At 37.8% G+C, this 112,938-nt stretch overlaps 1 protein-coding gene across 5 annotated transcripts; it reads left to right on the top strand.

Moving 5' to 3' along the window:
- The first annotated feature begins 2,108 nt into the window (after positions 1-2,108).
- Positions 2,109-82,606, top strand: LOC135629521 (ABC transporter A family member 1-like). Of its 5 annotated transcripts, XM_065136999.1 has the most exons (40): positions 2,116-2,462; positions 2,631-2,710; positions 2,844-3,015; positions 4,453-4,535; positions 4,753-4,969; positions 5,528-5,763; positions 8,324-8,384; positions 8,484-8,570; positions 16,363-16,595; positions 16,673-16,787; positions 16,865-16,954; positions 18,495-18,715; positions 18,793-18,905; positions 19,579-19,685; positions 24,206-24,268; positions 38,458-38,544; positions 38,898-38,996; positions 39,072-39,256; positions 44,157-44,211; positions 44,290-44,361; positions 46,017-46,715; positions 46,857-47,035; positions 49,760-49,970; positions 53,222-53,305; positions 55,541-55,582; positions 55,656-55,752; positions 55,935-56,062; positions 56,149-56,253; positions 63,496-63,642; positions 66,119-66,382; positions 66,579-66,714; positions 70,592-70,671; positions 70,772-70,879; positions 70,996-71,146; positions 71,269-71,405; positions 71,513-71,587; positions 71,664-71,961; positions 80,962-81,095; positions 81,673-81,731; positions 81,809-82,606. In XM_065136999.1, the coding sequence occupies exons 1-40, from the start codon at positions 2,376-2,378 to the stop codon at positions 81,888-81,890; spliced, it is 5,679 nt and encodes a 1,892-aa protein (XP_064993071.1). In that variant the 5' UTR covers positions 2,116-2,375; the 3' UTR covers positions 81,891-82,606. The 5 variants fall into 5 exon arrangements, 3 of the variants coding, with proteins under 3 accessions (XP_064993072.1, XP_064993071.1, XP_064993073.1); XR_010493257.1 differs by lacking the exons at positions 71,664-71,961; positions 81,809-82,606 and having other exon boundaries at positions 2,114-2,462; XR_010493258.1 differs by lacking the exons at positions 71,513-71,587; positions 71,664-71,961; positions 81,809-82,606 and having other exon boundaries at positions 2,113-2,462.
- Positions 82,607-112,938: the final 30,332 nt, after the last annotated feature.

The following is a 112,938-nucleotide window of genomic DNA, read 5'->3' as shown; positions in this document are numbered from 1 at the left end:
TTTCCTTTTTATTTATCTTTATATTGATATTGTATCTTCCCTTGAAGATAAATGAAAACCGATAAAAAAAAAAAGAAGATAATTTTATTTATAAAGGGAAAATTTTATTGTCGTTTTAGTATTCACACTTCCATAAAGTTAACTTTTTTTTTTTCCATCATAAAGTTAACTTTTACATATTGTTTTACACTTTTTCTAATGATTGGTTAATGTGATATTAAATATAAAGGCCTTAGATTTTTAAATTCGATTCAAGTGTGAAATTTATCATGTAGATCTTTTTGTGTAAATTTACTGTTTAGATCCTTACTTTCATCTTCCCCCCCCATCCCCCAAAGAAAGAAAAAGTAGACTAATACGTAAGCAGGCTTTGACTTCTCAGTGTCTGCTAATTTCGTTGACAGGAAAATAAAATTGATTAGAGATGAGGTAACCATAATTTTGAACCTTGATTAGAGATTTCCGAAATCTAGAACATAAACCTTTTATTTATTAACCCCTAGATAAGTTTATCTATTCCATGGGTTTCTTCCAAGCATGAAATGTATATATATATATGTACACATTATGTTGTCAGATTATATTTTAAATCACAGCCACGTTCGAGTGTATTTGGTAAATTATCACCGTCTCAATGCTTTAGATAAGATTCATTCAGCATAGTTTTAAATTCTACGAGTTTAGTACATGATCATCTTAAGATTTTGAAACTTTAATCTTTGACAAGTGAGTTTAATTTACGACCGTCAGATTAATATTTATGATATAAAAAATTTATCGGATAAGATTTTAAATCCTCAATTTTTATTAAATGAATCTAATATATCATCCTGACATCCATAATTTTTTTTAGGCATTCAAATTAAATCACCATCAGACCAATTGAATAATAATAATAATAATAATAATAATAATAATTTTATATTATTTATATAAATGAATAAATATAAGTATTTGATTTTTAAATTTGGCCTATGAAATTAGGGACAGTAATTAAATAAAATATATAAAATCTAAAAAATGTTTATAATCCATCAAAAATATTGATAAAAGTTATCTATAGCACCGATACATCAGTTTACGATAGAAAGACCAGCTGCACTTTTATCATGAACCAAAATCAACTGAATAACATTAAAATTATATCCCATATGTTCTTTACTAAAAGAATTTAGAATAAGCATTTGATACCTAGATTTGGGACTCCAATTTGCCTCACTGTATGTTGTAATATGCCAAATTATGGTAAATGAAAGTGAAATGATTGCTAACGTGCTTTACTACTTCACTAGAAAGTCAATACAAAGTTTTTATTTATATAAGCTTCGATTATTTAAATTTGTCTAAAAGACCAGTAACAAATAAGTTTGAACTATTCTTTTCTATATCATTTGTTGATGATTGTTAAATGATATAATCGACTAGTGATCATATTTGGGATACAAATTTATATAATGATGTATGATGACGAAAATAAATGTATAATAACAAAATAAAAAAAAAATATTTTTCAAAAAATTATTTAATAAACATCCCACATAGGAATTATACAAATTATTTATAGGAAAAGTAGTACCATTTCCAGTAAGACTTATTAGGGCCCTATGCGGCAAAGAGATGATGATGAATTATGTAGAGGTATTAACTGAGAAATATTCAACGGAGGCACGGAGAATCGGAAGAGCGAGAGGAGGAGAAAGAAGAATAATCGTCAAGCGCAGAAGCAAGTCTTGCATCGTTAAGTACGATGGTTAACCTCAGCTCATCGGATACCTCCGCATTCTTAAATGACAAGAGACAGTGACATGAATCGATCCATTTAGGGAAGATGAAGAGACGATCCATTCGACATGGGTCGATGTACGTTCTTCTTCGACCGGTCGATTGGCTTCTCTTTGCGAAATCATCATTGATATTTAAAAAACTCGAAGCTCTTTGTTGTGGTCAATAAAAGCTGTGATTTTTTTTTTCTTTTTTAGGTAAATTGATGTTTATATTTTGAAGTCTGGTACTCATAGGAGAATATTTGCTTATAGCGTACGGCTCACGGCAGCATCCGAACCCGTTTTCCAGCCGGTCCCCCACAGCATTAGCGGGCCACCACATCCCCTGCACCCAAAAGGAGCGGCGGCGCTCAGCCCACCTCTCTCTCTCTCTTTCCTCTCGTCTGTCCCCTGAATCCACAAAACCGGAGCTCCCTCGTCTCGAAAGATCCGTTCCCTTCGACACCTACTCTGTTCTCAGTCTTCGATGATCGCCCGCCGATCCCTTTTCCTCTGTCCTTGCTGTTGGCTTGAGCTCCGTTGATATATATCACCTCGAGTCTTCGGCCAGAAAGAGGGCAGGGTCGAGGGGAGTGGTACACAAAAAGAGAGATGGGGAGGTCTCAGCGGCAGCTGAGGGCCGTGCTCCGCAAGAACTGGCTTCTCAAAATCCGCCACCCTTTCGCCACCTGTGCTGAGGTACTCGGTCGCAGAGCACCACCTGTGAATCGTCCCATACCTATTATACCAATTCCCGGATCAAAACCCACTCTCAAGAGGACTATTTCATTTGGTTCGGGGTGATTTCTCTTTCTCTCTCCATTTAAGGTACAATTTGTTTTGTCTTTGTGTCGTTTGATATTTCAGATTCTGCTGCCAACGATTGTGATGTTGATGCTCATCGGAATAAGGTCTAGAGCTGACACGCAAATTCACCCCGTGCAAGCGTAGGCTATCCGCTTCTTTCTCTTCTGTTTTCCACCATCTACTATCCTCGCTTCAGTGTTTACGTGAATTACTCGTCTTTGGTTGCTGCTTGTGGTTTTGATTTTTGCATGTACTTGATTTCTTTCGTTCCAGGTATATTAGAAAGGGCATGCTTGTTGAGGTGGGAAAAAGTGAGATCTCTCCAAGTTTTGACAGTATTTTGAAGTTGTTGTTCGTGAACGGTGAACATCTCGCTTTTGCACCTGACACCGACAAAACAAGGTTGATGCTGGACGTGCTCTCTTCGAAGTTTCCGCTCCTAAAGGTACCATGCCGCGATTATTTGCTTCTTTCCTACTGTTTTCTCATGTCCGTTTCACACGGCACTGTAAACATGTTCCGCGTGAACTCTGCCAATTCATGACGGACGGAAATAGCATGGTATCTACGGACTCTTGGTATTAGAAACTTGATGTCTTCTTTCGGATTTGAATGTGCCTTCATAATGGGCATGGAACTGCCAAGGACTGAGACCCCGTAAAATATATTGTAGGAAAATTAAAGGCAGATGAGCAAGAAACAGTTATTTGTTGCTGTAGATTCACAGCCGGAGAACTAGAACTTGCTCTTTGTCTCTCTTCAAATACAAGAAAACTGAGTGTATCTGCTGTGGCATCTAACCTCTAAAGCCATCCACAGTGGCAATTCCTTTTTAAGTTAAAAATCAAGCAACTTGAGAGTGTAAGCCAGGAAGGATTTTTGAACTTATAATGACTAATTCTCGTCCATAGAGATCACAAGACACAAGAATAGCTGTCGCTTATACTTTGAGATCTTTAGTAATTTTTAAAAATCAAAGATATTGCAGCTTCCAATATAGGAGAAGGTGTCTAATCTTATTATGAACAATAAATGCATCATTGATCTTGCAAAGCATTCCGATAATATTGAAGCTATAGTCTTGTTGAATGTATATATCCTTATTAGAGTCACCATTTGAGAGAGCGAATCCCATTTAAAGTAACTCTATGATAAATTTCTTTATGAGTAAATCTCCTCATAGTTCACTTTATCAACTTTCTGGAAAATTTTGCTACAAGTCAGGCCTAAAATTTGCCATTGACCCTATTTCTCTAACCTTCCGAGCCCACAACAAGTTATCCTAAGTAATTTTCATAGAATCAAGATTGCGTGTAGTGGCTTTCCGCTCAACAGAAACTTTGATGCTTCATGGTTTCGCCTAGTCGCATCAACATCCAAAAAAATGCAGCCTTTCCCCTTTGAAATATTCTTGGGGTATTTTCAATATTGAGAGCTCCATGCTTTCTCCAGATTAATTCTTCTCTTTGCAAAATCTTAAGGTCCTGATGTTTAGAGAATAATGTTGACTCAAAGCCCTTTTCTTTGGTTAAACTTCCTGAAAAGGTTGTTTTGCACAAAATGTTGAACCCGAAGATGGGAAGGTTGATTCTTGGAGGAATGTATTATTTCTTAGAAATAATTATTGAACCCAAAGTTAATTTTGTCTTTTTTTCAGTATATTTATATTTAATTTGTCATGCAATATTTACGCAATTCTTGGTGTAATAGACATTCAGTCTAGTGTTCTTCATGCCATTTCTTTTTGTTCTTGAGCTAAATGGAAAAAAATAATAATACAAAAATAAACATTTTTGGCTGTCTATCACTTTTTTTTTTAATCATTATCTACAATGTTAGCTTTAAATTAAGTATAACAGGCATTTTTGCTTTTTATTAATAGATGGTTGGCAGACTTTACAAGAATGAAGCTGACCTGGAAAATTACATAAGGTCAGAACTGTACGGTGTCAATGATCAAGTGAGGTAAGTCATGATTCTTTCTATAAATTGAATCCTGTAAGGCTGTAACTCATTACTTGGTGACCCTCATTTTAATTCAGTGTGAACTACGGTTCTTAATGTTCCTTTGCTTGAGAATCAACATGTTATTACTTCTTAATGCATATTATTTTTTTTAATCTTTATGGAAGATGGCTTGAGCTCTATATCTGTTTCAGAAAGATTAGCATCGTTCTTGCAGGAACCTATCAAATCCCAAGATCAAAGGAGCAGTAGTTTTTCACGCACAAGGTCCTCAAACATTTGACTATAGCATACGTCTTAATCACACATGGGCTTTCTCAGGTTTTCCTAATGTTAAAACCATCATGGATGTAAACGGACCATATCTCAACGACCTCGAGCTTGGTGTTAACATTGTACCAATTCTTCAATATGGATTCAGTGGATTTCTGACCGTATGAGTTCCTCTTCCTTTCTTTCTATAGGCAATAACAACTTGTGCATGTTAGATTGACCTTTTTCTGAATGTTATATTCTTGATTGATTTTATTTGCAAGTGAAATGGTATTGCTGTTTTCTTTTCATGTTGACAACGCTTTGAAAATGTGGCGCTCTTGTGTGTGGTGACTTGAAGATTGAAATATGTACTTGGAGTAATGATATTATCATGTCACAAGGATAATCTGTAGAGTAAATGCTAATTATGACTTTGTCTGAACCTCTTTTGTTACATATTCATGTTTCACAAACCCCACAGGGTTTATTGGTTATCTTGGTCAATTCTCCATGTGTCACGATTGAACTGCATCATGATTCATAAATTCTCATACTCAGTCATGAAGACTCAACTTCTTCATTTTATTGTATAGTGCATTGCATGAATAATATCAATTCCTGGAATTTTATTGGAATTGCCTAAGTTATTTAGATACATTTGTAGATTTAGTTGTACCTGAGTGCATTAATTTCAATTGTCTCAATTTTGGGATTTAATTTGATATGTGTTCTTGCAGTTGCAGCAGGTGATGGATTCATTGATAATTCTTCTTGCACAACTAAATGGAACTAATGTTATGTCTGAGAGTATAAATGTAACAGAAACATTATCACCTTTTATTGGACCTCGCTCTCATGTGAACTTCAGATGGACGGAGTTTATTCCAGAAAATATCAGAATTGTACCATTTCCAACTCGAGAATATACAGATGATGAGTTCCAGTCAATTGTGAAGATTGTCATGGGATTATTGTGAGTATAAAATTTACTGTATAATAATCATTTTCATTTTCTAAATTTTTTTATTTGTTTAAACTGGGATCTTTTAGAAAATTAGTATTCCTTTTTCTGACTGAGCAATACATGTACAACAGATATTTTTTGTAAAAGACAAAAGCATATATAATAGTTTTCATACTGTAGTAGTTGCATTTAGGGTTCTGAATTTTGGTGGCACCCCGGTGCGGCTAGGTTGTTGGAACGCGGAATAGCATGTTTGGAATGCTGTGTCACTTGGCGTGGTGAGGGTGCTGCCTGAACTGAAATATAAAATGAAAAAGAAAAATGAATGCCTCTGGAATATCAAATCATGGGCAAAAATTAAAACAAAAGCACTAGTTGCTTGCTCTCCTCTGCTTCTGCTGACAGCAGGAGCTGTGGCTTGTGGCCAAGTTCAAAGAGCATTTGGTTCTAAATTGGAAAGAGGATATCGATTGATGCCCTAACATTTGATTAAGTTAAAAGTGAACCTGTCTTTTACTCGGACTGCGTTTGGATGGTGTTGAGAAAATATTGGCTTGAGAAACTTTGGCCAATACAGCAAGTCACTTTTCAATACAGAAGTGACTTGAGAAACTTTTCAATATTGGCTTGAGAAACTTTGGCCAATACAGCAAGTCACTTTTCAAGAAACTTTGGTGTTGAGAAACTTTGGCTTGAGAAACTTTGGCCAATACAGAAAATATTCACTTGAGAAAATACTCGGACTGCTCTCTGATGGATTAGTTGCATTATTTAATTAGTTCAGCAAGTACAGCTACCCTTTTCAATCAATTGGTTTGCAAACTCTTTAGGTGCTAAGAGATTGGAATAATGAATAATAAAAATAAGGTGTCTTGCGTTCATGTAGAGATATAAACTTGATTTGTTAATGCTACCTATTAAGATAAAAAAGCATAAGTCTCATCTAATGGAGAAATAACTGCCTTTAACTACATATTTTCCTGCAGAACCTGTTGATCTCCATATGTACCTTTACTTTATATATATCCCTACTCTACCCTCCACTTTCTTGTGAACTCTGTTTATCTTTTTTGTGTTTGTCATTTTGACCAAAAATTTTATAAAACAGTTATCATGTGCTATAACCTAAGAAGAAAATTTCTGATGCAACAACTGCTGTTATCCGCTCGACCCACTTCCCTCTTGGGCTGCTTTCTGCACCTATTTTGGTCTGAATCCACGGTTGGCCCTAATTGTGGCCCCTTTTGGGAAACTAAACCAATTTAACAGGGCTCAGATCTTGTCCTGATAAAATTGAGTCAGCAGCTCTTACTGACAATAGGAAAGGAGCCAACACTCCCGTTAACTCGACCAAAGTGGCACAGAAATTTTTTATCTTCAGACAGGAGCAAAGATGCAACTGGGTTGTTTGGCCAGGAGTGAAAGGCTTAGGCAACAATGTTTAGAAGGATGAAACAGTTTTTTTTAAAAGTTTTGTTTTGTTAACTTTGTAAGCCTCCTGGCATACGTTTAGGCTGTATTACAGTTGATTCCAGCAGCTAAATGCTCTATTTTCTTAGTTTTTCCTTGCTTTCATAATCTAAACTCTCTTTGGAGGTTTCTACTTCTATTGAAGGGGAATAACACTCATTAGGAGTAATTCCTAATGGAAGAACCTAAAGCATTTGGTTTGTCACTGAAATTAATCAGTTTATGGTGGAAATCATATCGACACCACCTTCATGTCATCCTCAAACTTAAGATCTCTTTTTCACATGTCACCTTAAGAATAAGTTAATTATTTGATCGATGAGCGGAGTAGAGACTGAATCCAGACCAGGAAAGAAATTTGTCATGACTGAAGTTTAAATGACCACTTTTTCACATGTTTAGTTTAAGAACTAGAAAATTGGAATCCAAATCTAGACCTGCATTATGTCTAAGAGTGAAGATAAAGCTATGCTACATGTATTACCCATATAACACACTCTTCCAAATAATTTGCAATGAGAATTTGGTGCCAGTATTTTGATTAATGAACCTAGAGCTGACTTATGGTGTGCAATTATCTCTTTTTATGACCACTATAATTTGCTAGGACTCAGTCTTTTTAATGACTAGTTTAATAATTGAATAATTCACATATTAATAATGTGGCTAGGACTATAGGTAAGTCACCAAGTAATATTAAATAGGTAAGTACCATTTCTTGTCTTAATTCTGCTTTTATTTTGTAATTAGCTTATTCCATGATCTAAAGGACACTGGCGCAATGATTTGTTCCAAGATGTTGCTATTGGCGAATTGGATTGTGGTTGATGTTTCATTCCTTGTTTATTGTAATCAGACTAGTCAATATCGTATGACATGGACTTACATTTTTGTCATCTTCCAAGATCTTTTTGTTGTCAAATTGTTTTCTGGAAGTCTTATTCCTTGTTCTGTGACTTTTAGCTAGTCAATATTGTTCAACATGGGCTTATAATTTTGTAGCCTTCCAAGGACTGCAGATCACTTGATATACTAAAAGGAAACCATTTTCTCATGATTCCTTTTTCTTACATTTGAGTGTTTTTGTTGGGTGAAATAGGTATCTTTTGGGATTTCTGTATCCAATTTCTCGTTTAATCAGCTACTTTGTGTTTGAGAAGGTAAGCTGAACAACATGTGTTTGGTATCATTTTTCTGAGGATGATAAATTATTTTTCTGTTTGTTTGGAATTGATTCTTTTGGTTATATTATTTTCCAGGAACAGAAAATTAAAGAAGGTCTGTACATGATGGGACTTGAAGATAAAATATTTTACCTTTCTTGGTTTATTACATATTCAGTACAGGTGATTGTTATGTGTTTGACATTTATTCTATTGTTTTAACATTCAAACTATCAAATATAAATGAACTCTTGTTCTGTCTTTGATGCTGTCAGAGATCTTGAAATGTACCAATGGCAAAGCAACCATTCATGTTAAGATACTATTCATAAAAAAAGCCTTGTACAATTGACATGAATACCATCAAGTTTAAGGGTAGTAGATGTCAGAGAGGAGGAAATTGTTTGAAGGTATATAGATATAAGAGATTGAGAGATATGAATCAATGGAATGGACGACGATGATGAGGTAGTGAATCTTGATGATCATTAGAGCTTTAGGTTTGGTAGATTTTTGAATTTCTTTTGTTTTGTAATTTATATATGAACTGATTTAATTACTGTTTTTGTTGATAATGGTGGAGAGCATCTTGTGTATGTAACAATCTAAAAATTAGTGATTTTATTGAAGTTCTTGTTTTAGTGATTATCTTAAGCCTTAAACATATTTTTATTAATTTTCATGAAGCAACTACCTTGCTTTGCTTGGATGAGCATCTAGCACTATTAGTAATAAGGGACCTTGCGCCATGAAGTGACTACTGCTTTTGATCAAGGTATGCAGTTTCGAATAATACCGCCTGTACCGGGCGGTACGTACCGGTCCGTCAATTGACCGGTATACGGACCGCTCGTTACCGGATGGTATAAGTATATATATATATTATATTATTTTATTTTTTTAAAGGTGACGTCGCGTCGCCTCGACGACGTCACCCGGAGAAGGGAAAAATTTTTTTTTAAAGGCGACGTTGCCCAGAGAAGGGAAAAAAAATCTATATATTTTAAAGGCAACGCGACATCGCCTTTTATAAAAATATTTTATATATAAAAAATCTTTTATATATATATATATATATATATATATATATATATATATATATATATATATATATATATATATACTGAGCGGTATATACTGTATTGTACCGTACTATACTGAGCGAATGTCGAAAAGCCAGTACGGTACGGTATTTCAAATCTTGCTTTTGACTATATTGCAATGAGGATGATACAAGTTATGGAGAATAATTCATTATAATATAGACATATTAATACAAAATAAATCATAGTATATCATAGAAAGATGTTGTTATAGTAATTATATCTTACAAAAAGGTAAAAACTTATTCACCTGTAGGTAATTGATTGACAATAGGTGGCCTTGATGCTTCTCTAATCACCATACAGGTGAAGTATAGGCAAAGTAACGACAAAGGAAAGAAAAAAATCATTTATAGATAGTGCTTATAGGATTTGGGACAAGTCCTCTTCATAGTTTGTCTCTGTGATGACATCCTATTTTTGTAAGAGATTAAAAACTACTCTTTGTCTTCCCTGTATGTCCTTTAATATTATTTCCTTTGTACTTCCTAGCAATGAATGGACAACACTGCAGTAATGATGCCATACAACAAATCTGATGCTTATAGTGAATATCAAACATTCTAGTGGTTTTGTCTCCTCCTTTGTTTCATAGTCATAGTCAGAGTTCTTTTCTTCAAGGATTTTAATTTCGAATGATACCGCCAACAAATTTGAACCGCCAGCAGATCGGTACGCGGACCACATGCTGTCGGGCGGTATTAGCCTGGCTGCGGCGAAGGAAGAAGAAGCGTCGAGGGAGAAGAGGGAGAAGGTGCTTGAAGAAGAGGGTGAAGAAGAGGGAGAATCGGGAGAACCTCGATGCTTTTCGATTTGACGTCGCCCTCCCACGACGATCCCGATCCAGAAGGTAATTGAGAGGCGGCGGCTTAGCTTCTTTTTCATCGCCTTCTTCACCGAAGGCTGAAGACGCCTGCGGCATTCGACGCATTCTTCACCCAAGGCCAGAGGCGGCCTTCGACACCTTCACCGAATGCCACATATGAGGAGAAGACTAGTCTTGTCATCTGATGCGACGAGGAGAAGAAAAGGAGGCGACGTTGCTGAGGCAACGTACACCTCCTTTATATATATATATATATATATATATATATATATATATATATATATATATATATATATATATCAAGCGGTACACCCTAGCGTATTGCTCGGTATGCTTGTACCGTACCGTACCGTATCGAGCAAAGCTCGAAACACCGGTACGAAACGAAATTACGAACCTTACTTTTCTCTTTTCAACATTTTGGTTTCCCCCTTTCTTACCGTCCTTCCACTCCCCTCCTTTTCTCTTTTATGGCAACGAATGGGCTAGAGTTGGACAAAATTGGCAATGTTTAGTTGAGTTTGGGCAAATCTGGCCAATTTTAACTGATCTGGCGATATGGCTGACAAATCAGCCAAAATCAGATCAGTCTTGGATGGTAAATCAGGCTTGATACTAAAAGTTAGGTCTGACCTCGCCAGAGGCTTCTTCCTACCGAATTGTCCTGATTATGTGGCATTCCAAGTTTTGTGTCGACACCATCTGACTAGACTTTAATGAATGACATTGGTGTTTCGTTTGAGTTCTAATTCATGGAAGGATGCATCACAGAAAATGGGTGTCTTGGACAGGATGGCCAGGACAAATATACATAGTGCTTTTGAGCAAGATCTGCAATTTCGTACCATACCAGAGTTTTGACGTTTGCTCGGTACGATACGAAACTGTATACCGAGCGGTATACCGTTCGGTATACCGAGTCGTTGAACGTCGCCTTTTTCTAATATATATATATATATATAATTTTATTATTATTTTTCGTTCCTCCCGGGCGGTCCGCGTACCGGTATGCCGTCGAACCGGTACATACCGCCCGTACCAGACGGTATCATTCGGTATTGCCTATGTTGCTTTTGAGGGTACTTGCAGCTTAATAGTGCCTGTAACTGGACTTAGAAGTGGGATCATGGATCTATGATGATGATTGTTAACTTTCTTTTTCCCGATAATTGTTGTTATATTCCTCTCCATCTCTTATTCTCTTGGAGGCATCTCTTCCTTGAAGAGAAGTACCCATAAGGAGGAGACCAATCTTGAATCCTTCTCTTGTCTAATGATAGTACCTTGGCTTGGGATTGGGTGCCAACTTTAGCTCGTTGATCTAAGTATAGAATAGAGTGACACCCACCATGCTGGTTGTCAGTTGGCACAATATGAATGGTAAAAGAATGTGCAAGTGTATGGGTTCTGGTCACAAAGGAAAGAAAAAAGAAGAGAAAAACAAAGCATGTGTTGGAAAAGGCATACGTATGACGTAATGCCCTCATATCATGTAGGCATTGTGTTCTTTTCTTTCTCAAAATTCTGAACTCAGTTGAGATGACCAGGGGCTGGAGTATGCGGATGCCTTCCACTTTGTTCTTCTGTCAAGTCACAAAATTTGGGAAACAATTGTAAGTTAAGTAATATTTATACTGGTCCAGTCCTACAATAAAGTTGTTTGGCCATCTATTTTCTTCACTTAGGAACAACTATTTCATTCATCATAAAATAGGATATTTTGCGCTGCCTTCTTCTGACAGAAAGATGGTCTCTTTTAAAATGGTATGACAATTGGGAAACTTTCAACCTTGTCTTGATACTTTGATTGAATTTTAAAATTCCATGTTTTCTTCTGAGCTTTGCTATTTCATGGAACAATATTGATGGGAAATGCCTTAATATGCAGTGATGATGTCATGATCAGCACATGACACTGTTGGGATCTGGTTGTTTGTAGATCTCACCACTTAATATTGGCCAACGTGATTGATTGGATTGATCCAAGCTGAAAAGATAAGTATACTATTGCTGCAAATTTGGACAGCAGAAATAAAAAATAGCATATGAGAAAGGAAGATAAGTGAAAATCTTGTATGGTAGAAAAACACATAGAAGGTCTTGTAACTAGTGAAAAGTGGTATGATTTTATATGGAAATGACCATGTACATATGGAAATGGCACAACTGAGTGCTGATTTGGTATATAATGAGATAAAATCAATTACGGCTCTGATTAGGGTTCTTTTTTCTGAAGACTATTTTTGTTTCTCAAATAGTTGAACAATACTTGTGTTTTTCCATGTCAGATTAAGTCTTCTTTTGGAATCAGAATCCTTTATGAATCATTTTGAGATTCAAGGGCTGTAAATAGAGATGAGGATAGAAATTTGAGTGAACACGTTTATTTAATTTTGCTCTCAGCAACTTTATATCTAACAAAAAAAAAAGGGTGATTGTTCTTGTTAAAATAATAGACTATTAGGTTAATAGGGTGATTGCTCTTGTTAAAATAGTAGACTATTAGGAAAAGTAACCTAAAGCCTGTACAACTTTAATCAGAAAACATAACTGAAATTGCTAATAACACAAGTGGTATTAGAAGTTTGAAATTTGAGTTTGGATAGTATTTGTCTACTGGAAAGCACCACTAAGTCTCTTGTTGTTAATATAATAGATGTGTCAAATTTAACATATGGATGGTATATGTTACACATCAAAGATGGATAGATGTCCTGCCCTTTGTGAAAATGAACTATGAACATAATCTTTGCATGGAAGTGCTTGGACAGTTCACACCAACACATAAGCTTCAAAAAAGATCTGTGAAGTTCGTTAATTTTCCCATGGATGAGATACTGATCATGCATGTGGTATACTGACCTATACTGCTCGATATTACTGAAAAAAAATAGAAAAATGACATACCAAGCGTGATCGGACTAGTATTTTAAATTTCAAACCATGGTCATAAGTAGGGTTTTTAATTTCGAATAATACTCGCCCGGTATGGGTGGTACGTATCAGTCCGACATCATACAAGTACGCAGACCGCCCGCTACCGGGCAGAACGCTCAATACCACCTTGTATCGAACGATACGAGGGTATATCGGATGGTAACAATCAAAATTGCCCGGCATAGCTTGGTAATGTTCGATTTCGACCGTTACCGATCTGTAGTAGTGCTCCAACGGTCATTTTGACCGTTGGAGCCCTTTCTCATGGGTTTTTAAACTCATCTTCTCCTCTATTTCATTCTCACACTCTCTTAAACTATCACAAACTCATTTTTTCTCACATTTACACTCCTAAACTTTACAAAGCAACGATTTATGAATTGACAATTCAAATGATTTTTTTGTAAATATTTCAATATTTACAGAAGAGCAATCTGTAATGGGGATTCTTTCTTATTTTAAAAGTTTGTTCGAAAAACCCTACAAACAAAGAACTACTCCTTACTCAAGTTCCCACTAAGGACCAATGATTTATTCTTCTTTTTTTACTTTTATTTTCCGAATTACTTATGACAAAATAAAAATATAGGATTTTTGAGTAGTCTACTTCCCGTCAAATGATGAATCCCCTTAAAAGAATACTTTGGGACTCGTAAGGGATTTTTACTTGTCTATATATCGTTCTATTCGATCCTTTAGGTCCCTACTCACCTCGATGGTTATCCCATGATGCCCCTTAAAGCATATATGCGATAGATAGACTTCTGTAACCATGCTATATTTGCTTGCTTAAACGGAATCTCTCTATATAGAAATAGAATAGCTGATTCCACAAAAAAGTGTTTTTTCACGAGGTATAACTAGCAATTCCTATTTATACGGAATCGACCATGGATCAATTCCCCTTGCATTTGGAAGTATTGAATACACCTATAATTCTGAGTTTCGTCATTCGTGTTACTTTTACTTCTCCCAAAACACATGTCAGAGCCGGGGGTACCCCAATTGGATTTAATGGGATGACAGTTTCTCAGTCCGAATCTGTAAAACGAAAATTTTGATCAAATCACACATCGCAGTATACTAGGCCTTCTAATTCCTTAAGGGGTTTATCTAAAAGATTCGCGATATAACTAGGAAGACGTTTCAAATACCACACATGAGTCACTGGACATGCGAGTTTGATGCATCCCATTTGATATCTTCGTATCCGAGAATCAACAAATTCAACCCCGCATTGTTCACAAAATTTCGGGTCTTCTTTTTCAGCTCCAATCACTCGATAATTTCCACAAGCACAAATTACACTTTTTATGGGCCTAGAGATTCTTTCACAAAACAATCCATCTTTTTCTGGTTTATTGGTCTTATAATGAAACGTAGAGGGCTTTGTCACCTCTCCAACTATCTCTCCATTAGGTAAAATTTTGTTGGCCCAAGCCTTTATTTGTTGAGGAGAAACTAGTCCAATTCGAAGTTGTTGATGTTTATACCGGTCAATCATAGAATAGAAATTCTGATCCATTCAGATCAAGCTTCCTTCCTATTAATCTGGAAGTTCTTCTCAAATACAAGGAAATGATTCAGTTCTAGAGCTAAAGATCGTAGTTCTCGAACGAGCAATCGAAAAGATTCTGGAGCATCTTCTGGGTTAGATACTCTTCCTCCAATGATCGTAGCACCAAGTACTTCTTGACGAGCTCTAATATGATCAGATTTATAAGTAAGCATCTCTTGTAAAATATGAGCAACACCAAATCCCTCTAGAGCCCAAACTTCCATTTCCCCTACTCGTTGTCCCCCTTGCTTCGCCCTTCCTCTAAGGGGTTGTTGTGTAACAAGTGCGTAATGTCCACTAGAACGTCCATGGATTTTATCATCAACTTGATGAATTAATTTTAAAATATAGGACTTTCCTATTAGAACAGGTTGTTCAAAAGGATTTCCTGTTCTTCCATCAAATATTCTGCTTTTTCCCGGATATTCGGGTTCAAATACCCATGGATTTTTTGTTTGCTTACTGGCTTCATATAATTCGGAAAACACTAGTTTTCTCGAAGCCTCTTGCTCATGTCTCTCATCAAAAGGTGCTATTCTATAATGTCTCTTTAGCAGATCCCCCGCTAACCTGAGTGAGCGTTCAAATATCTGTCCCACATTCATTCGTGATGGTACTCCTAATGGGTTGAAGACCATATCAACAGGTGTTCCATCTTGCAAATAGGGCATATCTTGTCTAGGCAAAATTTTTGAAATGATACCCTTATTCCCATGTCTTCCAGCTACTTTATCACCTACTTTGATTTCAAGTTTCTATGAAATATATACACGAATCATTTCTGAATTATAACAGGAACCCCCCTTTTTCTGGATCCATCTCACATCAATAACGCGACCACTTATACTATACCTATATTTATTTCTAACTTAAAAACCCTATCCTAACTTTTTTTTTTATTTTTAGTTATTTTCGGAGGATTTTACGCCTAAATTTGGTGTACCGCCCGGTACACAGTACCGTACCATACTGAGTGAAGCTCGAAACTTTGGTACGGTACGAAATTTCAATCCTTGGTCATAACTATCATATCCTTTTCTGTGAACGTAGCCAAAGTTTGCATGTTGGTTCTGTTACCTGCATAGTACTTTTTTTAATAGATACTTATAATTTCTTCATGTTGACACAATGAAGAGTTACAACCATAAAATATACCGAAGAAGATAACATGTAGTAATTGATTACATTGGAAGCTTAGATAGAAATTCATAGATTCTCTGTGAGGTTCCTCCCTTCTTTTGTTAGTCCACTCATATACACTTGGTTGTATCTTTTGCTTTATTTTTGATTCTTTCTTGATCGATATTATCACTTTTTCATTGTCTTTTGTTTAATTTAGAGCACAGGATAGAAGCTTCGAATCTCTCTTTTGCTTTTCACCATATTTTGTGTGTGTTTCCTTTTCTATTATTTTCTGGCAAAGATTTGATGTTGTAAATTTATAACATGTAATAAGTAACATGTTGACAAAAATGCTAATTTTGGTTTGTTTCTTGTTTCTTATTCTTTCCATTATGTTGAATATTTGAATTTATACTTTTTTACCTGCAGTTTGCAGTTTCATCAGCAATTATAACAGCTTGTACAATGGGAAGCATTTTCAGATACAGTGACAAATCAGTGGTGTTTGCATACTTCTTCCTGTTTGGTTTAAGTGCAGTCATGCTTTCTTTTTTTATCTCTGCATTCTTTTCACGTGCAAAGACAGCTGTAGCAGTTGGAACTCTTTCTTTTCTGGGTGCCTACGTTCCTTATTACACTGTCAATGACCCTGCTGTCCCTTTGTTAGTATTTTATTGCATTTCTGAATTTCTTCATAGAGACCTTCAAGCTGATGTGAATATGTTAATGCGGATGTTAGGGTATGGAAGATGATGGCTTCTTTGCTCTCCCCTACTGCTTTTGCACTTGGGACAGTGAATTTTGCTGATTATGAGCGTGCTCATGTTGGTCTTCGCTGGACCAATGTTTGGCAGGTAATTATTTTTTCAGTTTGAAACTGCAATTAAGGGTTCAAGGAATCAGATCCATATCCTAATATTGTGATTTATAGGCATCATCTGGAGTTAATTTTTTGGTGTGCCTCCTGATGATGGTGCTTGATATGTTTCTGTATTGTTCCCTCGGGCTATACTTCGATAAGGTATTGTCTGTTATATTTGGAACTGTTTGACTCATATTCTGCCTGCAAAATATTTCATATTAATTTTTTAATGTAAATTGGACTTTACTATTTTGCGTGTTCATCTATGTGCAAACATTATTTTAGAAGACAAAGAAAATTAATTGAAGATGTTCATATTAATTAAAGATAAAGTGAAGTTTTTGTGAGTAAGGTTCGTTTCATCCAGTGATTTAAAAAGCGCTAGGCGCCAAGGTCCAAAAATGCTCGAGGCGTTACGCGCTCGCCCGAACGAAACGAGACGCAAAAATATAAACATATATAATATAATTAATAAATATAATTATTTAAATAAAAATAATATTAAATTAAGAAAATCTTGCAAAATCATAATATCACATTAACAAAGGGTCTCAAAATTAAAAAAAAAAATTTTAAATAAATAAAAATTAGTAGTATTAAAATCAAAATAATATATTATTAATCTAATAAATAAAAAATACTATTATTAGTATATAGTTAACAGTATACTGTTAATATACTGTTCACAGTATACTATCGAGTCGATGTGAGAAGAGTAAGAGTAAGACAGTAGTGGCGAGCAGCGGTAGTGGCAGCGAGAGCGACGACAGTGGCAAGCAGCGGTAGCGGCAGCGAAAGCGCAGCGTAAGAGTAAGACCAATGCTGCTGACTGAGAGCAGCGACAACGGTAGTAGGAGCGACGAGCACCGATAGTGGCAGTGGCAGTAGAGAACAATGATAGTGGAGACAAAATGTCGGCGGCAGAATCGCAAGCAGGGTTAGGGTTGGAGAAGTCGCGAGAGGGATGCTGGGAGGCTGATATCAGTGCTTTAGTTGCTTCGATTGAACCAACTAAAGCACCGAGGCTGTTTGGTTTAACCCGGGTGCTTGCCCGAGCCTAGGCGCCAGGCGCTTCGGGCAAGCGCCTAGGCGGCCTCTTTGAAGCGCACCACTTGGACATGAAGCGAGGCGCTCGGGCCTCGCCTCACCTCACCCGAGCGCCTAGGTGAGCGCTTGAGTGCCTGTTGAAATCGTTGGTTTCATTTTCCAATATGGTTCAGTACAGGTGGTGTTTGCTAGTCCGACATGTTATTGGTACCTAAACCACATGAAATCGGGCGGTACACCTGTATCGAACCTATACTGGATGGTATCACCTGGTACATGGCCCGATGCAGGCCCTGCACCAGGTGGCCTTCTTTATTTTTTCAGCCTTTTTTTTGACTTTTTTTTTTAAAAACTTGTTACGTACAAGTGTACAATGTGCTATGCTAGTGTAGCGGCAGGTATTTTCATGATTTGAGACCTTAGTTACTAGTTCTATTTCTTATATATTATGCCAACATGCTGTTGTCATGTTTTTTAAACCATTCTTTTATTTGGGTTTCATATTCCTACTACCTTAATGTTTTAATTATATCTCTACTTGGTTGTCAAATAACTTTTAATATGAAGAGATATCTGGTCTTTAACTTGAAGATACTTGTCAGGTTTGTATTTTGATGTCGTGATTATTCTCTCTCTTTTTTTGATTGGTTAGATTCTTTCTAGAGAGGATGGAGTTTGGCATACTTGGAACTTTTTGGTTACTACGATACTTTGGATAAGGGATAAAACTTTTGCCAATAATACTGGAAGATTGGACGACAAACAACATAATGAAGTACCAGGAATAGAGAAAAGATGGACCGGTCAAGTTGTTTGTGAACCTGCTATAGAAGCAATAAGCTTGGATATGAAGCAACAAGAACTTGATGGCCGGTATGTTTTTGACATAAAAGATGTAGTTGAGGTGAATAGGATAGTTGGCTCAGTTAAATTTGTATTTTCTTCTCCAGTTGCATCCAGGTGAGAAATCTGCATAAGGTCTATATGACAAGGGAGGGAAAACATTGTGCAGTTAATTCACTTGAAGTCACTCTTTATGAAAATCAGATACTTGCTCTTTTAGGTATGCTTGGCTGTCTGAGATGTTGTTCATACATATTTTCTTTCCTTTTTCAGAATGGCAATATATAAACTTTTTAGACATGAATTTTCTTAAATTCAAACATCATAAATTTCCTATAGTACTTTGAAATCTGTAGGTATGGCCAAATGATGCTTTGCAAAAAAAAGCTATGTATCTGTTCCTAGTTCAGCTAACAAAAAATGAATATTTATTTACAGAAAAGGAGTTTCCTCATAATATTGAAAAAAAAACAAATTCATAAGCAGGCAATAAGTTTAAAATTTATTTGTCCATTGTTTAGTGCTCCATAAGATGACATTGTAATAAAAGATCCATATGCCAAATGATTATGTAATACATCATCTTGGGTCAACAACTCTTAAGAAATAAAAAGTCCATGTGCATATAGAAGTATGAAAAAAGTGATACCCTTATTTGTTGGGCACTGGATGGTGAATACGATGACATTATATGATGTAGTTTTGAACCAATGTTTATTTTACCCTTTGCTTATGCTTCAACATTTCATTAAGAAAACATTCTAAAAAGTTTTCGTGAAAAATCGACCAAATATACTCAAGGTTTTCAACTTTATGCAGTGCAATATATGTTCTAAAATCACACTAATTTAAGTATTTTGTTTTGTTACTGAATGGCTCAATTTACACTGTAGGGCATAATGGTGCTGGTAAAAGCACAACCATATCTATGCTGGCTGGTCTTCTTCCTCCTACATCTGGTGATGCATTGGTATTTGGCAAGAATATTACAACAAACATGGTGAGTACTCTCTTACATTCTAAGGTGCTTTCCTCTTTGGTTTATTTGGATTTCATGATGTGACTATATGGATGATATTGACATATTTTGTGGTCAAGTATACAACAATAACTTTCCTATATCCGTCTTGCCTATTAGAAGACTCTCTATATGTAGTATGTTGTGTATCTACGAAATTGGAGCATGCAGTTACAAGTGTTGGTAATTAGGGTAGAATTATGTCTTTTGTAGAGGAAAAAGATGATAGAGGGTTGTTATCTGGAGACAAATGTTCTTGAAGTTCAAGTATGCAGCCTGAAACAGTTCCAATGTTAAGATATTTAGTATAGCTCTGTACCATTGTAAATGATTATTGAAAAGAAAATGAGCAATATACTGAGTGATACTACTTGGTATTATGAAGTGGTCTTGTCCATTGCATGTGCATGATTGAAAGGTAAAAAACTGGGCAGCTTATGGTGTCCATAATTTAAAACTATGGTTCAAGAAAGAATTCACTTTTTGTGGCATGTTGACAATGGTAGCTATTGCGTGTGCCACTTGCAAGCTTTGGTATAATGGTGTACCAACACAATTGTTTTACAATGAATGAAAGCAAGATAAAACAGGTAGGAATTAGACAAAAAACCAGGGTTTGCTATACCGATGCATACTGCTCGGTACGGGTGGTATGTACTGGTCCGACAAGATACCGGTACATGGACCGCCCTCTATCGGGCGGTACCAATCACTTGACCTCGTATAGGGCGATACGAGGTTTGTACTAGGTGGTAACAATTGAAATCCGACTGTTATTGATTAGTACTAATCGGTAATGGTTGGATTTCGATCGTTACCGATCAAGGGCTGAGATTGCCCCATTTAAAATAGTCAATTTAATCGTTTGAAGCTTAGAAAAGGGTTTTTAAACTCTTTCTTCCCCCTCTTTTAACTCATTTCACTCTATCAATCTCTTAAACTTTCTCATCTCTCGCTTATTCTCACATTTTCACTCTTCTAAACTCAACAAAGCTACAATTTCTTTCTAGATATGTATACTCTTTTTAGATTTTTATTTATTTATGAGATGATTAAGTCTATTCTATGTGGTGTATGACTTAATGTCTAATATGTTGTTTGATATGTTTTTGATGGTAGAATAGTGTTAACTAGGGAGTCATTAAGGTCTTTAATGTGGTGTATACCTAAAATCATAAGGTTTTTCTTATGATTTTAGGTATAGCATTGATATGCTTTGGTATGCCTCGATACGCATCGTACTGAGAAGCGCTCGGTACACCAGGGCGGATCTAAATTACAATCCTTACAATAAACTATGTACAATATTTAAATGTTAATCCTTTTAACTAAGGTTCGTAATTTCGGTCTATATTGGCATACTAAGCCTTGCTCAGCATAGTACATACCGAGGTGTGTCGACGGTTCACCAGGGTGTACCGAGCGGTACGCCTAAAAAAGATGAAACACTAATACATATTGTATTAGTGTTTTCAGCTATGTTAGCTATTTTAGTTAAAATAGCTAAAAGGTCGGTAACGGTCGGCTCGGTACACCTAAAAAAGAAGAAACACTAATACATATTGTATTAGTGTTTTCAGCTATGTTAGCTATTTTAGTTAAAATAGCTAAAAGGTCGGTAACGGTCAATTTCGACCGTTACCGCCGAGTACAAGTTGGTAACAATCGAAATCGACTGGTACCGCCCAGTACAGGTTGGTAACGGTTAAAATTTCGATTGTTACCGCTTGATATATCCCCGTATCGTCCGATACATGGCCAAAAATTCGGTACCGCTCGGTAGCGGGCGGTCCGCATGTCGAGAGGCTCTCGGATCGGTATATATTGAAATTAAAAACCATGCTTTTAACAATGGTTTTAATAGCGATTGGTGTTAGCTAGCTTAGCTGATAAAGCCTTATTAGATCCGCAAGGTTCTGGGATTAAATCCTGCATTTATCATATACCTTTTACAAAAAACAAAAATCCTTTTAATTGTGGAATTGTTAGCATTGACTTGCTGTGGGAAAACTATGGTATTTTATAATGGAATGGTATCAAGGATTTGAAAGCCAGCCCATGCTGAATATTGATAGACGATTGTATCAGTATGTTACAATAGTGTTGCTTGGTACACCACTCGATATAGAATAACATTTTGCTCATACCGGAAAGAAATGGATGGTACGTACGGGTCAATTTATATGTGGACTGCCCCGGTTTCGAGCTATCTAGTTCGCCTTATAAAACTTTTCTAACCCTAATCGCTTCTCACGTTTGTTGCACGCCCTCAGTCTCTCAACACAACCTCTCACGCATGTCGGGACCTTGCCGCTCATCGTCGCCATGCAATGCATTCGTCTTCCTACACTATCTCCTCTTCTTCCTTCTTCCTTCCTCCCTCCTTCATCCTCTTCCCCCACTGCCCCTTTCTCTTCTCCTTTTTCTTTTTCTCTGAAACACCAATACGTGTCGGTGTGCCGGTACATTGTACACTGATACTGATTGGTATGTACCGGTTTGACCAGATCACCGAAATGGGTCCAGTGTCTGAAACGAATACTTGCCACTCGGTATATGATAAAAAGTTTCAAAATATAAAAAAGAAGAAAATGGGGGTAATTCTCTTACTATTCTTCTCATCTTCTTTGAAGGCCAATGTTTGGATTGATGTTGGGACTTCTGTTTGTGAGAGTCAGATTCATCTTATCATCATTTCCTTATTTTTATCAATCTTATCAATCTCATCTCATCATATCAATTTCCTCTTATTCTTTGATTGTCTTCTTCCTTTCTCCTGCACCATTCTACTCAAATGATGAATCAGAGGCTGACTATGATAATTGAGATCTAAAAAAGGCAATTCCATGTAAATTTTAATTGGACTGTGGCTGTCAGGCCTCACTGAACAAAGTGTAAAAACTCTTAAAATGGCTTGTCTGGTGGGTAATAGTAGGTTTTATCATTTTGGACTGGTTTATGCATAGGTTTATTCTTCAAACGTTATGGTTCAATTGGTTTTAAAAGCCTCAAGCGGTACATATTATGCTGTTCGTTGTATTATTGTTTAGAAGCAGAAAATAATCATGTTGGTTGTACTATTTCTGGAAATTATCTTCAATATCGTCCTTGCAACCTTTGTACTCATCACAGATTGTTGGCTAATATGTCCGCCTATCTGTCTCCTCTCTTTGTGCTTTTTTGCTACAACCTTAATACTTTCTGAGCATCTAATCTACCTTGAAAGTTCACCTGATCTGTTACATAGCCTTTGTATATTTTGCCACATTTGGGAAAATCTGTCAAATGCTGTTTTAGGCAGGCTATTCAACCATCTTGATTTATGCAGTTGGAGTGGATGCATTGTCAATCATAGCAGTTATCCAAGTGACTTGCATGTTGCTATGATAGTTTGGTACTCTATTGATTCGGTGTCATTTTCCTGTGCAAATTCTCATCCTGAGGTGCATAACTATAAAATATGTACTTGCCATTGGAATATGGTGCTCATTTACTAGGATTGGTCTAAATCCAACCTGAGGTGCATAATTATAACAGTAGTACCGTGATAAAAGACAATTCTAGTGAACTCCATCCCATAAAGTTATACTTGCCATGGTCCTACTTGTCCGATGTGCCTTCTACCACAAGGGATGTTCATGATGATGATGCGACCACGTTACCGTATTAGCCATGAGAGTCATAAGTCCTTCAGATGTATTGTATAGATCTACAATTTTGTCGTATCGATCACTCCAATATATCTGCCATTATCTTATGTAGATCATTTTGGTGGTAGAGGCAGCCAAGCAGGTATAATTTATTATGCTTATATGTTAGTTAGAACTCCTTCCTATGTACATGTGTTCTTTATATACTACATGTGATCCTTGTCTGATATATGCTATTATGTTTTGATTTCGTATAATTATTTTCTAGATTAATCATTTACTTGTTATCAATGTTGATTGTATATTTGTATATGCCAAGAATAGGTGAGAAAGAATCTTAAATTAGGTTTTCTGGCCTATTTTTCGGCTTTTTTTGTACCTTGGTATGCATCATTGTATTGTCTTAATATGCCTTGCGCACTGGGCTCATACCAGTCCTAGCATCGGCCATTACATGTCTGGAACATGAAATTGAGTTCCTGGCTTTAGACCTCTTCATCTCTTTCTTATAATTGTCATTGATGCACACCAAAGGGGAATGCCATGAGATCAAGATCAATAACATGGGAGCTGACCTCCACCTTTTATTATTCCTCCACTGTAACAGACATGGTTGTAGTGAATGCATTGAATAGTGGGCTGTGAGCAATAGCATGTAGATATGTTGAACGGTATTTTTTTTAAAGGTGAAATTTCCTACAAATTCAGGTACACAAGTAAATGTTTGCATGATTAAAGGAAAAATGACCTGTCTATGAAGATGTTATGTATATTTATACAAAGTTTTCTAGATCCACATATATCTGGCAATTTAAAATTTTTTTGGTGTTTTTTCTATTATTTTACTTGTAGGATGAGATACGGAAAATGCTGGGTGTATGCCCTCAAAATGATATACTCTTTCCAGAACTAACGGTAAGAAAAATTTGGTACATTTTCTACATTTGAATATTATGCTTTCTGCTCTAATTGTGTTCTTCTCGTAGTAGTACTATATGGAAAATGATATGTTTTCTCAAAATGTCTATTTTGGGATATCTGGTACTAGTGGTATATTTTGTAGCCTCTCACTCTCTCTTATTTGCCATTTGTCAAAGTTTTGAATGACCATTGGTGGATTTCTTGTTAAGAAATCATTCATGTGTGGTTTTCTTTAAAAAAAGGGTGTCAAATTCCATGCGTGTTTCTGTCCTTTCATCAAGATTATTGCCTAAAATGTATGAGGTTTAGGTCCTATGAGAAAGAGGATATGGGTTCATTGGTATATAGATTTGCTAAAGGGAATACTATATATTCCAGGAATCAAAATTATATTATCCTTACTCCTGCATTGCTTAATGCATAGGCGGTGGTCTTTGAGTGTGATGAGCTAATCTAAGATGCTGTAGGTTCTATGATAGGGCTTATGACGAGTTTTGAGTAAATGATTGAATGACCTCCTCTTGAGGATCATTTCCATTAAATAAGAATTGCTGTACAATCTACTTTAGATAAGAATATATACACACCTAATACATTGATTATTGATAATCTATTTTAGGTAAGAATATATACATAGCTAATACACTAATTATGGTAAAATAAATCTTGTAATCTCAGCCATAATTTCTACCATTGATACCCCCCCCTCAAATTGATGTTGGATGATAAAAAAGCATCAATTTGTCAACAAGAAAGTGATGTCGGTATTGGGAGAGAGCCTTAATAAACATATTAGCAGGCTGGAGATCGATGGTGATATGCGGAAGAGAGATGATGCAAGCTTTATATGCTTTACGAATAGAGTGACAATCCACTTTAATGTGCTTGGTGCACTCATGAAATACTGGGTTAGTAGCAATTTGAATAGCACTAGTATTCAAGGTTCGCAATATCGTACCGTACCGGTATTTCGACCTGGGCTCGGTACCGGTACGGTACGGTATACCGAGCGGTACACTCAGGTGTGTCGAGTACTGTAGCACTGCTACAGTGCTGCAGTGCACTCGGACCGGTAACAGACGGTCCGCGTACCGACAACCTGTCGGACCGGTACGTACCGCCCGTACCGGGGGGTACGGTTCGGTACGGCAGACCCTGCTAGTATTATTGGCATGGAGCGGAGTAGGCTTAATTTGGGAAACCCAAGCTCCCCCAATAGTCCCCGAAGCCAAATAATTTCAGAACATGCAGAGGACATAGCGCGATACTTAGACTCAGTGGAGGACTTAGACACCCAATCTTGCTTCTTGCTTTTTGAAGAAATGAGAGATACTAAGAAACATGCACCAATAAGTAATTGAACATTGAGTATCAGAACAACTAGCCCAATCAGCATCACTATATGCAACCAACGAATAGGAGAGTCCACCGGGAAAAAAAGACCTCAGGTAGAAGTGCCTTACAAATAGCGAACAATGCGGCGACCAACGGCCAGGTCGCGGTGCCTAGGCGCTTGCATAAATTGACTAATTTGTTGAATAACGAAGGAAATATCAAGCCGAGTAATAGTCAGATAGTTCAAGCTCCCCACCAGTTGTCTCTATAAAGAAGGATCAGAGAGAAAATCACCCTCATCACGACGATATTTAACATTCGCTTCCAAGGGGGTATCAATAGAACGACCATATTGAAGGTCAGCCAAAGCAATTAACTCCTGGATGTATTTATGCTGGTGTAAGAAATACCAGCCAAGGTAGAATGCGCCTCAAGGCCTAAAAAATACTATAAAGGACAAAATTCCTTCATATGAAAAGAACCTTGAAGGCAAGGTTCGCCGTATTGTACCGTACCGGCGTTTCGACCCGGGCTCGGTACGGTACGGTACGGTGTACCGAGCGGTATATCGAGGTGTACCGAGCGGTACACCTGATTTCACCGATTTAACCCTCCGAAAATACCTGAAAATTAAAAAAAAGTTAGGATAGGGTTTTCAAGTTACAAATAAATATAGTAATAGTATAAGTTTAGCAAAATCAATGTAAATTAGGTAAGAATAGTATTACATATCTTTTTCGGGCTTTGAGGTAGTCTTGTTCGAGGTTCGTATTTCAGCTCGTTGTAGATTAAAATATCTACAGAAAAATCAGTTGAATTGTTAGACTATTTTATTACAATATAAACTCTAAAATTCAAATAAATTAAATAATCATATATCTAGATATACCTGATTGTTAATTCTACCACCAAAACGAACGACGGGCCTCCACGGGTGGTGGATCGGGGTCCTCGATCCGATACATATAAATATGATACGTTTGTTGGACCCAATCATGAAATTGATCCCATGACATAGTGTATTGATACACCGTATGCCATTGATGCATCGATGTGGTGTTGATCGTAGATTGATCGTCATGAATAATATTTGTCCGAGGCGACTCTTTAGGCATATATTGGTGTTGTTCTGTATCATGCTGTTGCTCAGAGAAGGATGACCAACTATCACCATACTATTGTTGCCTGTATGATTCTCCATAATACGATGGCTGTGAATACGATGAGTCTCTTTTTGTGTCTATATCATGTATGCTCTGTCGCATTTGTTCATATTCATCCACTGCCTTCCCCTTCCCCTTCCGCACATAAACTTGACCAGTACCTTGTCGAGTTCCATGATCTGATTCTTGAGTGGCATGTGTAAAATATTGCTCCTCAGTCCATTCACCACCCTCAAGTTGTGTAGACGAGACCAACGACTGCCCGACATCACCGCCATCATCTGTTGAGGCACTGCTGTCCGTGTTGCTGTCATGTCTCTGGACCGAGCGAGAAAGAGAATGTGATTGTGAAGGTGTCTCGTCGCCCGACTCGATTCTTTCCAACGATGCAACTGATGCTACTGCTTTCCCCTTTGCCTTTGCACGTTGGGCAAACGAGTGTGACCGTTGGGTATCGGTAGTTCCTCGAGCAGTTTGACTCCTACCATGTTGTAATCGAGGGGGATTTTTCACCTGTTGGGGTTGTGCTTCTTCTTCTTCTATTGCCTCGGTGATAAAACGTGAAGGACGCTGAGGATCTCCCGCCTCATCAAGTAGAGGATCCTCTTGGTTCTCTGCTGCTTCAACCCAATCTAACATTGGCTCTGAATCTTCGTTGTAGAATTGGAGGTCAATGGGATCAATATCTGATTCTTTTGGCTCCTTATCCAACTCAGCACATCGTAATTTTAGCCGCATATTATAATGGACATATACTAGTTTCTGTAACCGTCTGTAGGAGAGTCTGTTGTGGACCTTCGTATGAATCAATGCAAACGTTGACCAATTACGTTCGCAACCACTAGATGTTGTTGTCTGTGAAAGTATACGAACGGTAACCTTCCTTAAATGTGGTGCATTGCCACCAAATTGTAGCCACCACTCGACTGCAAAAAGATATAAATAAGATTTTATTAGTATAACAAATAATTAACATTAAATATAATTGATAATCAATATGCATAACTTTTCCTCACCAGGATCCATAGTGTAACGGCACGATACAGCTACAACGTCGGAGAATGAACCAACTGTTTCTCGAAATAATCGATCCTCCATAAGTGCATCGGTTGCCTCGGTAGTGTTTGGCAAGAGCCGATATATAACATTTCGTAGTGTCGTTAGGAAATTATTTTGTGTTCCGAGAGCATATCGATATTAAATTACCGGGTTTAGATAATACGCTGCAAAACATAATTTTGTTAGTATGATTTCTTATTATCTAAATAATAATAAATTAAATTATTCTGAATATGAATTTACCTGCATTATGGATATCTTGATCCATATGAACTTCGGTCCAACGATCAATGATTCGTACGTATTGGTCGGCCTTAAAATCATCTTTGAATGCTTTCCTGACCTCCTCTCTTGCTGAAATCATCATATATTTAAGATACGGCATTTGTGGACGCTTGTCCATATCGACCTTACGGAGGACAATATAAAGTGGTTCCACACCTTTTATAATTTCTGCTATAGTCTCCCAAAATCTAGAGGAAAGAATGACCTTTTCTATCTTCTTTCCATCACTCAATTTCGAATATCTGGATTCAGACCACTCTTGTGAGCTAGCCATTGCCTTCAAGCCATACCTTTTTTGCTGTAATGACTTTAATGCAATAAAATTGGTAACAAACCGAGCAATTCCAGGTCGAAGTATCTCACCGTTTACATAATTTTGCATTAATGCGTGGACCCAATGATGATTATATATAAACTTTGTAATTGATTATGCTCGAGCTACACATTTCTTGACCGCATCCAACTCACCAATATCCTTCAGCATTAGATCTATGCAATGAGCTGCACATGGAGTCCAAAACAAAGTTTTTCTTTTTTCCATCAATTGCAAACCGACCTTTTTGAAATTCGCTCCATTGTCGGTTATTATTTGGACAACATACTGTGGTCCAATCTCCTCTACCATAGTGTCCATCAAGCTCTCAATGTAGTTTGCATCTTGGATCTTTTCAGAAGCATTAACGGACTTATGAAACACCACACTTCTATTGCAATAAATAAGAAAGTTGATGATACTCATTCTTATTGGTCCTGTCCAACTATCACACATCAATGTCACCCCATATTCGTCCCATTGCCTCTTGAAGGATTTGATCCAATCCTTTAGTTCTGCCACCTCCTCATCTAAGTACACGTCGTAAATCTCCTTCGGTGTTGGAGGTTGGATTCCCGTGCCAGACTTTTGAATAGAGGAGATCATGCTCTGATAATATGGACCTTGGGCTGTGTTGGCTGGAATCCTATGAAAGTTGAATCATTTTGAGATTGCCTTCCCAATATCCCATTTTTTTTTCTTTTGTGTATGCATCGTCAATCCGAGTCTGTTTCGCTGTTTGTGGGGGATAGACTTGCGGATCAATATCAACAATATCTGGTGTGGACCTCCTGCAAAGACCTCTCATAAAACCACGGAGTCCACCATACCTCATGCTACTAGTTCGGCCTAACTGAGAAGGAGCAGTTGGTTGCCTCATGCTGGTTGACCTCTGGATTCCACTACCACTGCCATGCTCTAATTGTGAGTCAGGTCGTCGATGTCTCATTGCTTCATCGACCGTATACTGATGCTACAATGATGCACGAATCCCAACTGTGAGATCCGAGTCGACTTCATTGCCGCAACCCTCATACTGATCATAAACTGGTTCCTATGTAGCCCTATGATATTCGTCCTCAACTCTAGCCTTCTTTTTTAATGTATCTTCCTTTGCTTGTTTAAGCTTGCTTTGAAATAATTTACGGATCTTCGTTGGAACATTCTTGCATTTTGCAACATCAGGATACACACCAGCCAAATGTATTTTCACTCGAGTTATTCCTCCACCTTTGCCAATGTAGTCACAATAAATACATTGCTAATGATGACGGTTTCCATCTAGCTTTCGGGCATGAACCCATGCATCATCATGTGGCTGTTCCTTTGGTGTCATTATCCTACCAAATTTAAATCAAATAAACTATAAAGTATAAACATATTAAATTGACCAAATATCGATCATAAATCACTAATCACAACATTAAGTAATTTTATTAAAACATAACTAATCATATTTTATTATCATAAATATGTTACATGCATAAAAGAAGCATTAAAATCATTAGATTCACTAATTACGCGATTAACATAGTTAATTTTTCACTAATTACTTCTCTTTCAACACTATAAACATGACAAACACCCTAATAGATATTAAAGATATTGGATTCACATAAAATTGAACAAATTATGATTAAATCATTATTAAAATGACTAATTACAGTATTAAATAACTTTAATAAAACATAATTAAACTTATTTTACCATCATATATATGTTAAACACATAAAAGAAACATTAAATATATAATTTTAATCCAATATGATTCAAATTATGATAAAATTATCATTTATCTACACTAATTATACGATTAATATAGTTAATTTTTCACTAATTACTTCTTTTTTACTATTATAAACATGACAAATATCCTAATAGGTATTAAAGACATTAAATTGATATAAAATTAAATAAATTTTGATTAAATCATCATTAAAATGACTAATCGTAACATTAAATAACTTTAATAAAACTTAATTAAACTTATTTTACTATCATAAATATTATTCAAAATTTACTATACATGAAAAATACTAATCATAATCTTAAATATCTTAATTACTCCCTAATTAAAGAAAACGAATATATACCTCTTGATTAGAAAGTTCTTCCTCTTAATCTTCCCAAATTAGCCTCGATTGAATTCATAAATCGTTGTTTTATAGAGTTTAGGAGAGAAAAAAAAAGTTTGAGAGAGAGTTTAAGAGAGTATAATGAAATAGGGGAGAGAAGAATGGTTTAAATAGGAGGAGAAAGGGCTCCAACCGGCAATTTGACCGTTGGAGCACTGTAGCACTGCTACAGTGCGGTAACGGTCGATTTCGACCGTTATCGAGTGGTAACGGTCGAAATTGACCGTTACCGAGTGGTGTCGGGCGGTAATGGTCAAAATTTCGACCGTTACCGCCCGATATTACCCCGTATTGTTCGATACGGGTTTTTTTTGGGCGTACCGCCCAGTAGCGGGCGGTCCGCGTACTGGTAGCCTGTCAAACCGGTACGTACCACCCGTATCGGGCGGTACAATTCGGTATGGTAGACCTTGCCTGAAGGCACTCTTGAAGTTGAGAAATCAATTCAGAGTCAGTCCCTGTAATAACAATATCATCAATATATACCAGAAGCAAGATGATTCCCTTAGTAGTCTTGCAAAGAAACAAAGAGGAATCATATTGACTTTGGGCAAAGGAGAAGCTAATAAGTGTAGAGTGGAACTTATCAAACCAAGCACGATGAGCTTGTTTCAAATCATAGAGTGATCGTTTTAGCTTATAAACATCAGAAGAGGGTGTAGAAAATAATCTTAATGGTGGAGTCATATAAATTTCTTCCTTAAGATCTCCGTGCAAAAAAGGCATTCGTAACATCCATCTATCGCAATGACCAGCCCTTGGAACCAACAATAGTTAGAACATGTCGCACAGTCGTCATCTTTGCTACAGGTGCAAATGTCTCCTCATAATCTACCCCATACTCCTGTCAATTATCGAGTGCCACCAACCTCGCTTTATATCTGTCAAGTGAGCCATCAGACCGCAGCTTAATGAAATATACCCATTTCCAACCAATGGGCTTAACACTAGTAGGACAGGGAACAATATCCTAAGTATGATTCTCTTGAAGATCCTGAAGTTCTTGTTGCGTAGCTTTCACCCAACGTGTATGTTTACTTGCCTGAGATTAAGAGATAGGAACTATAGTATTAGCTAAAGTGGCAGAGAAACCATACCTATTAGGAGGATGACTGATACAGGGGGTTCTCTAAAGAGCCACTGGAGCATGCTTAACTTTCACCCAACATACATGTTTACTTGATTGCGAATAAGAGATAGGAATTGTAGTATTAGCTAAAGTGGTAGAGAAACCATATCTATCAGGAGAATGACTGATACAAGGGGTTCTCTGAAGAGCCACCGGAGCAGTCATTGGATCAAGGTCGGGAAAGATTTGTGATGATGGGGGCTGTCGTCGCTGATAGACAATACTGGGTTTAAAACACTCAATTGGTGGAGAGATATCATCAAAAGCTAGGAAGGAGGACACCGTCGAAAGAGGAAACATGTTGCTGAAATTGGTATTCATGTTCAAAGAAAATCACATTTCTAGAAATACGCAGATGATTAGCAACAACATCATAACACAAAAACCCCTTTTGAGCAGTGCTATAACCCATAAAAGCACATCGTATAGATTTTTGGAGCTGTTGCCCGTACCAGAAAGGTCGTGGGAGGGCATTTCCTTGGATTTTATATCAAGCTTGCCAGTAGTAGGGGGACTCAGATCGATATTTGTGGTGGTCGATCGATTTTCAAAGTATGCAACTTTCATTGCTACACCTCTACAGTGTTCAACAGAGGAGGTGACCTAGCTGATGATGAAGAATGTGGTGAAGTATTGGGGAGTCTCGCACAATATCATCAGTGATCAAGACGCTTGGTTCCTGGGACGATTCTAGACCGAGCTATTCAAATTGTTGGGGTCTAAGTTATATTTCTCCATAAGCCTCCACCCCTAGACAGATGACCCCCGAAAGGATAAACTCGCTCCTTGAGCAATATCTTCGGCACTATGTGAGTGCCAACTAACGAGATTAGGTGAAGCTGTTGGACATAGCCCATTTCTCCTACAACTTGCAACGGAGCTCTGCGTCCAACAAGAGCCCCTTCGAGATCATTACAGGATGTTGGAACCCTTGCAGATTCTAAGCTTGAGGTTGATCTCTTTAGGGGATCGACCTCCTTAGAACTCTATAGGGGTTCTTTCCTCCAAATTGCTGCTCAAAGGCTGCAGAAAAGTTTCATCTATTGTTTAAGAAAAGAGGATGAATACATGGCTATTTATAGGGCTTCTAAACCCAAACTCCTAATAGGACTTCTAACCAACTCCTACTAGGACTCCTTAAGACTCCTATTCCTTTACAACTCCTAATGCTTTTCTAAGAAATAACCTCCTAACCCTAGCCCTAGGGGCTGCTTCCTAAGTGAGTTACCCCTTTTGCCCTCAACTCTAACCAACCAGCCCAGTAGAAGGGGCGACGGCTAGGAAGCCCTAGTCACTCTTCTTTATAGGATAGCGGCGGCTAGGTGGGGTTTATTACAATCTCACAGGGTTTTATTAGCTACTTCTTGGTTGAGTAGGACCCAACCTTGCCAGGGTCCTATCACATGATAACAACCGTCGACTCCTTACACTTTAGCTATCGGGTATATTGGGAGTAGTTCGTCAGCATATCACTTTGCAAATGAATGGCATCGAAATGCAGATATTGCGCGGGTTTACTTGGAGAAGGCAACAAAAAAGATGAAGAAGTGGGCAGACATAGGAAGGCGACCATAGGAGTTCAAAGTCGGCGATTTGGTGTTGGTAAAGCTCCAACCAGCATCACTACAATTCTTTAAGAAGAAAGTACACAAAAGATTGGTGTGCAAGTATGAAGGGCCCTTCCCAATTATTAATAGGGTGGGCAACGTCTCCTATAAGTTGCAGCTACCGGCGTGGCTCCAAAATTCATAATGTTTTTCACGCCAGCAACTTGAAAGCCTACCACTCAGATCCGCAAGATGCTTCCCAAAGTGTCCCAACTCGGCTACCCCCCACCAGAGCCTCCTACGAGAAGCGAGTTGAAACTATTTTAGCGGATCGCAAGATAAAACTACCCAAGCTGAGCAGACCGAGTACTTGGTGAAGTGGCGAAAGCTTCCCTGAACCGAAGCCAATTGGGAGCCCGAAGATGCCCTACGACATGAAAAAGTAATCGTCAACAACTACCAAAAAGCGTCGACGAGGGCGTCGACAGTTTAAATGGGGGAGAATGTCACGAATGGTCGTCGCGCACCCGCAACAACTTCGTTCAATGAACCGTTCGTCGCTTTTGTATGCTTGTACAAAGATATGACAACATATTTTGCCTTGGTTTTGTGTGTTTTTGCTTGGAAAATGTAAGCAACGATAGTTCGCAGCGCTACAGTGCGATTGCTCATCGTACCGGGCCGAACTGCCCCAAAATGGCTCTTTTTTCATGTGCCATAACTTTTTTATGCAAACCGCAGTGGTACACAAAACGTCAGCCATCTCAGCACCTTGGAACCCCTCGGGTGATAGAGGGTTGGATGGGGCTTCGGTGTTGGGAAATCTTTGGGAGCGACATCACATGCGTAGCGGAAGAACAGAAAACAAAATCCCCTATTCCCAAAGAGATGTTCATCGTTGTGCGAAGATTGGTGCGCAAAATCCGCGAAATAGAAAACTGCGTATAGTAAAGATTGTGTTACCTAGGGAGATCGTATAACCCTGAATCCTTGCAGATCTCTAGGAGAGGGTGAAGGAGGTCAAGCGCCCTTTTCTCTAGCGGTGATCCACACAACAGGGTTGCGACGACGCTCCTCAAAACCCTAGGTCTACTTTGAGGTGGAGAAGGGGGAGGAGAATATGAGAGGCAAGCAAAAGCTCTAGCCTATGAACCACTGAATCTCTCCTATTTATAGAGGATCCCTATCAATCTTAATCTTAATGGATCCTCCCCTATTGGGTATTGGATCTTTATCCAACTACCCAAGCTTCTTAGATTAGTGGATCTCTATCCAATAATCTCTTATGAGCTTTTATTGGATCTCGTCTATGGGATCCAATAATTTAGGGGTTTATTGGATATCTAATAAGATAGGAGCTCCGGCGGATATCTCATATCCGAACCTCTACTCATCGTAACGCCTACCATATGCGTGTGACCCTCTAGGCCCAATATCGAGCTGGCTGTGAGTCATACCTATCAGAACTCCTTTTGGCTCAGTGAATTGTTATCTCTATAATAATTCACTCGACTTATCGACTACGGACGTACTAGGCCATTACGCCGCATTCCCTATACGATACAGGAGAATCTAATCCATTGGACTTGTCTGTCCTCAGTTATCGTGTACCTATAGTCCCTCATCCATCTAATATCCCAAAGACCGTATATCGGGCATGGTGCTGTCAAACCCATATGGTTTCTACTCGAGTCTTGCTCTAATTGGATTCTCTCGGAGAACTCTCTCTCTAAATCCGAATGACCCTGGCTAGGGATTTGTCTGAGTAAGAACACATAAGATATTCCTCTCATGACATCGAGAGTGGATGATCCTCTATCGACACTCAATAGCCCTCGTAAGGTTGATTGCCACTCCCGATGACTGATTGTACTAGATCTCGGACATCCAAACCTATAAGTCCGGTATCAAAGAATGGAGCACTCATACAGGACATCCTTGGTATCTCAAGTCTAAGGACTAGATACACCATTGAGACTACGGAACCGTTGTCTGATAATAAGGTATCATCAACTATCCAACATTCCGTAAATGGATCAATCAGTGAACTCATTCTCCAATGAGCACCTGTACTGTATCCCTAGTGTCCCCACACGAGTAACTATGAGACCAGTTGCGTCTATCATATGGACGGGTATATAGCACACCAGTCTGTCCGGTTATCTCGATATCCCTCTCGAGTAATCTATGACCGGGATTATTTAGGATATGTATTTAAAGGCGAATCAGTCTTATTATCGTGATTTCATCCCGATCCGATTCCCATTGCACAGATCCAAGGACATCACAATATATACATGCATATATGCAATAGTCAATATAAAGTGATAAATGCCAAAATATAATAAGCAAAACGATTGCGTGTCAAGTCACATATACCATCACTCACGTGATTGACTTGCTGGGCACCTATGATTAGCATTCGGTATATTGTCGGGCGTTGAATAATCTTTACAAGTTCGTACGTTAACGTGACGGGAACTTGCCTTCGCGCCCGGCACCCGATGAGCAGTTGTTTATGGATTTACAACTGTTCATTCTACCTTCTAAATTCCTTGTTTTCTTCTTCCTCTCTTTTCTCTGTTATACTCAGGGTGCTTGCTGAATTTCTTGTAAAGCTTCTCTCTTCACGAGACGTCGGGACTTGTCCGTCGCTTGTTTTCAATATAATCAACTTTATGTTTTACAGGTCCTTTTGGACCTGTACGAGGTTGCAACTAGGTTGATCCTTTGCAGACGTATATTTTGCAAGGGCGCCTCATGACTTAGGTAATCCCAGCTAAGTTCGAGGAGTTGGCGCAAGGGTGTTTCACGACTTAGGCAACTTCAGCTAAGTCTGGGATTTTGCCGCAAGGGTATCTCACGACTTAGGCAATTCTAGCTAAGTCCATGACAATATGAGCTTCAATAGATCCTAAAAGCCAAGAGATAATTCGAGCAACCTTTGCCTCCCATTGGCTAGGTTCCTTATCATCTTCTGGAGCATCCTTGGACTCCAAAGCTCCTTCCCTTTCAGAAACATTTTGAATTGAAATTCCCATGTTGCATAATTCTTTCCTGTAAATTTGATAGCCAAGGTCTTTGTAGGTATTTTTCCAAAAAGATTCTTAGTAGACATTCTTAAAAAAAGAAAAATCAAATGCAGAGATCTCATTGCGAGGCTGTCAACTACAAGTTGATCAATCAAAAAATCTCAAAGTGAAGTTGTTGATCAGAAATTAATCAACCCAGAATAAGAAAAATGAAAGCAGACTAGAAAACTTCGAAAGACAGAAGCAAAGTAATTCGAATATTCAGTTATGGATTCGAGAACCTGACTCTGATACCATGACAAATTTTGAGTAAATGGCTGAATGACCTCCTCTTGATGATTCTTTCCATTAAATAAGAATCGCTGTACAATCTACGTTAGGTAAGAACATATACACAGCTAATACACTGATTATTGATAATTTATTTTAGGTAAGAATATATACACAACTAATACACTCTAATTATGGTAAAATAAATCTCGTAATCTCAGCCATAATTTCTGCCATAATCTGCCACTGATAGCTTCTAGTTGGGTTTGCACCCTCTATAAAAAGATTGATGATTTGACAAATTATAATGCAGAAGTGGTTAAGGATACATGTTATCAAGTTGCCATGTGATAGATAACCATGCCATATTTGACACCCTTAATTATGTTATTAAAAAGAGGAGAATTTAATTTTGATATGAAGATCCGTGGGATCATAAGCTCTAGTACTTCATCCTCATGGAAGTGATTGGTAAGAATGATCATAACTTTCAATTTGAAGTTTAGTTGATGGGTCTTCATCCTTTTAAAGTTCATTCTTATCTAGTATATAATGGCAGTGTGTTTAAATCTTTTAATTTACATTAATGTTCTTAATTATAATAATAATTGTTACTATCAAGGAATTTAAGTTTGTGTACTGGATCTATACTGGTCTAGGTTCAGACTAGTTGGTATATATTAATAGATGATGTACCAGTACATACCAAAAGACAAAAAAAAACTGAAAAATCAGTCAAAAAATAGGATTTTTTAGCTTTTTTTGGCAAATACAATCAATATTGATAACAATAAAATGATTTCAAACTAGAAAACAATAAATACTACGAGGATCACTAATGGTATCAAAAGATGATATGACTATATACTAACATACATGTCAAAAGGAATTGTAACATATAAGCATCATAAGTTGGAGGCAAGATTGAAGTATATACTTGCTTCTATCATCAAAATAATCGACATGAGTCTATGATTGTGCATTGGGGTCCTTGATTAGGTTAGTAATTAGGCTAAGTTTACCTTGAATTGAGAGAAATCAGACTGGATCTTGGTGTTAAATCTTCTTCTTTAGCAAATAGCCATAACAGGTCTCTTTGGCTAAGGTTACCATGGACTGCTCAGTTAGGCTTGGTCCACATTCCTATAGTCATTAGGACCGGTATACACTGTTCTGGTCAGTTTTGCAAACCACAGTAATCATGCACTTCACTTGGTTTAATGGCAGCTTTAATAGATCATGTAACGGGTATGAGCATATATATATATATATATATATATATATATATATATATATATATATATATATATATATATATATGTATGTATGTAACAATCGTCCTCATCATTTGTTCAAATGAACTTCATTAACATAGTGAATCTCCTACCTCATCAAACAATGAGCCATTTTTATTCTCAAGCATAAGAAGCTGGTCAATCGTCAGTTCTTATTCGTGTATGGATTTGGTTTACAACTATGCCGGTATAGCCAAAATCTATTTGTACCTAGGTTGGATTTGCACAGATCCATGTATAGGTCTATGCTGCTGTACCCAAGATATATGGAAATTAGATGGATCCACATTAATCTAGTACAGATCTATAGGGATCTAGGTTGGGTCTGCACAAAATTAGGTTGGTTTCAAATCAGATTGGTATAATACTGGTCTGACTTACCTTTGTATATACATAATATCCTGAACCTGTCTTACCAATATTTAATATATTTTGTTATATATTCAAAATTCTTACTGGTTTTATATATTATAGTCAGTCTATATTTTGTTCATGCATATTTTAATATCTTGATACACATGTTGTGGATTTTGTTGCTTTTCAAATTATTTTTCCTCATATCAACAAAGTAGTTAATGGTTTGCATTCTTCTTCCTAAGCTTTTATATTGAACCTTCTAGGTGAAGGAACACATGGAAATATTTGCAATTCTGAAAGGTGTGGATGATGATTTCTTGGAACAAAATGTGCTTCAGATGATTGATGAAGTGAGTTTATTCTTTAATTTCTAAGGTGCTAAAATATTCCATTAAAGTTAATTTATGAAATTTTTATAATTGATGGATGAGATATACAATAAATTAATAGAATCAAGGTCTTGATATATCCATCTTTGATATCTCCAATAACTCCATTTTTTCTCATGATTAAATTGATTGCTTCATTATATTGTCATAGGTCACAGCACTTTCTATTGCTTTGTCTTATGTAATTATGATATCATAATATATTTGAGTCCAAGGTCCCACATTAGTGGGAGTCTCTTGAACTGTGCTGTTGTTTTGTTACATCATGAGATAAAGAAGTGTAATATCTTCTTCACTAATGTGATTGAGATCAGGTTGGTTTGATGGATAAAGTTAATACAATGGTTGGTGCACTTTCTGGTGGTATGAAAAGAAAGTTGTCTCTTGGAATAGCACTTATTGGAAATAGCAAGGTATTACAAATTTAAACTCTTTCTTCTTTAAAAATCTTCTTGTTCATGAATATGAATATGGTTTGCATTTTGTAGGTTATTATCCTTGATGAACCAACTAGTGGTATGGATCCATATTCAATGAGATCAACATGGCAGCTAATAAAGAAGATCAAGAAAGGGAGAATAGTATTATTGACCACACATTCCATGGATGAAGCTGATGTTCTGGGTGATCGGATAGCTATCATGGCTAATGGTCATCTTAGATGCTGTGGAAGGTAACCTCTATGATACCTCATAGTTCTTTATGATGATGACATTACCTGTGATAAGCATGCTTGCCATGAACTATTCAAGTATTCAATATATTTTCTTGGAGAGTTGACTGGTCAGTATCTTGTCAAAATCATTCATTTCTATTAATTATATCATGAGTGATCTTTTTCTAGTTATTTAATGATTAGATTTTCAGTTTTGCTGCATTTGTTTGTTATCCTTTCTTATAATTGACAAAAATCTGTACATCATTCATCCAATTTGCAAAGTGTTTTACAGTTACCTCTCTGTTTTTTTTTTATTTCTTTAATTTAAGAAAATTGCATTTGTTATTAAAACAACTTAAAAAACTTCAAGGGAAAGATTACATTCTGGTAGGACTTGATGATTATGTGAAGTCATATGCATAATTTTTAAAGTTCATGTGACATTTGAGTACTATGGTTTGTTGAATAAAAGTTATCTAGCATGATTAATTGAAAAGAAGTGCTGGTGAGTTGTGGTTGATGGCCTACATTTTTCATGAATTTATATATACAGGGAAGATTTGTGTATATGCAGGCACAAGTGCTGTTCATATTGGAAGATTCACCAAAACATATTCGAAAACAAACAAGAAGTAAATTCAAAAAATTGAATGGATGAACACAAGTATTCAGACCTTTTAACGAGGATTTAATTCTTGATTTAACAACTTTTTCAATACTCCATTAGAACGGCACAATATTGGTATATTAGGTGGTATATTATGCTAACATGTACAACTTGATATCATTGAATAGAATAATAAAAAATAAATAGCATTGTAGGTATATTGAGATATTAAACCTTTCTTTCTAACAATTATATAGTTGGTAACAGGGTTTTGAATACCGGTTCGTATCGGCGTACCGTCATTACGCTACGGCGTATCGATGGTACTCCATAAAACCTTAAAAATATCTTAACTTACCACGCTCGGGTGTATCGATCAGTATGCCTCGGTAACGATTGAAATCCGGGGCGGTACCGGTCGGTACGCCTTAGTACCAATCGGTAAGTCTTGGTACCGGTCAAAATACTGATACTGCCTGATAGAGGATGGTCCGCGTATCGGTATCCTCTCGGACTGGTACGTACCGCCCATACCGGGCGGTACACATCGAAATTGAGAACCCTGGGTGGTAAGTTATAAGAAACATCTAAAGTGTATTCCAAACAAGGGTATGTTGTTGAGCATTTTTTAAATATTTTAAATAATGTAATTAAATTTAAGGAAGGTTTTAAATATTTGTCGGATGAAGGAACGTTGTGTCATGCCAATCAGGCAACACTGTATCGTGTTGACCAAGCATATCTCTAGTTGGATCAGTATGTACCGATTAGTATTAGTGGTATAGAAATATTAGTGTACCACTAGTACAGTAGAATTTCTTGATATATAAACCCTATTCTAAATTTTTTTCTCCTAATTTCTTGATATATATAAATATTTAAATAATAATAAAGTATATCTAAGTCATAGATGAATAGAAATTCTAGGCTGCAAGGGTTGAAAATTTTTTATCTCTTTGGATTCGTTGAGGAACAAGTATGTCACATGGTTGGCTTTTGTGGTCATTTTTAGCTTGTAAACGCAAGTTGTGTGCAGTCGTCGCGTAGAGGCAAAACTGCCTAGAAATAGGTCATCCAAGTAGCCATTTTGGGGGTTTTCTAGCTCCGCAGAGTGGTGCAGAGTGTTAGCTAGCACATATCCTAGGAGCTACTCAAGTGGCACATGGCTTGAGTAGCGGGAGGCGCGAGCGGCGACAGCGGGAGGCGCGAGCAGCGGGAGGCGCGAGCGGCGAACAGCGGGAGGCGCGAGCGGCGACAGCGGTAGCGTTTGCGAGCAGTGACAGCAACGAGCAGCGGGAGGCGCGAGCGGCGACAACGGCAGCGTTTGCGAGCAGCGACATCGGCAAGCAGCGGGATTAGGATCGGGAGCGGCAGCGGCAACGAGGGTTAGGGTTGGGTTGTTACTGATATCGGTTTTAGTTGGTTCGATTGAACCAACTAACCACCGGAGACCGAACCAGGACCGAACCAGACCTAAAATCCTGGTTCGGTCGCCTTGGTTAACCAAGGTGCTCGCTCGAAGCGCCCAGCGCCTGGGCTCGGGCGAGCGCCCAGGCGGCGCCTCTTTGAAGCGCGTCGCCTGGAAGATTAGCGAGGTGCTCGGGCCTCGCCTCGCCTCGCCTGAGCGCCTAGGCGAGCGCCCGAGAGCCTTTTTAAATCGCTGATGCTGCCCATTTCATACCATATTGGGTGGTGCAACAGTCCTTGGTTTGGATAATGTTTTCAATGTTGGATGAGTATGAAACTAAGATACCAACTAATATACCAACTTGTACCACCTGATATCACTAAAAATGAACGAAAACAATAACTTGAGCGGAATAGCAAGTGGTACCAAGTTTTATAGGTTGTCATTGGTGCTTGGTCAGATTGCAAAATGTCAGAAAGACACTATGGACCTTCCATCTTGTATTTTAAACCATAAATTTAAAAGCAATGAGGTTAAAGTTTAAATCAATATATGACTGGATTTTCAAGTTATCTGGATTGCATAAGCGCCTGCAAAAATATACATCTTTATATTACTGCATATGTCACGTATGTAGTTAGACTCCATATTTGACTTGCATAAGCCTTATGCAATGAATTTATATAGCAGCATATGCATATGCTGCGATATAAGCAGCTGCCTAGACTGCTTTTAAAAACTGAGTACTAGGTTCGAATGGTTATCAACGGTAACTTATCATAAAGTTGCAACTTTCGACTACATGTGAATTGTGACTTCAGGAGTCAAAGAACCCTGAACTAGAGTTATTTTTTCAATTTTTGGCTTATTTTTTAGCACCATTTCCAAAATTCAGTACTTATAGGGCCCTCTTGATTTTTATTATTCTAGAAGACCTAATGTTACTAATATATTCTTAATTTTGTTAGGCAGTATGTTTCTCATGAATCCATTTGTTTCTCTACATATAACCTCATTGTTCAGTACTTTTCGTTCAACTTGTATCGAACTAATAATTTGTCCTGAGTCTACAAAAGAGAAAATTTCAGGTCTTTGTCAGGAGTCTTTGTTTATAGCTAGAAACCAACTACATTAATCATATACTCTTGACATTTGGAACAATATCACTAGTATACAACATACATCATGGAAGTTTATATTGTATATGTCTTGTAAGTTCATATGTTAAGAGTGTGCAAAGATAAAAACTGAAATCGAAGAGTAGATACAAGTTTATAGTGAGAGGCTAAAAACCCACACAATCCTCACAATAGTCGCAACTCCATTGTACATGTCTAATTTTGCATCACTATAGCTGCTAGAGAGACCCACTCATGTAACAAATCCTCATTTCTTTTATTGAAGTGAATATTGACAATAATGTATTAGAAGATATAGCAAACTCTAAAACCTTAACTTCACGACATTTTTGTCTCTATAAATATGACCTTTATGCACTACTTTAAATTTGTATTGCCCTTTCCTTTTGTCACCATGTGAATCTTCTGGGGTTATATCCTTTTCACTTATGGTACTCATTAAATAATTCCATTGATGTTTTATTACAATTTCTCATATTCTTGTCCTATTTGAGGGGCACAAGCACTGATCAGACTAGATATCATTTTCTACATCTATAACACTTTTATTTCATTCTTGTCTATGGCTGCAGAATTTTATTTTATTCTTTTTTTCATGTATTACAAGGTTTATATCTGCTGTTGTCAATCTCCCTAGATCATGTCGTCCATCCATTTACCATTTACTTGTAAACAAATGAGTAGTCTCTTCATAATCATTCTATAAACAAACTCTTAACTGTTTCCCCAAATTGTTCTTATATTCTAATATGATAATCTATAATCATATAATACTATACTAGCCTTTTTGTTAGCATCAGTTCAATATGGATTTTACATCATGCCATGCATTGATGTGATGATGATTTGTGAAGATGCTTCACAGTTCACATCTCTTTTGGGTAATGACAAGGTTTTTACATGCTCATAAATTTGAATACTAAATTGACTGACAGCTAGTAATGCAATCTCCTTTATCTAAATGAAAAGTTTTAAGGGATGTTTTGTCACTTGTATCTATATATGTATATAAATATAATTTCAGGCAACTATAAATGTCTGTCGGTAATGGTCCAATCAGCTTTCTGGTCACCTGCACCCTCATACAGTAACTATTTCACTAGCTGCAAGCAGTGCAGCTTATTATGGTAATTCTGCAAATTGGTGGGGTTAGATTATTCCTTGTCATATCAAATATAGAAATTTCTACAAAATTAAACATTATTTATATTTTCTAGCTCCTATGACAGGTAAAATGTATGCAATTGACACCACCAACTGGACAACCTAGTTGTAGGCAATGAAACAACTCCTGAATAAAATGCATGCCCATGTGGAGTTTAAATCTAATATTGAGGTTCTTTGAATAAGTATGCTTTCCTTTTTCTTAGTGATAGTCACTAAATAATTGAACACTCGCATTTAAATTCTGTAAAAAATTGATAAGTCATTTATAAATAACTAAAATAAACTTAATTCTTTATGCATTTGCCTTGGTGTTTTGCATTATATTTAAGTTTAGTTTGTTGGCACAAGTTCAAATAACTTTGTTCTACAAAGTCCTTGTGTTAATTAACTTTGGTTTCCTCTATTAAGTTATCTTAAAAGGACTCAGATTGCCTCTGATGTCATTTCTATTGGTTCTTTTAACAAAGTTTAAGCCAAGGGCCAACAGTTTCTATTTCTTTGTTCTAATTATCTTTTAAAAATTTTTACACTGTGTGACTGCTTTTATCAGTTTTAGCTTTGAGTCTTATTAACATAATTTTATGTTTTTGGTAGTTCCCTTTTCTTAAAGCACAGATACGGGGTTGGTTATACACTCACAATAGTCCAGGTTTGTGATTCTTTAATTTCTCCATCATTTTAGTCCTGCCCTTGTTGTCTGACAAAATTATTCTCCCTTATTATGCAGACTTCTCCTGGTGTCTCTGTAGCTACTGATATTGTCCATCGTCATGTTCCAACTGCTACATGCTTGTCAAATGTAAATTTTCTTACTCTAAAACTTTCATGGTTTTGTCATCTGATAGATCACTTTCTGTTTGTGCTTCATGTTGTTAGTGGAAAAGATTTATGCATATGGTTAATGAACCTGAACTAATTTCCTTGCTTTTACTATGGCAAAATGTGAAGTGATTGATGTTCAAAGATTGCAGAATCAATATATAAATCACTAAGTAGTGTTTGGTCATCTAAAAATTTGGATTTTACATGTCTACTTCTTTCTTAGGGTGTCTCAACCATTTATGTGGGTTATAAATAAAATATTAAATAAATTCTTTTCTTTCTTAGCACTTCCCAGCTTATCGTGTTATCCTACTTTTGTCATGCCATGCTAACACTACCTCAGTCAAGCCAAAATTTTCTTGATATCTATATTTGGAGACATACATTGGGAGGTTAACTTATGGAATTGGAAAATGTTTGATAGATCAGCTCATGTTGAAACTATCCAGTATTGACAGCTCACATATTAGTAATCAAGCCTGAAGCTTGTATAAACATAAATATACTTCAGAGCTGCTTGTATGCACTTGATTGGTAACCAGCATTGGCAGATTACCATTTGAATATGTTGGAATAACATATGGAATATGGTTAAACATTATCTTCTTGTATGAGTACACTGTTTTCTCATTAATGAATTATATTTGTTGGGCATTTTATGTTTCACTTATAAGATCCAAGCGCAAATCATGTTGACACAACTCTACTTGACTATGTGTCAAAGGTTTGCTAGGTTACTGGACTTGAAGTAGTACTTTGCTCCAAGGTTCTCAATTTCGGTTGTATCGATATACCGAGGCATACAGGCGGTACGCCCAAAAAGAGTTAAAAATCCTCCAAAAATATTTGGAGGTAATGGTCCAAAAATACCGGGGCATACCAACTGGTATGCCTTGGTAACGGTCGAAATCCAAGGTGTACCGACTGGTACACCTCGGTAATGATCGAAATCCAGGGCGTACCGACCGATACGCCTCGGTAACAGTCAGATTCCGATTGTTACCGCCTGGTATAGGCGTTGTATCGCCCAATACGGGGTCAAAACATTGGTACCGCCCGGTAGAGGGTGGTCCGCATACCAGTATCCTCTCGGATTGGTATGTACCGCCTGTCTGATACAGATGGTACACATCGAAATTGAGAACCCTGCTTTGCACATTCATGTTTTGGCGCACTGTTTGTGCATGTGATTGTTTATGGGCAAATAATATTCTCATATTATTTATAGTTAGTATAATCAGATTGATTAAGTGATTTTCACTGGTATTAGAAAATTGAGCATTTTGCAATCTTAGTTTAAGTGCTCTAAATCTAACCTGTCCAAAAACTATTATTTTGCCTTTGGTACTTATCCAAGGCCATAGTTCATGGATGTCTTTGGCCTATATGCTTGGTTGTGAATTGAGCTTTACGGACTGTGGTGAACTATCCTTGAAGCATTTCTCACCTAGATAATTATTGGACACAAATTTTGCGACTGCAATTTATGACAATCTTTTAGCTTGCTTTTCTGGATAAATTATATTTCAGAAGACAATTTGTATTATTTTCACTTTGTTATATTCTGTATTATTCCCTGAGCAGAATTAAGATGTATATGATGTATGAGCATTGTTTCATTTTATTTCTCAGGTAGGTACAGAAATATCTTTCAGACTACCTCTTGCATCATCTACTTCGTTTGAGAATATGTTTCGTGAGATTGAAAACTACATTAGAGGACCAAGCAAGTATCAGGAAAGCTGCTCTAGTTTTTGTCAGGGCATTGAAAGTTATGGTATCTCTGTTACAACTTTGGAGGAGGTTTTCTTGAGAGTATCAGGAGATAACTTTCATGAAGATGATGAGAATGGTTATTACATATCTTGTACTGGATCTATGAATACAATTATTGAAGCATCTACCTATACACTTACAAAATCACCAAATTCTAAATTTCTATTTGGAGTTCATCTCAAGTTTGTCAGATGGATATGTGCTACTCTGGGAAGAATATGCACTTCAATATTTGATGCAGCATGTGGTTTCGTCACATTATTTACTCTCAAGTTTTGTAGTTGTGGCTTGATTCCAAGGTCTATATTTTGGCAACATTCCAAAGCTCTCCTCATAAAAAGGGCAATATATTGTCGTCGAGATAGAAGATCAGTTATCTTCCAGCTGTTCATTCCGGCTTTGTTTTTACTATTTGGTTTGCTTTTTCTAAAAATTAAGCCACATCCTGATCAGTACTCTATCACCTTAACAACATCATATTTCAATCCCTTACTAAATGGTGGTGGTGGTGGAGGACCTATCCCATTCAATCTCTCTCTATCCATTGCTGAAAAGGTTTATTTTATGTTGGGGAAAGCATGATTTTATGTTGTAAACTTTCCTCTGTATAATATAGCAATTAAAAAATATTTTTCTGTGATTTATGTACTTTTTTTCAGGGAATTCTGCTTAGTCCAATATATTATAATCTTGTAGGTTGCATCTCATGTTCATGGTGGTTGGATACAAAAACAGGAGCCAAGGTCCTACAGGTTTCCTGATTCTGAAAAGATATTAGCTGATGCTATTGAAGCAGCAGGGCCACAATTGGGCCCTGCTCTTCTTTCCATGAGCGAGTACCTAATTACTAGTTTTAATGAATCATATCAGTCGAGGTACAGAGGACTTTTTTTCTGCTAAAATAGGTTTTATCCAGCCTAGTGAATATGATTTTAAGAATCAGATTAATTTAAGTCAATCAGATCAATCATCATAAGTACAGGCTTCTGTTTGACTTTCTGAGTCATGCAGAGTTCAATGCACTTTTTACATTTAGTTATAACACTATGCCTGTTTGACTTCCCTGCCTGTCATATGCAGAGTCCATATCACTATACCTGTTTTATTAATGATTGAAATATTTCTGGTCGTATTATCTTTTTTGTTTTTCTTACTGTCTGGAATAATAAAATAATTATTCATGATTTACAATCAGTAAAAATCATTTCATTTTGTTTGAAATATATCAGTTGAACTGGATTCTTGGTAATGTTTCTCATTTTGGATGAAAAGGTTATTCTACCTTGTATTTTATATGTTGTACTGAATCAGAATACAACATTCACAATCTTTTATTTCCTTCATACAAGCATGACTATGTTGGCCTGAACTTTTTCTTGTCAAGCATTTATATGCCATGTTATATTTCCTTCATACATCATTCATATTGCATTATCAAGCATTTATATGCCATGTTAAAAAAAAAAAATGGTATTGGACCTCACTCGGACTGGTACATGCCAGTTGGTATGGTATTGGTGTTTGGTAGTTGGTACCACTCAGACCAATCAAAAAAGTTAGTAAAATAGTAAACCTTGGTCAAAACTGGACTTCTGCTGCAGTATTCCGGCATATAAGACCTTGATCAGATAGGTACATTGCAGGCTTACTGGCACATAACGTGCATTATTGTAGAGTCTTAGACCATGTTAGACTGAAATGATTAGGGACAGGAATTCTCCCTGGGTTGGCCAAGGTGCACCTTGCTTTCTCTCCTGTGCTTTTATTGGATATAGGTTAGTTTACTGGCACATAAACTTGATTTCATGGTCTCTTCTTCGCTAAATAAAAAGGAACTCCTTTGGTGCTCTCTTCTAATTTTTGTTTCCAGATAATTGCTTGAAGATTTGTATTTGAAAGGATCTGAGCATTGAACCCCTGTAGGAAAGACATGTATATGATTTTAGTTAGTCTCGAGTCTCTACTCTCTAGTGTATTTTGGATAGTTTTTTTTTTCAATTCCATTTTTTTTGTAGTTATATTTTTACTACAATTCTATATTCATGGTATGTATGATTCGAACTTTTTAAAACATCTACTTGAATATGCTTATGTGAGTATATGTAAGGTGTGTTTATATGTATATGTACATGTATATGAATTTCAAGACCAGCGAAAGGACACCTTAGTTCCTCTTTTGAGCAGTTTGAATGATAGTGCCTACATAAAGCCCTGAAGAGTCATCAGGTTGTGATCTTCTATGTTATCATAATATCACTGTTTTAAATATATTGGTGTTGACACAATCTTGTATACAAATTCACTCTACAATTACTAGCACATAATTAGAATTTCTATTCAAGCTAATATCCTCCTACATGACTGTCCTTGCTCCAAGCCTATTTCTGTTTAGTACTGTTCTTTTTTTCCTCTTGAATTTCAGATTGAAAACAGAAAAAGAATTGCCCCATAAAACATTCAAATTGGAGCACCAAGGAACTCATTGTTTGAGATGTAGTAAAAGAATATTCTTCACAACTTCCTGTGAGCATGTACCTTTTTTTTTCTGATTAAGGAAAATATTATAAAAAATTATGAAGAAAAAAGGGACTGTGGTACAATTTGTAAGATCCAAGTTGCGCGGGGATCATACCACATGGCCACTATATTCTAAAACTCTTGGATCAGATTGCAGAACAAATTGGAGCATAACTTTTCAATTTATCCTGATAAATCCTTATGGATATCTCAGGTGTGGCAATATAGAAACTTCAGATTGTCTCAAGATAACTATTGATGAAAATGTTCTTCGGTAAATAACTTCTTTATTATAGTATTTTGTTCTGTTGTGTGTGTTCCTGTGTGAGTGCACGCAAGTATTGTTTGTGAATGTGTTCCTGTGTCTTTATTTGTGCATGTAGATTGATAGTAGAGTCTAGTAACATAAAAGGAGAACGTAAATAATAGACCAGGAAGATGATAATATTCATATATAATGAACTATCCTCTGGAAAGTTGGTTAGTTCACATGAGATCTACACCAGTTAGTGTATGCTCTAAATTTCAAGCAGTCTTTGGAAACCCTAAGTGGAATTAGACCAAGGATCAATGTCTCGTCTGCAAATTTGTCAACCAAGGACCAATAAATTCTATCTCACGTATGATTTGAACTTTGAAATATCTCAATGCTCCTATGTATTGACTAGTCTTGATGTGAGGATTAAAGCTTGTTAAAAGTTAGTTTGGGACTGGTGATGGTGACAAATAAACTCAAGATATGAGGTATTAGAGTCTATAGATTGTGACAATTTGTGACGATCTTTATTTGCAAAAGCTGACTTAAATTCTTCACTCCCTGGAACTGGAAGAATTAAGTAACTTGATATTTTCTAAATATTATTCATATGTATTGATTGTATGAGTTATGTTGTTATCCTCTTCAATACTTTTAGTTCTTTAATGACAGGCTAGGTTATATTAGTTCTGAATTCTCTTATAACATATTATCTCAGACTGAGACTACATGGTTCTTTGTAGCCTGTGGCATCATATTCAGTTTTTTATGTCCATGATCTTGGAACAATTTTTTGCTTTCATATTTACATTGATATTCCTTCAAGGTACGGTGCTGTCGTAATGGACGATCAGAAAAATGATGGTAGTGTCGGATATACAGTGCTTCACAACAGTTCTTGTCAACATGCAGCTCCGACATATATCAATTTGATGAATGCTGCAATTTTAAAAATGGCAACTGGTAATGAACATTTAATGATTCAAACTCGTAATCACCCTTTGCCAATGACAATATCACAGCGGTCACAACGGCATGTACGCATCTTTCTTTTATCTATCAATGTTGCTCCCATGTTATGTTGGTTATGTAGATTGCTTTCTGTGAAATGAAGTAGTTTTCATTTATACAGGTTGTACTCTTTAGAAACTAAATCAGAAACTTATGATCTCTAAGTTAATATGAAAGACCATAATATTAAGAATCTCCTTAATCTAGTGGACAGCAATGGATATGTTCATGACATGGCTGCCTTCATTTTTAATTTATCTTCACGTTGATAGTTGTCTACAACTGTATGCTATAGTCTACTTACATTCTTGTATTAATTATTGTTTAACTTTTTGAGTTTTAACTGACACTTCCTCATAGCATTGAGCTGGCTTTTGTATCATATTTTGAAAAATGAAGTTTTCTATCCATTTCAATTCTGTTTTCTTTGTGAAACAAACTCAAGTCACTCAGCATCAATGTCTTAGTTCCTGAATAAAGTTAAACAAGTATGATAATATTTCATGGTTCGAGTAAAATATTTTAATTTTAATCAAAGAAATATTTGATACTCTTCTGAGTTCTGACAAATTTGATTTCAGACTAATATTGGTTTTAATAACTGGTTACACATATGATGTTGTAAGGATTCAAGTTTTGGTCTGAGACCCATAGGGTACGTACTGACATAAAACACTGACCAAAGAGAAATAGGGAGAGAAGAGGGGAGGAGGAGGCTGAGGAGGAGCTGGAGAGGAGGAGGTGGAGTCTTGGAGTTGGAGAAAGAAGCCATGGTGGCGATGCAAGGAACTGTGGCAAGGCATTTGGCATCAGCACTTGCTTAGCTAGACATCAGGCTATTACGTGCTTAGTTGGATTTGCTTGAATCGTGAGGCATCCAAGAGATGCTTGCTTGCAAAGAATTCACCTAGTTCTGACCCTTTACGGATAACTAAGGACCTATGAAATAGAACGGATAACTAAGGACCTATGAAATAGAAAACAGTTAGTTGAAGAGGCGAATGATGTGCTATTGTTCTGACCCTTTACGGATAACTAAGGACCTATGAAATAGAACGGATAACTAAGGACCTATGAAATAGAAAACAGTTAGTTGAAGAGGCGAATGATGTGCTATTGTTGTCCAGCAAAACACACTAACAAACAATTGAACATAGGGAAAGATTGTAAGCCAAAGTAAGATAACTGTAGCTCTGAATGATAGTAGTTTGAGAGCCCAATAGAGTCCTAAGTGTCGGAGAGCTCAACAGAGTCTTATACTTGCAAGAACATACAACTACTAGGCTCATAGATTATCAGAAGCTCTCCTACTGCTATCTTGAAGCTCCCATCTAGCTTGGTGTCATTCAAGCATTTCAAGGTGCTGAGATGGCTGAGATTTTATGCTGCAACAACACACAAAAAAATCCTTTCTATGCCATGGGCTGCAGGGTTAATTTTGGCCTGGGACTATTGATAGAGAATATAACAACCTATGCAAACTGCACGTACATTGACGTTTTATCCAGATCGGTATGAAACAAGCAGTATGTACCAGTTCATGATGCGGACCGCCCTCTTCTTGAGCGGTTTATTCTGGACCATTAAAAAAAATCTAGAAACAAACATTAGAACTCACATTCGCGAGCCCACTTCGCCTCGAATGTGAACCCTTCATGTTTTTCTTCAACAGGCTATCGTCGACAGGCCTGTTGTCGCCTGCTACCTGCCATTCACAAGTACGCTTCCTCCTCTTCTCCTCCTTCCTCTTCCTCCTCCTTCCTTTTCCTCCTTTCACTTCCTCCACAACGTCCTCTCCTTCATCTTCCTCCTCTTCGTTGACCACCTCCTTGATTGGTACGATTCGATTCAGCTAGTAAACGATACAGGTCTAATTTGTGATATGACATTCCTTGTACATGTACAACAAAAACTGAACATGATAATGCAAAATGAGGTTGTTGGGCTACCATTGGCCTAACTATTTACAACTGAAGGTGCTGCATCGTAGACTTGTTACTGCTGTACACGACATAGTGGCGAAGCAAGAGAGGGTCCAGAGGGATAGAGGAACATGGGACATGGTTTTTCAGGTTAAGTAATATAAAGAAAACACAATTATATCTGTGAAAAAAATATAAGTTTCATACAAATTTGGACCAAATTACCCGGTCCAAGTGCTGGTTGTTGGTTGAAATGGGTAAATACTGAGCAGTCTTCTATACCTTGATGTGTTGTATCAAAAAATATATATACAAGTATATACCACTACCAACATATGTTGTATGGTACCGTTCTTTAGGTCGACAGGTAAATAACAGACCCTACTGAGTGAAACAACTGAAATTGGATTCCTTGTTTTTTCCTATTATTGACCTAGGTGTATGTAAACACCTGCTTTTTATATCAGTGCCAGTGAAAGAGTGAGCTACATAGTATTGCTGATAAGGGAAAATATCTGTGAATTTTTAGTTGTTCAGGTGATTAATAGAAATAAGCTCTTTCGTATCTTTTGGATAATAATTCACCAGTCTCAAGATTAAATCCTGAAATAACCTACTAAACTGACACGATTATTAGGGCAGTAATTTTTTGACTGCTACTTTTATCTGAGCAGATTAAAGGCCTACTAAATCAATGTTCATCTCAGTTCAATTTTTATATGCAAGTTGTTACATAAATACAAAGTTATAACAAAAGAAGAGACAACTTTTTTTCAATCAGATGCTGTTCTAGAATCAAAATCAAATCCAGAGTTTATCAACTAAGTAAATGATCGTTGCAATAGAAGGGAACAAGATAGGGATTATGATAGAGGAATTCATTACTGAAAGAAGGGAAGAATGCATAGGTCATGAGGAAGAACTTATCTTGATTTTGTTTTTTTCTTCTAATTTAAGCAATGTAAGATGATTATCTCTAGGTTTTCTGTTTATTTTTCATTCAGCAGCATAAGATTAGCTCCTTTATTCATCTTTGCAGATGGCCAAGGAACAAATGAATATATATCTAAACATCTTGGCCATGCCCCCCACAGAAAAAAACAGCAGCATGACACACTAGTTCTGTTGAGCCATAATGAGCATATGTCAAGACAACCAACTTTACTCATTATTTTTCTGTTTCATCTTTGTTATCTTGGATGTGATGAATGACTGCATTTATTTTTTTCATTTAATTTGTTTACTTGATTAATGAGTCATGTACTAATTCAATTGAAGAGGTGATTATGCTCCCACTTAAATTGGTTCTAGATTTCTATCATGAGAGAATTGATGTTTTTCCATACTATCTCTAGGATTTGGATGCATTCTCTGCTTCAATCATTGTCAATATTGCCTTTTCTTTCATCCCAGCATCATTTGCTGTTACAATAGTTAAGGTGAGATCTCTTTTAGCTTATACTCTTTAACATTTAACATGATTCTGTTAGGTTCCATATTTAGCCTCATGCATGTATATTAAAAAAATATGTGGACTCTCCATATGTTTTTCAATGTCTATGCATATCTCCGTACAGTCTTGGAAACCAAATTTTGTTGCCACATTGTCTTACCTAGCATTCAACTGGTGCTTTCAGTGTTAGGAGTTTTGAACCAGATGTGGCACATTTACTTTGTATGATTCTAATACTTAAGGCTACTTTGTCAAATCATAGTTTTTGTCCAAGAATTTAAAATACTACTCGGGTTGGCACATATTTGATTTGGTATGTACCTTTCGGGGTTTATCATTCTGACCAAGTATTGGTATCAGATCGTATAGTTCAATACCTGATACAATGCCCATTCATTTTGATTTTTTATTATTTTATTCAATGATACTGGATGATGCAGGTTGGTGTAATACTACTTTTAGATATACCAGTACCATACCCGTTGGATAGGTTACCAAAATCAGTATCAGAGTAGTGTTTAATCCTTGATTGTGTTGTTATTTGTAGATCAGTTTGCAACTAGCACTTTAGATGGATTCTATATGGATTATGCCAATCAACAATCTTTTTACTTTTCCACTGTTGTTTCTTCCAGTATTTAGCTGATTTTCGTAAATCATGTCAAATTTTCACTCAGTCACATTACTATCTTTGGAGTTACTCTTTGTTGCTAACATTCTTTGCTATCTTATGGCATGAATCATCCTTTATTTGGCCAATTGGCTAATCAGTTACCATTCTTCTGTTAGTTTGTATTCATAGTTTAGGAGCTACTTTTTGGATGTAAATGTTATAACTACACAGGATACGCTTTATAACTTGTTGACAAATCTTAACATTTTTGTTCGCCTATATTCTATGTATCCACAACTTAGTAGGACACTAGGACCTATTGCTGGATTATTTTTGAGCTCCTAGTTTGTTTGCCATTTGTAAACCATAGACCAATTTTTTTTTCTTTTCAGTTAATAATATCTTGTCAATCAAAATTATCTCTTGTTCTGATTGCAATTTCTTTTTTGGGAATTGAATGAAAAATTTACTATTTCAAGTCATAATTTGGAACTTCAAATACATGAATATTAGGTCATTCCATTGATGTCATTTGCTTATTTTTGTTATTCTTCATGCCCTTCAAACTGCTGATTGCTTTAGCAAGTAGCGATAATTAACAGTTGCTGATCTCTTGATGTTTGGTGTTTCTTGAGAAGGCAACATGCCAAAGTTTTTTGTTTGAAGTGTTTTTTAGTATTCATCCTTAAAACCTTCAAAAGTTGCTTGTAAATTATGTAAATCATGGGAAATTCTGGAACCATATTCAGTAACTTCTTTGTTGTTTAGAAATTTGTTATATTTAACTGTTTGAACTTTGAAGTTTGAACTACTGTCTTGAGAATGATAATAGATGGCAGCTTGAGGATAATGGTGTTAGCATGCATCTAGAGCCATTACCATAAGTGTCCTTGCAGATGGGACCAAAATTTTAGTTATGCTGCACCTTGAATTGTTTTCTTATGTCATTCAAGCCTAACATCTGGCACAAGAATTGTGCCACCTCAATGTTATACTACCATGCCTTTATGCTCGAAGAATGTGGCAGGGTACACCCTGATTAGCATTAAATGGCAACAAAAACCTGTGGAATCCTTTCTCAGGACATCCTCTGGCAACTCAAATCCACATTAACAGACATCCTCTGTTAAGATTAGTGTTCCTGTATGATGAAATGAAACACTACAGTTTTCAGTAGTAAGTTATATTGAATCCTTTGTTGGTCCAATTTGAAATGAATCTTTTCTGGGTCCAATTTAAATTAAATCTTTTTTGGTCCAATTGAAATATTATGCAAAGGACCTATAAACAAAAAATGAAAAAATGGTTAATGTAGCAGATATATCTGTTTATTGAATGTGTACATAATATGGGTCTTGTCCATCATAATTCTTCGTTTTATTGTTTAATGTGGGTCAGTTTTGTAGCTAAAAGACTTCAAGAATCCAGTACTTTGCTACATTGAAACTGTTCGAAGTAAGGATAACTGGTTACTTAAAAATTGAGGTCTGACAAACTGTTAGGTGTTTTTCTATCATCTTAATCTGTAAACAATGTTCCACTTACTTTTTCTCTTTTGCAATTTTTGACTGTGATGGCTGATGGGAGTGCTTATTTAAATTGTTGTAGGAGCGTGAAGTCAAAGCAAAGCACCAGCAGTTAATTAGCGGGGTATCAATAAACATCATAGTTATTTTCTTGATTTGCTGTTTCCTCAAGTTGACTTTTATTGACCTCTACCCAGGTTTCTGTATTATCTTATTGGGTTTCAACATACATATGGGACTTCGTCAGCTTCTTGTTCCCGACATCACTTGCAGTGATACTATTTTTTATGTTCGGTCTGTAATGAATCTCTTCCTGAACTTCATGATAATAATTTCCTGTCTATTGTTTATTCTTCTTGTTCTTGTTCTGGCCTTCCAAATTTCTGCTGCTTCAATCTTATTATGTTTTTCATTCTAGAGCTTTTCTTTTGTTTTATAGAGAATTGCTAGCATTTAACAAACCATCTTGCTTCTAGATCTGAATCAGTTTGTTGGAACTGGATGCTTCTTACCAACTATAGTCCTCTTTTTGGAATATGGATTAGCAATTGGTTCATCAACATATTGCCTTACATTTTTCTTTTCTGAGCACACAATTGCCCAGGTATATTTCAGATATTTTTGTGATTCATCTAGACTTTTTATATGCTAGTTTAGACATCAGATATTTTGATTTGCTTGTTGATGCAGAATGTGGTTTTGCTGATTCACTTTTTTAGTGGGCTTATTCTCATGGTCATTTCATTTGTTTTGGGGCTTATGGATGCCACTAAAAGTGCAAACTCTCTGCTAAAGGTATGTAAGGTCTATCTGGTTTTTAAAAAATAATTGGCAGTATCTTCGCTAAAGTTATATCTTTTGAGCTTTTTTGGTGTCTACCGTTTCATACAGCAGAAATTTAACTAATTCATCTTATTTGTAGGAATTTAACAGATCGTAGTTTTCTTGTGTAGAGAACAAGATCAGTTAGGTTCTTGCATAGTGTGGCTTTGGCACTTCTTTTAATGACTTTCTATGAAAGTGATACCCTCAGTTTTGTGTTTTTCAAATATAATCCTTAGGTTTCATTCTAATTTTAGTGTTTGCTCAAGAAACTAACCGATCAATTCTCTAGGGTTTGATCTGTTCTTGCAATTTGCAAACAACCATTCAATAGCCAAAATTTTGGATTATATGCAATTATGATATAATGCGGAAATGAAAGTGCTGGAACCATTTGTGCTTATTTCCTTTTCTGTCATCTAGTCCTGTCACGCCTCCTAAATTTAATTCTCATTCAGGAGGTGTGAACCTAACTCAAAATTAATAATATTACAATTCAACAAACAATCCAGGATCCAATCACACATTTGATGCCACTAAGAAAACGCTCAAGTCAAAATTCACTTATATAATCCACAATTCATAAAACTTGTGCAGTTTATAATCATATCATCGTATCACTTAATGATTCACAAAATCCAAAGTCAACTTAACTAAACTATAACCACATCATAAATTCAAAAGCGTGGCAATCTATACAATCACAGAACCAACATATACCACAAGTTTATATCATTACACATCTTAAACTTAACATTCCGAAAATCCCGACATGAGAGGTACTTTTTAAATATTTACAAGATACATCGATCTAGATTTCTCATTGATATTTCATTACACACAAAAGGAACATATACAACATCAACCTATCAAGTACGAAATATTTGCCCCAAAATCTTCTAGCTTTCCACTGCCTCAACCCAATTTACACATTTTAGCGAGCGATAAGCTATCCTGAAAATTTTATATAGCAACGGGGTGAGCATATAAAGCTCAGCAAGTGACTAACATATCCGTAGCAAAGAGGATAGTTTTCAAACAAATAAGGTATCAAAAATACAAAGCAGAGATACAAGATGAAAACAGAGGCATGTATTGTTTGAATACAGAATTACGATGTCATTTCGTTCGAAGCATGTTTTGTTCATGGAAAGGTAATTGGAGCATATCATTAGCATAAGGCGCATATCCATGGCATATGGTATATTTCAAGGTATAACAAAGATATATAAACATTTTGGAAACATATAAAAGAACAAAATATGAATAGAAGCTCAAATGTCACATGACGTTGCATTTATTTCATTCTTATCCAAAGCATGCATAGAAACACAGTCAAAGCCTTTATATCATGTCAAACACATAGAAGGTAAAGTGGGATCATAACATAATATGGTCCATCCATTTCTGAATGACCACCAAACATAAGTCTCCCACGTTTGGGAGCTTCATCCACCCACGTCTGAGTGAAGTCATAGGGGGCCGGCAGAGCATCACGGGCTCTAAGCATAACTCCCTTTACCATTTCTGGTAAAGGTTCACATTTATCCCACAAACACCGGAGTACAAAAGGATAGTGAACAATAAAATTGGGACATATCGGAAACACATACGGAAACAATGGAATACATATGCCTATACAAAACATTGCGATACAAACTTGAACTTTACATAATAAATGCAGGTATACAAATAATTGAAGGACAAAAGTATATAGGAATTCAAGGCAATAATATAAAGGTCAACTTAAGTAAGGGTTTTTGCTGAAATCGATCTCAAAAAAGAAGAAACAAGAGGAGGCAAAATCGACCAAAGCTCGATTCTGACAGAATTTAAGAGGCATATTGCATAAATTATTTAGATAACCAATTATGCTCCAATTTATATAAAATAGGTGTCATTCGAAAGATGTGTTAATCTATTTTCAGATAAATCAAGTTTTGCTAGAATTGGAGTTTACAATAGGGAGTTACAAATAATTTCATATTGAAAGGTCTGAAAACATCGGCTCTGTTTTACTGAATCCACAGGGTCGATAAAAATAGATGTTTTCAGTTTGCATTTGTATTCCAAAAATTTCAAATCAGACAAGTACAAAAAGAGGTTTGAGTCTAGTTTTCAATAAATCATAATTTGTATGAATCTGAGTTCCCAGCAGAAAGTTATAAGCAGTTAAGCAACAAGAGGTCAGAAATTACAGCCCCTATTTTGCATAATCTGTAGGGTTATTGAAACAGAAGCCTTAGTAGGCATTTAAACTCCAAATCATTCAATCTCAGTATCAAAATGAAGATTTTTAAGTCTACTTTCAAATGGATTAGGCTTTGTATAAATCAAAGTTTAGTGTTAAAAGTTAGGTCCGAAACAGTGCATAGAGGTCAGATTACTGAAAAATTACAGATCCATGGCTTTGTATCAAAACGAAAGAAAGGTTTGGTTCTAAGCTAAAATCTTTCGAATTATGAAGAATTAAAAGGAAAACAGAGATTATGAATTACTGTGGGATGGGGTTAGAACACTTGCCTTAGAAGAGTTTGATTCCCAAATATGGGGAGTTGATGCAAAACCTCAAGCAAAGCTTCCTATTCTTCTTCTTCTTCTTCTCAAACTAACGTTGGTTGCAGAAACTTAAGTTTCATTTCTTTAATCTCTCAACTAATTACTCTAATTACTTAGGTTTGGCTAATACAAGGGTTGCAAGGTGTTATGCGAAAAGGGCTAGGTGTCATCTTTAGAGCAAACATAAGTGGCACCAACCTTAGGTTAGCTAGTGACACATGTCCATCATTTTTTTTTTCTTTAACTTAAATCTGAATCTTTCATAAATCATATCAAATTTTTAATATTCACTCTTAGGTCTCTAATCATAATTTTTTAATATAATATCATTTAATAAAAAAAATTATTAAATAATCCTCATATTTACAAACATGCATTTACTAAATTTTCAAAAATGAAGGATGTTACAAGTCCCTTCTGGTCTTATATGCTTAATATGTTTTTTTTTCTTATTTCTTTTTTATAATCTGGTCCCTTCCTGTCTTACATGCTTAATATGATTTTTTTTCTTATTTCTTTTTTATATTCTTGTCCCTTCTGGTCTTACATGCTTAATATACTCCTTACACCGTCCCTGAGTCCACAAGTAACAAATGAAATTTTGTACATTCTGATATGCACAACTGAGTCTCAGATTGTGTTAGTATGTACTGAGTCTAAAAAATTCAAAACTGTTTAAAGCAAGTCATATCAAAAGCTTAATAGCAAGTATAAGAAAGGGAAGTATAACAATCAAGATACAAGTTTATTGTGGTTTGATACAGTGGCTTATGTCCACTCCTAATTGCCCCATAATTGCTCGAGGCATGTCAATCTACAATCATTTTCTACTGTCAGAGATCAAACAAATGACGTTTTTCACAAGAATGAGATGGAACCCACAACTTGTTCTTTTTCCTAGGTTGAAGAACAAAACCCCCTCGGTTACTTTTCGCGGGCTTAAGAACCAAAACCAATTGGTTCCTTTTTATTGGCTTAGGAACTAAAACCTGCACTCTTTTTTTCCATCTCAAAGCTAAGCCATCACTTTTGAAGAAGGAAAACCTTTTTTTTCTTATTAGAAGCTTAGAGATAATCATTTATAAGATTTCTTAGAAGAAAGGTGACACTCACCTTTTGAATCAAACTCACAAGGAGTGTTGAGTCTTAAGCTAGAGTGAACAATTGAACAAAGGATCACTTAGAATGATTCTAGCATGAGGGATGAGATTCTCTTAAATTTTGCTAATGTAGGTCAATCTCTCGATTCTCTCCTATTTTTACTCTCAAAGATTTGCTGGTTGTAGCACTTATCTCAAAATTTTGCAGGTGAAAGACTCTTTTTCTTCTCACAAGATATCTCAAGATAAGCTTTTGGATGACTCAATCATTAATTTGAAAGTCTATTTATAGTCCTTCGTATATCTGACACAAAATCTAAAGAGAACATGAAATCTAAGAAAAATTTGGCTGGTGCAGCTTTTGTTAGGTCCACTGGTGGGGTTGCAGCCCGACTGAACATATATAGCAAAGACTTTATATTTGATTATATTGGTTGAAATGCATAGTATTTTCGATGGAACTCGGACTAGGCAAGATTGCATAATTTGGTGAATCGTCCACTTCTGCCCACTCACTATCATGCTGCCCACCACCCTTGACATTTAGTACTTCTCCCTTCTCCATTCTTCTTGAAATAGTCTTTTACAAAGTTTGAATATCGCTCGACAATGCATTAGTTGCTAATCTTATGTATCTGCATACCAATTTGATATGTTTGTCGGATCAAATCTCGAAATTGATCTTATGACAGTATATAGATACATCGTATGTTATTGGTGTATCAATGGGATGATGGTCGTAGTCTGAGCACCATGAACCACATGTGTTTGAGGTGGCTCTCGAGACAAGTACGATTGTGGCATGTATTGGTGCAAAGTATGGAGAATGTCAGAACTTCTATGTTCACTTCTAATTTGCTCTCGTATCATAAGATTGATCACCGTACTATTGCTTGGAGAAGAATGACCGACTATCATGTTGAACTTCATGACTTGAATGTTGGGTGGCTTGTGTAAAATTCTGCTCCTTGGTCTATGCAACACCCTCAAATTGTGGAGATCGGACCATCGACTCCTTGATGTCACTGCGTTCGTTGATCGAGGCATTGTTGTCCATGTTGTTGCTATGTTTCCGGACCGAGCGGGTTATTGAATATGATTGAGAAGTTATCTACATACCTTTGATTAGAGAGTTCTTCCCTTAATTTAGGTGTTAATGCTCCTTGATTAGCTTCCCAAGCTTGATCCAATCCTCAAATTACAGCTTTGTGGAGTTCAAGAGAGTGCAAATAAGTAAATTTGAAAAATTTGAGTGAGAAAGTGATTGAGAGAGTAGATGAGTTAGAGAGAGTGAAAGGGGAGCGAATGAGTAGGTAAAGAGATTTTAAGAACTCTTAGATCTAGTTCAAACTGTCAAATGGACCATTTTAATTCAACAAATCCGAACCATTAAGCAGTATCGGTCGAAATCTGACCATTACCGATCGATATAAATTGGTAATGGTCGGATTTCGATTGTTTTGAGTAGTACAAACCTCGTATCGGGCGATACAGAGTCCCTTGTTATGGACCACCCAATACAGCGTGGTTTGTATGCCGAGATCCTGTTGGACTAATATGTATCACCTGGGACAGGTTTGCATGGTGAACCTTTTATTATAGGTCCAAGCCTATGCACTACCCCTGCACAAAATTGCTGACCTTTCTGCTTGGTATGGTTGGGTACGAATGATATTTATTAGTTCCAATAGCCTACCAAGCAAAACAGGGTAAACTGTGTGATACCTATCCCACTAGAAAATTTGGTGAAGTCATTTAAAAAGTAAATATAATGTGTGTGTATTTATCTTTGTACAATAAATAAATAAAATGAATCATGATTTAGAAAAGTACCATAAATCAAACTACCTCGTCATACTGCATAATGAGAATGGTGTCCTATAGCTTGTAAGAGTATGACTTTGGTACCCAAAATGGCTTGGACCAATAGGGGTCTGATACCCGAAATTTAAAACCTTGGTTTTTAATATATTGAAATTTGGTAAAACTCACTTGTGTGTGTGTGTGTGTGTGTTTGTGTTAATTTATCTTTGTACAACAAATAAAATGAATCATAACTTAGAAATTACTCTAATCTCACAAACTTAGTTGGTTATGTTGAAATCTTGTAGTACCTTTGCATGTTCGTTCGTAAAGGATCGACCTTGGTAACCTCGTAGGTTCCCTAAGGACCTAAAATATCGAAAATGGATTAGTGGAAGCGTTAATTCGAGATTCCACATGAAAATATTTCAGCAAACACTCTGTATATAGAAAGATGGACTTTGCAAGCTTTGAATGGTCGTGCGACGAAAGGTTCAAGGCAATTTTCCATGATCAAAAGTCGCCTATTAATGAGTGCCCATGCGACACCATTGTAGAACCATGTGATGGACCAACCAAGACACTACCCCAGAAGCCCATCCCATGCAACTCTAGAGTGTTGAGATGGTTGACATTTTTGGCCGACCTTCGCTTATGGTAAACACCCATGCAACTCTAGGGTGCTGAGATGGTTCACATTTTGGCCACCCTTCGCCTATGGTAAACACTCGTTTTTGGATAGTTTTGCCTCTATGCAACGACTGCACATAGGCTGCCTTTACTAGTCAGAAATGACTACAAAACCGAATCAAAATGGAGCTGCTAAGCCTATTGCAAGCCCCTTACATGTTGCCTAAAGCATAAATAAACTGGCTACCTCATCATGCTGCATAATGAGGATGTTGTCCTGCTGTGCACAATACCTGTATCACATTGTCAATCCACAATCTCTTTTACTATGATTAAAGTGGAAGACCAAACCAAGAATTGTCTCCATTCCAAGGAGTTGTCTAACTTCTGAGACCTAGTGATTCGGTGCACTAAAGCTATTATTGAAATTGTTCTCATCATCAAGGACTTGTTGTAGCAATAAAATTGCCTCTTGTGACCATTCCAAGGAGTTGTCTAACTTCTGAGACCTAGTGATTTTTGAGACCAGCATTCATCAGACTGACTCAATATTAGTATTTGACATTCTGATCATACTGAAGTAACAATAGTACAGTATTTTTTTAATATATACTAGTGCTACACCTACTGTACAGTGTTATTGCCTTCTTTCTGCCTGGTACAGTGTATTAGAGAATACCTCCTAGCTTTACTCTCTTGATAATCTAACTTTTGTTGTTCAGCTGCACAAAAAAAAAGTCAAATTTTGGTGATGCAGTTCTTTTGTTTGTATTTTCATTTAGGCCTTTTTGCTTTCCTGCAAAAGTTGAAATTGCACATCTGCAGGTGCAAGTTTCAAGTAGCATATTTCTACTTTGGAAAATCAAATTTCCATCTTGTGTGAATCTTTTAGTGGTTTATGCTGATTAATGGCTCATCAAAATGCTGTTGGACTCTGATTTTTTTTTAAAGCTATTTTGAGGTTAATTATGCAATTTCAAGGTTTATTATGAAAGAAAATTAAGCTGTACCTTCTTAATATGGATTATACTATGAACCATGTACAATCATCCTTTGCAAAGATTTCAGTTCTGTTAGTTTTGTGAATTGATGTTCATTATTTCACATTAAGCAATTCTTGCAGAATTTCTTTAGGTTATCACCTGGGTTTTGCTTTGCTGATGGCCTTGCATCACTTGCTCTTAGACGTCAAGGAATGAAGCAGGGATCTGGAAGTAGTACCCTTGACTGGAATGTGACTGGGGCTTCTATCTGCTATTTAGCATTTGAGGTTATTTAATTTACATATGGTCTTTTAAATGTTTCAGTCTTTTTTAAAATATAGTTTGAGAGTTATCTGATGAGATTCTTTAGGATGACAATTGCAAGATAGTTTTGTCAGCCACATTCATATATTATCATAGTGAGAGCTATTTGGACATCATCTATTATTACTGCCTGTTTTTTGATGAAGTGCATGAAGAATTCTTCATGAGTACCATGAACAATTAGAAACATTGGTGAACCAAGCAAACACAATAAAGAACTCTTGTTAGTATGCCTCCCATTTCCTTCAAATTTAACATCCCTCGTATTAAGACCTCATCCATGAAGTTACCTTTTTGATGGTCCTAGATGCGATGGTTTCAGATACTGTGGTATCTGTACTGTGCTTAGTGCACCTGTATGTTAATGCTCTAACCATACAGGTATTTATTTTAGTTTATTGTGTACCTTGATACATTGTAATGTGTCATTATGTATATGTCCATAGGAATTATTCCTGTTGTTTCAAAACCTTGCTAGATACTAGGCCCACATTATTCATTTACAAATTTACGTTTTTTTTTGAAGGCCTATGTAATTACTGGATTTTATGCGATGGGTGCAGAAATGATAGTGTTTACCATAATTTTGTCACTTTATGACTCAATCTTCTTTTATGGAGAAGCCAAATTCTGATTTTATAGTTATGTATAAAAGAACTGAGTACATAAAAATGCTTTTCTTGCCATATAATTTTGTTATTGACAACAAGTTAAGATATCTTTTATGTGGTTATGCAGATTCAAGTTTGAGGGTTGGCCTTGGTGTATGTTAAAGTTGCTTCTTTGTATTTAGTTTCAAATTTAAGCCAGATTCTTTCTCTTAAACTACAATGCTTTAGTGTTAGCTATTAGTCTTTTTAATATGTTTTTGGATGAAAGATATACGTCATATACTTTTTTTACTTATATGAAGTTTGTATTTGCTCTTCATATGACTACTTAGAACTTTTTTGGTCATCTTTTTATCACAATGTTAACCATTTTTAGTGGTGGTTTGTTGCTTACTCTCCCCCCACCCTCCCATTAGAACTTTTTTGGTCATCTTTTTTTCATAATGTTAACCATTTTTAGTGGTGGTTTGTTGCTTACTCTGCCCTCCCAAAACAAAAAAAAGAATGAAAGGCAACTACAAGAACAAAATTTGTAAACAAACTGACATTTAAGAATCTACTCAAATCTTTCATAGAAGAGGATCGGTTGAATGTTGTTTATATGTAATTTCTCGACAATCATAGAGTAGAAGTTTTTCCATGTAAGTTGAGTGACTATATAGCAGGGTTCTCAATTTTGATGTGTACCGCTTAGTATGGGCGGTATGTACCGGTCCACGAGGATACCAGTACACAGACCGCCCTCTACCGGGTGGTATCAGTGTTTTGACCCCATATCAGGCGATACAGGATCTGTACTGGGCAGTAACAGTCGAAATCCGATCGTTACCAAGGTGTACTGATCGGTACACCTTGGATTTCGATCGTTACCGAGGTGTATCGATCGGTGCACCTCGGATTTTTACCATTACCGATGTGTATCAATTGGTCCATCTCGGTATTTTTGGAGGTTTTTTAACTCTTTTTGAGCATATTGCCGGTACACCCCAACATACTGTCGGTATGCCTCAGTACGTACTGTACCGAGTAGGGCTCAGTACACCAGTACAGATTGAAATCGAGAACCTTGCTATATAGTCATAACTATCTTGGTAAAAGATTAGGAATGGAGATTCAGGCCTAAAAGTAAATTCTTCAGATCATATGCTGAGCCAAAGTTAGATATGCTTCAGTCCTTTATACTCATTGAACAAAAATTGTAAACAAACTGGCATTTAAGAATCTACTCAACTCTTTCATAGAAGGGGATCAGTTGAATGTTCACTGGTAATTGCTTGACGATCATAGGATATTAAAAGTTTTTCCGTACAAGTTGATTGACTAGAATTGGAAATTTAACGATAATGACAGGCCTATATAGTCACAACTATCTTGGAAAATGCTTAGGAATGGAGATTCAGACCTAGAAGTAAATTCCTCAGATCATATGCTGAAACAAAATTAGATATGCTGTAACTTCCATTATACTCTTTCATATTCCTTATCTCTTTTCTGAAGTTTTCTGATTATCTGAAATCCATGGCACCCACTTTGGACTCCCTACCATTCCTGACATGGTTACATTATCCCAATGGTCATTGTTGCTGTAATCAATTCATGTCCATTTGTTTCTCCAACTTCAATATTTTTTGCTTAATGATCATGGCATGGTATAATCTTCTAAGCATATTAGCACAGTATTTTGTTCTGTGAATCATTCCATCTGTTCAAGAACAAAGGCTACATACATATCATTTATGAATGACCACATAGAAGATGTGTTTTGTTGCTGCAACATGTCTTATGTTTATTATGGCATTGTAAGAATGTTTTACCTTCTTAATCGCAGAGCATTATGTACTTCCTCTTTACAATTGCACTTGAAATTCTTCCCTTTCAAAAGCTAAATTTGATGGCAATCAAAGAGTGGTGGCAAAATGTTCTCACCCTCCAGCATGACGGATCCAATGACCATTTCCAGCATCTTCTGGGATCATATGAAGATTCATCATCTTCCATAGCTAATGAGGACATTGATGTTAAAGCAGAAAGGCAGAGGATAAATAGTGGCCTTGTTGATAATGCCATAATCTACCTGCATAATCTGCGGAAGGTGCTTATTTTCCTTAAAGTCTATTTTGAAACATTTGGTCTTAATTAAATAGCTGATGATCATTGCTTTTTGATTCACTATCATGCATGCTTTGAGTGACAATAAAACATTAGTTGGACATAGATTTCCATTTTGATATAAATAGATTTCGGTCATCATATATATGCACTTGTAGCTAACCAATTCCAGATATCAGGTCTATCATGCCAGGAAAAACCATGCTAGAAAAGTTGCTGTCCATTCATTGACATTCTCAGTTCAGGAAGGAGAATGCTTTGGTTTTCTTGGAACAAATGGTGCAGGGAAGACAACAACATTATCAATGTTAACTGGTATATACTTCATAGTTCTGTAATCTAAGTTATTGTGGATGTCTTTCGACTTCTTTTATTTAGCTTTCTCGTTCTTATTCTTAAATCAATTGTGAACCCAAGCAAAAACAAGGCAGTTATTGTCATTAATAAGATGCAATTGATCCATAGGTTGCTTTGAGGCTCATTATTGTTTACTTTCTTGGATTCCTCCCTAGAACCAACCCCAATACTGGATTGGATGTTACAATGTGGGCCTAGTTGGACCAAGCCTAACCGAGCCATCCATAAAGACTTGCCATACCCATGGCCTAGGTGGACAAAGATATTGAGAACCCCAACCATTTCCTTGTAAAGTTAGAAGTCCCACTTGCTGTGAAATATAGTCACCTGACATCTGAGAAATAGGAGTCATGGATTCTTATATGAAGTCAGCAAAGTACCAGACGATGTATGGTTGGAGTAGGACAAGGAAGGACAATAATCTATTTGAGCAGATTCTGGACATCATTTAATATGAAAACTATTGTATCTTGGAATCTGTGATAATAGTCTAACAAGGCCTGCAAAATTTAATTTAGACATTTTTAAATCATTAACTATTATTATAATATTTTAAACTTAGCTAAACTTTAGGAGGCTATTTTTCTAGGATTAGATAGGATACAGTTAGAGGGTTTAAAAGGTTTGCAATACTGCTTGGTACGATTCGGCATAGACAGTATTTATCAATCTGATACCAAGATAAACCGGAAAATACACCCTATCATGGACCTAGCTAGAATTATCTAAGCTATGAGACGCCCTTGCAATATCCATCCGCAAAGGGTTGCCCTAGAAGCAATCTCGAATAGGTCTTGAAGGATTTGTAAAAGCCAAAGTTGATCAATTCAAAAAATGAGTAACAGATAAGTCCTGATGTCTTGCAAAAGAGTGCAGCTTACAAGCAATTCAGTAAACACTTGGTGGGCAAAGAGAAAAAAGAGAGAGAAAGAAAACAGGGACTTTAGAAAGTAAAAGAATAATAGCAAGTCCACAAACGGCCGTTCAATTAAGTGTCAAGGTGTAATGCAAGTCTACACACACTTTGTGCACAAACTTGTTTATCCAAACAAGGCTCAACATTACCCCAAAGCCCCATCCATCCTTGTGCCACTCGGGTGGTTCCATGGGTTTGAGATGGTTGATGCTTTGCACCGCACCACGGCCTGTGAAAACATACCATAGCATGCGAAAATGTGGCCATTTTAGGATAGTTTTGCCCAGTCTGGCGAGTGATTGTTGTGTAGCTTTGCAAACTGCTTCTGCTTATAAAATCCCAGTAAAAACATTCAAAAACAAGGCAAAACACAATGCCAAACAACTGCACAAGCAAAACATAAGCGACAAACGGTTTGTTGATGAAGGTGATGCAGGTCTGCAATGGACATCCGTGATATTCTCCCCCACTTAATCTGTTGATGTCTATCTTGACACTTGCTGGTAGGCTTTAATTACTGATTCTTTATGTTGTAGGGTGACTTCGGGCTCCCAATAGGCTTATGTTCTAGGAAGCTTTTGCCACTTCACCCCTATCGTAACTTTCCTTTTCTATTTTCAGGTATTTTTGGAGGGTTTCAGCTCATTTTAGGCATACCGTTGGTACACCTTGGTATGTACCATACCGAGCAAGGCTTGGGATGCTTGTACGGACCGAAATTACGAACCTTGCCTGGTACAAAATTGGTATTGCTCGGTCTAGTTGCATCCAATACAACTAGAGAATAAGTGTGAAATGAGGATAGAAGGCTAGATAAGCAAATTGTCATCCTTAACTAGTTGGTGCTAGCAAGGATTAAATCTCAGTCATGATATACTAGATTGATACAGAATCACTATACTGGGTGGTATACTGACCTACACAGTCCAATATCATTGAATAAAATAATAAAAAAATAAAAATCAGTAGTGTTGTACTGATATCGAGCTATGGTTTCAATACTGATATTTGTTGTACCAATAAAAACTGGTCCGTGCAGACTGATGTTGTTAAGATCTGAAACCTTGGTTGTCAGTAAGGTCCATATTTTCCAACCCCGTATGTGTCTTCCATTTCCAAGCTTTCGTTTCTCTGATCTTAAGATTAATTATCACTATTAACCCAGCATGGATTAGTAATGCAGTTACCAAGATCAATTAGCTCCCCTGAATCGACCATCCTTGTTCCATATCCTAATTATTGTTGCTTTTGCTTCTATGATCATCATGGTCTGGTATGCAGAATATAAAATTGAGGATAGTTGTCTGTAAAATTCAGAGTATAGATATAAGCTGATGGCTAAATTTTGTAGACATAACTATTCAAAATTTCGCTAACATAGAAACTTTAGAATCACCAAGCAAGGTAGTTGTGAGGTTTTCTACCATCACTTTTTGTTCACTTGATACCACATTAATAATCACTTAGGTTAAAATATCCTAATTTATGTTGCAAATGACTTAGATGTGAATTTTTTATATGTAATATCAAACAAACCCACTGTTTCTTAACTAACATAGCAAGTGGCTAAAATGTGCTTCATTATTAGCCACGAACCAACCCACACCCACAGTGCTGCCTACATATACCAAACCAAGTTTTGTTCTTTGTTCTCTTACCCATTCCATGATCCAAAACATTCCGTGTTCCAGGTAACTATGATTAGGACTAACCTAAATCCATGCATTTGGTCATTTGAACAAGTTTTTTGACTAAAGAAAATAGGTCTTGCTCTTGAACTCCGGAAATCTATCAACAACACTAGACAATTCCATGAGGTTCTCCCCCTTTGACTTGTGGGAAAGTGAGGCTACTTTTGATTCCAATTATCCATGCACAACTTGGTTGATGCCTTGACCATTGTCACACCTATTTAGTAATCATGATTGAGGCCTAACATTGTCTATCTACTAAATGAGGTGATGTTTGTTTAATCTACCATAAAGCAAAGGTGTGTCAAGAATTATGGTAATTTGAGGCAAAAGACTGTAATGAGCGATACTGCATGTTATTTGTAATTTTCTTCCAAGATTTATTTTCATGAAGTTGGGAGTTAATGGTGGAGTTGTTCATTCATTTTGAACACTATGACCAAAAAATTTCTCCAGTATATTCTTGCCTTCCGCATATACCTACCATAATACAAGTTTCCAGTTGAAAAAAATGTTTTATATCAAGCAATGACAATCTTATCAAACTGCTGAACCACCTTGAAAAGTGTCTGTAGGGATTGCTAAAATATATGCAGAAATACTTTTATGTTGTTAGAATGTTAATTTAAACACATGATTTCTATCTTTTCTGTTCCTTGATGTGATTTGTTTATACTAGCATCATTATGATATTTTTCTTTAAACTACTCTTGTTTATCATTATTGCTGTTGAATCATTCTCATCCATGTTTATTTTCTTTTATTTCCTCAGTTTAGCAAATAGCTTCATTGGGTTCTAAATTTAGGACATCTTGAATATAGGACTTGTATGTTAGTTTTCCACCCAGCTATCACTTAGTAGCACAGTGCTTTGCAATATATTCTGTGCCATTTCAATGTATGTAAAGACTCATGTTAATGCATATGGAGACAAAATCAGTATGCTGTTATTAGTATCCTTCCTATTGTGATGCCTTGAATCTTTTGATTTATAGTATAATTGCTGCTTTACATATCCTAGTTTGCACAAAAGTCAAATCACCTGTGCAATTCTGATTGTACCCTATTGCTTGCAAAAGATGTTGACAATAATGCATAATTGCTAATATGTTTGTGATCTTGCAAACATTTTCACGAGAATGCATGTACATTAGATGTCTTCAAACTGAGTTAGCATGCAGGCACCAACTTATTTTTAGGACTGTTGATTCTGTTTGCTTCTGTGCAGGAGAAGAGAAACCAACAGATGGAACTGCATATATTTTTGGCAAAGACATAAGATTGTATCCAAAGGCTGCTCGTCGTCATGTAATTTTAATCATTATTTTCTTTAACTGTTTTCCATACTGAATAGTTTGTTTATTGTTATGGTATCTTATGATTCCTTCCATCTTTCTCTTTTCCAAAGATTGGTTACTGCCCACAGTTTGATGCACTTCTCGAGAATCTGACAGCTCGTGAGCATCTTCAACTCTATGCAAGATTAAAGGGTGTTCCTGAAATCAACCTAGATGATGTACAATAATTCAACTCTAGAGTAACTTGCATAATCTTCAAATTGCCAATCAGATTATGATGCAAAAGAAACCATGTTATTTTGTATTAATTCCTACATCTTTCCAAATATGGTAGGTTGTTAAGGAGAAGATGGTTGAATTTGATCTGTGGAAGTATGCAGATAAACCATCATATTGTTTAAGTGGAGGAAACAAGAGGAAGTTGTCTGTTGCTATTGCTATGATTGGTGATCCTCCAATTGTGATTCTTGATGAACCATCTACTGGTAATATTATGTACAAAAATAGCTGCTCAACTAAATACCTTGATGTTATATGCTTGTATTTCTCACTTCTTTACCTAAACATTGTTTGTGTATTGAGTCTCATTTTTTTATGTCCATTCTAGGCATGGATCCTATTGCAAAACGGTTCATGTGGGATGTGATATCTCGCTTGTCAACTAGGCAAGGAAAGACTGCTGTTATCTTAACTACACATAGCATGAATGAAGCTCAAGCCCTCTGTACCCGGATTGGTGTTATGGTACTATTTCTCAAAGTAACCTTAGATCCAGCAAGCTTAATATCATGATGGTCAATAGTAGTGAAATTTAAGTTTTGCGTCTTCATCATTTTCACTTCTTTATAAAGGTTGGTGGCCAACTGAAATGCCTTGGAAGCCCACAGCATCTGAAAACGCGTTTCGGAAATTATCTTGAGCTTGAGGTGCTTCATTAATCATGACTTTTTGTTGTTTAATAGATTAAGCACAGCTGATGTGTTTTGGCTTTATAATTTTCAGTTAAAGCCTTCGGATGTCAGCTCCATGGAGATAGAAAATCTATGTAAAAAAATACAAGAGAATCTCTTTGACATCCCAAGTCATTCAAAAAGTATAATTTCGGACCTTGAGATGTGCATTCGTGGCACTGGAACAATATCCGTACAAAACATATCAGAAATTAGTTTGTCAAGAGAAATGATAAATTTAATTGGTCGCATGCTTGGAAATGAAGAATCCACCCAGATGACTGTCTTGCCTGTGCCTTCTAGTGATGGTTTGTATGGTGAACAATTTTCAGAGCAACTATTTCGAGATGGTACTAACTTTTTCCATATTTGTGTTAATTGCTTTACCAGATATCTAGTCTATTTTATTATTTTCTTGTTACCAATTAAATTTTCAGTTCAAGCTTTTATATTAATATTTGTTAGATAATACATGTTCCTGTTTTGTCAATATTAAAACACACAAGTTTTGAGTGTTGGATTTAAAATTGTTACCTAGCCGGAGAAAACCTAGATATAAACCCTTTTATCAGTTTCACATAGTTCAAGTACATAAGGGCCTCATTTTTATATATTTGATGTTGTTAGGATCAAGAGCACTAAGAGAGGGGGGTGAATTAGTGCAGTAGAAAACTTTCGACGATTAAAATCGCGTTCGTACGATAAGAGCGATTTCGGTAGAAAATCCGATTCGTAAATCACTTTAACTTGTAACCAAGCACGATGCAGTTAAAGTAAAGATATAAATGCAGTTTGCAGTTAAGATAGAAATCAGAACGTAAACGCAAACTGAAATATGATGTTCGTACGATAAAAACGATTTACGTCTAAACGCCGATTCGGAAAATGCAGAGCTTGAAACATGATCGTATATGCGCAGAAGGCAGTAAGCTATTGAGGAGGTTTGCAGTAAGGATAAGATGCTCAAAGTAAATGCAAACCGAGATTTAGAGTGGTTCGGTCAATCTTGACCTACTCCACTTTTGGCTTCCTCTACCGACGAGGTCACCGACGTCAACTAGAGGCCTTCCTTCAATAGGCGAAGGCCAACCACCCTTTTACAGTTTCACTCCTTTTGACGGGTTTAGGAGACAACCCTTACAAAATTTTCTCTCCTCTCTTTAAAGCTCAGAACTTGGAAGAAAAGAGGGAGAAGAACTTTTGGCCTTTACAACAATTTTGAGCTCTAAAAATCACAGAACAAGATCAAGATTTCGGTGTATGTTCAGTGCCCTTTCAGTGCTGAATGGGTGGGGTATTTATAGGCCCCAACCCAGTTTGAATTTGGAGCTCAAAACTGTCAATTCCCGGAATTCCGGGATCTGGCGGTTGCACCTCCTGACTGGAGCAGTTGCACCGCTTGGCAGAGCTCGAAGACTGAGCCTCTGGGCGGTGCCACCTCCTGTCAGGGGCAGTTGCACCTCCTGCCAGAGCTCGAAGACCGAGCTCAGGCGGTGCCACCTCCTAACTGAGGCGGTTGCACCGCTCAACCAGAGCTAGGAGACCGAGCCCAATCGGCTAGTTGACTCCGCAACTCCGATATCCTTGGTACAATACCCGCTCTTCTTGGCCCGATGCCCGAGTCCACGACCCGAAGCCTTCTGTCGATACGTCGACCGATCCACCGGCCCGACGTCCAATCTTCTGACATGTTCCTCCAGCACAACATGATTTTTCCTGTTTTAATTGTCTCATCCTGATCGAAGCAGCCTGCGTCACTCAAAATGCAGATTAAATCATAAACATATATCAAGTGGTTTCATCATCAAAATACGAGATTCAACAATCTCCCCCTCTTTGATGATGATAACTACTTGATGATGGAGTTAACCTTAACTCCCGGAGTTTAAACAAACTCCCCCTATCAATATGCTATATTGATAGAAACTCTTGGATTCAAAAGTCCAAGCAACATGTCATTATAAACTTTTGCATAAACTTATGCATAACATGTCATGTCATCAACATACTTCTCTCCCTTTGTCATCAACAAAAAGGAGAAGTACCACAATCAAGTGTTTGTGATATTGGTTCAACTTATTGCATGAATAACATAATATCAAGTTTTATCATCATGCAAGTTTGCTATTATCAAATATCAACATGTAAAATTGCGATGTAAGCTTTTGATATCATAACGCAAACATTTCAAGTGTTTATCAATTGAACATTTCATCACATGGTAAGATATCAACGCGTAAAATTACGATACAAGTTCTTGATATCTTAACGCATGATGCAAACATGGCATAATGCAAATTTGGCAATCATAGCATCAATTCATATATCTCTTGATGATGCAAGCATTGCAAATATGGCAATCATATCAATTCATATATCTCTTGATGATGCAAGCATGGCATAATCATAGCATCAGTGTTCATAGCATCAATTCATATATTTCTCCCCCTTTGTCATCAACAAAAAGGAGAACGATATAAGCAAATTTTAAGCATAAGTGCTTGTAATTATTCATGTCATAACTAGGTTCATGTCATTTTCCAACAGTGAGTGATAGGATATCAATTATACAAACATCTCAAGGAAAACATGACATGGAGATAGCTTTGAAAACTTCTTCCTTTTTATCTGTTATTATCTTTTTGCATGAAGGAGGAAGACTATTTGTGATACATGCTATTTGTGAGTTTACTTCGAGTGAAGTTAAAATCGATGAGAGATTAAATCATGCTTCATTTTTACAAGGATCAAGATATGTACGTGAAACAAATCCTTACAAGTAAAAACACTTTCATCCATATTCATCAAATCCATTTCTCAAGATATGTGTATGAGAGATGAATTTGCTAGTTGATTACATATGTCAAAAATCAATGATATGAACTAAACTTGATATGACATATGCTTGTTAAGTTCGGAAGAGAGTAATGTATCGAGAAAATCTGATTGTTAGGATCAAGAAAATCCAAAAATGAAATATGACTCTTTCTTGCATTCGGACAAGGTTTTGCTATAGATATTCAATTACAATCATGAAGGTAAAGCATGCTTGTTATCATGGAAGTTTTGTATTCAAGCACATAATTTCCAACATATAATTGTGTAAAATCATTATGGCAATCAAGTGATTTGATTATTCAATCAAGAAAGTTCAAAAAATAATTTTAACACGTTCAATCATTCGGACGTATTTTTGCCATAGTTTTTCAAATACAATCATGAAGATAAGGCATGCTCATCATCATGGTAGTACGATGGCAAGTTTACAATTTTAAGACACGCAAGCTAGTAATTTTGAGATGTTCAAGAAAGCAACTCTTGCTTCTTGAAATATAAGTTTTGCTAGATGTGCAAGTTAACTTTTTGCTTCTGCAAGATATCATTCCTTGGTGATGTTCAATATAGCAAGTTCTACATCATGCAAGCTAGTGAATCTTATAACATTTTAGAACATGCATAATCACCAAAGCATCATAAATTTTAATGATGTGCAAAATTACAAATTTTGTATGTTTGCATTTGTGCATCTTGAGATTTGCAGGATAGCACTTCTTGGTGATGTTCAAGATAGCAATTCCTTTTCTTTTGAGAAGTGTAATTATTTTCTTTCTTCTTTTTTTTTTGAATCATATGAGCTAGCAAATTAACTTTCAAGCATGTTTTGCTCCCCCTTTGTCATTGTCAAAAAGAAGGGAAGACCCTTTACGTTAATTTCTAAATTATGACAAAGGTAAATAGCATTGATGAAAATTCAAGTCTTGAATGTCAAAACAATTATTTTATCATGAATATTTCATCATTGCATGTATCATTATCATTATATATATTTTTAAAACATATAAACTCATTATTATATGATTCCAAATCATCATTCCTATTATTTCAATCATTGTTTCAATCATCTTTATAGCTTATCATGCACAATATGTCAAACCATCTAACATGATACAAACATTTATTTTCAAAGTATTTATCACTATTTTCATGTATGATAATAAAGTGTTCATGATACCGAACATTAAATCAATATTTTTTAAGTATTTATCACTTCATTTTGATCATGATACCAAATATTCATCATTTAGAGCATTCATGACATTAAATCAACATTTATAATACTTCATTTTAGCAACAACTCATTTCAAATTTAAATTATCAAAATCATTTTTATGGCTCACAAAATTTATAACATAAATAGATTCATGATTTCATTGATAATATATTTTTCCCCCTTTTTTAAGTGTTTCATCTTAAGTGATCGATTTCATGTTAACATGCCTTTTCATTTATGTTAAATGAAAACATGCATCAACGTTTAGGATCGTAAAATGAATTTCATCATAAAACCATCAAGACCAATAAGTCACAAAAATCATCATGTATAACTTTAAAATCTCATGCATAAAATCATAAATCATGGTATCCAAACATTTAGTGTTTTTATTACATCATTATGCATCATTGAGTATACAATCGTCAAGCATGACACTTACACTATTTCATATAACCATGCCTATTTCATTTATGTCAAATCAAAACATGCATCAATTTTTAAAGCCACTGTTATTATCATGAAAATCGATAATCCATAATTATCAAGAATCATCATACATAATTTCAAAAATATATACTCATTAATCATAACTTCAAATTAAACATGATTTAATATACTCAAAATCGAGAAATAACAATGGACATCAACATGATACACATTATTACTTCTTAACCATGATTTCATATTTTTAATCAAAATTATTTTGTTTGTTTATCATAAAATATGCAATATTATCATTTTCGAAATTACTAGCATGATCATAAATTTTTTTTTTTCTTAAACATTAATTCTAAACTAAAAAAGAAAATACATCATGAAAGCATCAAGTAATTTCAAAATAAATTAGGGGGATTTCGATTACCTCATCATTGAAAGCGGTTAAGGCATAGTTTGCCACCTCGCCTTTCTTGATTTTCTCCTCGTCTTCGGAGGAGCTCGATTCATCCCACTTTGTGTTCTTCTTCTTTAGCCTCTTCCTTCGTTCAAGTTTATTGTTTATTTTAGGTTTTTGTTTAATAAATTTATTAAGATTTAGTGTTCGAAGTTCAAGTTCATCATTGTTTTCATTACTTGAGTCATCGCTCAAGTGGTATTCATTTGTTCGGAGTTCCAAATCCTTTCTGTTCTTTGGAAGGTGATTTTGTTCATCATGTTCATCATGTGCATTGTGCACCATTTCATATGTCATCAACGAACCAATTAGTTCTTCAAGTGGTAAGTTGTTTAGGTTTTTAGCTTGTATTGCAGTTACTTTTGAATCCCACTTCTTAGAAAGAGAACGCAAAATCTTGTTTACGAGTTCAAAATCCGAAAAACATTTTCCAAGAGCTCTTAAACTTTTGACGACATCCGTGAAACGGGTGTACATGTCGCCTATAGTCTCGCTTGGTTGCATTCGAAAAAGCTCAAAATCATGCAATAAAATGTTAACTTTCGAGTCTTTGACTCTACTAGTTCCCTCGTGCTTGATTTCAAGTGTTCGCCAAATGTCAAAAGCCGTTTCGCACGTAGAAATCTGATTGAACTCATTTTTGTCCAAAGCGCAAAATAAGGCATTTATAGCCTTTGCGTTTAAAGAAAAATACTTCTTCTCTAAATCCGACCATTCGTTCATTTGTTTAGAGGGAAGTTGAAAAACGTTTTCAACGATATTCCATAAATCCAAATTCATAGAAATCAAGAAAACTCTCATTCGAGTTTTCCAATAAGTGTAATCCAATCCGTTAAACAACGGTGGACGAACAACCGAAAAGCCCTCTTGAAAGCCATGAAGAGCCATTTCTCTCGGGTGTAAATCTGAAATGAGAAATACCGGGCTCTGATACCAATTGCTAGGATCAAGAGCATAAAGAGGGGGGGGTGAATTAGTGCAGCAGAAAACTTTCGACGATTAAAATCGCGTTCGTACGATAAGAGCGATTTCGGTAGAAAATCCGATTCGTAAATCACTTTAACTTGTAACCAAGCACGATGCAGTTAAAGCAAAGATATAAAGGCAGTTGGCAGTTAAGATAGAAATCAGAACGTAAACGCAAATTGAAATATGATGTTCGTACGATAAAAACGATTTACGTCTAAACGCTGATTCGGAAAATGCAGAGCTTGAAACACGATCGTATATGCGCAGAAGGCAGTAAGCTATTGAGGAGGTTTGCAGTAAGGATAAGATGCTCAAAGTAAATGCAAACCGAGATTTAGAGTGGTTCGGTCAATCTTGACCTACTCCACTTTTGGCTTCCTCTACCGACGAGGTCACCGACATCAACTAGAGGCCTTCCTTCAATAGGCGAAGGCCAACCACCCTTTTACAGTTTCACTCCTTTTGACGGGCTTAGGAGACAACTCTTACAGAATTTTCTCTCCTCTCTTTAAAGCTCAGAACTTGGAAGAAAAGAGGGAGAAGAACTTTTGGCCTTTACAACAATTTTGAGCTCTAAAAATCACAAAACAAGATCTAGATTTCGGTGTATGTTCAGTGCCCTTTCAGTGCTGAATGGGTGGGGTATTTATAGGCCCCAACCCAATTTGAATTTGGAGCTCAAAACTGTCAATTCCCGGAATTCCGGGATCTGGCGATTGCACCTCCTGACTGGAGCGGTTGCACCGCCTGGCAGAGCTCGAAGACTGAGCCTCTGGGCGGTGCCACCTCCTGTCAGGGGCGGTTGCACCTCCTGCCAGAGCTCGAAGACCGAGCTCAGGCGGTGCCACCTCCTGACTGAGGCGGTTGCACCGCTCAGCCAGAGCTCGGAGACCGAGCCCAGGCGGTGCCACCTCTGTCAACGAAGGTTGCACCGCCCAGTCTCTCTCGGAGACTAAGCCCAGGCGGTGCCACCTCCTGGCTGGGGCGATTGCACCACCCAGTCTTGCTCGGAGACTTAGCCCAGGCGGTGCCACCTCTTGGCTTGGGCGGTTCAACCGCCTGGCAGAAATCAGGGTCCGAATGGGTTGATCCATTCGGCCCAATTTGGGTTTTTCAGGGGCCCAATTGCCCCAAGATTAAGTTAATGGGATCACCTCCCATTTCCAACTTAATCATTGTGCTTACTACGATTTTTCCTAAGATATTTACTGCAACATGCTCCGGTGCGTCAATCGCTTCTTCCGGCGAGCTTCCGGCGAACTTCCGTCGATCATCCGATGAACCTTCGGTGATGCTCCTGCGGACTTCCGGCAAACTCCTGGACTTGCGACGATCCACTTGGCGAGTTCCGACGAGCTTCTTTTGGCAAGCTCATGGACTTCTCGGATTCGTTCCCGCAGAACCTCCGACGACTGTCCGAACTTCCGTCGAACTCTCGAACTCCCAACGTGATCATTGTCTTGATTCCGGCGCAACTCCTGCTGCATGTCTTACTTCCATCGTAGTTAATCCTGCACATGTAAAACAAAACTTCGATCGAGACAATTAATCCTAAGCAATTAACCAAGTTGTCCGGTATGTCATTGGTCCCTCGACGCTTCGTCCGATTATTCGACGCATCGTCCTCTCTTACGGCCTATTGCCCAATCGGCCAGTTGACTCCGCAACTCCGATATCCTTGGCACAATACCCGCTCTTCTTGGCCCGATGCCCGAGTCCACGACCCGAAGCCTTCTGTCGATACGTCGACCGATCCACCGGCCCGACGTCCAATCTTCTGACATGTTCCTCCGGCACAACATGATTTTTCCTGTTTTAATTGTCTCATCCTGATCGAAGCAGCCTGTGTCACTCAAAACACAGATTAAATCATAAACATATATCAAGTGGTTTCATCATCAAAATACGAGATTCAACAGATGTTTCATCACTAAGCGTTTTTGACTAATCTGTAAATTTGAGTTAGAGGTCGCCTTTGCTCTCTTTTATCCTGCCTACATTTGTCTCTCAACATTCTCATTTCAGTTAGAATTACTAAAGTTTATTCTCAGTGTTATAAATGTATGAGATGAACCTGAATGACACCATATGGATTTATGGTGTTCATCATTTAAAAGCATGATTTCTTAGATTAAACCTCTTGCTCCTTTTGAGATTGGCGGGAAATTTCTTGACGAGGAGATCAAGGAGATCCACACATGGTTGTTCTCTAAGAAACAGTACGAAATTTTGTGATGTGACGCTCAAGTGCGACAACAGCTAATGGTCACATGTTTACATCGGTATAGGGCGATCCGCGTATCGGTCCCTTGTTAGACCGGTATGTACTGCTTATATTGGGTTGTACAGCTCGGTACATCAAACCTTAGTTGAATCCTCTATCTCCTCTATCTTACTAGAAAAATTTGATGGTAGGGCTTTGTAAATATGTTCTATTAAATATATAATAAAGGAATTTAAAATTTCTAGATATCAGAACTAGTTTCTTTCATAGGCTTCACATGTACATACAAAGCAAATACAAAATGTAGGTGCATATAGAGTTAGAAGCATGGTTCGCTTGATCGGTCCGTACCAGTGTACCGACTAGTTGTTGGCACGGTATGTACCGAGCTGTACCGAGTCATACCGACGTACCGATATATCGATGTACTACTCATATCGGTCCCCTATTAGACCAGTATGTATTGCCTGTACCATCGATTAGTTATCGGCATGGTACGTACCGAGTTATACCGAGCGTACCGATATACCGATGTACTGCTTATACCGGTCCCCTATCAGACCAGTATGTACTGCCTATACCGATCTTCTATCGGACCGGTTTATATTGCCCATACCTAGCAATACGGAGTGGTACTTAGTTAGAAGTAAAAAAGGATATAATTGACTATTTGATTGGATATGCAAATATTTGCCCTTAATTTAAACCTCTTTGTGATCTACGTACAAAGGACTTCAACTGATTGGCATACTTCTGCGCTTGAAATTAAAGAATAATTTGTGTCGTCATAATGATTCATTTGTCTTGCTGCAGGATGAAGCAGCATGAAAAAACCCACTAAATCTAATGAATGTTGGTTTCAAGCATGATAGGGATCATTGATTTTCTTATAATAAAATTTCACCTTTAACCCTCTCAGTTTTTTAATATATAAAATTTATGATTTCCAGGTTCATGTAAAACTTGGATCAATTCTGCTGATTTTGATGCTACTCATTTAAATGCTCTGCTTGTAACAATTGTGATAAAGATGCTACTTGGACTCTAATGAACTATTTAATAATGAATGTTCTTTGAACTTCAGAATAAGTAACATTGTTGTAAAATCTTCTAGTGTGTTTTCATTTTTTGACTTGTCTGTCGCTTTAAAGACTAACAAGATTATGCTCACAGTCTTTATGTTCTGTGTTGTTTTTCCCTCTCATGAACAGGTGGTATACCATTGAGAATATTTTCTGAGTGGTGGTTAGCCAAACAAAAGCTATTGTTAATTGATTCATTTTTTCTCTCTTCATTTCCTGGTGCTACATTTCATGGATCCAATGGCTTGAGCATTAGATACCAGGTAAATTGTTTCTGACTACCTTTCATTCCTATTTTAATACATTAATTAAGAACCTGCACTATAATTTACTTGGAACATTGTCAGGAGTTCAAATAAGATGTTATGAGTTAAACTTGTTTCAGTATTAAATAATGAATTCCGTAAAAAGCAACAGAGGCCGAATCAGTTTGTAAGGTATCTATTTAAAAAGTCGATGAAAGTACCATAATAGCAAATAATGACGCTCTTGGTATCGTGGTTGTTATTTGTAAATGTTTGTTTGATTGTTCCAGTGTTTCTAATGTAAATACAGTAATCATCTTATGTTTCTTCAAGAAGAATTATATTGTTCCTTCTGTTGAAGAAGTGCCAGAACTAGAATCACAAGATAAACTAGAAAATCTTTTGATACTTTGGAAGCCTTCTTGAGTATTTTATTTGCTTTTAGCCAACAAATCATGTTCATAAAATAAGGATTGCTCATGTATAAGATAACTGAAGTTCCAAGCCATCTCCAACGACCTTGATGTTTATATGTTATTCTTTGAAGATCAATTCATCCTTTTGTTTCTGCTAAAACAGTATGTGAAATTTTCAGTTGCCATACGGTGAAGGCTCATCTCTTGCTGACATATTTGGACACATAGAGCACAACAGGTATCCAGTGGCTCCTAAACAAACAAGTATTATTCTTTTGTGCTTACCCTTCCTAATTGTGTAATTCTGTATCTCAGGGAGGCACTTGGGATTGAAGAATACAGTATCAATCAATCCACATTGGAGACAATTTTTAATCATTTTGCTTCTGCCCAATAGGAAAAAGAGATAAAACCATGGTATCAAACACAAGCTCGGCATCACAAGAGTTCTGTGGGTTTGTTTTACCTGTCACTCTCATATCAAACCCTTTGCGGTTCTCCAAATTGTTTCACTCCCCTAGTGAGAAGAAACAAGCCCAGTCATTCAACAGATCAAGTTTGAAATCTTGTTTTTGTACTTGACTCTATCTAACAGTGTGATTCAACAGATCAAGTTTGAAATCTTGTTTTTGCTATCGAAGAATACTACTGTAGAAGGTTCTTAAAATCATTTCGCTTCCGCCTGATATGAGAATGAGGACACCTCCACATCAAGTACAAGCTCAGCTTCCCAAGTTCTTGTGGTTATGCCGAGGCATTTGGATGTCAACAGGCTCATCAAATGCGTGCTTGTCTATGTCTATTAAACCCTAGCAGTGGGCAGCATCTCTTCCATCATTCTTGGCATCTTGACTTTTGGTGTTTGGAAGCAACCAAATCTTTGAAAGGTGAATGCCTGCCCGCGCTTGTAGTCACAAAGTTAAGCTCGTTGCTCAAGTCACAGTCAAAAGATAATTTTATTCTTAGATTTGATTGACGTAAAAGCATATGAACTTAATCTTGAATCAAGTTTGTTGGCTTGTCCAAGAAGGGGCAAGACCTTTAGCGAGTGAATCAACAAGGTGCTTTCTCAGAATCGAACAAAATTAATGCAATTATGCTTTTTTATTTTTATTTTTTTCTTAGATTTAACTTTTGCTTACACGAAAGGTTTTGGCTTATGCATTATGATGGATTGAGATGAGTAATTTTCTTTTTCAACCAAAAAGATAATTTATTAGCAGATCCTTTTCCTACTCAGCTTCTTTAGCATTTCCATCGGAGCTACTAGTTGTGCAGATCGAGGACTAAGGATGATCTACGAGCGACCGGTAGTCATGCTTTTGTTTCATCGTTGTCATAAATATGATTTATACCATTCTACCCTTCCCTTTGTGCAGGAGGAAATCCATTAACAAAGAGACCATGTCTATAACCTCTAATTATCTAGTTTGCCAGCATGTGCCAAAGTTCTGTATCAACAATATATTACAGAATGACCATTTTGAGTTTTGCAATACAGCATTTGTTGGAATCCAAACCATAAAAGTTGTGGGACAAAGATAGCAATAGCAGATATATATATATATACATATATATATTAACACTATTTAGTAGTTCGAGAAGCTTAACATGTTGTATGTGAAGACTCCTTTCACTTGGAACATTCCATTCAGGACGAGATAACGAGATTGGAGATCAAAGGTTCGCGCTTGTCCGGTCTAGAAACCTTTAATTCTAGCTCTGGTTCGTCCTGTCTCTCGTCATTGACTCAAAGAATGTTTGCCTTTCCCAATTTTCTCCTCGGAAATGTAAGTGAATGATGGTAAATTAGTGGACTCGAATTCAACTTCATTAAATGCAAGTCGTTTGACTGCCTTACCAAATTCAGTAAATTAGTGGACTTGAATTCAACTTCATTAAATGCAAGTTGTTTGACTGCCTTACCAAATTCAATAATGAAGGGAGGATGATGTCTAATCTAATGCTCATCTAAACCTTCATCAATGGTCTGTCCCTTTTTGCTTGGTTTGGTTGGTCGTCGAGAAGTTATTAGTTAACTTATATCAAGCAAATTAGTAAATTTTTAATGAATCCCTCTTAGTAGGAAAAATAAAGACAAACAAAACATTAATCTAATGTGATCATCTCATATGATATATCTCAACCAATCAAGGGAAGTGTCACCCTGACCCCCAAGTTACGATCCAATCAAGTGTCAAGTTGATATTATAGTTGATGGATTGATTTTAGGCAAAGATAGCAGCACTATCTACAGTCGTATGCTAGAAAAGCCTCGACCACAAGGCATAGACTGAATGGGGATCCAAAGATAATTTTTAAAGAGGAAGCTAAACATCCTAATCATCTTAGTTATGATTCTAAACCTTTGGGCGAAGAGAATCTTGGTAGATATTTGAAGCTCAACTAAGATACTCTATTATGATACCTTCTATATGATCAGATTGAGGGATAAAGACTTGCTCCAAATGTTCTCTACTGACAAATTTCATGTGTGATTTGGCCGTCTATAATGACCAAATCATGGACCCCAACTCATAAACTTCATGGGTGACTTGCCATGCTTGAAGACTAGAAAATTGAACTCATCAACTTCTTGCGAGATAATTCAAAAGTCTTTATTTGATCCCCGAGTGATACGTGCTCGATATTGATCGAACCATGACTTAGCATCACCTCAACATTGACTTAACTCATCAATCGATTCAATAGATAAGAAGGGAATTTACCTAAATCAACAATCATCCATTCTAGAAGAAGTTGATAAAGTATTAGGTCTTGGTCTAATATCAGATTGGCTTATAAACATCATACTTGTAAGAAAAAGATATGAAAAACAATAGATGTGCATTGACTACATTAATATAAATAAAGGTTGTCCTCTTAGACATGACTCCTAGACATGAACTATTGATATTCATGGACACTCTCTTAGGGTATAACCAAATTAAGATGATACTTGAAAATAAGAAATTTACTTCGGCTGAGGGCTCTCTTACTATAAAGTTATTCCCTTTGGATTAAAAAACATTAGGGCTCATATCAAAGAGTAGATAATAATATGTTTAAAGGCCTAAACAACAACATAGAGGCATATATAGATGGTATGACGATGAAAATTCAAACTATTCACAACCATCTATCCAACCAAGAAGAAACCTTTAACACCATAAAAGGTTTCATATGTGCCAAAACCCTTTTAGGTATGCATTCAGTATCCACTGAAGTAAAGTCTTATGCATCATGATCCATCAAAAAGGAATCAACATTAACTCAAAGAAGGTTAAAGCAGTATCAGAGATGAAGCCTCTTTCATTAGTAAAGGAAGTCTAACAATGCACTTGGCACATAGCAACTTTGATCCGATCCATCTCAATCACTTGTGACAAGTGTCTACCTATCTTTTAGGCACTCTTATGACCCAAGAATTTCCAATGAGTATCTTAGCTCAAGAATTTTATATTATCTTTTGATATAGGGTCAATCATAAGTTTCGTACTGACTCGAGAAGAAGAGAAGAAAGATGAAAAGTGCTACCTAACTTTAAAAATTTGGTGTTTACCTCAGTTCTTACTATAAGAAGGACTTTTTGGTGTCGATCATACTTCCAGGCTCTTTAAAAATTTGGTGTTTACCTTAGTTCAGTTCTTACCAAAACTTTGGTGTCTGATCATACTTCCAAGTACACACCATAAATGTGATGATAGATCAACCTCTTTGATAAGTTTTTTAGGAGCCTGACTCATAAACCGACTCTATAAGTAATAAATGGAACTAAGTGAAATTGATATCTTGCATTAGTCCTAAAATATTATAAAGGCTCAAGCTTCGACAAACTTTGTTGTAAAGCTGACTTACTCAGCAGATGCAATACAAGATTGCAACCTTAGACACTTCATGTAGATGATTCAACAATGACCTCCATGTTAGGATCGGAGCGGCACTAAGAGGGGGGAGTGAATTAATGCAGCGGTGAAGCGCGATAAACTTTTCACGATTTAAATACTTTTCGAAAATTTCGTACGATAAAAGCAACGTTTTCATTTAAAATCGTTTCGATTGCGTTTTAACTTGAAGAGATAAGTAAGACAGAGACAAAGCAGTATAGCATTAAAGTGCAAATGATTTGCAGTAATATAAATGACAATAAGTAAATGCAAACCAGAGATTACGTCGATTTTACAGTGGTTCGGTCAAATGACCTACATCCACTTGCGAGGCCCCTCTTCGATGAGGCTCCCACCTTCCACTAGCAAATCTCTTGAAAGGGAAGGATAAATACCCCTCTTACAACTTTTACAAGTGGTTCACTCTCTTACAGATTTTCAGCAAGAAAGAAGGAGGTGAACACTAGCAAATTGAAAACAAGACTAGCAAAGACTCTTCTAAGACTTTTCTCTCAATCACTTGCTGCTCAAAAAGTTGTGTTCTTAGCTGAGACTTGAGGGGTATTTATAGGCCTCAAGAGGATTCAAATTTGGGCTCCAAAAATTTGAATTCTCTTATGTTCCCGATGCTGGCGGTGCCACCGCCCAGCCAAGAGGTGCCACCGCCCAACCTAGGCGGTGCCACCGCCTAGGCCAATTCAGCTCACTGGTTGGGCTCCAAACTTGGCCCAAACCAGTCCAAACTCGGGCCCAATTGGCCCCTACTTGGGTTATAAGATTAACATCTAATCCTAACCCTAATTAACGTGCTAACTATAAATTTAAAGACATTTTCTAAGCTATTACAAAGTCCGTAAGTCAAGACTTTTTCCGGCGAGCTTCCAGCGAACTTCCGACGGTTTTCCGATAAACTCTCGGAAACCATTCTGCGGACTCCCGACAAGCTCCTAGACTTCACGATTTGATCTTGACGAGTTCTAACGAGCTTCTTCGGCAAGCTCCGATCTTTCTTGGCGAGCTCCGCGAACTTCCAACAAACCTTCTGGCGAGCTTCCGAAAAACCCTTCGGCAAGCTCCCTACTTATTCTCGGCTAGTTCCGGCAGCATTCCCGACGAACCTTCGGACTTTCGTCGAACTCTTGAACTCGCAATGAATCCTTCGTGCTTGACTCTGACACATTGTTTTGTTTTATGTCTTCGTCGTTATCGTAGTTAATCCTGCACACACAAGCTAAAACTCTACTCTGATCTAGACAATTATTACAACGCGAATTGACATTCTGTTGCCCGGCACGTCATTGGTTGGCGCTTCGTCCGATTCTTCGGTGCATCGTCCTCTCTTGCAGCTTGTTGCCCAATCGGCAGTTGACCTCCGTAACCCCGATATCCTTGGCGTAATTTCGCTCTCCTTGGCCCAATGCCCGACGTCCGAAGCCTTTTGCCGTCCAATATCTTGATGTGATCTCCTCCGGCGCAATGTCAATTCCTCCTGCGTTAACTGTCTAATCCTGATCGAGTAGACCTGCATCCCTCAAAATGCAGTTAAACATAAACATAATTATCAATTGGTTTCATCATCAAAATACGAGATTCAACAATCTCCCCCTTTTTGATGATGACAACCAATTGATGACGGAGTTAAACTTGACTCCCGGAGTTTAAACAAACTCCCCCTATCAATATGCCATATTGATAGAACCTTAAATTCAAACTGAATTCAAGTCATTGCAATATTCATCATGAATACTTGCAACACGTCATTATGAACTCATGCATAGACTTATGCATATCATGTCATTAACATACTTCTCCCCCTTTGTCATCAACAAAAAGGAGAAGTACAACTATTCGTTGTGTTTGTAATATAAGTTCAACTCATTGCATGAAAAACATAATATTAAGTTTTATCATGATGCAGTTTTGAAGCTAGAAAATTTAGCAAGTAATGCATCATGCTTAGGACATTCAAGCTATCAAGTTTTAGATATGCAAGTTTTACGGCATACAAGATAGTACTTTTGGTATTGTTCAAGATAGTAAGTTCTATATCATGCAAGCTAGCAATATTGAGATGTTCAAGAAAGCAACTCTTGCTTCTTGAAATATGCAAATTTGTCAAGTTTTGCTAGATGTGCAAGTTAGCATTTTTGCCTCTTAAGATAGGCAAGATAGCACATTTGCTTCTTTTGAGATAGCAACTTTTTGCTTCTCTTTAGACTACAAGCTAGCAATTTTTACGATATGTAAGTTTTGTTGGGAAATCAATGGGGGCGACATCACATGCGCAGCGGAAGAACAAGAAAACAAAATCCCCGATTCCCAAAAAGATGTTCGTCGTCGTGCGAAGATTGGTGCGAAAAATCCGCGAAACATAAAACTGCGTATAGAGATTGTGTTACCTAGGGAGATCGTATATCCCTGTTTCCTTGCAGATCCTTAGGAAAGGGTGAAGGAGGTCAAGCGTCCTCCTCTCTAGCGGTGATCCACACAGCAGGGTTGCGACGACGCTCCTCAAAACTCCAGGCCTACTCTGAGGTGGAGAGGGAGAGGAGAATAGGAAGGGCAAGCAAAGACTCTAGCCTATGAGGCTGTGAATCCCTCCTATTTATAGAGATCCCGTGTCAAAACCCTAATGGGTCCTTTCCCTAGTGGGTATTGGATCTGCATCCAATAAGACAAGGGCTCCGTCGGATATCTCATATCCGAACCTCTACTCATCGCAATGCCTACCATATGTGTGTGACCCTCTAGGCCCAATATCGAGCTGGCCGTGAGTCATACCTGTCAGAACTCCTTCTAACTCAGTGAATTATTATCTCTGTAATAATTCACTCGACTCATCGACTACGGAAGTACTAGGCCACTACGCCGTAGTCCCCAGACGATACAGGGGAATCCAATCCATTGGACCTGTCTGTCCTCAGTTACCATGTACCTATAGTCCCTCATCCATCTAATATCCCAGAGACCGTATATCGAGCATGGTGCTGTCAGACCCATACGGTTTCTACTCGAGTCTCGTTCTAATCGGATTCTCCTGGAGAACTCTTTCTCTCTCAACCCGAATGACCCTGGCCAGGGATTTGTCTGAGCAAGAACACATGGGATATTCCTCTCATGATACCGAGAGTGGATGATCCTCTATCGACACTCAATAGCCCTCGTAAGGTCGACTACCACTCCCAATGACCAGCTGTACTAGATCTGGGAACAGCCAAACCTATAAGTCTGGTATCAAAGAGTGGAGCACTCATACAGGACATCCTTGATGTCTCAAGTCTAAGAACCAGATACACCACTAGGACTACGGAATCGTTGTCTGACAATAAGGCATCATCAACCATCCAGCATTCCGTAAGCGGATCAATCAGTGAACTCATTCTCCAATGAGCACCTGTACTGTATCCCTAGTGTCCCTACACGAGCAGCTATGAGACCAGCTGCATCCATCATATGGACGGGTATACAGCACACCAGTCTATCCGGTTATCACGATGTCCCTCTCGAGTAACCTATGACCGGGATTATTTAGGATATGTGTTTAAAGGTGAATCGATCTCATTATCGTGATCTCATCACGATCCGATTCCCATTGCACAAATCCAAGGACATCACAATACATATGCATTTATGCAATAGTTATAAAGTGATATACGCCAAAATATAATAAGCAAAAAGATTCTGTATCAAGTCACACGTGCCATCACTCACGTGATTGGCTTGCTGGGCACTTATGACTAGCAATCTCCCACTTGACCTAAAGCCAATCACCTATGTGTCTGATCCCCATCAGACCCCTGTGACGCTCAAAGACAATCTGAGACAATGGCTTTGTTAGTGGATCTGCAATGTTATCTTCGGATGGAACTCTTTCCACTGCTACATCTCCTCGGGTCACGATCTCTCTGATAAGGTGGAACCTCCTCAGAACATGCTTAGATTTCTGATGAGACCTAGGTTCCTTTGCTTGAGCAATTGCCCCGTTGTTGTCGCAATATAGGGAAATCGGCTCCTCACTATCCGGCACGACTCCCAAATCTGTGATGAACTTCTTCAACCAGACTCCCTCCTTTGCTGCATCTGATGCAGCAATGTACTCCGCCTCTGTGGTCGAGTCAGCAGTGGTATCTTGCTTGGAACTCTTCCAGCACACTGCTCCTCCATTCAAGGTGTACACATATCCTGAATTCGACTTGCTATCATCGACATCAGACTGAAAACTTGAGTCAGTGTAGCTTTCAACCTTAAGGCTATTACCTCCATATACTAGTAAAAGATCCTTAGTCCTTCTCAAGTACTTAAGGATACACTTTACTGCTTTCCAGTGCTCCAAGCCTGGATCCGCCTGATACCTGCTCGTGACACTCAGAGCATGCGCTATATCAGGCCTAGTACATAGCATGGCATACATGATAGACCCTATTGCTGAGGCATAAGGTATCATATCCATGTTCGCCCTTTCTTCTGGAGTCTTTGGGGACATACTCGTAGAAAGCGATATCCCATGTCTCATCGGTATGAGACCTCTTTTGGAATTTTCCATGCCAAACCTTTTGACAATAGTTTCTATGTACCTGGACTGGGACAAGCCAAGCATCCTTTTGGATCTATCTCTATAGATTCTAATCCCCAAGATATAAGATGCTTCTCTTAAGTCCTTCATGGAGAAGTGTCTAGATAACCAAGCCTTTATTGTGGATAGCATTCCTATGTCATTCCCAATGATGAGGATGTCATCCACATATAACACCAAAAAGCTAATAGCGCTCCCACTTACCTTTCTGTATACACAAGGCTCATCTTCATTCTTAACGAAGTCATAAGATCTGATTGCCTCATCAAATCTTATGTTCCAACTTCGGGAAGCTTGCTTTAATCCATAAATGGATCTAAGCAACCTACACACCTTATCTGGGCAGTTCTTGGACACGAATCCCTCAGGTTGCATCATATACACCTCCTCCTCCAGGTTCCCGTTGAGGAATGCGGTTTTCACATCCATCTGCCAGATCTCATAATCATAGTGTGCTGCAATAGCCAATAGAATTCTGATGGATTTTAGCATTGCTATGGGTGAGAAAGTTTCGTCGTAGTCAACACCTTGCCTTTGACGATACCCCTTAGCCACTAGCCTTGCTTTATAGGTCTCTACCTTTCCATCTACTCCGATCTTTTTCTTAAAGATCCACTTGCAACCGATGGGTACAATACCTTCGGGTGCATCAACTAGGTTCCAAACCTTATTGGAGTACATAGGATCCATCTCAGAATTCATGGCTTCTTTCCACTTCCCGGAGTCTATACTCATAATAGCCTCCTCGTAGGTCTGAGGATCAATATCCTCTACATCCTCTGCTCTAATATGTCCCACATATCTCTCAGGAGGATGGGATACTCTATCAGACCTGCGTAAAGTTGAAACTTGTGTATTAGATACCTGAACAGACTCGGGCTGTAGAGTGGTGCTTGAGCTTGGTTCTCCAACCTCGCTCAATTCTATCATTCTCCCACTGTCTCCATCAAGAATGTGTTCCTTCTCAAGGAACACTGCTCTCTTAGCTACAAAGACCTTTTGGTCCTCGAGATGATAGAAGTAATACCCACAAGTTTCCTTGGGGTATCCCACAAATTTACATCGCCCTGTCCTTGATTCTAACTTATCGGGGTTGTGTCTTTTAACATGGGCAGAGCAGCCCCAAATCTTAACTACTTTAAGATCAGGCTTCTTCCCTTTCCATATCTCATATGGTGTAGACACCACCGACTTAGTTGGAACTCTGTTCAGAAGGTAAGCTGCGGTTTCTAGGGCATATCCCCAGAATGAGATGGGTAGGTCAGCGAAACTCATCATGGACCGTACCATATCTAATAATGTACGATTTCTCCTTTCAGAGACACCATTGAGCTGAGGTGTATAAGGAGGTGTCCATTGGGATAATATCCCATGGTCCTTGAGGAAGTGAGTAAACTCTGTACTTAAGTACTCACCTCCTCGATCTGATCGAAGAGTTTTGATACTCTTTCCAGTCTGGTTCTCCACCTCATTCTTATACTCTCTGAATTTCTCAAAGGCCTCGGACTTGTACTTCATTAAGTACACATATCCATACCTTGAGAAATCATCAGTAAATGTAATGAAGTAGGAGTAACCTCCAATGGCATGAGTTGACATGGGTCCACATACATCACTATGTATGAGTTCCAACAACTCAGTGGCTCTCTCTCCAGTTCCACTAAATGGAGAGTTGGTCAGTTTTCCACGAATGCAAGGCTCACAAGTTGCATATGACACATAGTCGAATGGATCTAGATATCCATCATTTAGCAACTTTTGAATCCTTCTTTCATGGATGTGACCTAGCCTACAATGCCACAGGTATGCACTGTTCAACTCATCTCGTTTCCTTTTGGACACATCTATATTCATGATATGTGGAGTGGTGTCTAACATAAATAAACCATTATGCAATGTTCCTTTCGTGATGATCTTATCATCTAATAATATCGAACAACCATTGTTCTCAAAAACAAATTTATATCCACTAACTGTTAAACATGAAATGGAGATAATGTTTTTGATAATAGAAGGAACAAAATAACATGCATCTAATGCAATAAAAGCTCCACTAGGCAGATGTAGGGCGACCTCGCCAACAGCTAATATAGTAACTTTTGCTCCATTACCCATCTTGAGGTCCATCTCGCCTCTCTCTAGTCTCCTAGGCCTTGCCAGAACCTGCAACGAATTGCATATATGATAAGCACTACCGGTATCTAATACCCATGTGTTATCATAAGAGTCTGACAAATGGAGACTGATCATGAATGTACCTGAAGCTTCATCAAGCTTTTGTTTCGCCCTTTCTGCAAGGTACTCTTTGCAGTTTCTCTTCCAGTGCCCATCTTTACCACAGTGGAAGCACTGGCCTTTGTCCTTTGTTGGGTCTTTCTTAGCAACCTTTGCTTTACCTTGTTTTCCCTTGCCCTTTCCCTTCTTAAGGGACCTTTCTGCTTTCCTTTTCTTTCTGGTCTCACCAGTGTAGAGAATTGGCTTCTCTTTCTTAATAGTACTCTCTGCCTCCCTCAACATATTGAGGAGCTCTGGGAGAGTCACCTCAAGCTTGTTCATATTAAAGTTCATTATGAACTGTGAAAAAGAATCTGGTAGGGACTGAAGCACAATGTCCACACACAAGTTATCCTCTAGGACCATTCCTAGACCTGTGAGTTTCTCTATCCACTCAATCATCTTTAGGACATGGTTCTGAACCGGTGTCCCCTCAGTCATCCTAGCGCGGAAAAGGCTCTTGGATATCTCATATTGTTGAGTCCTTCCCTGTTCCTCAAACAATTTACGGACATGTAGGAGAATGGATCTGGCATCCATCTTTTCATGTTGTCTCTATAACTCTGGAGTCATAGAGCCCAACATATAGCACTGAGCAAGAGTGGAGTCATCAATGTACTTCACGTAGCGAGCGATCTCATCCTCGCTTGCCCCTTCTTCGGGCGTAGGCATCACTGTATCAAGGACGTACACGATTTTCTCCGCTGTGAGAACAATTCTCAAGTTACGGAGCCAATCCGTATAATTTGGACCAGTGAGGCGGTTGACATCAAGTATGCCACGTAAGGGATTTGAAAGCGACATTTTCTGAAAATAAAGATGTAGCAAAAATGAATAACATGCAGATTTTGCAAGAAATAAACTATCAAGATATGGACTTCTATCTTAATATGCTCCCACTATTTTACTAACGAGTCACGCGACACCCTCAGCACGTGAAACGGAAGTCTCCGGCAGACTTCTAGTGGGGATCAGGATCCAATCAGCGTCTTAGTGTAACCTCGAGGGACTCGACCAATCACACTAAGCCTAAAAGGTAGACAACTCTTGCCGATCACAACTCCTTGTGATTCCCGTCCTGTTCGGCCTCCGAATCACCATGGCCTCGAGGGACTCGACCAACCATGATGCTCGGTTAAGTCAACACCTTCGTTACAAGATGAGTCTGATTTGATGATATACCCTCGAGGGACTCGACCAAGCATATCATGCCCTCAGGTCACCGGTGACATCTCTATGTCGTAAGCAAGATAGCGAATCGCGATATAGGTGAGTCTCGAGGGACTCGACCAACTCAACCTACACCGGGATTCGGTTCCTACTCATAACGATGGAAGGCCACGTGGGTCAATCTAATTGCCTCACGTTTACCGACTTAATATTATCGAGAGATGTTTCTATGATTTGGTCTCCTAATATGACATGTCACACATATACATATTTAATATATATCTACATCGCATGCAAATATATATACATATCTAGTATGTGTATAAGCAATCACACCAGATGATCATGGACCACAACCTAATATGATTAGGCCCGAGCCAGTAGGCCTAATCACTCACATCAAGATCTATGTGTGCAACGGTGCATCTCCATGCCTTGTGATCGTCCATCTCGTCCTCGTTGGTTCCGTCGACATCTTGATGCATCTCCATGCATCACGATCGTCCGTCTCGTGGGTCCCGCTATGGCTTCCACGCTCTCGCTGCGCCTCCTCATGTGATTACAACTTAATCATAGGCACGCAGGCCCGACAATAAACGAGAAATATAATGGAGGTTCGCAGACCTCAATAATAATAATCACAAGTACACACATCACACGGTCCATGATCATCCGTCCACTCATCATACATCACATGTATAAATAATCATCATCATGTAGGACTACTAGATAATAATAAAAATAATAATCAACTAAACCTTTTAATTAATTAATATTTTCTGAAATCAGGGATATATAGGGAATTTCTCAATTCCTAAGGGTATTTTCGTAATTTGGACAAAAGACAGAAACTGGAATTTCTCAAATTCCGAGGGGCAAAACTGTCTTTTGCACAGAAAACCCTAATACCCTTTCCCCTTTTCGTTGCTGCGCCGCCGCCGCCACCCTGCCGGCGGCGGCCTGTGCGGCGGGGCGAGGGCACTGCCCTCGCCTGCAGGCGGCACGCCCGCTGGCGGCGATGCCGCTGCGGGTGGGCGCCCTCTTCGGGCACCGCCGCCTCCGCGGGCGGTTCTGCCCGCGAGTCAGCGCCCGCAGGTGGTGCTGTCTCGCTGGCGGCCGCCCCTGCGGGGTTTTTGCCCGTGGGAGCAGCGGCCACAGGCGCCGCTGCCCTGCGGTGCCTCAGCCCGCGCTGCTGCCCCGCGGCGCCTCTGCCCGCGGGCTCAGTGGCCGCAGGCGCTTCTACCGAGCGGGCTCCTAGCCCCGCCGACCGCAAGCCTGCTGCAAGCAGACCGCCGACCGGCTGCTGCAGGCACAGCGCTTGCGCATGCGCCGGCGCTGTGCTGCCTGGCTGCGGCTGCGGCTGGCTGCAGGCATGCAGATCGAGGGCAGCAACTGTTGCTGCCCTTCCTTGCTTTTGCGTCAACGATTTTGACGTCAATATTCTTCCTAAACACAACACACGCAGTTCAAAAACCAATCATTCGCACGAACAACCTGGCTCTGATACCACTGTTGGGAAATCAATGCGGGCGACATCACATGCGCAGCGGAAGAACAAGAAAACAAAATCCCCGATTCCCAAAAAGATGTTCGTCGTCGTGCGAAGATTGGTGCGAAAAATCCGCGAAACATAAAACTGCGTATAGAGATTGTGTTACCTAGGGAGATCGTATATCCCTGTTTCCTTGCAGATCCTTAAGAAAGGGTGAAGGAGGTCAAGCGTCCTCCTCTCTAGCGGTGATCCACACAGCAGGGTTGCGACGACGCTCCTCAAAACTCCAGGCCTACTCTGAGGTGGAGAGGGAGAGGAGAATAGGAAGGGCAAGCAAAGACTCTAGCCTATGAGGCTGTGAATCCCTCCTATTTATAGAGATCCCGTGTCAAAACCCTAATGGGTCCTTTCCCTAGTGGGTATTGGATCTGCATCCAATAAGACAAGGGCTCCGTCGGATATCTCATATCCGAACCTCTACTCATCGCAATGCCTACCATATGTGTGTGACCCTCTAGGCCCAATATCGAGCTGGCCGTGAGTCATACCTGTCAGAACTCCTTCTAACTCAGTGAATTATTATCTCTGTAATAATTCACTCGACTCATCGACTACGGAAGTACTAGGCCACTACGCCGTAGTCCCCAGACGATACAGGGGAATCCAATCCATTGGACCTGTCTGTCCTCAGTTACCATGTACCTATAGTCCCTCATCCATCTAATATCCCAGAGACCGTATATCGAGCATGGTGCTGTCAGACCCATACGGTTTCTACTCGAGTCTCGCTCTAATCGGATTCTCCCGGAGAACTCTTTCTCTCTCAACCCGAATGACCCTGGCCAGGGATTTGTCTGAGCAAGAACACATGGGATATTCCTCTCATGATACCGAGAGTGGATGATCCTCTATCGACACTCAATTGCCCTCGTAAGGTCGACTACCACTCCCAATGACCAGCTGTACTAGATCTGGGAACAGCCAAACCTATAAGTCTGGTATCAAAGAGTGGAGTACTCATACAGGACATCCTTGATGTCTCAAGTCTAAGAACCAGATACACCACTAGGACTACGGAATCGTTGTCTGACAATAAGGCATCATCAACCATCCAGCATTCCGTAAGCGGATCAATCAGTGAACTCATTCTCCAATGAGCACCTGTACTGTATCCCTAGTGTCCCTACACGAGCAGCTATGAGACCAGCTGCATCCATCATATGGACGGGTATACAGCACACCAGTCTATCCGGTTATCACGATGTCCCTCTCGAGTAACCTATGACCGGGATTATTTAGGATATGTGTTTAAAGGTGAATCGATCTCATTATCGTGATCTCATCACGATCCGATTCCCATTGCACAAATCCAAGGACATCACAATACATATGCATTTATGCAATAGTTATAAAGTGATATACGCCAAAATATAATAAGCAAAAAGATTCTGTATCAAGTCACACGTGCCATCACTCACGTGATTGGCTTGCTGGGCACTTATGACTAGCAAGTTTCACAATATACAAGCTAGCAAAAATTTCGAAAGCAAATGCAAGATATCTTTCTTGTGTAAGCTCATAATTCTTGCTTCCTATTGTAATGTGCAAGTTGCAAGTTTTGCTTCTTGAGATAGGCAAGATAGCACTTTTGCAATTTTTATTTCTTAAGATAGGCAAGCTTGTGATGTTCAAAATAACAAGCTCTTTCTTCTAGAAGTGTCAATTTTGCTTTCTTTGCAAAGTGTAAGCTAGCAAAATATTTGAAAAAGTGATCAAGTTTTGCAACATACAAGCTAGCAAAAATGCCAAACTAGCAAGAGATAATGTTTTACATGAGGCAAGCAAACAATTTTGCAAATGTTACATTTGCATCTTCTCTTTTGAGAAGTGCAATTTTTGCTTTCATCTTGAATTGTGCAAGCTAGTTAGTTTGCCTCTTTTCATGATGTCCATCTAGAAATTCTTGCTCCCTCTTTGTCATTGTCAAAAAGAAGGGAAGACCCTTATATTAATTTTCATATTATGACAAAGATAAGTATCATTCTTATTTGTGCATCATTATATATTCAAATTAAAACATACACAATTTCAATAAGCTTATTTTTCATGCACGATACCGAAAAATAAATCAATCATCATTAATAAGCATATCATACATGATACTCAAACATTAAAATTTTTAAGCATTTATCAACATGTTGATCATGATACCAAACATTCATCATTTAAAGCATTCATGATACACATCATATGCAATAAATACATCATGTACATTATTATCATAAGTATTGCATACATCATTTTAACTTTATGAATATTTCATCATTGCATGCATTATACCAAAACATTTCAAGCCATGCAAGCCATAAATACAAAGAAATCATGTCATGAAGGATAAAATCATTTGAATACCAAAAGACATGATTCATATAGTAAATATCTTCTTTAAATAAAATATCAAGAAAAATCATAGGAGTACAAAGAAGAGATCTTGTTTTAAAAGAAAAATCAAATAATAACTCCAAGAACTCACAAGGAAAAATCATGATTCATTTAGAAAATCTCCTCTCAAGAGAATAGCAAGTAAAATCGTAGAAGATCGATTAATGAGAAATTTTGATTTATAATAAAATCTCATGTATCGAATGTCGAGAAATCAAAATGATGATTTATATAAAAAATATCACAAGTTATATTCAAGAGAAAAATCATCATTCATTTTCAACTTATTCAATTTGTCACATCAATATTTCTTAGATATGCATGATACCAAAACATGGTTTTAAATCTTTAACATATAACATGCATAAATTGAAAGGAGAAGGGAAGAATTCAAACGTACAAAGATTTCAACCATCTCATAAACAAATGTAAGACCAAATCATGTATCCAAAATTCCATGAATCAAAATGATCATCAAAGGTAACCTCATGTTATTCCAAGAAATCAATATCATGATTTTGATAAAACTCATTTCAAATTTAAATCATCAAAATATCAACATTACTTTCAAGAGATTCAAAATGGTATACATAGATTTATCATAATAAACATCAAGATCAATAGGATAGAGAAAAATAATTTTTCAAGGAAAAAATATTTTACTCTTTTTAGTTGTTTCAATTCATATGATTTTATTTCACTTATACCAAATAAAAACTTGTATAATGTTTAAAACCGAAAGTGTAAGATTTATTACAACAAAGATTAATAAGGCACTTTCATTATGGTAAAAATCAATAATCCATAAATCACAGGATTCATATACATAATTTCAAAATTTATTAAGCATGATCATTATGCATGACACTAAAACATGGTTTCAAAATGTTTAATATTCTCATTACATCATTATGCAATGGTTTTATTGAACATAATTTTGAATGATTCTTATAGATAACTAAAACTTCTTTAATTTTAATTTATGTGATTGACTTTATATTAGCATGCTCAAGTTTTGTTCTTATGTCAAAAACATACATCATGTTTGAAAACCAAAGACAAGGTTTAAAAAAAATCATCAAGCCTTCCATATAAAAATCATGCATCATCATTGAAGGTTAATATGGAAATCATCAAAATACACATTCTTGCTTCTCAAGCACATATGTATGATTATTTAAATCTAACATTTTATTCTATTAACATAAAACATACAATTTTCAAGAAAAATAATTATTCAAAAGAAAAAAGAAAATGCTTCATGGAAAACATCAAGTAATTTCAAAATAATTCAAGAGAGTTGAGTTACCTACCTTGTAGACGAAGCCCGTCAAAGCCCAATTCGCCGTTTCACCTTTGGAAGTTTTTGATTCATCCTTGGTTGCCTTCCTCATCTTTGGCCTCTTCTTCCGTTCAAGTTCATTGTTTATTTTAGATTTTTGTTTAATAAACTTATTAAGATTTAGTGTTTAAAATTCAAGTTCATCATTGTCCTCATCACTTGAGTCATTACTCAAGTTGTATCCATTTGTCCGGAGTTCCAAATCCTTCCTGTTCTTTGGAAGGTGATTTTGTTCATCATGTGCATTGTGCACCATTTCATATGTCATCAACAAACCAATTAGTTCTTCAAGTGGAAAAATATTTAAATCTTTTGTTTCTTGTATTGCGGTTATTTTAGAATCCTACCTTTTTGGAAGGGATCTTAAGATCTTGCTTACGAGATCAAAATTCGAAAAAGATTTACTAAGAACTCTTAGATTATTGACGACATCCATGAAACGGGTGTACATGTCGCCTATAGTCTCGCTTGGTTACATTTGAAAAAGCTCAAAATCATGCAATAAAATGTTAACTTTCGAGTCTTTGACTCCACTAGTTCCCTCGTGCGTGATTTCAAGTGTTCGCCAAATATCGAAAGCCGTTTCGTACGTAGAAATCCGATTGAACTCATTTTTGTCCAAAGCACAAAATAAGACATTCATAGCCTTTGCGTTTAAAGAAAAATATTTCTTCTCCAAATCTGACCATTCGTTCATCGGTTTAAAGGGAAGTTGAAAACTGTTTTCAACGATATTCCATAAATCAAAATATATAGAAATCAAGAAAACTCTAATTCGAGTTTTCCAATAAGTGTAGTCCAATCCGTTAAACAACGGTGGACGAAAAACCGATAAGCCCTCTTGAAAGCCATGAAGAGCCATTTCTCTCGGGTGTAAATCCGAAATGAGAAATATCGGGCTCTGATACCAATTGTTAGGATCGGAGCGGCACTAAGAGGGGGGGGTGAATTAGTGCAGCGGTGAAGTGCGATAAACTTTTCACGATTTAAACACTTTTCGAAAACTTCATACGATAAAAGCAACGTTTTCGTTTAAAACCGTTTCGATTGCGTTTTAACTTGAAGAGATAAGTAAGACAGAGACAAAGCAGTATAACATTAAAGTGCAAATGGTTTGTAGTAATATAAATGACAATAAGTAAATGCAAACCAGAGATTACGCCGATTTTACAATGGTTCGGTCAAATGACCTACATCCACTTGCGAGGCCCCTCTTCGATGAGGCTCCCACCTTCCACTAGCAAATCTCTTGAAAGGGAAGGGTAAATACCCCTCTTACAACTTTTACAAGCGATTCACTCTCTTACAGATTTTCAGCAAGAAAGAAGGAGGTGAACACTAGCAAATTGAAAACAAGACTAGCAAAGACTCTTCTAAGACTTTTCTCTCAATCACTTGCTGCTCAAAAAGTTGTGTTCTCAGTTGAGACTTGATGGGTATTTATAGGCCTCAAGAGGATTCAAATTTGGGCTCCAAAAATTTGAATTCTCTTATGTTCCCGATGCTGGCGGTGCCACCGCCCATCCCAGGAGGTGTCACCGCCCAGCCTAGGCGGTGCCACCGCCTAGGCCAATTCAGCTCACTGGTTGGGCTCCAAACTTGGCCCAAACCAGTCCAAACTCGGGCCCAATTGGTCCCTACTTGGGTTATAAGATTAACACCTAATCCTAACCCTAATTAACGTGCTAACTACGAATTTAAAGACATTTTCTAAGCTATTACAAAGTCTGTAAGTCAAGACTTTTTCCGGCGAGCTTCCGGCGAACTTCCGACGGTTTTCCGATAAACTCTCGGAAACCATTCTACGGACTCCCGGCAAGCTCCTAGACTTCACGATTTGATCTTGACGAGTTCCAACGAGCTTCTTCGGCAAGCTCCGATCTTTCTCGGCGAGCTCCGCGAACTTCCAACGAACCTTCTAGCGAGCTTCCGAAAAACCCTTCAGCAAGCTCCCTACTCATTCTCGGCTAGTTCCGGTAGCATTCCCGACAAACATTCGGACTTCCGTCGAACTCTTGAACTCTCAATGAATCCTTCGTGCTTGACTCTGACACTTTGTTTTGCTTTATGTCTTCATTGTTATCGTAGTTAATCCTGCACACACAAGCTAAAACTCTACTCCGATCTAGACAATTATTACAACGCGAATTGACATTCTATTGCCCGGTATGTCATTGGTTGGCGCTTCGTCCGATTCTTCGGTGCATCGTCCTCTCTTGCAGCTTGTTGCCCAATCGGCGGTTGACCTCCGCAACCCCGATATCCTTGGCGTAATTTCGCTCTCCTTGGCCCGATGCTCGACGTCCGAAGCCTTCTGCCGTCCAATATCTTGATGTGATCACCTCCGGCGCAACGTCAATTCCTCCTGCGTTAACTGTCTAATCCTGATCGAGTAGACCTGCATCACTCAAAATGCAGTTAAACATAAACATAATTATCAATTGGTTTCATCATCAAAATATGAGATTCAACACTCCAAAGATAGGGTAGGCTTGATTATGCATGACTTGTTAAGGAAACCTTTGATTCTAAGCTATCAATAATAGAGTCTAATATAAAGCTTTACTTACTATACTTCAACTATGTAAAGACTTTTTTGTCACCAATATGGCGATCAATAATGATTCACAAGTGGAGGTAAACTAGATTACTAACAACCATGAAGCCTGATTCCCCACTATAGTGAAGTGTCTACTCATGGTAAATTAGTTGATCGTCGATCTCCCTAAGTTTGAAATTGCCAAGTTCGAGCAAGACTTTAAAGTCAAGGCTCTCTCTAAGTTCGCATTGAGAGCATATCTAATTTCAAGGAGCCAAGTGATTGTGGAAATGTTGGAATCTCAAAGCATAAGTTGTTGCTCCAACAATTGAACCAAGCTTGGATGGATTGTATTATTAATTATTTGAAAACAAGATCCCACCCAATCAGTCCCTTGACAATATGAAGAATCAACACAACCATGACATTATCCCTAGTTGTACCAAAGATATTATACTTTTGCATTTATTTTTGATATCTTCGGTCTAATGAGGTCGAATAAATTCTATTTAAAGTTCTCGAAGAAACTTGTGGAGAACATATTAGTGAGATGTTTCTAGCCTATAAGGTCTTAGACAAGGCTACTACTTAAAAGAAACTTGTCACTATGTCATTGATTATGTCTTGAGATGTAATTTATGCTAGTAAAACTGACTATTTTCATAGCATTAATACATTGAAAATATTTAAGTCGAACTACATACAACTGTTATGAATTGACAAGCTGAAGGATTCATTTAAAAAATTATAATATCCCGATATGGAGTCTCGAATGTTCTTATCATGGACAATGTAACTGAATCAATAATGCGAGTTTAAAGAGTTCTATACTTTTGTGATTTCCCTTCCATTCAACTCTATAATGCACCCTGAATCTAATGGTCTATCAAAGTCACTAATTGAGCCATCTTGGAGGGAATTGTGCAAGTATGTTAGTTGAGCAAAGAGAGTTTGGACATCTGAGAATCCGATGGAGCTACTAGACTAGGCCTCAGGCTTCAATGGGAGAATCTTCCTTTTGCTTCACCTATGGATTGAAGGGTTATTTCTCCCAAGTTTATCATCCCAACTGTTGGGAAATATTGGGGGCGACATCATATGCGCAGCGGAAGAACAAGAAAACAAAATCTTCAATTTTTCAAAAAAATATTCGTCGTCGTACGAAGATTGGTGTGCAAAAATCCGCGGAATAAACCGCATATAGAATAGATTGTGTTACCAAGGGAGATCGTATATCCTTGTTTCCTTGTAGATCTCTAGGAGAGGGTGAAGGAGGTCAAGTGTCCTCCTCTCTAGTGGTGATCCACACAGCAGGGCTGCGACGACGCTCCTCAAAACTCCAGGCCTGCTCTGAAGTGGAGAAGGGGAGGAGATTAGGAGAGGCAAGCAAAGGCTCTATTGGGCTAACAGCCCATAATGGGTTCAACCCGTGGTGGGCTTTATCAGCCCACACCCCTTTGACCTAACCGTAGATCAATATAAGGGGGGTGTGGTGGCTGCGTTTTAGGGGCAGGTGGCTACGTTTTTGGGAGAAAAACTGCAGCAATGAGGTGATCCTTATAGCAGCAAAAAAGAGAAGAAAAAGATAGAAATCCAAGGAGAAAGAAAGAGAAGAAAATAAGAACAATATAGAGAGACTGTTCTCAATCATCCAGTAGTGTTCTCATCTCAGGTTAGATCAAATCTATAGTAAATTCTTACTGTGATTACTTAGGGAGAATTAGGGAGGATTTAGATATGAGCATAGTGACATGATCCTTGTATCCCAGTTATTCTCTTGTGATTGTTGCTAGGGTTTTGGGCAAGAGATTGAGATTTGTATATTCATTATTATTATAGTGGATTATCTCTAGTTTGACCCGTGGTTTGTACCCTTCATATTGAAGGGGTTTTCCACGTATATCTTGGTATTCTATTTGATTATAATTTCATTTAATTCTGTTGCGTATTATGGTCTTCTAGTACTTGTTCATATACCAAGGTTATTTCACATTATATCTCATCAACTGGTATTAGAGTAGGGTTTTGGTGATTTAATTTTGTATTTGAACATGGAGGCTAGTAGTATTTCTCGCATGATTAATTTGAATGGAAACAATTAGATGATATGGAAACCAAGAATAGAAGATCTCTTGTATTGCAAAGATTTGTATGAACCTTTGCAGGGGGATAGTGCAAAACCCATAACTATGACAGATGATGAGTGGAAGAGATTAGATTGAAAAACAATTAGGTTTATTCGACAGTGGCTTGATGATAGTGTCTTTCACTATGTTTCTACTGAAATTTCTGCATATTCTCTTTAGAAAAAGTTGAAAAGTCTCTATGAAAGAAAAATAGCTAGCAACAAAGCTTTTTTAATCAGAAAAATTGTGAACCTAAAATATAGAGAGGGTGCTTCTATTGTTGGGCATTTGAATAAAATGCAGAGTATTACTAACCACTTATCCTCTATGAAAATGTCTCTTGATGATGAATTGCAGGCATTGTTACTTCTCAATTCATTACCAGAAAGTTGGGAGACACTAGTGGTTTCCCTCAATAATTCTGCGCCAGATGGTGTTGTCATTATGAGTCAAGTAACAAGTAGTTTGTTGAATGAGGAGTTGAGAAGAAAGAGTTCAGCAACATCTAAGAATGATTCACAATCACTTATCTCATAAAACAAAGGAAGGTCAAAGTCTAGAAGCAGTTCACGCATGAGTAGGAGCAAGTCAAGATCAAGAAAAGATATTGTTTGCTATAACTATGGTGAGAAAGGACATTACAAGAACCAATATAAGCAACCTAAGAATAGTAAAAAAAAGGGAAAAGAAGTGGAGTCTATAGAGTCAAAAGATAATATCACAACAATAGTGCAGGATGGTGATTATATGATTTTATCTCCTTCTAATGATATTTTTTCTTGTGTGTGTTAGGATCTTGAGTGGGTGATTAACACAGGTGCTTCTCATCATGCTACACCATGGAGGGAGTTTTTTGCTACATACAGGTTTGAAAATTTTGGTGTTGTCAAGATGGGCAACTATGGCATGGCAGATATCATTGGCATCGGTGATATCCATTTAAAGACCAACCTTGGCTACAAGTTAGTGCTTAAGGATGTGAGGCATGTGGTTGACTTGAGGCTGAATTTAATTTCAATTGGAAGGCTAGATAATGAAGACTATGATAGTAGATTTCATAGAGGGCAATGGAAGCTCAGTAAGGGTTCTCTTGTTATAGCTAGTGGAAAGAAATGTCATACTTTATACAGGTTGCAGGCTAAAGCTTATGGTGAGCAATTAAATGCTATAGAAAAAGACTTCAGCATGGAGTTGTGGCATAGGTGACTGGGACACATGAGCAAGAAGGGGCTGCAAGCTCTTTCCAAGAGAGAGGTATTGCTAGACCTCAAAGGTATACATCTGAACCCTTATATTGATTCTGGTAAACAACACATAGTTTCATTTGCTAGTCCTACTTTATGTAGAAAAATGCATGCCTTAGACCGTGTTTATATAGATGTATGTGGTCCTTTAAGGACAAAAACTCCTGGTGGATCTGTTGATATTCTTGGTATAAGTGGTGCACTTTATTTTGTCACTTTTATAGATGATTTTTCCAGGAAAGTTTGGGCTTATGCTTTAAAGATCAAAGATCAGGTTATTAATATCTTCAAAGAGTTTTATGCCAGGGTTGAAAGGGAGATAAAAAGGTAATTGAAATGCATAAGATCAGATAATGGTGATGAGTATATAAGATTATTTAATAATTATTGCAGGTCATATGGGATCCAATATGAGATGATAGTTCTTGGTACACCTCAGCATAATACAATTGCAGAGAGGATGAATCACACCATCATGGAAAAGATCAGATATATGCTTTCATAGGCCAATCTACCCAAAAGGTTTTGGGATGAGGCTTTGAGGACTGTAGTTGATGTGATCAACTTATCACCATGTACAGCCCTAGATGGTGATGTTGCAGAGTATGTATGGTTAGGGAAAGATGTTTTCTACAAGCATTTGAGAGTGTTTGGTTATCGTACATTTGCACATGTTCCAAACAATAAGAGGTCCAAGTTGGATGGTAAGACTAAAGAATGTATTTTTCTTAGTTACTCACATGATCAGTTTGGTTATAGGCTTTGGGATCCAGAAAAACAGAAGGTGTTCAGAAGCAAAGATGTAGTCTTCTTTAAGGATCAAACCTTTGAAGATTTGAAGAAGAAGACACCGGCCAAGACTTCTACAGAAGGATTAGCATATTGTAACTTAGTTACTCCTTCACTATATCAGGGTGATGGGAGAGATGTGCAGGAAGATGGTGTAGAGCCTGATGTTGATCTACCTGCAAGACATGTTGAACAAGAAGAAGTTGGAGAGCAACTTCCTGCAGAACCTCAGTTAAGAAGATCTTCTAGACAACGTCAACCTTCCAGAAGATACTCTACAGATAAGTATGTGGTGCTTACTGATGCAGGTGAACCAGAGTTACCAAGAAGCAGTTGAAAATGAGCAGAAAGAGAAGTGGTTAGTTGTTATACAAGAAGAGATGGATGCTCTTTAGAAGAACCACACTTATGATTTGGTGCTACTACCAAATAGAATGAAGGCCTTGAATAATAAGTGAGTTTTCAGGTTGAAGACTCAAGAATATTGTTCTCAACCAAAGTATAAAGTTAGATTGGTTGTGAAAGACTTTGGTCAAAAGAAATGTATTGAATTTGGAGCAACTAGAAGGCTTCAAAGTTAAAGGTAAAGAGAACTTTGTTTGCAAATTGAAGAAGAGCTTGTATGGGCTAAAGCAAGCTCCAAGATAGTGGTACAGAAAGCTTGATTCATTTATGATAGAAAATGGATACAAAAGAATGACTTCAGATCATTATGTGTATATTAAATGGTTTGGTGAGGATTTTATTATTCTCTTACTTTATGTTGATGACATGCTTATTCTTGGGAAAGATATGTCTAAAATTGACAGATTGAAGAAGGAACTGAGTGAGTCTTTTGTAAAGAAGGAAATAAGGCCAGCAAAGCAAATATTAGGTATGTAGATTTCCCGTGATAGGAAAAATAAGAAGATTTGATTGTCACAAGAGAAATACATCAAGAAGGTATTGGAAAGATTCAGTATGAGCAATATAAAACCAGTTGGTTCTCCTCTTACAAGTCACTTCAAGTTATGCTAAGAACATAGTCCGTCAAGTGATGATGAGAAGGAGAAAATGCAAAAGGTTCCTTATGCTTTAGAAGTTGAGAGTTTAATTTATGCAATGGTATGTACGAGGCCAGATATCGCATATACAGTTAGTGTTACTAGTAGATTTCTTGCAAATCTAGGCAAAGAGCATTGGACAATAGTGAAGTAGATTTTTCGATATCTCAGAGGGAGCTCTAAGGTTTGTTTAAGCTTTGGAGGTGGACCACATGTATTGATAGGTTATACAGATGTAGATTGCTAGTCATAAGTGCCCAGCAAGCCAATCACGTGAGTGATGGCACGTGTGACTTGATACAGAATCTTTTTGCTTATTATATTTTGGCGTATATCACTTTATAACTATTGCATAAATGCATATATATTGTGATGTCCTTGGATTTGTGCAATGGGAATCGGATCGTGATGAGATCACGATAATGAGATCGATTCACCTTTAAACACATATCCTAAATAATCCCGGTCATAGGTTACTCGAGAGGGACATCGTGATAACCGGATAGACTGGTGTGCTGTATACCCGTCCATATGATGGATGCAGCTGGTCTCATAGCTGCTCATGTAGGGACACTAGGGATACAGTACAGGTGCTCATTGGAGAATGAGTTCACTGATTGATCCGCTTACGGAATGCTGGATGGTTGATGATGCCTTATTGTTAGACAACGATTCCGTAGTCCTAGTGGTGTATCTGGTTCTTAGACTTGAGACACCAAGGATGTCCTGTATGAGTGCTCCACTCTTTGATACCAGACTTATAGGTTTGGCTGTTCCCAGATCTAGTACAGCTGGTCATTGGGAGTGGTAGTCGACCTTACGAGGGCTATTGAGTGTCGATAGAGGATCATCCACTCTCGGTATCATGAGAGGAATATCCCATGTGTTCTTGCTCAGACAAATCCCTGGCCAGGGTCATTCGGGTTGAGAGAGAAAGAGTTCTTCGGGAGAATCCGATTAGAGCGAGACTCGAGTAGAAACCGTATGGGTCTGACAGCACCATGCTCGATATACGGTCTCTGGGATATTAGATGGATGAGGGACTATAGGTACATGGTAACTGAGGACAGACAGGTCCAATGGATTGGATTCCCCTGTATCGTCTGGGGACTACGGCGTAGTGGCCTAGTACTTCCGTAGTCGATGAGTCGAGTGAATTATTACAGAGACAATAATTCACTGAGTTAGAAGGAGTTCTGACAGGTATGACTCACGGCCAGCTCGATATTGGGCCTAGAGGGTCACACACATATGGTAGGCATTGCGATGAGTAGAGGTTCGGATATGAGATATCCGACGGAGCCCTTGTCTTATTGGATGCAGATCCAATACCCACTAGGGAAAGGACCCATTAGGGTTTTGACACGGGATCTCTATAAATAGGAGGGATTCACAGCCTCATAGGCTAGAGTCTTTGCTTGCCCTTCCTATTCTCCTCTCCCTCTCCACCTCAGAGTAGGCCTAGAGTTTTGAGGAGCGTCGTCGCAACCCTGCTGTGTGGATCACCGCTAGAGAGGAGGACGCTTGACCTCCTTCACCCTCTCCTAAGGATCTGCAAGGAAACAGGGATATACGATCTCCCTAGGTAACACAATCTCTATACGCAGTTTTGTGTTTTGCGGATTTTGCGCACCAATCTTCGCACGACGACGAACATCTTTTTGGGAATCGGGGATTTTGTTTTTCTTGTTCTTCCGCTGCGCATATGATGTCGCCCCCCATGATTTCCCAACAGTGGTATCAGAGCCAGGTTGTTCGTGCGAATGATTGGTTTTTGAACTGCGTGTGTTGTGTTTAGGAAGAATATTGACGTCAAAATCGTTGACGCAAAAGCAAGGAAGGGCAGCAACAGTTGCTGCCCTCGATCTGCATGCTTGCAGCCACCTGCAGCCGCAGCCGCAGCCAGGCAGCACAACGCCTGCAAGCGAGGGCAGCGCCCTCGCCCCGCCGCACAGGCCGCCGCCAGCAGGGTGGCGGCGGCGGCAGCGGCAGCAGAAAGAGGGAATTAGGGTTTTCTGGGAAAAAGACAATTTTGCCCCTCGGAATTTGAGAAATTCCAGTTTCTGTCTTTTGTCCAAATTACGAAAATACCCTTAGGAATTGAGAAATTCCCTATATATCCCTGATTTCAGAAAATATTAATTAATTAAAAGGTTTAGTTGATTATTATTTTTATTATTATCTAGTAGTCCTACATGATGATGATTATTTATACATGTGATGTATGATGAGTGGACGGATGATCATGGACCGTGTGATGTGTGTACTTGTGATTATTATTATTGAGGTCTGCGAACCTCCATTATATTTCTCGTTTATTGTCGGGCCTGCGTGCCTATGATTAAGTTGTAATCACATGAGAAGGCGCAGCGGGAGCGTGGAAGCCATAGCGGGACCTACGAGACGGACGATCGTGATGCATGGAGATGCATCAAGATGTCGACGGAACCGACGAGGACGAGATGGACGATCACAAGGCATGGAGATGCACCGTTGCACACATAGATCTTGATGTGAGTGATTAGGCCTACTGGCTCGGGCCTAATCATATTAGGTTGTGGTCCATGATCATCTGGTGTGATTGCTTATACACATACTAGATATGTATATATATTTGCATGCGATGTAGATATATATTAAATATGTATATGTGTGACATGTCATATTAGGAGACCAAATCATAGAAACATCTCTCGATAATATTAAGTCGGTAAACGTGAGGCAATTAGATTGACCCACGTGGCCTTCCATCGTTATGAGTAGGAACCGAATCCCGGTGTAGGTTGAGTTGGTCGAGTCCCTCGAGACTCACCTATATCGCGATTCGCTATCTTGCTTACGACATAGAGATGTCACCGGTGACCTGAGGGCATGATATGCTTGGTCGAGTCCCTCGAGGGTATATCATCAAATCAGACTCATCTTGTAACGAAGGTGTTGACTTAACCGAGCATCATGGTTGGTCGAGTCCCTCGAGGCCATGGTGATTCGGAGGCCGAACAGGACGGGAATCACAAGGAGTTGTGATCGGCAAGAGTTGTCTACCTTTTAGGCTTAGTGTGATTGGTCGAGTCCCTCGAGGTTACACTAAGACGCTGATTGGATCCTGATCCCCACTAGAAGTCTGCCGGAGACTTCCGTTTCACGTGCTGAGGGTGTCGCGTGACTCGTTAGTAAAATAGTGGGAGCATATTAAGATAGAAGTCCATATCTTGATAGTTTATTTCTTGCAAAATCTGCATGTTATTCATTTTTGCTACATCTTTATTTTCAGAAAATGTCGCTTTCAAATCCCTTACGTGGCATACTTGATGTCAACCGCCTCACTGGTCCAAATTATACGGATTGGCTCCGTAACTTGAGAATTGTTCTCACAGCGGAGAAAATCGTGTACGTCCTTGATACAGTGATGCTTACGCCCGAAGAAGGGGCAAGCGAGGATGAGATCGCTCGCTACGTGAAGTACATTGATGACTCCACTCTTGCTCAGTGCTATATGTTGGGCTCTATGACTCCAGAGTTACAGAGACAACATGAAAAGATGGATGCCAGATCCATTCTCCTACATGTCCGTAAATTGTTTGAGGAACAGGGAAGGACTCAACGATATGAGATATCCAAGAGCCTTTTCCGCGCTAGGATGACTGAGGGGACACCGGTTCAGAACCATGTCCTAAAGATGATTGAGTGGATAGAGAAACTCACAGGTCTAGGAATGGTCCTAGAGGATAACTTGTGTGTGAACATTGTGCTTCAGTCCCTACCAGATTCCTTTTCACAGTTCATAATGAACTTTAATATGAACAAGCTTGAGGTGACTCTCCCAGAGCTCCTCAATATGTTGAGGGAGGCAGAGAGTACTATTAAGAAAGAGAAGCCAGTTCTCTACACTGGTGAGACCAGAAAGAAAAGGAAAGCAGAAAGGTCCCTTAAGAAGGGAAAGGGCAAGGGCAAACAAGGTAAAGCAAAGGTTGCTAAGAAAGACCCAACAAAGGACAAAGGCCAGTGCTTCCACTGTGGTAAAGATGGGCACTGGAAGAGAAACTGCAAAGAGTACCTTGCAGAAAGGGCGAAACAAAAGCTTGATGAAGCTTCAGGTACATTCATGATCGGTCTCCATTTGTCAGACTCTTATGATAACACATGGGTATTAGATACCGGTAGTGCTTATCATATATGTAATTCGTTGCAGGTTCTGGCAAGACCTAGGAGACTAGAGAGAGGCGAGATGGACCTCAAGATGGGTAATGGAGCAAAAGTTGCTGTTTTAGCTGTTGGCGAGGTCGCCCTACATCTGCCTAGTGGAGCTTTTATTGCATTAGATGCATGTTATTTTGTTCCTTCTATTATCAAAAACATTATCTCCATTTCATGTTTAACAGTTAGTGGATATAAATTTGTTTTTGAGAACAATGGTTGTTCGATATTATTAGATGATAAGATCATCACGAAAGGAACATTGCATAATGGTTTATTTATGTTAGACACCACTCCACATATCATGAATATAAATGTGTCCAAAAGGAAACGAGATGAGTTGAACAGTGCATACCTGTGGCATTGTAGGCTAGGTCACATCCATGAAAGAAGGATTCAAAAGTTGATAAATGATGGATATCTAGATCCATTCGACTACGTGTCATATGCAACTTGTGAACCTTGCATTCGTGGAAAATTGACCAACTCTCCATTTAGTGGAACTGGAGAGAGAGCCACTGAGTTGTTGGAACTCATACATAGTGATGTATGTGGACCCATGTCAACTTATGCCATTGGAGGTTACTCCTACTTCATTACATTTACTGATGATTTCTCAAGGTATGGATATGTGTACTTAATGAAGTACAAGTCCGAGGCTTTTGAGAAATTCAGAGAGTATAGGAATGAGGTGGAGAACCAGACTGGAAAGAGTATCAAAACTCTTCGATCAGATCGAGGAGGTGAGTACTTAAGTGCAGAGTTTACTCACTTCCTCAAGGACCATGGGATATTATCCCAATGGACACCTCCTTATACACCTCAGCTCAATGGTGTCTCTGAAAGGAGAAATCGTACATTATTAGATATGGTACGGTCCATGATGAGTTTCGCCGACCTACCCATCTTATTCTAGGGATATGACCTAGAAACCGCAGCTTACCTTCTGAACAGAGTTCTAACTAAGTCGGTGGTGTCTACACCATATGAGATATGGAAAGTGAAGAAGCCTGATCTTAAAGTAGTTAAGATTTGGGGCTGCTCTGCCCATGTTAAAAGACACAACCCCGATAAGTTAGAATCAAGGACAGGGCGATGTAAATTTGTGGGATACCCCAAGGAAACTTGTGGGTATTACTTCTATCATCTCGAGGACCAAAAGGTCTTTGTAGCTAAGAGAGCAGTGTTCCTTGAGAAGGAACACATTCTTGACGGAGACAGTGGGAGAATGATAGAATTGAGCGAGGTTGGAGAACTAAGCTCAAGCACCACTCTACAGCCCGAGTCTGTTCAGGTATCTAATACACAAGTTTCAACTTTACGCAGGTCTGATAGAGTATCCCATCCTCCTGAGAGATATGTGGGACATATTAGAGCAGAGGATGTAGAGGATATTGATCCTCAGACCTACGAGGAGGCTATTATGAGTATAGACTCCGGGAAGTGGAAAGAAGCCATGAATTCTGAGATGGATTCTATGTACTCCAATAAGGTTTGGAACCTAGTTGATGCACCCGAAGGTATTGTACCCATCGGTTGCAAGTGGATCTTTAAGAAAAAGATCGGAGTAGATGGAAAGATAGAGACCTATAAAGCAAGGCTAGTGGCTAAGGGGTATCGTCAAAGGCAAGGTGTTGACTACGACGAAACTTTCTCACCCGTAGCAATGCTAAAATCCATCAGAATTCTATTGGCTATTGCAGCACACTATGATTATGAGATCTGGCAGATGGATGTGAAAACCGCATTCCTCAACGGGAACCTGGAGGAGGAGGTGTATATGATGCAACCTGAGGGATTCGTGTCCAAGAACTGCCCAGATAAGGTGTGTAGGTTGCTTAGATCCATTTATGGACTAAAGCAAGCTTCCCGAAGTTGGAACATAAGATTTGATGAGGCAATCAGATCTTATGACTTCGTTAAGAACGAAGATGAGCCTTGTGTATACAGAAAGGTAAGTGGGAGCGCTATTAGCTTTTTGGTGTTATATGTGGATGACATCCTCATCATTGGGAATGACATAGGAATGCTATCCACAATAAAGGCTTGGTTATCTAGACACTTCTCCATGAAGGACTTAGGAGAAGCATCTTATATCTTGGGGATTAGAATCTATAGAGATAGATCCAAAAGGATGCTTGGCTTGTCCCAGTCCAGGTACATAGAAACTATTGTCAAAAGGTTTGGCATGGAAAATTCCAAAAGAGGTCTCATACCGATGAGACATGGGATATCGCTTTCTACGAGTATGTCCCCAAAGACTCCAGAAGAAAGGGCGAACATGGATATGATACCTTATGCCTCAGCAATAGGGTCTATCATGTATG

Source organism: Musa acuminata, chromosome BXJ3-1, assembly GCF_036884655.1.
Source record: "Musa acuminata AAA Group cultivar baxijiao chromosome BXJ3-1, Cavendish_Baxijiao_AAA, whole genome shotgun sequence".
NCBI classification, from domain to species: Eukaryota; Viridiplantae; Streptophyta; class Magnoliopsida; order Zingiberales; family Musaceae; genus Musa; species Musa acuminata.
The sequence above is the reverse complement of the archived record's forward strand: the minus strand, read 5'-3'. Positions and strand labels throughout refer to the sequence as shown.

Excerpts from the sequence above, each read along its gene's own strand:
- LOC135629521 (XM_065136999.1), top strand. The coding sequence starts at position 2,376 with ATGGGGAGGTCTCAGCGGCAGCTGAGGGCCGTGCTCCGCAAGAACTGG. Across the intron at positions 56,063-56,148 it reads CTGAGCACACAATTGCCCAG|AATGTGGTTTTGCTGATTCA; the intron begins GTATATTTCAGA and ends TTGTTGATGCAG. Across the intron at positions 70,672-70,771 it reads CAAAGGCTGCTCGTCGTCAT|ATTGGTTACTGCCCACAGTT; the intron begins GTAATTTTAATC and ends TCTTTTCCAAAG.